At 37.4% G+C, this 127,306-nt stretch overlaps 3 protein-coding genes across 7 annotated transcripts; 2 read left to right on the top strand and 1 right to left on the bottom strand.

The window, feature by feature from the left end:
* The first annotated feature begins 40,188 nt into the window (after nt 1-40,188).
* Nucleotides 40,189-41,296, top strand: LOC132066551 (uncharacterized). The gene is made up of 2 exons (XM_059459847.1): nt 40,189-40,347; nt 40,480-41,296. The coding sequence occupies exons 1-2, from the start codon at nt 40,189-40,191 to the stop codon at nt 40,987-40,989; spliced, it is 669 nt and encodes a 222-aa protein (XP_059315830.1). The 3' UTR covers nt 40,990-41,296.
* A 12,401-nt stretch (nt 41,297-53,697) lies between these two features.
* LOC132066550 (uncharacterized) lies at nt 53,698-54,649 on the bottom strand. Its single transcript, XM_059459846.1, has 2 exons — nt 54,072-54,649; nt 53,698-53,977 (listed from the first exon to the last, which is right to left on the bottom strand). Exons 1-2 carry the CDS (start codon nt 54,647-54,649, stop codon nt 53,698-53,700), a joined length of 858 nt encoding a protein of 285 aa, XP_059315829.1.
* A 3,568-nt stretch (nt 54,650-58,217) lies between these two features.
* Nucleotides 58,218-119,332, top strand: LOC132068840 (THO complex subunit 2). Of its 5 annotated transcripts, XM_059462583.1 has the most exons (33): nt 58,220-58,536; nt 59,037-59,162; nt 59,931-59,972; nt 68,491-68,550; nt 68,644-68,706; nt 69,050-69,130; nt 74,667-74,738; nt 74,819-74,866; nt 74,996-75,064; nt 75,161-75,294; nt 76,325-76,400; nt 76,517-76,710; nt 78,595-78,675; nt 84,216-84,423; nt 84,588-84,830; nt 84,904-84,984; nt 85,065-85,184; nt 85,282-85,341; nt 97,104-97,231; nt 100,504-100,600; nt 100,697-100,825; nt 103,039-103,142; nt 103,500-103,680; nt 104,374-104,555; nt 104,728-105,334; nt 105,461-105,565; nt 106,091-106,246; nt 106,338-106,418; nt 106,968-107,211; nt 107,296-107,366; nt 110,821-111,978; nt 118,170-118,468; nt 118,986-119,332. In XM_059462583.1, the coding sequence occupies exons 1-33, from the start codon at nt 58,402-58,404 to the stop codon at nt 119,053-119,055; spliced, it is 5,505 nt and encodes a 1,834-aa protein (XP_059318566.1). In that variant the 5' UTR covers nt 58,220-58,401; the 3' UTR covers nt 119,056-119,332. The 5 variants fall into 5 exon arrangements, with proteins under 5 accessions (XP_059318569.1, XP_059318568.1, XP_059318567.1 ...); XM_059462586.1 differs by lacking the exon at nt 110,821-111,978 and having other exon boundaries at nt 58,218-58,536; XM_059462581.1 differs by having other exon boundaries at nt 106,968-107,366.
* The last annotated feature ends 7,974 nt before the right edge of the window (nt 119,333-127,306 follow it).

Below are 127,306 nucleotides of genomic sequence, written 5' to 3'. Positions count from 1 at the left end.
ACTGCCCCCCCGTATAGAATTTGTGGATGCCTTCCTCCGACATTACTTTTGCCCAAAGGTTCGCTGCCAGAGCCGATAAGTTCTCAATCTTAAGTAAGGAGGTACGAAAGGCCGGGTGTCTTCGTTTCAATTCTTTGGCTAGGTATGCTCCGGCCATGGTAGCGATATGGGTGACCGAGTGCACCGATTTGTGAGAGGCCTAGGGCCACATTTGATAGATAAGTGCTCGACTGCGTCCCTTCAGGACAATATGGATATTTCTTGCATTCAAGCCCATGCCCAGAATTTAGAGGAAAGTCAACAACAGCAAAGAAGTGAGCGTGAGCATGACAGAGGGTATAGCAAGAGGGCTAGATCTTCGGGTCCGACGAGTGAGTTTAGAGGAGGGCAAAGATAGTAGTTTTCTAGGCAGTCAGGCCATTCTATGACTAGTGCGCCTCCACGATTTACAGGCCGGAGATTTGATAGATCTACTTACTCCGGGCCGAGTTAGAGTTTCGGGGTTTTCGATTCTCAGTTCAGAGGCGATTCGGGTCGGAGCCCGCCCGTGCCACGATATTCCCAAAGGTCGAAAAAAGTTACGTTGGGGCCGATCGACTAGGTTCAAAGGTTTGCTATGCATGCGGTTGGCCGGAGCCATATCATCGTGATTGCCCCTCGATTGGTGGTAGGGTTAGTGGTCCGGCCTTCGGGATCGGGCGGTGTGTCTTCATCATCTATACGCCTGTGGGGCCGAGTTCACGACGCGGTCATCCATGGTGGTAATGGGAGAGCTCCGATTCACAGGGTCCTCGGACCGTATTTATACTTTGGCCGGATGGCAGGATTCGAGTCTTCCCCCGATGTCATCACGGGTATACGCATCGGTACTTTCTCACGATGTATACGCATCGATAGATCCCGGCTCCACACGGCGTCATATGTTACTCTATATCTGCGGTCGATTTTGGGGTCAAACCAAAGTCAATCAAACCTTTCGAGGTATCGACACCCGTTGGTGAACCGGTAATAGCTAGTCGAGTATATAGAAACTGTGTAGTTGTGATTTGTGACCATCGTACTATGGTTGATTTACATGAGTTAAAATTGATATGATCCTAGAGGGCATGATTGATGCTAATGGCTCGTTATGACAAGAGGATATTGGAGACACTCAGGACCCACGTAAGAGAGCAAATGATGTTTGAAGATAGCTTGGCATTGGAAGAAGTTGCAAAGTGGCTAGATGCGCAAAATGGCTAAAAGTGAAACTATGGGGCAAGATTGCAATTGAAGGTCATACTTGCAAGTTACGGGTTAGAATGGCAATTGGAGGTCATAATTGCAAGTTATGAGACTTTGGATGCAATTGAAGACCCATGTGGGTATTTTTGCAAAAGAGCCACTTTAGGGCCTTTTGATGTAATAGGCATTAGTATAAATAGTGGTTTTCATCCATTTGGAAGACTTAGCTTGCATAGTTTGTTTGGTTATTGTTCAAGTGTGATTTCCAAGTTGTGAATTGAATTGCTTATCCATTGAATTCATCTAGATTGCTGATTTGTGGACTAAAATTGAGTTTCCACTTTAAATTCAAATTACTTAAGTTATTTGGTTGAAATCCAATTAGGAGGGTTTAGGTTTCATATACCTAAGTTTGCCTATAGATTTCATTACCGATTGGGTCTAGTATAAATCCTTCTATCTTCTCATCCCCATTTTCCCATATTCCTTTTATTTCCTTTTGTTTTTTGTTTAATTCTTAGAGTTTCCCTAGGTCGTTTGCTATAAAAAATGGTGGACTTTGATGTAATCATGGGCATGGATTGGTTGGCTTCTTTCTATGCCAATGTTGATTGTAGAACGAAAATGGTTCGCTTCCAGTTTTCGGGAGAACCAGTTTTAGAATGGAAAGGAAATACAGCGTCCCCGAGAGGTAGGTTTATTTACTATCTCAAAGCGAGAAAAATGATTGCTAAAGGTTGTATTTACCATTTAGTTCGGGTTCAAGATATAGAAGCTGAATCGCCAACTCTTCAGTCTGTCCTCGTGGTGAATGAGTTTTCAGATGTATTCCCGGAAGAGCTTCCAGGCCTCCCTCCTGAACGGGAGATTGATTTTGCCATTGATGTGCTGCCGGATACAAAGCCCATATCTATTTCTCCTTATAGGATGGCTCCCGCGGAGTTAAAGGAATTGAAGGAGCAATTGAACGACTTGCTTGAGAAAGGTTTTATTAGGCCTAGTTCTTCCCCGTGGGGAGCACCCGGGTTGTTTGTGTGAAAGAAAAATGGCCCCTTGCGAATGTGCATTGACTATCGGCAACTGAAGAAGGGTCAACAATCAAGAATAAATATCCGCTTCCAAGGATTGATGATTTATTTGACCAATTACAAGGCGCCAAATGGTTTTCAAAGATAGATTTGAGATCCGGGTATCATCACGTGCGAGTTAGGGAGAAATATATTCCTAAGACAGCCTTCAGAACCAGATACGGCCATTTTGAGTTCCAGGTAATGTCTTTCGGACTAACTAATGCACCGACAGTATTTATGGATTTGATGAACAATGTGCTCAGGCCTTTCCTAGATTTGTTCGTGATCGTGTTCATTGACAATATCCGGGTATATTCTTTATTCATAGCAGAACATGCAGATCATCTGCGTACCGTCCTTAAGGTTCTCCAGACTCGAGAGTTATTTGCAAAATTTTCTAAGTGTGAATTTTGATTGAATTCGGTAACCTTTTTGGAGCATATTATTTCAGCCGATGGCATTCGGGTAGATACCCAAAAGATTGAGGCCGTGAAGACTTGGCCAAGGCCCACAACCCCTATGGAAGTTCGCAGTTTTCTGGGCTTAGCGGGTTATTACAGGAGATTTGTAGTAGGCTTTTCTTCTATTTCTGCACCACTCACGAAGCTGACCCAGAAATCAGCTAAGTTTCAATGGACATCTTTGTGAACGTAGTTTCCAAGAGCTAAAGGATTGATTAACTTCTGCCCCAGTGCTGACACTTCCAGAGGAATCGGAAGGTTATGTTATCTATTGTGATGCTTCAGGCGTTAGGTTAGGCTGTGTGTTAATGCAACATGGTAAGATGATTGCGTATGCTTCAAGACAATTGCGGAAACATGAGAAAAATTATCCGACCCATGATCTTGAATTGGCTGCAGTAATTCAGGTATTGAAGATGTGGAGACATTATTTGTATGGCGTCCATGTTGACATTTATACGAAGAATTGAATTTACGGCAACGCGATGGTTGGAGTTGTTAAAAGATTACGATGTTAACATCCTATATCATCCCGAGAAGGCGAACGTTGTGGCTGATGCTCTTAGTCGTAGATCCATGGGAAGTTTATGCGACGTTCAGCCAGAGAAAAGAGAGATAGCTCGTGACCTCCAGTAGTTAGCTAGCCTAGGAGTTCGAGTAGTAGACTCAGGCAGTGTGGGAGCTATCATTCAAAATTCAGTGGTCTCGTCGCTAGTAGTTGAAGTGAAAGAGCGTCAATACAAAGATCCCATGCTAGTTCATTACAGAAATACACTCCCTCAGAAGGAGAAGTCATCGTTTGAGATTTCGAGAGACGGAGTCCTCCGATGCCGAGGTAGGTTATGTGTTCCTGATGTTGCAGGATTACGCCACCAAATATTGAGAGAAGCCCATTGTTCCCGTTATTCCGTTCACCCCGGAGCAACGAAAATGTATCATGATCTTAAGTCTATATATTGGTAGAATGGAATGAAGAAGGACATAGCGGAATTCGTGGCCCAATGTCCTAATTGTCAGCAAGTGAAAATTGAGCATCAAAAGCCTGGTGGATTGTTGCAAGCTATAGAAATTCCAACTTGGAAATGGGAAGTAATTAACATGGACTTCATTACAGGCTTACCCCGTTCCCGACGTAAGTATGATTCTATATGGGTGATTGTAGATAGACTCACGAAGTCAGCTCATTTCTTACCGGTCAGAACTACATATGTAGCGTAAGATTATGCAAAGCTTTATGTTAAAGAGATAGTGCGACTTCACGGTGTTCCAGTATCTATTATCTCCGATAGAGGGACTCAATTTACAGCCAATTTCTGGAAAACTTTCCAAGAAGGTTTAGGGACTCAGGTGAGCCTTAGCACAGCGTTTCACCCGTAGACTGATGGACAAGCTGAACGCACCATTCAGACCCTTGAGGATGTGCTATGGGCATGTATATTGGATTTTGGAGGTAGTTGGGATGATTATTTATCGCTTATTGAGTTTGCTTACAACAACAATTATCATTCTAGCATCCAGATGGCCCCGTATGAGGCTTTATATGGGCGAAAGTGTAGATCTCCAATTGGGTGGTTCGAAGTAGGAAAGACCAAATTGATAGGGCCAGACTTGGTCCAGCAAGCTATAGAGAAAGTCAAGCTTATACAGAATCGATTATTAACAGCTCAAATCGTCAAAAATCGTATGCAGATAATCGTCGAAGGGACTTAGAGTTCCAAGTGAAAGATTGGGTATTCTTGAAGGTGTCGCCAATGAAGGGCGTTATGAGATTTGACAAAAAGGGCAAGCATAATCCCCGGTACATTGGACCTTATGAGATTGTATGCAAGGTAGGCCAAGTGGCTTACGAATTAGATCTACCTCCTGATTTGGATTCAGTTCACCCAGTTTTCCATGTATCGATGTTTCGTAAGTGTATTGGAGATCCTTCCTGTGAGTTGTACCGGTAGATAATGTCCAAGTCACTGAGCAATTATCCTACGAAGAAGTTCCCATTGCCATCTTAGATAGGCAAGTACGGAGACTCAGAACCAAAGATGTAGCTTCAGTTAACGTTTTATGGAGGAATAATAATAGAGAGGAAATGACTTGGGAAGCAGAAGAAGACATGAGGTTCAGGTACCCGCATTTGTTTCCACCTCCAGAGGAGACTCAGGCAGAGACGCCATTGTCCTCAGGTATGTAGTGTTTTCCTTGATGTTTTCCTGGTCGTGTGTGGCCATGGTTATTGATGTTGTTGTTATAGCCCTGTGAGGCAATGTATTTTAGGTTGCTGTTGCAGGATGGTTGAGCCATATTATAGGGGAAACTCTAGCGAAATTTTTATAGAATCCCCAAGAACCTAACATTCGAGGACGAATGTTCCTAAGGGGGGAAGAATGTTACACCTCGGAAATTTTGGATTTCTTGCTTTGTGAATAGGCTAACGTGAACTAAGGTGATTATGAAATCCTCACGAGATTAACGGAAGTATTAGATAGCTTAAAGTGCGCACCATAAGATTTCAAAGTTGTATGAATATGTGAAATTTAGTTGTTGAAAGAAGTGAAATGTAGGTCGTGTTCGGAAAGTTTTCGCTATAATTAAGCTAATATTTATTTGGCAATGTCTTGAGGGGCTGCTATAGGGCCTATTTTATGGTTAATGAAGTATTATGTAAGTGCCAAGAAGGTTCCACGGGGATTGGAAGTCAAACGAATCAACGAGAGAAAGTTTCGGATAACTGTGAGTTATACGACCACTTATACGGTCCGAATAACTTTATACGGTCCGTATAAGGGGGTCCGTATAAAATGATCTTTACAGAAAGGGAGGTTTCCATGGTGGTGTTATACGGTCCACTTATACGGACCGTATAAGTGGTCCGTATAAGTCCGTCGGGCAGCTTTTTAATTTTTTGTATAAATAGATGACCCTTGCTCTTTTATTTCATTTTCTCACATTTCCACAAGTCTTGAGAGCTCCAAACCCTTCTCCAAACATATTCCACTCCAACCTAAGAGAAAACAAAGATCAAGAGGCGAGAATCAAGGTACCCATGTGTTAGAAGTCTTGCTAGGGTTAGTAGGCAACAAGAAATTCTTGGGTATTGAAGCTAGGGTTTTCACATAAGTTGATAGCTGCTCCAAAGATCATTCCTATGAAATAAAAGGTTAGTTTTCATGCTTATTTCATGTTATCAAGTTTTCATGCTTATTTCATGTTATCATGAATGCTTGGGTGTTGAAAAACTTGGGTAGAAGAAGAAAGTAGAAAATGAGGACTAAATGTAACTTTTATGATGTTTTTGAGTAGTAAGCTAACTTGAGTCATGATTCTTAGTATCATATAGGTATAATCTTGTTATGGAAGGTAGTAATAGTGATGAGGAAGCATTGTATGAAAATGTGCTAAGAATGGGTGTGAAGTTGTTAGCATAAGTTGAGCATGAGAATGAATTTTGAAGGCTCAATGAAATGTGATTACTTGATTATGATATTGTGGGTGTTATTGTGGTTGTTGGGAGTTGTTTTGTAATATGGTGGAAGTTGACGAAATAGGGAAATGCTGCCCAATTTTCATTAGATCATGAATTATTCTAGTTTGAATTTTTAAGAGTATCATTAAGGCTTAACCATGGTATGAATCCTTCTAAATGTAGATTGTTCAAGCTTCGACGGTGAACGTTAAGTAGTTAAGAAGACAAAGAGGTATGTAAGGCTAACCCTTCTTCCGTTAAGGCATGATTCCTTTGCTATATACCCTCTCATGAGTTCCATAATGTCTTCCAAATGACTCTATCTCTAAGATTACCAAAGCTCGATACTTTCACGATACTATTACCTCCCTTATATAATAGTTGATCCTCTAAGGATAGATGTAATGAAAACGATGATGGTAATGATGCTGATAATACTTATGGACTTTTATGATAATGATGGTAATGATGCCGGGTTTGATACCTATCGCGCGCGCACCACAGCAGTTGGGTACGGATAACACTGAGCCTTGGTAGGGCCAGGTACGTATAACAATGAACCTTATTATGGTCGGGTATTTAGGACACCGAATCTCTATGATTGGGTACGATATTACTACAAGTATAAATGTATGAAATGGAAGATCCCCAATAGAAAAAGGGGTAAGTAAATACGATGAACAACGCTAGAGGTACAAGTGGCTTCATTATCTTATAACTTCTCTATCTCATGTCATTCATTATGCTTCTATATGATGTTGATTATGCTTTACATACTCAGTACATTATTTGTACTGATGTCCTTTTATTTGTGGACGCCGCGTCATGCTGCAGTGGATAGGAGATAGACTTGACCCATAGCTCGCTTGTTCGGAGACCTGCATGAGAGCTCCATTTGATTCTCGACTTTTTTTTTTTTTTTGGGTACTATTCTTTTGTATATATATGGGCATGGCGGGGTCCTGTCCTGTCTATATGATGTTACATACTCTTCTTAGAGGCTCGTAGACAGTTGTATATGGTTAGATGTCTTGTAGCCTTGCCGGCTCATATTTTGTTAGCCTCGTCGGCTTGTGTATATGGATATGGGCATAGTTGTTGATGATGATATGAATGTGTCGCTGCCCAATGAGATTAGTATTGTTGATGCATAGAAATCATGCGTAGGCCATGTGGCCCACCTAGATGTGAATGTGAATGTACGATAAGAGGTTCCCGGGTAGGTTAGCACCGGGTGCCCCTCATGGCCTTCCGGTTGGGTCGTGACATAACATTTCTTAAAAAGACTCATAAGGCTTGTAACATGGAGTTAAAACTCTTATAAACTATAGGCTTCATGAGTCATGTAGGAAATAATAAATACACGTCGTGCCATAACGGCGAGTCAAGGAATAGCCTTAGTACCTTGATTTAACCTTCGAATGACTACAATGAGTCAATCCCTCCGATAAACGTTTAACCTTTTTAAGACAGCTAATATCAACATAACCAATAGCCCAACAACATACTACAACTATACCAACGCTATCGTCAAGCAATCAAAGAGCGATGAGCTCCCGAAGCTATATACAATGGTTTACTCCACACCCGACCTCTTTTTAACAATAAACGATGCTCTATACGAGCTACCAACCCCCACCGATCTCCATACCATAAGAAAACAATCCATAACCTACTTATATACGATTAATATAACTTGAACTCACGGCTTCCGATCACCGTCCGGTGAGTTCTTAACAAATATATACCTTGGATGCTCGTATGAGCTCGTAGAAGGCGTAGATGACGAATCAAACTTGGGTTGCCTTCTTAAAGCTTTATTATCCAAACGAAATCTATATAGAAAGTTGCTACACTTCTAGACTTGCTAAACAAAGAAAGGGCAAAGGAATTTCTTCATTGTATCCTCTATATTTGTTTTCCGTGACATATACACACACACACACACACACACACACACACACATATATATATATTACTATTATATATAAGGGACTACAAAAGGGCTTTTGTAGTCCTCACAAAACTTTCCAAAAAATGTCAAACTTTTCAATTAATTCCTTCTAGGTCCTCATCTTATTTTTTTAAAGTCAAATTTATTTTTTATTCTTATGTTTTACTTTTTAAAAGCTATCAAACATTCTGCCTTATTTACCTATTTTCTATCCGGTATCCGGTACCCGCATTGGAGCTCACCTAATCCATATTCACGTCGCATAGGGCCCAATCGGGGGAAGCACTCCCTACCAAGGATTTTTTCATACTCAGGCTCAAACTCGAGACCCCTGATTAATGGAGGAACAGCCCCATCCGCTGCACTTTATTTTCCCTGTTGCTTTCTTCGATTGATCTTATCTATTAACATAAAAAATAGTCATTTCTTCGCTAGATATTCTTGCTTCTTATTGCTCTTTGTTTTCTTATTTTTCATTTGTTGCTTATTATATATTTTTCTTGTAAGCATTTTTTTTACTTTATATTTGTATTATGAAATTTGAGAATTTCTGAAAATTCTTTTACTCATATGTAGGCATTTCTTTTACTTTATATTTATACTTTAATGAGCTCATCATATGTACCAAGATCAGTACAAAAATGATTTTCAGATAGTTTTAAAAATTATTAAATGATGCCATATAATGTTGAAAATGAAGACAATATTATCAGTCAAGATTAGGCTATCTTTAAAATCGCTTGTTTGGTTAACTAAAATTAATCTTTTAAACACAAAATGAGTTTGAAGGAGGGCGGAATTAGAGTGTCTGCTACCGATTTGATCGGATTCGTTAGCACTTTAATTCAAATTCTGTATTTGTCTTAAAAGTTCATTAAATATGTATAAATTATTAATTAGAACTAAATAACTTAAAAAATTAGGATTCGAAACTCATATATTTCAAATTATGGCTCCGCATTTAATTTGAAGTAAATAATTTCATCAAAATGAAAGTTAAGATATTAAAGGAGTGAAATGAAAATTTTGCTTTTATATATTGAAAATATAGTTATTTGAAGTTTAATTATTACCAACATAAATTATATTTCTTTAATTAAAATATTATTTTTTATATACGAGTTGGGCCCGGGCTTAGCACGGACCTCGTGCGACTAGTGTATATATATATATATATATATTACAAAATATATCCAAAATAAATCCAAAATAAAAAATATGTTACAACCATGTGTTGGTTCCCTAAAAAACGTAGACTTGCTAAACAAAGAAAGGGAAAAGGAATTTCTTCATTGTATCCTCTATATTTGTTTTCCGTGATGAACATATATATATATATATATTCATATAAAGAGTACAAATTTTTGTACCATTAATTCTCAAAACAGTAAAAAGATAACCTTCTTCTCTTATGAGAAAATAATTTATATCTTTATAATAAAGAAAATACCATTCATAAACTTCCTCATATCATGTGTATAATTTAAAGCATATCCGGAAGTAGTACTATTAATAACTATATAAAATCATATTTATCAAACTTTTTACAAAAATGTTTCACTTAAAAGAAAATACCATATCAAAATATATCTAACGATATCAAGGTTGTCAAACTTACGGGGTCTTACAATAACACTGTCATAAACCATTTATATCTCATGAATAACCTTAATCCCTTCAAACTCATACGAATTTACTACGACGCATCCTAACGTCAAGGTATGAGGTGTTACAATATGATATGCCTTGATATGGTTCTTGCTCTCCAAGGGGAAATGTCGGATGTAAGAGAGAGGTATATGGACCTCGTGAGTCCCCCATAAGTCTTGACTAGACGGAATGACCGCCAGCATGTGTATATCGGGATGTGTTATTGGCCAGTGCATTTCTTTGCATTCATACATTTACCATGCCATATTTGGAACATGTATGCTTATCTATTGATGCATCTTGAAATATGATTTCCCCTTGTACATTTTTGAGATATAACTGCCTAGTCTTATAAGTGTTGTGTGTTTGATCTTTATATGCTTTATGTGTGCTTTATGTGTGTATCCTTCGTTGTCGGCTTATGATACCTACGGAATACTAGTGATTATACTCATACTACCCTTGCTTTTCCTTCATTAAAAGGAAGTTATATATCTTCATAGTAGTGCATGCTGTACGATTTAACACTTCCACAAAACTCCTAATTTTTCTCTTACATAATTATGTATAGTTCCAGCTTCCTGAACATTAGGAAAAATAAACTCCATCAAAGTACGACAAATTAAAATTGCAATTTAAAGAGTCCTATATTTAAGAAAATAATTTCCAAAAGTAAATCAAATATATTTTTAAGCTTATTCTATTTCAACTTGGGAAATTACCAACACTTAATATAACTCCATTCTTTTCCAATTTTTAATTAATGTTATATTTTAAAGTGAGAAAATATAGCAGCAATATTTTAAAGGGTGTATTATTATGAATTTGGCTCAAAATAAATCAATTTGTATTCATATAAGAGGAATATAGTTCCTCATCAACACTGGTTGATATAGTATTCTTCAATTGAAATATTTTTTGAGTCTAAATGTGGACAAGTGGCACAATTTTATCTATATATTTTTAAAATATCTAATTTATAACCTTTTTTTTTTTTAAATCAAATTAAAACTACGAATTTATATACAATTAAAAAGAATATTTTTTTTTTTTTAGCTTAAACGAGTTTCCACATTTTCGCATGAGACAGAGATAAAAAGGGACGTGGGACGTGCTCCTAATCTATTCCTTCATTTTCTCCACAATGTGTACAAGTTTTTCATCAGTTCCAAAATTGTCTTCCTAAAAATTCTTTTACCTTAATCCCAATAAATTAACCACCAAGTGATAGCGAGAGAGAAGCGGAGCAGGCAACAAACGGAGGCAAGTATTCTTCATAAGTACTGTTGATAGATAACATATGGAGGCAAGTATTCGTCATACATAATATAGGACTCTCCAGAGTTACAATAATTCTATCTTTTTAAGTGCAACAAGTTAGTTTTTTTTTTTTTTACAGTTTGTTCAAAATACAACTTTTATGGGTTATTTTCATAATTATTGCTAATGGGTTGACTGTTTGTGTTGTTTTTAAAGGAATTTTGAAGGTTCGGAGTTTATTTTTTGGGCAATTTAGCTTCTGGGTTTCTCCCTTTCTAGTTCAGCAACTTAGTTTTCTTTTTATACAGTTTTTGCATTATTCAATTTATAAGAGGTATTCTCTGTAATTTACCTTTTGATGTATCCCACATTTATGATAAAATTGAGATATTACTTCGTAGGATACCATATGCGGAAGTATCGAATTTACTCAATAATTTATGACATAGCATTTCGAAGAAGCACATTATTAGTCATATATTCAAATTTGTAATGTGAGTCATTGTTGAGTTGTTAGATGGCCATTGAAAGTTTTATGCCGGATAGCTCTTAAACACATAAACGAAGTGACATCTCAAACCAAGACTTTCTCATGTAATCAATTGCTACCCCATTAATAATATGACCTATATCACAAGGACAGCCTGCCAGTAACATGTCTCTGACTCAGTCATGTCAAATGCAAATGCATGCTAGGGGAAAGCACATAACAACACAGGCAACAAAGACATGTCAAACTCTCCATATCAAAATGCCTTGGGTGCTGGAAGAGTTGTGTTGCATAGCGATTGATCATAGCAGGTTAGTTACTCACGTCCAGGAGTTTGGTAGCAAAGACTTGCTAAACTACATTGCTCAATGGTACGTTTTGTTGGCCTAATATTAGTACTTTAAGCTGCTAAATAGGTTAAGACATGGTGAGATTTAATTGTCTTCTCACCTTTGGTCGATTGATGTGTGCAATAGTTTAATCAGTTAATATAAAGCCCTTTGGCATATCACTTCTCAAAAGGTTTTAGGAAAATAATGGTGAGAGTCGCTTATCTTAGACTTAATCTGTGCATATTATCACTTCTCTGTGACTATAAATGTTTAGCATTTTGGTACATAACTGATTATCCATTTATCTTTTGGGATCAATATGCTCAATTGTGCACAGTAAACAATGGATTCCCTTAATTGAAAAGATAGTAGCCAGAATTACATCTTGGACTGCAAAGAAGTTGTCTCATGCTGGAAGGGTCCAACTGGTACAATCAGTGTTGTTTGGAGTACAAGCTTATTGGGCTCAGTTGTTTGTTAGCCCATCCAAGGTGCTCAAGGCCATTGAAGCTTATTGTAGATCTTATGTATGGTCTGGTGCAAACACTGTTACTAAAAAAGCCTTGGTGGCATGGGACAGGGTATGCCTCCCTAAAACAGCAAGGGGATAAACTTGATCAATCTTTATCTATGGAATAAAGCAGCCTCTATTAAAACCTACTAGGACTTGGAAACAAACAAGACAAGTTGTGGATAATGTGGATACATGCCTATTACATCAAAGTTCAGAATTTTTACAATGCTCCAGCACCTAAACAATCTTAATGGATGGTGAGGAAACTATTGGAAATGAGAGGTACCTTGCAGCAGCTTCAGTTGAATCTTGTGTCTCCTTAAAGCTTCATCAGACAGATCTATTTGCAGTTACTAGGGGACAGACCAAGAATAGCATGGAAGTGTTTGGTTTTTCAAAATTCAGCCAGACCTAAAGCTCAGTTCACCCTATGGTTGCAGATACAGGATAGACTTCTCACTGCAGACAGGTTGTGTAAGTGGGGAATGGATGTCAACCAGATTTGTTCATTGTGTAATGGCCATCAAGAGTCCAGAGATCATTTGTTTATTCAATGTCCCTATTCTCTGCAAGTAGGGCATAAGCTCATAGCTTGGATGAAACAGACTCAGTTTGTAGTCTCAACGTGCCAACAATATGTGGAATGGGTTATCACTAAGTCTACAGGCAGAAGTCAAGAGCTCAGCTGTTCAAGTTGGCATATTCAGAAGTTGTGTATGCTTTATAGATTGAAAGGAATCAAAGGGTATTTGAATCAAGGAGAAAGGAGTGGCAGCAGATTGCTAGAAACATTGTGTATTTTTGTAATGTGAGAGCACTAGTGGGTATTAGAACTTATGTGGCTCAGCTCATGTTCTGAAAATTGTATCTAGTTTCCAGCTAGCTTTGTTAGTTTTGTAGTCTTTATTTACTTATAGAAAATAGCCAATTGTGATGATTGGGCTATAGTTTTGTAATGTTCACTTTGGTGATTAATACAATATGTTTAGTCACCAAAAAAAAAAAAAGAATAAATTTTTGTGATGTTACACAACATTATACTATTTTGTTTATTGCCATATCATAGTATCTTTTTACTGCTTATACTTATTGATTGAACTGTAACTGTCTTCTTTGGGCATTAATGTGCTAACTAATCTACTTGTTTATGGGCATTAATGTGCTAACTAATCTATTTGTATAAACACCATTTTTGCGTGTGGCACCATTGCAACCATACATGAATTCTTTGAACATAAAAACAGGGTTGAACAAAATGGTGTTGGGTGCTATTTACATTACAGTAAAAGCTTGACTAAAAAAAGCCCACCTCTTTAAGCTTTATTTAAAATTAAAAAAAATAAAAAAATAAAAAGGCTTGACAAGAAAAGTTTACATTTAAAAGTTAAGGATTAAGAAAAAAAATTCTTAATTGATTGAGCTAACAAGTAATTATCTGGAAACGTGCGCCAAAAGTAAAATATTGCTCCCTATATCCTAATTTATGTGACACTTTTCGTTTTTCGAGAGTCAATTTGACTAATCTTTAAAGCTAAATTCGATATAGATCAACTCAATATATTTAAATCAAAATTTTAGATATTCGAAAAGTATACAAAAGGTATCATATGTTGCAATTCTTCCCATATCAATATTGATGCAGGCTGTGCGTCCACCAAGCACAATATATGAGGGATTTGGTTGAGTACTAGTTCCCTTATGCAACACAGTAAGTACATAAGGCAAGATATTACCGTGGAAACCTCCTTGCTCAAGGGATTAAAAACCACACCTACCCCAGTAGGATTTCAACTCCACTACACCGAGCAACTTCAGGTTACAACTCTATTGTAAGCTAGGAACTAACTCCCATAATCCCTCAACCCTTACAATAATGCTTATGAAAACCTAGGAAATAACTCTCATAGTTCCTCAACCCTTGCTAAGCAACTCCACTTAGCTAACTCTAGCTAAGGACACTAATACACTTAGACTAATCCTAGCCTAATGTACAACTCAACAGCTTGAGGAAACACACTTTCAACAAGCACCCTTTGAGACTTTTGATCTACCTACAAACAACTTCCTTTAAAGAGAAGAGTAGGTTTACAATTTTAAGCACAAACAAACAAGGACTCACAGAAATATAAAGAACTTAGACTAAATCTTGTGTCTGGATCATGTTCTTTAACTTGTTGGTGACTTTGTTCTTGAGAGATCTTGAGAACTAATGTCGGCAGCTTTGCACGATTTAGATTAGGTTTTCAAGTCTACTCAATATGTTGCCATCATGTTGTATATATAGTGGAAGCATGTGGGATGAATAGAGACCACTCATATACTTTGACCTAAAGCATGGGCCAGCTCATAGCTGTACTTGTGTGCGGCAAGTAGCTCGGCTTTACAGCTGTCTCTACTGACGGTGCAAGGTCCACAGAGAACACATCACAGACCAGGTCTCTCATCAGTTCTCTATCAGTTTGACAATCATCAAAACAAAAGGCACTTGGACTTATCAATTTCCCCCTTTTGATGATGACAAACTTATAGACTATGTCCTCCCTGAGAATCAGCTTCCCACTTGTTCCCCCTGCGAAGCAGACCATCATTGTCAAGGCACCTGCAACATGTTAGCAACATACGCAACATATTCCTCTGCGGCACATTCCTCTGTAAACTGGAGATCCTTTCAATTTTCGTATAACATATCTTCCCTCTTATTCAGCAGCACTCAGCCCCCTTAATCACATGGCAATTTTAGTACAGCATATCTTCCCCCTTTTGGTATTATCAAAAAGAAGCCCAGGCGCATTATCCCAGTGCCAAAATGACAACACATTACGAGCAAGAGATAAAACAAGCAGAGGATTAGCTATTGCCTTTAATTAGAGAAAAAGTCAGAGCGAGCCATTATTAATAACAGCTTAAAGCAACATACATAGAAGTTTTCCAGATACAACATATGATAATTAAAACACTAAAGAGAGCTAGTGTCAATAAGGAAGATCAGAAAAGGAAACTTTAAAGCTATTGAGACAGCAGGAGAAGGATGTAAGCATGAAGATTTGAAGGTCATGGAATTATTAGGGCTAAGAGGCAGAGGCAAAGGCCTTGATAAGATTGTCCAAACATAAGTTGGCTGCTCGCTGATCGCTGACTAGCTGATATTTGATATCATCAATCTGCTGTTTCAACTGTTCATTTTTAGCCTTCAGCCTTGTGTTTGCAGCTTCTTGTTCAGCGCAGGGATCAGGTTCCTCAAGCAACTGAGTCTTCAAGAGAACATTTTCAGCTCGTACCCTAGCAATTTCAACAATTGTTTTTCTTGAGCATCAATTAGACTTAAAATAGTCAAAGTAGGTCCAACCCCACCCTTCTTGGGTATACACTCACAATCCTCCAATGTGATTATTATGACCATCTACTTCTGGGTTCCCTTTGTAGCCTTGCCGGCAGTCACTCTAAAGTGTTCAAAGATCTTTTAAGAAGAAACCATAAGGAAGACCATGTCTACCCTTGTTGGTATGTACGACCTTAATCATGTGCTAGATCGTTAGAGAGGGAAAGCTAACGGATTGATAATTTGCTAGAGCTTCAAAGAGATACAGGTCGGCAATGAAAGCTTTGCTTCTCCCCTTAGTTCTTGGCAGCAACACTTTGTTAACAAGCTCGAAAAGAAGCTGATATTCAGGCTTGAGTAGTTTTTTGAAGAGCCATTCTCCAGTGGTTGTTCCTTTGAGCTTAACAATCAAGTCCTTGAAACCTTGAGTGGCTTTTCCCTCCATAGACTTCATACCGTCGGTAGGTACATCGAGGATATTGCTCAACTTTGCTTTATCCAATTCAATCTCAGATCCATTGACATAAGATATTAAGGTGGTGTAGTCATCAGAATAGCAGAGATTCGCATAAAATTCCCTTACTTCTCTGATCCAATATTAAAAACGACAATAGAATTAAAATGCAAGAAAAGAAAAGGATAGATAATTTGACACAACTTAAGACCTAATTTAGCAACCAAAGTTATAGAAAACTAAGACCTCTAAATTAAGAACAAAAGAAACATCAAATTCTTAGGATGACCAAGAGGGATTTGGAATCCCTAATAACCAATCCTCTCAACAAGAATTCAATCAAAGGCTAAACAAGCTCTCACACTCAAAGTGTTTACAATCTCAAAATATCAATATTCAAAATAGTCTAAGTCTTCCATGAAGAAGAAGAGAACTATTTATACTATGCTAGAAATAAAAGAAAGCAAAATGATATAAACACCCTTAATGAGACAAGGGCCTTGTTTGGCTATTCTTCTTTCTTCAAAATCTTGAAATCTCCTTTGCAAGAATAGCCAACTCTTCATCTTTTAGCCATTGTGGTAACTTCCCATTTCCTCTTCTTCTCCCCAAGCAATCTTCATCAACAAATGGACTTGGGATCCAAGGTGCTCATCAAAAATATACTCAAGAGCCTCCCCCGCTTCATGAATAGGCTTTGCAAGTGTTGTAGTTCCCGGCTTGGCCCTTGTAAATGGCCTTGAGGCAAGTGGGCTTGCATCATTCTCCCCATCTTGAAGAGAATTTGTCCTCAAATTTGATGGCTCATCACTTTCCATTTCCATGGGAGATAGGTCACAAATGTTGAAGGTGTTGTGAACTTGATATTCCGGAGGGAGATCAATTTTGTAGGCATTATCATTAAGCCTCTCAAGGACTTCAAAAGGACCATCCCCACGCGGCATCAACCTTTGTCTTCCTCTTGTTTGGAAATCTTTCTTTTCGGAAGTGCACCCACACCCAATCTCCCGATTCAAGGACCACCCTTTTTCTCCCTTGGTTTGCCCTTTTCGCCACCTTTTGATTCTTCTTTTCAAGTTGGAGCCTTGCCTTTTCATGGATCTTCTTCATAGCTTCGGCTCTCTTGTTACCATCTAAACTCAATACCACATCTTGAGACAAAAGCGTTAGATCCCGGGGGGTTAGGGGGTTAAAACCATACAACACCTCAAAGGGTGACATACGCCAATAGTGCTATGAATAACTCTATTATATGCAAATTCTACTAAAGGCAATTGGTCTTCCCAAGAGGCTATCTTCCCTTTTACCATGGCCCGAAGCATAGAACCTAAAGTCCTATTAACAACTTTGGTTTGGCCATCGGTTTGTGGGTGGCAAGAGGTGGAAAACAACAACTTCGTTCCAAGCCTACCCCTCAATTCTTTCCAAAAGTGGCTAAGGAACTTGGGGTCCCTATCGCTCACAATTGTCTTGGGAATGCCATGCAATTTAACCACATTTTCAACAAACAAGGAAGCAATATGGGGAGCATCATCAACCTTATGGCAAGCAATGAAATGAGCCATTTTCGAAAAACGATCAACAACAACAAAAATGCTATCTTTCCCCCTTTTTGTCCTAGGCAATCCCATCAAAGTCCATGGAAATGTCAAACCAAGGTTATTGAGAGATGGGGAGGGGAGTGTACAAGCCATGGGGTTGAAGCCTAGATTTAGCTTTTCGGCATTCAAGGCATTGGCCACAAATTCGGCCACATCCCACCGCACGCGGGCCAATAGAATTGCTCCTCAAGAATCCCTATTGTCTTGTCAATCCCAAAGTGTCCCATCAATCCCCCATTGTGTGCCTCCCTCACAAATAACTCCCTCCAAGAGCTCATGGGTACACATAGTCGCTTGTTCTTGAACAAGAAACCATCAAACTTAGAATAGGGAGTAGAAGATCTATCCCTAGCCACCTTTCCTTTCCCATTCTTCGCATTCTAGAATGATTTGTGCAAAGACGGGGTCCTCGGGATACAATTTCTTCAAGCTCTCAAAACCCATCAATTTGGAAGACAAAGTATTGATCAAAACATGTTTCCTTAATAAGGCATCCGCCACTACGTTATCCTTTCCCTTTTTGTATTGGATTACATAAGGGAAGGATTCAAGGAATTCAACCCATTTGGCATGCCTTTTGTTCAACTTACCTTGGGCCTTAAGATGCTTTAAGGACTCATGGTCGGTTCGAATCACAAACTCTTTAGGCCACAAGTAGTGCTGCCAATTTCCTAAAGCACGAATTAAGGCATACAACTCAAGATCATAGGTAGTATAATTCAAAGTCGCTCCCTTGAGTTTTTCACTAAAATAGGATATGGGCTTTTGGTCTTGCATTAAAACGGCTCCAATACCCACTCTGTTTGCATCACATTCAATCTCAAATATTTTGTCAAAATCGGGTAATTGCAACAATAGTGCGGAGCTAAGCATTTGTTTTAAAGTTTCAAAGGCATTAGCTTGCTCCGTACCCCAAGAAAAAGGTTTGTCCTTTCGAATTACCTCGGTCAAAGGAGCGGCTATGGTACTAAATCCTTTAACAAAACGCCTATAGAAACTAGCCAAGCCATGAAAGCTTCGTACATCTCCAATGGATTTTGGAGTGGGCCAATTTCTTATGGCTTATATTTTGGATTCATCAATCTCAACCCCCCTTGAGCTCACAACAAATCCCAAGAAAACAACTTCATCCACACAAAAGGAACATTTATCAACATTGGCATAAAGTTGTTCTCGTCTAAACACTTCAAACACACATTTCAAATGAATAACATGCTCATCCATGGTTTTACTATACACCAAAATATCATCAAAGTAAACAACCACGAATTTGCCAATAAAAGGTTTCATCACATGATTCATCAAATGCATGAAAGTACTAGGAGCGTTAGTGAGGCCAAAAGGCATCACCAACCATTCATATAGACCAAACTTGGTCTTGAATGCGGTTTTCCACTCATCTCCGGGATTCATCCGTTTGATGATACCCGCTCCTAAGATCTATCTTAGAGAATATGCATGAACCATTCAACTCATCAAGCATGTCATCAAGACGAGGTATGGGATGGCGATACTTTACCGTTATCTTGTTGATGGCACGACAATCAACACACATGTGCCATGATCCATCTTTCTTTGGCACCAAGATCACGGGTACGGCACAAGGACTCATACTTTCTCGCACAACTCCCTTTTCAAGGAGCTCATCCACTTGCCTTTGAAGCTCCTTGTGTCATCCGGGTTGGCTCTATAAGCCGGTTTGTTTGGCACCGAGACCCCGGATAAAGTCAATTTGGTGTTCAATTCCCTCAAGGGGGCGGTAACCCTTTTGGGAGTTCCATCGGGGAACACATCATCAAATTCCCGCAAAGAGAAGAAATAGAACTAGGAAAAGAAGGGGTTAGTTCATTAGTGTGCAATGCATAGTCCCTATGCATGAGGAGAATCACCGGTTGACGCTCCCCCAATTCCTCCCTAATTTCTCCACAATTTGCCAAAAGAGACACCTTGGTTTTTCCCCTAAGCTCTCTTTTCTTTCCACTCACCTCTCGAGAACTACTCTCCTCTACTCCTCTTCCCCCACATTCTTCTTTTTTGCAATGCACTATGACCCTTCTCCTTCAACTCCCTCATTTTGTTATAGATTTCACCCACTTGGGAGGGGTTCATGGGATTCAAGACATGTTTGACACCATTGGGGGCAAAGGTGTATTGGTTAGTTCTCCCATTATGGTTGACGGACCTATCATATTGCCATGGTTGGCCAAGTAGAAGATGACACGCTTACATGGGAACAACATCACATAACACCTCATCGTGATACTTCCCAATCGTAAATTTGATGATAGCTTGCCGAGTCACCTTCAATTCATCGCATTCATTGAGCCATTGAAGCTTGTAAGGGTTTTCATGGCGGGTGGTGGGAAGTTTCAAGAAATCAACAAGGGTGGTACTAGCAACATTGGCACAACTCCCACTATCAATGATCATGATGCTAGTGTTTTGGTTAATGATGCACTTGGAATGGAAGAGATTTTCCCGTTGACTTGGGTCATCCATTGCTTTGCTTATCATGGTCCTTCGCACCACATAGAGAGGTACAATAGGCTCATCATCACCCTCAACACCATCCCCTTCACTATCATGTTGTTCATTCTCATTATCGCCCTCATCATCTCCTTCCTCACATTCTTCCTCATCCTCACTATAAGTGTCTCTCAAAATAAACGCTCTACGATTAGGGCATTCACTTGCTCTATGACCGAAGCCATGACATTTAAAGCATTGAATAGGAGTTTTCGTACCTCCTTCTTTTGGAGAAAACTTCGGAGGTTGTTTGTCAACTTTCTTCTCAACTTGAGTATTCTTCACAAAGGGTTTCTTGGCTTCTTGTATGGGACCCTTATTCTTTTTCCAATTGGAGAAGGAGGCTCCTCGTTCTTTGTTATTGTTCCATGAACTCACATAACCCCGTGACTTATTGATTTTGTCTTCCTTGAGACCCTCCTCTATTTCAATAGCCGCTTGAAGGGTTTCTTCAATGCTCCCATAGTTGTGGAGTCTCATTTGGGAGACAATATCACTATTTAACCTGGCTCGGAACCAATTCATAGCATTTAACTCATCCTCATCAAAGTCGATTCTCATCTTGACAATTTGGAACTCATCATAATATTCTTCCAGATTCTTTTTGTTTTTCCTTAAAGTATACACCTTCTTGAGTTGTTCTTGTTTGTAGCGTTCGGTGACATACTTACGCCGCATGGCGTCCTTCAATTCATCCCAAGTAGGTGTGGGAGGAAGCCCAATAATTCTTCTTGCCTTCACTTGAGTTTCCCACCATGGAGGCATACCTTCGACCGAGCAATGGCATAAGATGCCTTTTTCACCTCGGACATGTCATTCGTCAAGAAGATTCTATCACAATGCATCACCCAATCAAGAAATGCATCGGGGTCACTTCTTCCTTTGAAGATTGGGAGAGTAACCTTCATAGAATTGAGACTCGTGTCTCGCCCTCCTCCATAACCATGGTTTCCATTCAAATCTCCAACATCATCATAAACTCGATAGTCCCGACCTTGGTACCCTTCACGAGCTTGGTACTCTCTTTGCCTACCCATGTGAGGGTTAGGACCATGCCTTCCACCTCTTCCTCGATAACCTCCTTGTGCTTGCCCTCGTGGCCTCCACCCTTGGTCATCATAACGTTCGTGCTCAAGTATAGCTTCCTCTATCTCTTCCTCATTTGGATGTTGGATGTTTGGTCGGTCTTGGGGTGGCATTGGTGCATTTGGCTGTGGATCATTTAGGGGTGGGTCGTTTGGATGTGGGTCATTTGGAGTTTGATCTTGTGGAGGTAGGTTGTTCCGTTGGCCTATGGGAATGTTGTTTGGTAGGGTGAGAGTCGTGTTTTGAGGGGTGTTTTGGGGAGTGGGGTTATATAGATGATGGAAGGTTCCGGGTGACAATGTAAGTGAAGTGCTTCGAGTAGCTCCACTTCTGCCTCCTTAGTGTTGCACTCGGGGCGAATACGAGACCTCCCTACTACCTCCTTCAGTTGCTTCCACCCTACTTCCCAAGTTTTCCATCCGACCATCCATGCTTTCTATTTGACTACCCATACTCCCAACCTTATCGTTCAAGGCTTGCAAGGCTCTCATTACATCAACCAGTGTGAGTTCCTTGGTGGGAACTTGTGTTTCATCCTCCGTAGCCATAGTACCTATTAAAGACACTCAACAAAACGAGCAAACACGTTAGATTAGTAAAATCAACTCACAATCGCTCGAGTATGCGCACCTTTTAATTGCCTCACAAATTGCTTCCGCCAAAGATTGTGTGCTTGTTAATGTCGACTAGTCACAAAGGTTCAAATTCTACTCTTGGTCGGAATAGATTCTTGTTAGACTAAGAAAGCGGACGACTCAATTCAATCTAACGGACTTGAACCCAGAAATTAACAACGAAGCAAAAACGAAGAAAAGCACGAAAGAATTGGCACGAAAGAAATGCGAACACAAGATCTAGTAAACAAAAGTAGGAACAACTACTAAATGGCTATTAGTTGAGAGACACAAGAAAATGGAATGCAAAAATCGGGAAAATAAATAAAATTTCGGGCCCGGGTAGGTGATAACTTGAAAACGTGGTCTTGAAGTCCCAAATGATCCAAGGTATCAATTTGAAATAATGAAAATTTTAAAATTTCTATACTTTTTTTTTTTGTTCCCTACCAAAGAATTAGGGACACAAGACCATCAACTAAGGATCAAGAATTTTTTTGAGAAACGAAAGTGGGTTGAAATGAAATTTGGAATTGAAAAAGGTACCTTGAGTATACGGTTTGAGCTTGACAGAATACGGTCCGTATTGTGGTTTACGGTCCGTATTTCGCGTTCGTATTTAGTGATGCCCAAAACAGAATGCTCCTTGCCTTTTACGACCCACAAGATACGGGCCGTATTGTGATTTACGGTCCGTATTTAACAATGTCTTTTCTAGGCAGAATGCTCCAATCCTTGGTCCTTTTATACGATTGGGGAATACGGTCCGTATTGCGATTTACGGTCCGTATTGTGGTTTACGGTCCGTATTTTGGGTTTACGGTCCGTATTTAACGAGGATGCCAAATTCCAGTGAGCTACTATTTCAAGATCCAAGTTTACGACCACGGATTACGGTCCATAATGTGATTTACGGTCCGTAATTTGCAATGTTCCCAGCTTCAGCGATTTTCGTGTTGAACTCGAACTTCTCGAATTTTGGACTAAATTTCTTGGATCCGATGACGTTCCTGGGCCCACTCAACCTATTTTTTACCCTTTTGGGGCAGAAAAAAACCTTTCCCAATTTTTGACTTGAAAACTTTGGATTAAATGCCCTTTTGGAGAGTCTTCTTCCCTATGAAGATTTGAAGATCTTCAAGAATACCAACATCTTCAAATTTCCAACTACCTTCAAATCAACTTGTTTTTCCTTTAAATTTCAGATTTAGACTCCCCAAGACTTGTAGAACAAAGCCCAATAAGTTTCAAGTCCCAATTTCACCTAAATCAACAAGACCCACTTCAAGTTTTTCAAAAGCTTCAACTCAAAAATGGTGGATTCTTCAATATTGACCCGATTGACACGAAATTTGAAGATTTGAAACCCTAACGTACTAAGGAACAAGAATCTAATAACAAAACAAACAAACAAAAATTGGGGTTTTTTTCTAGATTTCGAATTATTATTTTTATAGTAACAAACCCAAGGCTAGATTTGATAGGACAAATCTAATCCAAGCTCTGATACCAACTGATACAATAATAAAAACGACAATAGAATTAAAATGCAAGAAAAGAAAAGGATAGATAATTTGACACAACTTAAGACCTAATTTAGCAACCAAAGTTATAGAAAACTAAGACCTCTAAATTAAGAACAAAAGAAACACCAAATTCTTAGGATGACCAAGAGGGATTTGGAATCCCTAATAACCAATCCTCTCAACAAGAATTCAATCAAAGGCTAAACAAGCTCTCACACTCAAAGTGTTTACAATCTCAAAATATCAATATTCAAAATAGTCTCGGTTTTCCATGAAGAAGAGAACTATTTATACTATGCTAGAAATAAAAGAAAGCAAAATGACATAAACACCCTTAATGAGACAAGGGCCTTGTTTGGCTATTCTTCTTTCTTCAAAATCTTGAAATCTCCTTTGCAAGAATAGCCAACTCTTCATCTTTTAGCCATTGTGGTAACTTCCCATTTCCTCTTCTTCTCCCCAAGCAATCTTCATCAACAAACGGACTTGGGATCCAAGGTGCTCATCAAAAGTATACTCAAGAGCCTCCCGCTTCATGAATAGGCTTTGCAAGTGTTGTAGTTCCCGGGCTTGGCTCCTTGTAAATGGCCTTGAGGCAAGTGGGCTTGCATCATTCTTTGCTAAACACTTTGGGTCCCGGAGCAACAAAAAGATGACTCCACTGTTGGAACTCGATGATCTCTACTAATTCATTCATTCCATTGCACTCAGTGATCTTTTCATCAAACACTCTCCCAAGTAGCACTTTTTGCTTCCTCGGATTCTCTTGCCTCTGCAGATCTAATTCTCTGAGCCTTCGTCTTTTTGCAGAGTAATCAACTAATCCTTTTGAATTGACTTTTCTTTTTCTAGAAGATGAGGATCTCCCCTTTTCTTTGGATTGTGCATCCTTCTCCCTTTCATCCTCCTCAACTGCCTTGATTTCCTTCTCCTCAGATGCTTTTTTTTTTTTTTATTTCATCTTTCCTTGGAATTTCTTTTCTCTTGAGTAGGATTTTTCTCTTTCTCTCTCTCGACTTCGAAAACCACGATATTCTCCGGTAGATCAATTTCCTCTTCAATGAGCCTTTTTCTCAGCAGCCTTGTTCTCTTTTTCCCTCCAGTCTTCTTTGACCTGACTTGTTCCTTTGATTTTGGAAGTTAGTGCAAAGGAACATATCCCTGCTGATGGAAATGAAATCTCTGAGGGAAGTCCTCGATGGAAAGGAACATATCTTTAATTTTTCCTCAGAGATTTCATTTCCATCAGCAGAGATATGTTCCTTTGCACTGACTTGATCCTCCGTGTCCTCAACCTTTTCTTCATTTTCTTCGAAGTCCTCGATGTATTGAAGAGCTCCTACGACAATCTCAGTCGGTTTGGAAAGAGAATTTTTAGAAGAGGATACAAATTTTTTTAGGAATCTGACGCTTGCGAGCCCTGGAGGAGTCCGAAATTTTGGGTTTCGATGGAGTGATAGAAGGATCTTGATTCGACGAAATAGGGATTTTTGGGGGAGAGGATTGAGGTTTTGGGTCTGATGGGATTGAGCTTTTAGAGGGTGAAAGAGCAATCTTTATTTCAGGCATGGTCAAAAATTCATTTTGAGACATGATTAAATCGAGAAAGAAGGAGGTGGAAGCCCAGAGTTCTTCACTAAGAGTTCTAAAGAAAGGATAGTCTGAGAGTGCAAGAGAGAAAGAGGAAAGGAGCCTTTTAGTTAAGGAAAGTCAGCGACGAACCAATTATGATTGGCTAGGAGAACTTTTCTTTGTCAACTGGGTTAGTTCAGATAGATGAGGCATTTTGGATCAACAGGGTTGATATAAGGAAAAAGTTTAATGACATGGCACCCTTTAGCAATTTAAAGATATATCAGTACTGAAGAACTACTAACCGGAGTCTAGGGAAACAGGTTCTTTGAAAAACGAGAATCAGGCATGAACTCTGAGACAAGCAAAGTCTTCAATACTTCAATCATCCTAATATTTCCCTGTGTGTTTACCTTTACTCTTGTCATTGCCAATCATGTAGAGGAACCTTTGGAGGGAGCAGAACAAGCTTCTCATATATGAGAGAGTGTAGAGCCAGTTTTGCCACAATCCAAAAGACACACTCTCATTTTGGTAGGTTTTGAGTGAGAACAAAAACTTAATTTATTTTTGTTCGGAGCATTCTAATATTTAAGACACACTGAGAGTATCCCTTTTGGCTGCCTGCTCTCACTCAAGCCTTTCGGCATAATTATTTTCCAGACTTAGGAACCCAAGCTAATTTGTGTCCCCTATCATGATAAAATGGATGAATCAGACCCCTCTTTGGGTAGCACCTTCTTCTTTATCCAGGGACCAGGTCCCTCCATTTTGAGTTTCCTTTTGATGGATTTCTTTCTTTTCTGAAGATACTGATGTCTAATTCTGAAGGCATCCTTGCGGCAATTTCTCCAAACATTGTGTGTATTCAAACGATTTCCACTCTTAACATCAATTTTTTTAACAGGGTTGTTAGGAGTTTTATCGTCCTGAACGTCAATTCTCTTCTTACCTTCACACTCAATCATGATTGTAGGAGCAGTCTCATTCATTGACCAGGACCAATTAAGAGATTTGTCCTGAGAAATACTAACCCCTTTTAGATCCTCCTATAGTTGTCTGTTCTTTTCTAGCTCAGAGGTGAGCTTCAGTTTGAATTTCTGAAGCTCATTTCCAATTCAACTTGAGCCTCACAAGCTTGTTCCTTTTATTTTAGAGTATTCATCCATTGCTTCTTTTGATTCTTTAACAGAGAGTTTTCTCTTGGTACTTCAGCAATTTGATTTTCAAGATTTGCAATGGATGCTCCCATATCATCTCTTTCAAGTTCCAACCCATTGATTTTCTCATACTGAGAACTCTTTTCTTTAGCAGCATTATGAAAAGCATCGATTAGAGCATTTTCCAAGGACATAAACTTTATTTGAGAGTAATTTTTTAAGTTATTTTGAACTTCAAAGAAGTTTACCTCAGCATCTTAATCTTCACTATCCGAGTCAGATCTGGCCATGAGTGCAGACATTAATTCATTTTTAGAAGCCTCATTGTCTTCTATCACGAACGCTTTGCTTTGGAGGTTCCCATCTTTAGATCTGCCGAAGATGTCCATCCAGGCACTCTGCTTGTGAGAAGGACAAGTTCTAATAACGTGGCCAGGTTTCCTACACTTGAAAGAGCAGCGTTGCTCTCTTGATTTTTCTGAGTTTTCTTTTCGAGACTGACTATTCCTTCGAGCTTTCGTTTTACATCTTTGATTTAAACAGTTCGGGTCAGACTTCTCCTCAGCAGTGATGAATTCTTCCATTTTAGCCTTCCACCAATCATAGTGTTCTACATTGAATCTTGGTGGTTTTAAGATACGCTCACCCTTCATTTGGTTTGACGAGCTAGCCATGAAGAGGATCCTTTCTAGGTGTTAACCTTTTAGAAAGAACCTGCTTTGATACCAATTGATGCAGGTTGTGCGTCCACCAAGCATAATATATGAGGGTCCTGGTTGAGTACCAGTTCCCTTATGCAACGCAGTAAGTACATAAGGCAAGATATTACCGTGGAAAAATCCTTGCTCAAAGGATTAAAAACCACCACCTACCCCAGTAGGATTTCAACTCCACTACACCGAGCAACTTCGGGTTACAACTCTATCGTAAGCTAGGAACTAACTCCCATAATCCCTTAACCCTTACAATAATGCTTATGTAACCTAGGAAATAACTCTCATAGTTCCTTAACCCTTGCAATACTCCGATTGTAAGCAACTCCACTTAGCTAACTCTAGCTAAGGACACTAATACACTTAGACTAATCCTAGCCTAATGTACAACTCAACAGCTTGAGGAAACACACTTTCAACAAGCACCCTTTGAGACTTTTGATCTACCTACAAACAACTTCCTTTAAAGAGAAGAGTAGGTTTACAATTTTAAGCACAAACAAACAAGGACTCACAGAAATATAAAGAACTTAGACTAAATCTTGTGTCTGGATCATGTTCTTTAACTTGTTGGTGACTTTGTTCTTGAGAGATCTTGAGAACTAATGTCGGCAGCTTTGCACGATTTAGATTAGGTTTTCAAGTCTACTCAATATGTTGCCATCATGTTGTATATATAGTGGAAGCATGTGGGATGAATAGAGACCACTCATATACTTTGACCTAAAGCATGGGCTACCATAGTCGATTTGTGTGCAACAAGTAGCTCGGCTTTTGCAACTGCCTCTACGATTGCAAAGGTCCACAGAGAATGATCACGTGACCGTGTCTCTCATCAATTTTCTATCAGTTTGACAATCACCAAAATAAAAGGTACTTGGACATATCAAATATGATTTAAAAAATACATTTTAAAATATTGGTCAAAGTTTACATAGTTTGAATGAAAAATACCACATAAATTGGTGCAGTGATCATATTTCTTAAAGCATTTGAAGAATGGAACACAATGAAAGAAATTATTCCAGTTTATCTTTTGAGTGAGGTTTACCTATGTGAGTTTGAGAGTTCTCTACTAGAGCTTTCTAATATTGGACAACCATCATATTGGCAGTATGGTGATCGATGGTTTATACTTCATTCTTATGTTGATTTGACTGGTTTGAAATAATTTCAGACAAATTGGATGACCTCAATCCTCAATACAAAACTTTAACATTTTGAACCTGCTTAGTGAGCAAAAATTATCATCTCAGTAGTTCAACAGCTCTTTGGAGTGGAGAGAAGACACCTTTAAATTTGATGTTTGCTTGAGAGATAGCTTTTCGTTTGATAGGACACAGAACAAATGTGCATGCTTACCACATGGAAAGATGTAGGTGCTTGAACAAGCTTCAGATTATCTTAGTCTAGCATTAGATGATGCTGGTAAGACGAGCCTTAAGAAGTTAAAAAATCCTGGTGTCATTAGTCAATCAATAGATTCAAGGCAAAATCTATTATGTTAATCAATTATAGAGAATCTAAGGGAAATATGGATTAAATTAAAACAGTTATTGGAATGTCATGTAACTTCATGTTACCCCTCTCTACTTGTATAACTTGTTGCTTATTCTTTGGGGTTTGTGAAGTAACTTCAGGGTTCGACATAACAAAAAGAACATGTTGATGCAAATGGCAGTCCTAGCATTCCATATTATGAATCTTGAGCTAATATTAATTTTTCCAAATGGACTTGACGTAACGACCATGGGCTTTTATTGAGATTGCTGGTGTTATTCACCACTTAGAGCTGATGATTTTGAAAGTATACTGGAAAACCATTTTAACAACACCTAGGCTCACTTCATTGTTGAGGTAATTGTTTCATTTATATTACATTGTTGATCTTTCTATACTTCCATTTTTGAGTTTCAAATAATTTGTCAAATCTGGATCCGATTTAACGTAGTTGGACTAAGAACATGTACTTGACACTATCCCTGGTTTGAGACAGTTATACTATGCATACAGGTTTTAGGTAGCGTCCAAAGATTGGCTATTTTCTAATTATTGATGCAGCTTTTACAAAGAAGGGTGAAGTACTATTTTAAGCAAGATCTAAGTTGATGAATCAGCAGTTTGAAGAAATGTAATAACTTCAAACCTCATAATGAGTTGCATCTACCACATTATTGCTATCAATGTGTGCGTTTAATATGTAACCCATGACAGCTTTTATGTCCAGATTGAAGTCTGTTAATTGAAATATCTTTACAGGAGAGAAGACATTTGCAATATTTATAGCTGCATTCGAAGTGCATATGCAATTCTAAAAAGTGTCTTAAGAAATCCAGATCATGTTTCTTCTTGAGATAATGCATATGATTATTCACACTGATTAAAAATTGACCTTGGGGCTAACTCAATCCAAAAAATTAGCTCATGCGAGGATTACTCAAGATCATATAAGGAGGCAAATAACCTATCCCTCAACCAATGTAGAACAGTTAACACCCTCCTCATATGCAATCCATGGTTGTTCATCAGAGTGTGAGAAACATCACATGGGGCTCAAAAGTCTATTGGTACGAAGATATAGCTAAAAATTTTGGCGCACAGCTTCATAATGCAGATGAGCAAATCCACTTCTTATGCCTTTTTATATTTATGACAAACACTAGCTAATTATCATTCTAGATTCATAAATTTCTGCGTCAAATAAATATTCGTTGATTAAAGAGTGAAAATCCTTTCGGTCCAGTTATGTAAAGGTATTTAAATACGCCGAAAAAATAAATGAAATTATGCGCTACTTTGGCTTTGCATCTAGAAGATGGAGGTATTATTTGCTTTAAGAAATCCCTTTGAAATCAAGGCAATAAACAATATCGCTTTCCAGAGGTTCATTCATCTTTAGAGTATGTCCACAATTATCGCCAGGTTTGTGCTGCATGCTCTTGAATATTGACCCTGGCGTATAAAAGATTGTATATTGTTTGAAGAAATGGTCAGTAATAAAGTAGTAGCAGCTCCATACCCTAGAAAATGTTAGTATGTAATAAGACTTATCCAATAAAATTTGTAATATGTCACACATGGTTCATATACATATGTTTCTATTATCTCTCTCTGCTCTTTTTTCTTTCAAATAATCCACGCATCACGGGTACCTATACTAGTTATTTATTAAATAGGACAGCATTCCAAAGCTTATCTGAATGAATTAGGATATGAATATTAAGTCCAATTAAAAAGCCATCTTGAAAAAGAATTTCATCTTGGACAATTATATCCACTTTTAACTTGCTTTATTAAACAAATATTTAAAGGTCCATCAACCTTTTGAGAATATTTGCGTCATTCAACATTTAGCGTAAAATTATTCACGTTTTTATATTTATATGAAAAAAATAATAAATTAGGTGTAAATAAATTTCAAAAAACTAGCGTTTTGAAGTTCGAGGAAGCTCTCACGTGTGTATTCGTGAATAGTAGCAATATTATCTGATTTTAATAATCTTCTTTCTTTTGTAGTTTCATTGAATATTTTGGGACTTTCTTTACTCTTTGGATGGTTCAACAACAATAGGTTATCTCACAGTAGTAGTTCGACCAAATAGGGGTCTTTTCTCTTCTTTCCGTTTGTTCATTTTTGGTTGAGGGTTCCAAAAAATAATACTTTGAAAATTCAATGTATGGGTACATTGATGCTTCATGTTCTATTGAGCACATCCTAATACACTTAGTAGTCATAAACAATGTTTTAAAAGGCGAGGGCGTAAGGCGGGGCGTTTTACGTCTGCCTCAGTGAGGCGTAAGCCCCGAGGCACGGGGCGTAAGCCCCATGGGGTTTTAATTTTTTAGTATTTTATAAAATGATATAATTATAATAAATACTTTTAAATAGGTGAAATAGCGTAAAAATTTGAAGAAAACTATAAATAAGTGATATATATATATATATATACTCCACCCTCACAAAAAAACTAATTAGAACAATCTATTATACGCTACTTACAAGTACAAGTGACTGCTCGTTACTTTTTTGAGATAGTAGAAGACAAGATAAATAATTGAAAAAGAATATATATTAGGCATTCTAGCAATAAAAAAAGGTCTTGACCCTTAAATTTAATGCTTCAGTTCCTTTTTAAAACATTTGAGTAATTACATGTTGACTTTTGAGAATTTGGGCATTATATTAAGGACTTATTTAACAAATTTCGTTTTAGTTTGAAGAAGTTTTCTGGGCTTACGCCCCAACACGCCCCAACAAAAAAAACTCGCCCCAAACGCCCGGGCGTACGCCCCGAATTGCTGGGCGTACACCTTTGGGGACTTTCGCCCCGACCCATCGCCCCAGGGCATTTTTGGTACGCCCCGCCCCGGGGCTAGCCCCAAAAACGCCTTTTAAAACACTGGTCATAAATAAATTGATATTGTCTAATCCTATTTGGGGAGTCAAACAACTCTTTTTTTACTATGATTTTCTCCAACTCTTTTCATATATTGTGAATTATTAATTATGCAAACTTATCGTACTTTTTATGTAATTTTCAAATATGTAATTTTATTATAAAATATTAGAAAAATCTATGTTTGAAGTTGAGTCAAAGAAAAAGTTGTTTGACTCCCCAAATAAGTCAACCCTCATATAAATTGAAATGGAGGGAGTATAATTGTCACACCCCGACTTTGTGTGTGTGTGTGTGTGTGTGTGTGTGTGTGTGTGTGTGTGTGTGTGTGTGTGTGTGTGTGTGTGTGTGTGTGTGTGTGTGTGTGTGTGTGTGTGTGTGTGTGTGTGTGTGTGTGTGCTTTCTTTCTTTACTATATATATATATATATATATATATATATATATATATATATATATATATATATATATATATATATATATATATAAGAGGCACCCGACCCCATCTTTGGAGCCGAGCGAACCCGCTAACTCTTATTACACATATGAACTTATGAACTAGTAAGTAATGAACACATAGAAATTTTTTTCTTCCATAAGTAAAATCTGACATCGCATAAGACTCGTGACACGAAACATAATAGCATATCGGCCATTGCAGCCGTTTACACATGACAACCTTATACCCACGACTCTGTCTGCAAAGTCTCTAACTCTGAACAAGTCATCATGGCACATATACTCTGACTCGGCAGCACTCCTGGACAAGTGGAGCCTACCAACTCCGCTGGACATCTTCTATGCTAACTTCAGCTCTGTTCGAGTGTGTGTGTGTGTGCGATGAAACGCGCCCCGAAGAAGAGGCGGTACGAGCAATGTCGAGTATGTAAGACATGAATAGTAACGACATGGTAAGGGCCGTAGAACATATCATGTAAAAAGAGTGTTCTGTACATATGAGACATATCATGGAAAAACTGTAACCTGTGCATGAGTAATAACTGTATGGAAACATAGACCGTATCATAGGATAAAAGAGTAACCTGTACATATAAGTGCCCTTGGGCAGATGCTGTGCTTTCTTAGCTTTCCTTATTCATATATATACATATATACATAAAAAATAGAATATATTATATTGCCGAGGCGTCGGCAGCCGATCCATTTAACCATAATATGCACATCCCGCGTCCGGCATCCCGCGTCCGGACGATATCATGTGCCATACTCCAACCGATCGGTGGATATGCGTATATAACGCTACTCGCCCTTATCTCCATCTTCCCCGTAAATATATATCGGCGTCTATAGCGCCCCCCCCGGCTCTTTCATCATATATATATTCATATCACATACATATATCGTCTATACGCTCCGATTCTTTTTGTCACATGCACATACTTATATCATATATATATTTACCGTCTATAGCGCGCTCGATTCTCGCTATCATATACATATACTTATATCATGTGTATTTATCGTCTATATAGCGCTCGATTCGGTTATCATATACATATACGTATGTCGGGTGCACGCATCAATCTAGAGTCTTAAGGCATAATTCCATGTATTTAGGGTCCTTAGAATGGTCATTACCTACAATAGAATTGGGATATCCAGAAATAGTTTAACGATCTTCATATTTTCATTTTCATAGCAAAGTATATCGCCTACATATCTAACGTAGGCGCTTTTCTCGTCTTCGCTTCCTAGTTATCGCTATAAGATCCCATTCATCATGGATACACTTGCACTAGGATGATACGTACTTATCGTTTGACAACGGGACAAGGGTCGAGGATTTCCTTAGGATTCTACGCCAAAACAAGTCAAACGAGGTGATAGGGACATTCGAGAACAAAATGGGCCCACCTCGGGCCGAGTGAGATAGCGTACATAATTTACATATGTTACGTGTCATGGCGTTATTTATAATGGTTTAAGATAATCGGGTCCTCTTATGCAAGTTCTAGGGGTTTAGGAAGCTTTTCCAACATTTCACACCATTTCTAGTTCAATTCTACTGAATGAATAGTAACTAATTTCAGTCTCGGATTTCTAGGAAAGGAATTGTCCCCGAGGCCCGTGTTCAAGCCTACTACGTCTAAGACATGCCAAAGAAGGAAAGTGAAGTCTTACATACCTCTTTCCGCTCCTTTTGCTATTCCAAATTCACGTCGCAATCCCGTCAAAATCTGCAAATTGGTCATATTTACCAAACCTTAGTTAGGGGCATTTATGAGTTGATTCTTTAAAATAGCACTTTGTCTGCCGGAATTTCGGCAGCATTTCCCCTGTAAATACACCGTCCCGAGAACATGGCTCGGCCCAATTCAACAACAACAACCCGAGAATGGAACTCGGCCACAATATCAACAACAAGACCATAATACTCATAATAATCCAAAGTTACCCGAATCCTCCATCTTCAACAAGAGACATTCATAACACATTTTCTACCTTCAAGTTCATAAACTATGTCAACCATCTCACATGTTAGTAACATCATTTCCATAAATTCAAGAAAACATATTGAAATCCCATTAAGCTCCAAATCGACCACAACTACAACTTCAACTTGGATCATCACCCTTCATTTTACGTCATAAAATCCATAACGACGAAACCAAAATACTAGATAACGTCAATTCATTCCTTACATACCAAACAAACCCTACACGGCCCAACATTAGCATGCAACATTCCATAAGTTTCCTTCATTCTCTACACATTACAATAACACATAAACATGTGGAATACACTTAATTTCTTATTCTAACACAACACACTCCACACGGCTATACATATGTACACACACGGCCATACTCCAATTTCCATATCTTTGTGAACTTCATTCATTCCTACACTTCACAACATGCATAATCACCTATAAAACATGTAAAGAAGGATAGAACCTTACCTTTTTCTTACAACTCCTCTTCTCGGCTAGAAGTAGTTATAGCATCAACGGAGGATTTTCTTGTTCCAACAACTAGCTTATGTGAATAAGGACCTTTCACTTAGTAGGAAAACATGGAAAGAAAAATTTTCCATGATCAAAGTTGAGGGGTGGGTTCGGCCAGCCCTATGGCCGGCTCCCTTTCTCTCTTCTTTCTCCATGTTTCTTGAATTCTCTTGACCTTATAAAATAATGACTAAGTCCCATGTCTTCATCACTTATGTATATATATATATATATCTATAGGCACATGACTTGTCATGTGCCCTCCTTGGACGTTTTTCTCCCTCTTTTTTCTTTCTCCAATTTTCTTCAAATTTCTAGAAATCTCCAAGTCATGAAAGATGAATTCTTAGGCTTGCATGGTCATCTTTGTCCATATATATTTTATATATATAACTATTAAAATGTGCACATGACCATGCACATGCTTCATGTCTTTTTCTTCTTTTCTCTTCTTTTTTTTTCTTTTAATCAAAAGATGACTTATATTATAAGCCTTGGTCCATTCATATAATCACATGGCCATAAATAATGGGACCCACATACATATACACACTCCACAAATATATAGTATACACTTGTGCTTCATTTCATGAAAATTATTTCCCAACTTTTAGCTCCAATTTTTCTTCAACAAGTCATGCATAAAAGTTTCCAATTCCAAGTTTGCCCTTAAATTTCCATAACAATAATATTTATAAGCGACTCGCGGATTCAACAAAACCGGAAACTAACCTTGTCCTTAACGTTCCGCCATTAACTCGGACTATCCAAACGGGCAAAAATGCGAGGTGTAACAATAATTTTTCTTTTTCCAGTAATAGACCAAGTATAATCATTAGGTAAGCATATATGTTTTCTATTTATTAAATTAAAAAAGAATACATAAAGTTGATTGTTGGATCTGGTTGTTGATTCAATCTCAAGATTTTTTAAGTTATGTGATTAAACAAAAATAATCTTTCAAGATTTTATAATGAATCCTTTTTTTAGTACTATGAAAATTATCTTCTGATTACTATGAAAATACCAAATATAACAATACCAAATAAATAAATAAAACCGAGCAATGAGAATTTTTAATGAAACAAAGTAGTTTACCTTTTCTTATTCATGCGCCTAAAGTATAGAAGTTAAGAATGATGAAGTTTAGTTCCTCAAGAGCTACTCCAGTATAGTATTAAACAGACACGAACTCGAAATTATGACTGACCGAGAAGAGGAAAAAGGCCCACGATGCAATTTTATATAAATCAAAATCTGAAATAATTTCTAATTGAATTGAAACTCTATAAGGAGTTAGATACTTAAAAATTCATACCCTTACAAATTTGACATAATGCTGTAAAAGAGTTCCTGTATTACCGGGAAGATTAACTAATCTGAGTTATCAAAAGTTCTTCGAAATAAGAATTTGAGTTGACTTCAAAATATGTAGTAGTAAAAAACTAATGAAATCCAGCAGTTCAACTAATAGCTAAAAGGACTACAAGATGTGAATATACCAAGAATACGATTCTAAATTGGACTTGAATACTATAATTTGATTTGGATTATACAAACAACTAATGAAATATTTTTACGTTTTTGTACATTAGTGTTATAGAGATGTCTAATTAATAAAGGGTATAAAACTCGATCAACATTTAGGGGATATTTTCGTCGTTCAACATTTAGCGTAAATTATTCGTGCTTTTATAATATACTACTAGTCTCTATGTTCGTGCTTTGCACAAATATATCTTGTGTCAAATACTATGAAATTCGCACTTAAAATAATAAACTTATAGCTTATATATATTCTAAAAATAATTATCAAGTACTCCAATTTTATCCAATATGAAATAATTTTATTACAAAATGATAATTTTGAAGGGCACAAAAATTAATATTGTTGAATCAACACTTCACACGTTTTTTACCTGTGCGATGCCTTTAAACGTCAAACGTTAAAGGGTCAAAATACCACAAACATATTGAAAATGGTTTACAATTTGTCATCCTTCGACTTATTGGACCCCTATGGCCCTTAAGTAAATTTTCAGGTTAAAAATGCCCTACTTAGCGGATATGATTATTAATCACAATCCACATAAAAGACATTTATTCATGTTATATTAAAAGCAAGAAGACCCTTAGTGATCTTTTTTTTTTTTACCCTTTATAGATAGAGTTTACACTGGACAAAATAGTTATTATTTGATTATCATAATTCTAATACTACGGCAAAGCCAATATGACGATTTTATAATACATCTCTATGAAGAGATATATTAATTTTTAAAGGGTACAAAAGTCGTTCAATATTAAAAGAATTTTTTGTCAATCAACATTTATATTCATGCTTTTAAAATTACATATATATATATATATATATATATATATATATATATAGATAGGTAGATATAAATATAGATTAACTTTTTTATTGACACAAGCCATCTGATTGCACAAAATTTTAATAGCAGAACAAAGCATTGTAAAAAATTGGTAATGTCCTAAAATTAAATTATCTGTAATTAATTAATTAAAGTCATTTGAAATGAAGAAGTATAATGATAAATATAGATTAACTTTTTCATTGACTCAAGCCATCTGATTGCACAAAATTTTAATAGCAGAACAAGGCATTGTAAAAAACTGGTAATGTCCTAAAATCAAATTATCTGTAATTAATTAATTAAAGTCATTTGAAATGAAGAAGTATAATGATAAGAATAAAAATAATTGAATTTGAATTGATAGTTATACATTACTGCCTCATAAATAATTTTGCAAACTCCTACGAATTGTGCTTAAAAGAAGTTGAGTCCACAACCAAAGGGATAGAGAAGGATTAGAGAGAAATAGAGAAGGGAAAAGGAGGAATGATGGATGGGTGAAAGTAGAAGTCTGATGGGTGAAGGGAGGCGATGGATAAAGAAATATCAATGATGAGAGGGTAAAAGAAGTGAGACCCACACGCTGTAAAATAGTCATTTTTGGGCAAAATTTGTCATGTGCACTTAATGCCCGCCCAACCGGCCCGACAAAATCAGCTAATTCTAAAAGGGCAATTCGCAAGAATGCCCCTTATTTGGGGTGGTCTTTATCTATGAATTTTTTTGACGAATTGCCCTTTTAAAACCCTTTCTTTTTTTTGCTTTTTTTTTTCTTTCCTCCTCCTGTTTTGTGTCTGTCTTATCTATTCTAAAATTTAGGTACGAATTTGGATCTTTTGCTCGTTTCAATATTTGTTTTTATGTTAAATTGTTGTTTGTTGAATTGATATCTTTGTCTTCGTCGTTTTTTATATTTAATTGATCCTTTTTTATTTAAAATTATAGTGTTTTGTTAAAGTGTACGTATGATTTTTTGAACTTTAGTTTCGTTCCCCATGTTATATTTTGGTTTTTTGAATGTCGTATTATGAATGTCGTAATATGTTTTAGTTGATTTTGATATGCGTTTTGGTTTTCTCTTTGTTGAATCTTTGAAGTTTTGCCTGTGAACAGCTATTTTATGTTGTTGCTGTTGTTTTTGTTTAATAATCTGGTTTTTGTGAAGAAAGTGTTTGTGCGAGGCGGCATATGCCTGTTCCAGCAGAATTTTTATTTTTTGAAATTGAATTTATCCCTATTCCTGCATAATTTCGTGATTTAAGTTAGTTTGTATGTGTTTTGATTTTTTGGTTTTTTTTTTTTGTTAATAATGTTGGTTTTTATGAAAGTTTATATGTTTTCCTGATTATAGGAAAAAATTTTTGGCATTTTTTGAAGTTTGATGGTAATATTTTGTATGAATGAAGTTATTTTGTATGTTTTTTGGTTTTCAATGTGTTGAATATGTTTATTTTTACTTTGAACATTAGTTTAAGATTTTTGGTGTTGTCTTTTGTTTAGTAACTTTGTGTTTTCATGAAGATTGTGTTTGTACGAGGCAACATATGCGGGTCCGTTCTTGGTTCTTGGTTTTTGAAACTAAAGTTATGCTTTTTAGGCATAAAGTTATGCATTTCGGCATAACTTCATGAATTAAGTTAATTTATGTGTGTCTTGGTTTTTTGGTGTTGTCTTGTTAATAATTTTGGTTTTTATGCAATCTTATGTGTTTTTGGTGTTGTTTTGTTAATAATGTTGGCTTTTTATGCAATCTTATGTGTTTTGGTTCTTTCTTCTATTATGCAGGTATTTGTGTACCAGTCTAGGGGCTGATTTTGTATTATGGTATATGTTAATTATTTTCATTCTCATTTTTGGTTTATTCTTATGTAAATTCTTGGTTTTACGTTGACATTAATTTTTTTTTATAGGAGGAACATCCCTTGGTTAAGTTTGAACACTTTGGGTTGAAGGAGGTGGCATGTGGAGTGGTGATTTTCATTTTCGGAGTTTGATTTTGTCCTTTTTGAGTGTCTCTCAATTGGACTTGTTGAAAAAGGGTGTGTTTGGACAGTTTATGGATTTGGTTGATGTCCACGAGTGATAGTATTTTCCATTGCTTGATCTTATCGCAACTTTCATCTAGTAATGATAGTGCGTTAAAGTTTAAGATATTTGATCGCGTGTGTGTATTTGATTCTGAGTCTTTCCGTCTTATTATTGGTTTGGATTCTTGTGTTGGCGATTTTAGTGTTGTGTCTAGCGACCAAATAGATTGTTGAGACTTTATTTTCCAAATCGGGATAGAATAAGGTTGTGTGATCTCGAGAGTTTCTTACGGATCAAGTCAAGTAATCGTCTTGGTGGTTTTTGGGAAAGATCTAGTGATCTGTTAGACTTGTTTGAGGTCTATATAATGGAGAGGGTTTTGTTGGGTCGTAATGAGAAATGTGTTGTTAAAGGTCATCTAATGAAGATAATTGATGATGACAATCTTCGAGTGTCTTATCCTTGGGGTTCTCTTAGTTTTAATTGGTTGGTACGGTCGATTCGTGGTTGTGTGAAGACTTTCAAGAGCATGCCATCTACACGTTATATGATTAGTGGTTTCCTTACGCTTTAAATGTGTGGTTGTTGGAGGTTTTCCTATCTTTCGAGGGTTTTCAAGTTTTCATGGTCTGAAGTCTCCTCGTATGTTGTCTTGGGGTCCTTCAAAGCAAGTTGATTATAAAGTTATTACTGATAATTTCTTCCATGCTGAAAAAGTATGTGTTTCCTTTTTGTTGATGCTTCTTTTTCTTGGTTCTTTTTCCCTCTTGTTATTTTTTGTGTTTTTGTCTAATTGATGTGTTTATATTGTGTTATAGAGATTCAAGAAATTTATTGTCCATGCTGTTGTTGTTGGTACGGAACAAGAGATGCTGGATTATCCAGTTGCACTTAAATTTCCTGATGATTCAGGCCCTTGTTCTTCCCGTGCGGTTTTGCCATCTCAAGTTACTTCTCAGATAGTTGATGTAAGTTGTACTTTGCCTTTTGTGTTTTTGGTTGTTTAACTGAATTACGAGTTAGAGGCCTTGTGGTAGAGTATTTTAGTAGGAGACATTTTTGTAGTCTTTTGTTTTGGTTATGGAAATGAAAGTTTATGCCTTGAGGCATACTTTTTGGTTTTGCAAACGTAGAATCTGCCCCTTCCTGCATACATTTCTCCTTTCATATTTCGATTCTGCCCTACCGCATACTGTTCTCATTTTGAGACTTATTTTAGTAGGTAACACATTTTGCAGTCTTCTCTGTTTTGGTTTTGGAAATGAAAGTTTATGCCCCTTGAGGCATATTTTTTGGTTTTGCAAACTTAAAATCTGCCCCTTCCGGCATACATTTCTCCTTTCATATTTGAATTCTGCCCCTACCGGCAAACTGTTTTCATTTTCAGACTTCAATTCTGCCGGTTCAACATTAATACTTGTTCAACATTAATTTAATGGCATCAAAAGTAATGTGTTGTTTTATTGATCAATTTCTACGGGGTGTTTTGTCTAGTGTGAAGAAGCCCCGGGGGGTGAGTGTAAGGCTTGCCTTGGCGAATCCCACATCGGTTAGACTTGATGATGAACGATCTACAATTGTCAATCAAGTAAAGGTATGGCTTTTTATTTTTTTATTTTTGAGTTTGTTAATATGATATGTATACTTTGCATGTTGCATTCGTTGTTTTTGTTTATTCTCATTTTCTTTTCTTCTTTGTTTAAATTTTTTTTTCGTTGTTTTGTAGTCTTTGGATAGCCGTTTCGAAGAATTGGATAAAAAATTTGTTGGTGCGATTAATGCTGTGGATAGCTTAGTTCGTGTACATGATGAAACAAAGTCATGTGTAGCAGCTTCTGAAAGTGCTAAAAGAACTTGTTTAGAAAGTAGACTTGACAGTTTGGAAAGTAAATTTGATTATGTGATGCATTGTGTTGAAAGTTTAGTTCGACTGCATAGCGAAAACAAATCTTGTAAAGCTTGTGCATCTGGTAAAAGACAACCTGATTTGGGTTATTCAGTGAATGATGAGGTGAAGTTAGATGCACATCTTGGAAAAGATTTGCAGGAATGTATGGAGAATATGCTTTGTAAAGCAAGGTCTACAAAAAATGAGACCTCTCCCATGCTCGATATGCTCTGTGATGCTGCTGTTTCTTCATCAAGTCAACTGTCTGATAAAACTCAAACTCTTTCTCAGTTTGAAAAGGAATTTGTGAAAGAAAATGAAGACCGCGCAAAAAAAAGAAGCACTTAAAGAAGTTGCTGCAATTAATGATGCTTTTCAATGCGGAGATTATGTGTTTTCTTCTAATGAAGCATCACAAAATGTAAATGAAGTAGCAGCTGCTGTTAAGATAGTAGAAAACGTCCGAGATGCGAAGATGGAAACAAAGAAGATGATGGTTATCCTAATTGGTATTTGCTTACACCGAGCAGTACTCCAGTTGAGAAACGGTTGAGTTCTGCTGTTGAAGATATATACTGTACTGCAGAAGAGTTAGGAAAGTGAATTGATTTTTTTGTTGTTATTTACGGCAAGTGTTATGTTATTATGTTTCCCCCTTTTTCGAATGATGTATATGTAAATTGGTCTTTCATTTCGTACATATAATGAAGTTTCACTTTTTCAAAGCTTTGTCTCTATTGTAGTCTGCCTTAACCGGCATACTTTTGCCATTTTTGTGAACGGATGTTACTTACCTTTCCGCATACTTCTAAGATGGAAGTAACTGTTTTTCCTAAAAATAAAAAAGATAATTAAAAAGTGACTCTTGTTCCAAAACATCTCGAATAAGTGCGACAGTTACTTCCAATTAATGTATTAATTGTTTTGTTTTTAAAAAAAAATAAAAATGGAAAGAAAAACTGAAAAATTCTTTGTATTTTTGTCAATAGTTGCGACAGTTACTCCAATTTAAATTTGAGTAACTGTTTTTGGTTTAAAAAAAAAAAAAAAAAAACTGCAAAACTTGTTGTATCCTCATCCAATTGAAATCCAAAGAGCTTAATATGCAAAAGTCAAGCCAAATAAGCTTGCCGCCTCCGGCATAAGTTTGCCCGTTGGGAACAGAAGTTCTGCCCCTTCCGGCATACTTCTAAATTCGTAGTAACAGTTTTTTTTCGTTAGAAATAAAAAAGATAATGAAAAAGTGACTCTTATTCCCAATATCTCTAATAGGTATTGCTACATTTACTTCCAATTGAAAATGTATTAATTCTTTTTTTTTTTTGAAAAACTCTTTGTATTTTTGTCAATAATTGCAACAGTTACTTCAATTCAAATTTCACTAACTGTTTTGGTTTTTTTTTTTAGAAAAAACTGCAAAACTCCCTGTATCCTCATTCAATTGAAATCCAATCGTTTCAACAGTTATTCCAATTTAAAATCGACTAATTTGAACTTCTATATAAAGCCACACAGTTATGCCCACAACGACAAACTTTTATTCTTAGCACACTTACATTATGCCTCTTTCGGCATAAGTTTTGTCACGTGGTTAGCACGTGTGCAGTTTTAAAAAAATTTTTTGTTCAATATATATTTGCCCGCTCTTCTTGTAATTTACTTTTTATTTTCATTTGTTCATTTTAAAGCTGAAGAAGGCAGTTGCTTTGTCACGGTTCCTATATCATCTTTATCAGTTTTTTCATTGATTTCTCTTAGTGGGGTTTCAATTTCATCTGTAAGTTATTAGTTACTATTTTATTACTTGTTGATAAGTTATTTCCTTCAATTGTTTGTGTCTGTATTTTATTTGAATAGGGTTTTCTGTTTTTTTTTTTTTTTTTCTTTTTCTTCTTTTACGTTTTTCGTAATGCATTGTGTTAATGTATTTTTGTTGGTAATGTTTTTTATGTGTTTTTTTTTTCCTTTTTTTTTCCTGATTGAATTTTATGTTTTGTTCATGTCAGTGTGCTAAATCATGAGACGTCAATTTGGACAAGTTGCTGACTATTATATTCCTCCAGAAGAGTGGACAGACACACGCATCAGTCTTTGTATGGTGAGGGGATGAAAAGTTTGTTAAATTTGTTGAGAAATTTCTTACAAAAGAACAATTGGTAATTTTGAAGAATCGTCCTTTTGGGAAATTTATGGAATTGCATAATATAAAAATGTCGGGTATCTTGGTAAACTTTATGTTGTTGTCGGAAGTTCACATTCGAAACCAATGAAATGCATTTTAATATACAAGATAAACTTGTGACATTTACGGACCAATCATTTAAGAGAGTCAATGGGTTATCAATTACTGAACCTCCTAGATCTTTCTATGCTAAATATAACAAAACCAATGGCAGTCGTCTTTTGAGAAGATATTTTGGTGTTGAAGATGGTAAAAGGAATTTGGAAATGAGGGATTTGAAGAATGTGATGAGTGCTGAAAATGTAGATTTTGAAGATGACCTTGATGCGGTGATGCTAGCAGAGGTATACATTCTTGGTCGTGTCTTATTGGGCGGTAGGATTGATAAGAAGGTATTGTGGCAGCATATTGTATACATAGAGGACAGTGAATTGTTTGAGCGAGTTTAATTGGGGGTCTTTGTGTTTCTTTGAACTCTGAGGTGTTTCAAATCAATATATAAGCAAGGGATAAACGGACATACCATTGATTATGGTGTTGTTGGTTTTGTTTATGGCTTTATCGTTTGGGTTTGGTCTAGGTTCAATGACTATCGCGACAATATGTTGAAATTGTTGGCGATTGTCGTGAACCTCTGATGTTGTCGTATGTCAGTAATAAATCTCCACATTTCAATGATGTCAAGAAATTGCTTGTATCCGAAGAGTACACGAGAAAGGTAATGGTGTTTATTGCCCTTTACTTTTCGTGTCAACTTTTAATGTGGTTTTCTTTTTCTGTTTTGATGTAATTATTATTTATTGTTGTATGGATTTTATTTCAATAGCGAGGTAAAGGGGTGGTTGATGAATCTCCGGACAATTCAAGTGGTGATGGAAGTGAATCTGAAGATGCCAATATTGCTGGCAAATCCACCGAAAGCTCTTCTCTAGAGCGTCGCATTGAGGTATTTCTCATCGTTCTGTCTGTTTTTCCTCTAAAAGTTTTGTTCTTTTTTTTTTCTTTGAGTTTAACACTTTGTTATATTTGTTTTTTTTTCACAGTTCCTGAAAAATGTTTGTGATGTTAAATTGGATAGGATTTTGAATAATCAACAGCAGGAGAAGGTCGGATGGATCGGTGATTTCGCTTTCGCAAAAAGCGAGGATTAAATTTTGAATCCCAAACTTCTCCGATGCTTGAAAATGTTCGTCGACATGTTGATTCTCCTTGTCATGTTGAAAAGGGTAGACGCAACAGTACAAGATCTATTCGTAAAAGTGTTGTTGCTAAAAGGAAAACTAAACAAGCCAGGTCTCGTAAAAATGTTGAGCAATCTTCCGTTGGCCAACGAAGAAGATCGGTGCAGTCTCATGTTGGTGAAGATATTGCTGATATTGAACAGGCATTTTGGGATGCTGAAACTGCCACCGGAGACGAGGGGGGCAACTCGTTTGGTGTTGATTTGTCTAATGTTGAGGCTGAAAGTAATCAAGAAATTCAGATGGAAGATGTGCAAGCCGTTTCTAGTGAAAGAACCTTTGATGAGACAGAGTTGGGAGGTAAAATCCGATTTTACAAGAGAAGAAAATTACACAAGACATTACAAGATGTGGATGCTTCTCCTAATCCATGGCTTCCGGATGGTCCTCAATCTACAAATGTGGCAGCTGATAGGGACAATGCATTTGAACATGTTTTTGGAGAAGGCCAAGCAAATGTGACACGTCCTATGGAGACAGATGTTGAACAAGTTCAATCTCTAAATGCAACTGAAAATGTTGAGGCTGAATTGCCTTCGGTAATTTTACATTTATACTTTGTTGTTTTCTAAACCTAAGTTGCCTGGCACACTTTTCTGGTAGTTAACACTTTGTGTGCTCTTTTTTATTTTGCTTATGCAAATGATAGTTTTGCCCCTCCTGGCATAATCCCCCTTTATTGCAAACTCATGTTCTGCCTACTCCGGCATACTACCTTTTTTGCAAAGTTATATTTCTGCCTACACCGGCATAATTTTACTTTTTGAAACTTAGCTCTTGCCCCTTCCGGCATACTTTCACATTTTATTGCAAACTCATGTTCTGCCTCCTCCGGCATACTCATCTCTTTTAGAAAGTTATTTTCTGCCCACTCCGGCATACCTTTACTTTTTGAAACTTAAATCTTGCCCCTTCCGGCATACTTTTCCCTTTTTCAAGCATAAGGTTTGCCCCTTCCGGCATATTTTTCAAAACTTGTTGATAAATTTTCCTTTTTGTGAACCTAACTTTTGCTTGTTTTGACATAATTTTCAATCTTTTACCACTTGCGTAAATTTGTTAATTTTTTATTTTAATATTTTTGCTTCGATGATGGATGTTGTGTTTCTTAATTTGTTACTTTATGTAGGTTGTTGTGGAGGAACAATTGGGCAGTGAACAGTTTCGTGACACCAATCGCGAAGAATCCAACGTATCTCCACCCAAAGGACATACGCCTGAAAATCTTGAGCAAACTCAAGATGACCCTGCGGTGATTTCTGATCATCTCGAACGAGATTTATCTCCTGCCAGAGATGATAGGACAGAAGAGGATGATACGTTGGTGTCGCCTCATCATGATGAATCCATTGTATCTCAAGCTGAAGGAAATGCAACTGAAAACGTTGAGGCTGAATTGCCTTCGGTAAATTTACATTTATACTTTGTTGTTTTCTAAACCTAAGTTGCCTGGCACACTTTTCTTGTAGTTGACACTTTGTGTGCTCTTTTTTTGTTTTGCTTATGCAAATGATAGTTTTGCCCCTCCTGGCATAATCCCCCATTTTATTGCAAACTCATGTATTCTGCTCTCGCATACTACCTTTTTTTTTCGCAAAGTTATATTTTTGCCTACACCCGGTATACTTTTACTTTTTGCGACTTAGCTCTTGCCCTTCCGGCATACTTTCACATTTTATTTTGCAAACTCATGTTTTCCCTCTCTCCGGCATACTCATCTCTTTTGGAAAGTTATTTTACGCCCACTCCGGCATACTTTTACTTTTTGAAACTTAAATCTTGCCCTTCCGGCATACTTTTCCTTTTTCAAGCATAAGGTTTGCCCTTCCGCATATTTTTCAAAACTTGTTGATAAATCTTCCTTTTTGTGAACCTAACTTCTGCCTTTTTTTGACATAATTTTCAATCTTTTACCACTTGCAGAATTTGTTAATTTTTTATTTTAATATTTTTGCTTCGATGATTGATGTTGTGTTTCTTAATTTGTTACTTTATGTAGGTTGTTGTGGAGGAACAATTGGGCGGTGAACAGTTTCGTGATGCCAATCTCGAAGAATCCAACGTATCTCCACCCAAAGGACATACGCCTGAAAATCTTGAGCAAACTCAAGATGACGCTGCGGTGGTTTCTGATCATCTCGAACGAGATTTATCTCCTGCCAGAGATGATAGGACAGAAGAGGGTGATACGTTGGTGTCGCCTCACCATGATGAATCCATTGTATCTCAAGCTGAAGGAAATGCAACTGAAAACGTTGAGGCTGAATTGCCTTTTACATTTAAGTTGTTTTCTAAACCTAAGTTGCATTTTCTTGTAGTTGACACTTTGTGTGCTTTACATTTTTGTTTTGCTTTGTTGATAGTTTTCTAAACCCCCCCTTTTATTGCAAACTTATGTTGCCTAGCACACTATATTTCTTGTACTTTTACTTTTTGCGACTTAGTTGACACTTTGTGTTTATTTTGCAAACTCTTTTTGTTTTGCTTTTTGCAAATTTTAGTTTTGCCCCTCCCGGCATACTTTTACTTTTTGAAACTTAAATCTTGCCCCTTCCGGCATATTTTTCCCTTTTTCAAGCATAAGGTTTGCCCCTTCCGGCATATTTTTCAAAATATGTTGATAAATTTTCCTTTTTGTGAACCTAACTTCTGCCTGTTTTGACATAATTTTTGTTATAGCCCGTATTTCGTGCGCTCGGACATTTCGAAGAAGTCGTGGAATGTGGAAGGTAAGATCGTTTTTCAAAACTATTTTAATGCGCAAGTGGGTTATTAATATTATTTAGGAATATTGTTGATATTAATTTTGAGGGCGAAAAAGGAAAATTCGTAGTTCATGGAAATGTTTAAAAAGGCTAGGGGTAAAATGGTCATTTCATTTTCAAGAAAGTTCCAAAAAGGGGCCATATTTTTGCGAAATGAGTCATCTTTTATTTTTTCAAGAAAAAGAAAGAAAAATAGAAAAGAAAAGTGGAGGAGTGGGCATGTGCCCCTCACATGCTCATTCACATATATATATATATGTGTGTGTTCATTTTTAATTTGATAAGAGTGGAGAGAAAGAAAACTTAAAGAAAGAGAGAAAAAAAAAGCATTCGGCCATTTTGGCCAAAATTTGGAGAAATTGTCCAAGAAAAATTTATTTCTTCTAGCAACTAAAAGGAAGGACCTCTGAACATAGGGGTTGTTGGAGTAAGAAAAGTATTGGTTTGCAAGTTAGAAATTCTTTTCAAGGAAAAGTTTTTTTTATATGTTATGAATGTTTGTGCATTTGTTATATAAAAACATTTTTATGGAGGTTGTTCCTTGATTTAGTGTGTTCCGGTATTTGATTATACTTTTTTGTATAGAAAGGATTTTAGTGTATGTAGTTGTTTTGTTGTTGTAATATAAAGAAACGGATAAAGAGTTCTTGAAAATTTTGATGTTGTTGTGAATGTGTGTGTGTGCGGCATTGTGTGAGGAAATATTGAATGAATAAGTTTTACTTAGTCTTATGTCGTTATTGTTGTATCTTTATTCGGATGTAAATGCATGAAAATGTGTAAAGTGATTATGGTTGAAATAGATGCTTTGGTAAGTTAGTGTAACCTGATGTAATTTGACTTCTAGTTTTGTTATGATCATGTAACGTTAAAAGGTCTTGTCGAAGTTAATGCATACGAATGATTATGAAATACATTTGTTGTTGAAGTTGAAGGTTTCGGATAAAGTAGTTTGTTTCTTGAATTGTTGAAAAATTGAGTTGATTGAATTGGTTATCTTGTTGCTAGAGGAATCTTGTTGGTATTGTTGTAATTTGGCTTGAATTCCGGATTGTTGTTTTAAAAAATTGGAGATAGACTCTCGGGGACGGATATTTATAGGGGAGATGTCACGAAAGTTGTATTTGAAAGGCTAAGACAAGTAAATTAATGAATCTAATGATTGTGTCAATCGTCTTGAATGTAGACTAGTTTGGACGGATAAATGAGCTAGTAAGGAGCGATGCTGTTAAGGCTCGTCCCTTTTCCTTCTATGGCATGAATCATACGTTGCGATTTTATAAATGCTTAACGTCTTATTTTCAAAAGTTAGAAGTTATGAAAGCATGATTTTCCTTCCTGATTGTTTTCCAAAATATCCATTTTTCTCCAAAATCCAAGTTTTACGATTGTTGAAAGTTTTTATGACCAAAACAACGACATGATTTTATGATGACAAGGATGATTAATATGAGAAAATGACTAGGACGAATATGTCAAGGATATTGAATACGACGATATGTAAATGTTAAGCTATTTTTGGATAATGACTATTTTAAAGGTTTCAAAGTATATGAAATGATATGTCATGACCATGTTATCCTTGATTGATAGTCTCGCCTTATAATTGTTCCTTGGTGGATGTGCGATTGAGCCATAATGTGATTGAGGTTACCGACCTTACGTCACTCCGATGATTATAGCTTTTTCTTGGGCTCTCATCATACTTTACATTTACATATGTATTTTAATAACACCGTGCCTACATTGTTGATGGAAAGGTGGGCGGATGTAACTCTCGGGATTATGCATTTTTGAGGATAAATTTTCGATATGTGTCCTTTGAAGATATTGTAAATGTCGCTGAATTACATATGGTCGGGAGAGTATGTTTATTCAAACCCATCCTCTTCTTTGATCTTGACCTTTTTAAAGTTATCTTGCATAACTCTATCATGGTGACAAACGGAGATACGATATCAGTGCTTTATGTTCTATATGATTTCGTGATATTACTCACCTTACATATGGTATTTTTCGTTTGACGTTTCTTGCGGACGGCGTTTCAAGCCGCGACCCAAAAGCAAAGGGTATAGATGTTCCGATAAAGTTGGCAAGCTCCAATATTATTGCATTAGATGGATGCTTATGATGTCTTGTTCGATTAGAACTTTATCGAGACGTAATGTCTTCGTGTGCTTTGGGTCATTGTTGTTTTATGTTTCAAAAAAAAAAAAAAATCGAAAGTGTTTTCTATTACTTACGTATTTTTTTGATATGTAACTTGGGTTCGCTTTGCCCATTCCATTACATTTTCAAAAGCAAAGTTGTTGTGTTTTTTTTGTTACTTTATGAAAAAATTTATCAATCACGAAAATCAACTTCCACCAAAAACTTTCGAAACCTTGAAAATCTCGGGTAAGTCCCCCTTTAAAGTTAATCGCTATTGTTCCTCATATTGTGTGCTTTCTTGCATTTTTCTTCCTTATTTTTGGGTTTATGTTTTCGATTTTCCTTTTTTGTAAATATTTTTAAGTACAATCTTTATTTTTTCCCTGACCCCGGAAAGAAAAGCATAATCCCACTTTTATTGCTTTTTATTAAATGATCAAACTCACGGAAGGACGAAAGTATGTGCCCATTCCATTACATCAAGATTGCGGAACTTTTGGAAAAAAATTTATCAATCCTCGAAATTTCCACCAGTTATTAACTTTCACTTTTGTAAGTTTTTATTTTTGTGCTTTCTTGCATTTTTCTTCCTTATTTTGGGTTTATGTTTTTTTTTCTTTTTCGAAATGTTTTAAGTACAATCTACTTTTTTTTGCCCTCTTGTACTTTTTTGAAACTTATAAACTTTTTTGGCAAAGTTATATTTCCTTTCACTTTGCCCCTTTGGCATACTTTCACATTTTATTGCAAACTCATGTATTCTGCCTCCTCCGCATACTCATCTCTTTTGGAAAGTTATTTTTAACTGCCCACTTTTTACTTTTTGAAACTTAAATCTTGCCCCTTCCAGCATACTTTTCCCTTTTTCAAGCATAAGGTTTGCCCCTTCTGGCATATTGTTCAAAACTTGTTCATAAATTTCCCTTTCTATAAACCAAACTTCTGCCTGTATTTTTGTAATTTTTGTTCCCTTTTCTTTAATCAGGGCGAAGACGAGGTAATGTATCCTGCAAAGTTGAACCAACTCAGTGAAGTTTATCAGTTGGGTGATTTTAAGCCAAAATATAGGATGTTTTTTTTTTAAAGTTGTACCATGATGTCTATGCGCTTAATGATGAGGTTCGTGATTGTCTTTTACTTTTTCTTTTCTTATTTTTCTATTAGTTATTGCTTCTTGCTTCTTCTTTTTTTTTTTTTATCGCTGAATCGCTATTTTTTTTTCCTTAACACAGCATATTGATGTGATGCTATATTATTTGAGGAAGAAAATGATGTATCATCCTCCAGCTGCCAATGCTGTTAAGTACACAACCGTAGATATGATGTTTGATCAGCTTGTGCAATTTGACATCAATAGATACTACGAAGACCCGGTTAATTACCACTGGTTTGGTGGCGGCAGTGATGATGCATTTTTGCTTAGTAATATTGTGTATGGGAGAAGAGAAAAATGTGGTATATCATGGGAGAATGTCGACAGGGTATTAATTCCTATTCGCCCAGGATATGAGGATCCTAAAGCAATTTCTCACTATGTACTTGTTGTTTTCATCATTGATGAGCGTAAATTGGTAGTTTATAACTCACTCAATCATAATGATGATCATTTGGTTCGCATTGTCGAGGCCTCTTTGTGGTATGATCCCTAAGTTGTTGATGATCAATGATTTTCAATTATTCAGGCCATCATACAATAACTTTAGTAATCTGACATATACCGGGCTGCCTGTCCAAAGCAAGGATCGTACGTTTCATTCTTATATTTTTTAGCTTTTTCCGTTGTTTTTTGTTGATTTTTATTTTTTTTTATTGTTTTTGCTTTTACGTTCTAAAACATCTCTCTTTTATGACTTTCAGAGATTATAATTGTGGTCGTTTTTTGATCAAGTTTCTTGATATCTTTGATTAGTGGTCAAAATCCTGCTGATTGGGATGGTTCTGGTTTGATGAACTACATGAAAGAGTGGTCAATCAATTTGGTTTGTCATGGGAAAGATAAGCTGAAAAAGGGTTATGACACGCCACCAGATACAGCTGGAAGTGATTATCATGAGCATAACGATATGGAGTGTGAGTATGAGATGAAAAAGAGAGCAAGATCTGTGAAGAAAGCAAAAAAATAGTTTGTTTTAGTTGAGCAAGATCTGTGAAGAAAGGAAAAAAATAGTTTGTTTTAGTTATTTTTGCACTATGTAATTTTTTTTTTCGTGCGCCCTTGTGTTTTTTGTAAATGTTATAAGATTGTATAGTTTGTTTGTGTTATAAATTTCAACTTTAAGCCCCTTTGTAATTTGATGGTGTTCATTTTTAATCTCAACTTCTCTCGTTCATAAAAATTTGTTATTTTGTTGAAAATCCAAGTTATGCCCTTTCCATCACAACTTCATGGTTGTTATGTAATAGAAGTTTGCCGGGGCCGGCATAGTTTCTCATTATGTGAATAGAAGTTCTACCCATTCCGGCAGAATTTAAGTTCAGAAAACTTATCACAACCAGCAACAAAGACAAACCCTTTGAAGTTATTGACCAGCCAAAATGCATTTATTGGGGATTATTTGTGACGGAAAGCTATTATTTTGTTGAAAACCAAATTTATGGTGGTTATGTAATAGGAGTTTGCCGGGGTCGGCATAGTTTGTCATTTTATGAACAGAAGTTCCACCCTTTCCGGCAGAAATTAAGTTCAGATAACTTGCCACAACCAAAGAACAAAGACAAAACCTTTTAACTTTTTTGACCAGTCAGAACGCATTTTATTGGGATTAGTTGAGACGCCATAATTGTTGTTTTAGTATGAATGAATTTTTATTTTTAGTCTATGTTTTTTTTTTTTTTTCTCTCTAATATTTGTATGAATGAAATTTTGCTATGAATGAATGAAATATTTTACTTAGTGTTAATGAAATATTTTACTTAGTGTTAATTGTATTGTGCTGAATGTTTTATCCAATTTTCCAGCATTTTAAAATATTTTATAAACAACAAAGCACATAAGTATGCCCCTAACGGCATACTTATTTATTTTGTAAGCGGAAGACACCGCCGGTTCCGCATAAATGTAAAACATGAAAACAACAGAGAGAAACAATATTGTTATGTCCCAAGGCATACATCTATTAAACTTACCAGGATGTAGTCTTTGAGATACCAATTTTGTTTTCCCGGCAAAAACTGTTATACCTGCCACAGGAGGCATAAATTATAAAACTGGATAATTAAAGTTGATGATTTTTTTTTCTTTTTCCTCAATGTTTTATGGTAGAGAATTGTAGATTTCATGTAGGGACATTTATCTCTTGCTATTATATAGTTTTTATTATCAGCAACAAGAAGATAACAACTTAGTAAAAGAAAATAATAAAAGAAAGAATGGACAGAAGAATAAATGTGTGATAAGATGCTTGAAGTCTCAGTCTTAGTAATACCAAAGTTTTGCCATTTCTTTCAGGCAGAGTGTGCATTATGCGTCAAGAATCATAAGATAAATTCATATAAACCATGTATAAGAGTGTGATGTTAGGATGACAATTTCCTCTTCCCGTATCTTCTTGAATATGGATTGAGAGTTGGACTATGGTTACGGAGTTGCCCTAGTGTGTCCAAAGAACTTGCATCTACCACATCTATGTGTACTTTGTCGATTCTCTTCTTGGGCGATATCTTTTTGTTTGTTTTCTTCCGGTCTTATTTTAACATCAGGCGGCGTTATTTTAATATCCATAATGTTTTGTGGAATAATCCATGAGTCTTGATTTCCAACTGATAGTATTTCACCTTTGTATGTCTCTTGGCGTGCTTGTTTCTTGAACCAGTCCACACAGTATGTAGATTTTGGCAAACTTCTTTTGTCTATAATCGCCATGGCATGTGTGCACGGTAACTCGTCGGTTTGGAACTCCAAGCACTCACAAGTCATATTCTTCGGTCTACATTGTATTGATATCCTTCATCTTTCACAACAAATTTGACGGGAGTTATGTTTTCTACCTGTGGAAATTGACAATATAAATGAGTGATATTTTTGTGGCAATTTTCGATTATGTGAGAGTTATGCCCTTTCCGGCATACTTCCTGTAATGTGAAAATAAGAGTCTGCCCCTTCCGGCAGAACTAAGTATAAAATAGGGTCATAGTTGTTCCTTTGTCCAAAGATAACTTTTGTGTTTGGTTAAATTTAAACTATACATTGCTCATAAAACTAAGATTGAAGTGTGTGTTGGTAAAATCTACTTACTTTCATTGTGAGCATAAAAACAGTGTCATAGTTATGCCCTTACCGGCATAATTCCATGCTAGTTAAAATAAGAGTTTGCCCCTTCCGGCAGAACGAAGTATAAAAATAGGGTCATAGTTCTTCCTTTATCCAGCATAACTTTTGTGTTTGGTTAAAATTAAACTATGCATTGCTCACCAAACTAATATTGAAGTGTGTGTTGGTAAAATGTACTTACTTTCATTGTGAAGCCTCTACTTATCTTTTCAAGCAGAATCTTTTCAGCCCAACATGTCAGGTCATGGGACGGTCCTGTTGCATCCAATTTTCTTCGGTAAAACCAATTTTGCAGCTTGTTTTGGATGTAATCAATACATGCCATTATTGGCAACTCCCTTGCTTTCCTCAATACATAATTCATTGTCTCGACATTGTTTGTTGTGAGCATGTTGTAACGCCTGTTGGTGTGGAATGAACGTGCCCATCTTTCCGGTGGTTCTTCTTCTATGTATTCTGCAGCTTTTGGGTCGATTTGTTGTATCGTGACATATAGGTACGAAACTCTGCTTGTTTGTAGGTAGTTGCTGCATTGTAGAACAGTGATAGGATCGCTTCGGATGGGAAATATTTCTGCAAGTTCTTCTCCATGTGGTAGATGCATATTCCATGCTGGGTATCTGGATACAGTTCTTTGATTGCAGTTGCAATTGATGCGTGGCGATCGGAAAGAATTGATAGGTCTTTGCGCGTGCCAAACACCTTTTTCACGTGTCTGAAGAACCACCTGTAGGATTCATTATTCTCAGAGTCCGCAATACCAAATGCGAGAGGAAATATGTTGTTGTTTCCATCCTTTGCTATCGCTATCATGAGCACACCGCGGTATTTTGATTTCAAGAAGGTTGCATCCACCATCATTACTTGGTCCGCAATGTTTCCAACCCTCAATTGATGCTCCATAAGCGAAAAAAGCATACTTAAACTTATTGTCAGCGGTCCATTTGATGTTAGCAACTGTTCCAGGATTTCTTAATTTCATCATGTGAAGATATTGCGGTAGAAGTGTGTAGTTATTTTTTGGGCTTCCTCTTATGACATTATAAGCGTGTTGGAGGGAACGCCATGCTTTGTGGTAACCAATGTGCAAGCCATATCTGCTTCTCATTTCTTCAATGACAAATTTGGGTGTTATCTCTTGTAGTGTATGGCGTACTAGGTCTGTAATGTATTCCGCTATGACTTTTGAAGTTGCATTCCTCATGTCAGAGGTGATGAAATTTATTGAACAACTATGTCTCTTTTCAAAGTTAACTACTTTGAAAAGTTCTGATCCTCTGAACCTTGAACTGTGGAAACGCCAAATGCAGGTTGGGTCAACACATCTGATGTAATACCGTTGCGTGCATGACTTTTCTACCTTGTACTGTTGATGACGAGTAATTGCAATGTTATTCATGCACTTTTTCACGGTATCTTTGTCTTTGAATAAAATGCCAACTTCTATTTGATCAATCGATGCACTAGGTGTCAAAATTTGTGTATCATTTTGTATCCTCTTCCTCTTTAGTGTCTTTCTTTTGTTGCATGGCTGTGTTTGTGTCTCTTAAACTTTCATGCTCGGAGTAAGTGATACAACATTCATTGAAGTTGGATGCTGAGAAAGGTCATTGTTTACAACTTGCTCAATGTTTGGCGGTTGCCATTGTAGTCGCTCGGTGTCGGTTAGGAGTTACTATCTCGCTCTGCTCATGTGGAATTCCAAGGTTATGTCCAATGGGGTTGTGTTGTTCGTCATCCTATCCAACTTCAGACATGTCTTCTTCATAAGCAATGCAGAGTTGTCTGTCAATTTCCTCTATGGTTTGCCCTTCTTTTATTAGGATAGAGTCATTATGATGTTCTTGTAATGGGTTGTTCTGCGCATCAGTTGAATTGAACTCTAATATGAAACAGGAATTTCTGAAGTTGTCATTGTTGTTGAGCAGGTACAAGCAAGTGTGAAGATCAATGTCGTTTGTTACACGCATCCCTTTGGATATTTTCTCACTGGTGTCAAACCATATGTTGGCCTCTTTTTGCTGAGTATCTTGTGTATGCCCCGCAAATATCTGTTGAGTGAATTGTTGAAAATTTACACCATCGTTGACAAGTATTAGCTTGGTTTCATGATTAACATAATTGTAGGCGGTGTCCCATTTGCCGTTGAAGGCTATGTAGATGCATCTTGGTGTCATTTTTTGTTAAACTTCCTGCATAAAGAGAGATTCACTTGAGAAAAAACCAAAATGAAATGTATTTAAGTTGTTATTTTTGAAAATTTAAGTTCTGCCCTTCCCAAAGACTTTGTATGTAAAGTCATGAAGTATGCCTAAACGGCATACTCTACCATTTTGTAAACAAAGTTACCGCCCTACCAAAGATTCTTCAAAAACGGAGTAATCGTTTCGCAATGCTTATTCCAATGAAATTGCAACAGCTATTTTCATGAAATGAAAAACCTCCTCTGTCTTTATCCAATTTAAATCAAATCCATGCAACAGTTATTCCAATTTAAAATGGACTAATTTATACTTCTATATAAACCAACACAACTTTTGGAAGAAGGAAAAAAAAAACACTTTACTTCTGAAAACCAGATATAATCACATACAAAATGAACCAAAATCAACATATTGTACATGTTAATGGTGGCCACGGCAAGCACATGAACATGCCCATCTTCATAACCAAATCCATCCTAATATTGCAAATTTGCAAATTACTCAAGAAATTGCTGATATCAAAAGAGACATAGATTTTCTGAGGGCTCTTTACGGTGCTCTAAGTAGAGAAAATGATGATCTACGAAGAGAATTACGATTTGTAAGGCGAGAGGTTATTCCGACAAATTGGTCAAATTGACGATGGGGCAATTTGGAATGGGTACACATGAAATTAGAACTGATGATGGTAGTTTGGTACTTATGAAGTTAGGACTTTATGTTTTGTGGATATATATATATATATTTAAATGTATGTTAATGAAGTCTAAGTTTCTTTAGGTTTGTAGAACTTTACTTTAATGGCTTCTAAACAGAAGTATTGCCTTCTCCAGCATACTTGTTCAGAAGTTTGTTCAGAACTGTGCCTATAACGGCATACTCTATTACTTTGTAAATTGTACTTTTGCCTCCTTCGGCATAAGTACTTTTTGTTTTGCTTATCATAATGCAGTAACTGTTTTTGGTTAAAAAATAAATAAAAAAAATGAAAAGCTCCTCTACCTTCATCCAATTTAAATCAAATGCCTGCAACAGTTATTCCAATTAGAGGATTGACGCAACTGGAATAATTTATACTTCTATATAAACCAGAACTTTTGCCTTCTCCGACATACTTGTTATGAAATTTTTGTTCGTAACTTTGCCGATAACGGATACTATACTCTTTTGTAAATTGAACTTTTGCCTCCTCCGGCATAAGCACTTTTTATTTTGCTGATGATAATGCAGTAATTTTTTTTGGTTAAAAAAATAAAAAAAATGAAAAACCTCCTTTGTCTTCATCCAATTTAAATCAAATCCCTGCAACAGTTATTCCAATTAGAGGATTGATGTAACTGGACTATTTTATACTTCTATATAAAACAGAACTTTTGGCTTCTCCGGCATACTTGTTATGAAGTTTTGTTCACAACTTTGCCGGAACGCATATTATACTCTTTTGTAAATTGAACTTTTGCCTCTCCTCCGATAAACACTTTTTGTTTTGTTGCAATAGTTAAAAAAAAATAAAATGAAAACCTCCTCTACCTTCATCTTTAAATCAAATGCCCGCAATAGTTATTCCAATTAGAGGATTGACTTCATATAAACGTTTTGCAATATTGTTAAAATCATAACTCTTTTGTAAATTGAACTTTTGCCTTCTCCGGCATAAGTACTTCTTGTTTTGCTTATCATAATGCAGTAATTGTTTTTCGTTAAAAAAAAAAAATGAAAAACCTCCTCTATCTTCAACAGTTATTCCAATTTAAAATGGACTGATTTATACTTCTATATAAACCAAAAGTTTTGCCCTCTAATGGCATACTTGTTATGAAGTTTGTTCAAAATTTTTTCCGATAACGGCATACTCTACTCTTTTGTAAATTGAACTTTTGCCTCCTCCGGCATAAGTACTTTTTGTCTCCTCCGGCATAAGTACTTTTTGTATTGGTTATGATAATGGACTTTGCCTCTAACGGCAAAATGTACTCCTAAATAAATTGAACTTTTGCCTCATTCGACATACTTGTTCTAAATTTGTACACAAAATTTGCCTTAATTCAAGTTTAAATCGATAAGCATTGCCTGATTTAAATTGAATTTACTATAATTACAATTTCAAGTAAATAAGCATTGTATACTAATTTAAGTAAGGTATAAAGTAATTAAAATCAGAACAAAGCAATAAATCCAATCAATTCTATTTTGCTGATTAATTTTATCATGCGCAATGTTCAATCGAGAGTGTCGTATGTCATTTGTTTCTTAATAATCAGGTCGTAGAAGATGATTTTTTTTCAAATATTAACAATCTAAACTCAATAAAATCATTAAATTGAGTTGAATTAAGATTTGTACCTTTTACTGATGTTGTAGCAGCAAAATCAATTGAGAAATCTGGCTTGAAACAACGATTTGAATAATGTGAAAAATTGGGAACGAAGTTTGGGTTAACGATATGAAAGAAGGGAAGGATTTGAATAAGGGTAGATTTGAATAACGATATTTTTTTTATATGTAATGGTTAGGGGTAGTAATGTCTTTTTACTATGTTGCTTTTGCTCGGAAGGGCAATAATTAAAGACCACCATTTTGAGGGGCAAAATCTAAAGACCAGCGTGAGTTTATACCCAGAATTTTGAGATATTTTCGGTATTTTTTTTAAGAGAAAGGATAAAAACTTAAAGACCAGCAACTTGACCGGCAAAAATTAAAGACCACCCAAAAGAACAATCCGCGCAAAAAAAATGATTATAAAAAGGAGAAAGAAAGTAAAGAAGGATCGGAAATTTCTGGCACAGCAAAAGGCTTTGGTTTTCCTTGAAGCTCAGACAGAAGCACCTGAAACCCTAGAAAACTCTTATCTGTACGCACTCGCCAATGGAAGCCCCCCCAATTTAGGGGTTTCGTATATCTCTACAGTTGTTAACAAGAAAGAAAGTGGCAAAACCCTAGGGCAAAAATGTCTCTTTCACCTTTGGAGTATTTGTACCTTACAGAGGAGTCCATCAAAGAGTTGAAAAATGGAAACACTAGCTTCAAATTCTCTCAACCTGTTCCCACTCTTCGCTTTCTCTATGAGCTCTGCTGGGTTATGGTATTCGTTCTTTCTTTCTTTCTTTTATTTATCTTTCCTTTTACCTCATTATTTCTAAGTAAAATTCATTCATTTTGTTCAAATTTTTAACAACTCTGATTATCAGATAATTGACTTGTTGAATTAATAGTTGGTTATTTGCGAAAAGGTGATTTTTCACAAGTTTGATTATTTATAAAATCCATTAGTAACTGATTAAATTTGTTGAAATACTCGGTTAGTTGCTAAAAAGGTGATTTTCCTGACAAGTTTGATTATCCGTTTGGAAAATCAATTAATAGCTAATTGATAAAAAATTGATCCTTTGGGTGAGATTAGTTGGTTATTTCCTACAAAGCAGTATTTTCTGTTTGTAAATTTATTGAATTTAAAACAACATACTGATTAGACACGTAAAAGAATTCAAACGAAACAGGCCCTGAAAGGATATTTTTGTTAACATTGATGTACATTGGTTTGTTGCTTTGAGGTCTGTGAATTGATCGTTTTGGGTATTTTAGGTTCGGGGCGAATTGCCGTTTCAGAAATGTAAAGTGGCATTAGAGTCTGTGGAGTTTGTGGATTATGCTTCCCAGGAGGAGCTAGGGTCGAGTTTGGCTGATATTGTTACCCAATTGGCTCAGGATGTGAGTTTTCTCTTCTTATTGTCAACTATTAATTCTGAAATTATTGTCCATATTCCTTTACTTTTTGACTCTTAATATGCGAAAATAGACATAAATAATGGGACACAAGGGTTATCTTTATACACCACATATTCATTTACTGCTTTAGACACAAATCAAACACCGCTTGATTTTGGCTTATAAACCTCCAACCTGAAACTTCAAATTTCTTTGTTCCAGTTTTATGATTCTTTTTCTTATCATTAGCGTAGTTTGATGAATTGATGAGTATATCCAGTCGAATATCGGCTTGTAAAAACTCAATTTGGAAGGCCGAAGGGATCTCCGCGGTTGAGTTTTTTCTTGACTATATGTTGCTAGCACTAGCATTAGTGGCGCTAGGCACAGGTGGTAAAATAGGAGTGGATTCTCAGGTTTTCCGCGGTCATTATCAGGACTTGTGTGTGAGTTACAAGAAAATGCAGATGAGATGTAATTGTAATTATTATTGTAATTGTAATGGTCAAATAGCTAGATCAAGCTCTCTAGGGACATATAGTTTATATAATTTTTTGGTTTCACATATTAAATTAGAGAAAATATTAATCGATTTTTTTTTTTTTTTTTTTAATGGCAGAGCTTGATTCAGTTCATAGTTTATAGCAAATATTAGCAAGATAGTTAGCTCTTGTCCTCGTCAATGCACTTAATAATTTATGCAATGAAATCGTGAAAATTCTTTTAGGACACCTATCATACTGATACATTGGAAATATTTTTGCTTTGCAGATGTCGTTGCCGGGAGAAAATCGTCAACGTGTTAACAAGCTGGTTAGCCTGATCTCCTTTGTTCTTTTACGTGCCTTGTATCTCTGTATTTTTGACAGTCTGGCATTCAAGGCTCTTTTTTCAAACTTTTTTTATTTTACTTGGCGAAAAAATCTCCAAGCTATTAAAATTGGTAAAGTCTTAGGATGGAGAAATAAAGAGATCAATTTTTGTTGGTTCCTTGCTATGGGACCCATTCTTCAATTCTATAGAAGTTGAGATTTACACTTCTTGGCTTGGGAGAAGCATGGTGCTAGATAGGATTTGGATCTTAATGGTGGATGTGATAACATCTTCTATGTTTCAAAGATGTTGCTACGTTTAGTTAGTGCTTGGTTAATGACTCGGTTAACATCTATTATTTCAGAGGCCATGAATCAAATTTTAGCTACTTTACATAGGACATAATCTCTGTCCTTGAAACTTCAACTTTGTTTGTGTGTATAGCTCATTTTGTTGAGGGACTTTGACAAATTTTCTTTCTGATTTAATATGAAAAACCATATTTCTATGGAACATGATCATTTACCTGGATAGTGAATGTTAGAAAGTAGTTGGGTCCATGTAGGATGTCACTTAACTCTGATCTGTCCTTGTTGTGCTCTCTGGCGTCTAGTGTGCATTATGAGAACCCTCCCATTGAGGTCGGTGCCTTGACATCATAGAGGAAGTAGGAACTAAATGATGATTGACATCGTATAGGAACTCCAATGATTTTGCTTAGATTGCTCAAATTCACTTCCGTCAAATTATGCTGTATACCCTTGATGTAGCTTTCCGTTGTGCCCTCAAAGTTCAAGTTTAGTTTGCTGCCAAAATTGGGCAATATCAGTGAATCAACTTGTCTTAACTTTCCATCTTTGTTAACTTCAGTGAGGTTCATTTCTAAATCCTTTTTGTTGCTCGTTTCATCATCAAGGGTGGTGATGAGTGCGAGGTTGAGGAAACATGACTCCATGGAAGAATAACTAAGTGCATGTTTGTAGCAATTTGGTAGCTAGGAACTCATATATCTCGTTGTGTGTTTTGGGGGGGGGGGGGGGGGGGCAACATTTAGTAGCTAGCACAAGCTTTCAAGTGCAAGATTGGGCCACTTCCAAACCGCTGGGAGCATCAAATAAGGATAATGCAATTTGGAATGTAGTAAATAGAATGTTGGGGAAAGGTAGCAGGGTGGGGTGAGAGGTACTTGATAAAAAGGGGAAATGAAGTCTCAATCAAGAGCACATTGTCAATCATTCCAACTAATTATATGTCGCTTATGCAAAAACCTATTTAATGTGATATGCAGGAGAGACTTCTAGGGACTTATCGATGGGAAACAAATGATGGAATAAAAATGGTTCAGTTAGTTAAGTGAGATGTGGTTAATTTCCCTAGAACATTTGGACGGTTTTAGTGAGATGTGAGTGTATTCAATAAAGCACTATTAGGAATATGGCTATAGAGGTTAGGCACTGGGGAACATGCTTAGTGGAGGCTTGTAATTGCTGAAAATCACGAAACCTTAGATTGGGGTGGAGAACTAGGAATTCACATTACTGTTAGGTTGCACAATTTGGAGAAGTAATTAAAGAATAGAAGAATTCAGTGGGAACATCACATATACATAGAAGAGCAAAGTCGGGTTTGGGAGCATCACATATATGTAGAATTGGAGCAGAGTTGGGTTTTGGAAGTGCATGGATGACACACTTAGGGTTGTTGTCCTCAAAGTTCATAGATTTTCAGCCGGAGGGATGACAATTCAATAATAGATGCATGGGACAGAAGATGGGGGGTTTCTTGAATTTGAAATTTAGAAGAAATCCGCAGGCTTGGGAGCTAGTAGGATTCAACATGTTGATTGAATTACTGATAAAATAACTTGACTTGCGTCGAGCAAAAGATATGTAGAGACGGCGAGGCCACAACCATAATAGCATTAATTATTTGGTAAAAAGGGAGTCTACTTTCCTACATCTGTTTGTTTGGTTATTGAAAGTGCCTCAGAAGGCGAACTTTTTCGCATGGTTAGCAGGAATAAGAGTGATCTTAACAACAAAGAACCCGTGGAAGGTAAAAATCGCTTGATTCTTGAATTTGAAATTTAGAAGAAATCCGCAGGCTTGGGAGCTAGTAGGATTCAACATGTTGATTGAATTACTGATAAAATAACTTGACTTATGCTGAGCAGTATACTTAGAGATGGCGAGGCCACAACCATAATAGCATTAATTATTTGGTAAAAAGGAGTCTACTTTCCTACATCTGTTTGTTTGGTTATTGAAAGTGCCTCAGAAGGCGAACTTTTTCGCATGGTTAGCAGGAATAAGAGTGATCTTAACAACAAAGAACCCGTGGAAGGTAAAAATCGCTTATGTTGGTTAGTTGGTGCTTAATGCGTAGATGATCGGGAGAAATGGCCAAAAGTTGTAATGCCCAAGTTATTATCCCATTTGGTGGATACTGTTGAACTAATTTGGTATGCAGTGGACAATGTTGGGTACAGTGGAAGACTTGCTACAGGGTTGGACCTTTTGAAGGAGAAGAAGAAGACACTGGGCCTGAGATGTAACCCTCGTTAACTCTCATGTGAGTATTTGAAAGGAAAATTTGAGAGATTTTGAATAGGCGGAGAGTATTTTTTTTACATAAAAAGAAGCTGTTTTGACACATGAAAACCTGAGAAAGAGAAGGTTTATCTTAGTTTCAAATTGTTGCTTATGTGGGGAAGCAGCCGAGACAGTAGGACATCTGTTTTTACATTGCAGAAATACTGGTCAGCTATGGAAGATTTTTATCAATCTCAGAGGCATATCTTGTACAATGCCTAGCAAGATTGTTAACTCTTTCTAGCTGGGAGGTGGCTGGGACTGGGGCAAGGAATAGAAGCTATTGGAGGATTATTCCAACTTGCATATGGTGGACAATCTAGAAAGAAAGGAACTCTAGATGTTTTGAGGATAGAAGTAGCACTCTACAGAAGATCAAGCAAGATTGTATGTTGCTATTTTGTTTTTGGTGTACAAAGAATCCCTCTGTAGATGCAGTTCAATCCTGGAAGTTCTTGACTCATGTTAGGAATTTACTTTCTTATCTTCTTAGCTTTCTTTTTTCTTTTGTAAAGGGGTTTTCAGTACTACCTAATTACTGGTCTATAGTACAAAGTTGTTACCTTTTAAAAAAAAGAATAGCCTCATGTTTTGGTAATTGTTTGGTGCACTTATGAGGTCCCTGTTTGGCAAAGGTGATTTTTTTTTTTTTTGGGGTAGAGAAGTCATTTACATGTTATTATATTGTTGACATATGGGATTTTGTTAACATTACCATTCTAAAAAAAAAAAAAACATATAGGATTTTGTTCCATATCAATGAAAATGATCAAAATGGTCCTTAAATGTGTAGGGGTTGGACTATTTTGGTCCTTGATGTATATCACTTAAACGAAGGTCCTTAATATATGTAAAACATGGACACTTTTGAACATAAATCCTAAAACTAACGACTGAGGTTAAACATCTTGTTAAATTGATGAATTGCCAAAAGTGTGGTTGTTCAGATAGTATCCCTGTAGAGGTTTGGAAGTGTGTTGGAGATAGCGGTGTAGAACGACTCACCAAGCTAGCTATTCAATGCTATACTAAGAGGTGGTAGGATGCTCAATGAGTGGAGGAAGAATACCCCGATTCTGATTGATAGGAACAAAGGAGATATTCAAAATTGTGCAAATTATCGTGGCATTAAACTCATGAGTCGTACGATGGAACTCTAGGAAAGAGTGATACGTTGTAGACAGAACACGACAACACTAAAAGAGAATCAGTTTGGATTTATGCTTGATAGATCCACAATATAGGCTGTATTCTTGCTAAGAAGATTGATGGAAAGCTATCGCGAAAGGAAGAACAACCTACACATAGTGTTTATTGACCTAGAGAAAGCATATGATAGAGTACCATGAAAGTTTATTTGGTGGGTGATGGAGAAGAAATGGATTCATATTAATTAAATGGGATAATTTCAGAGACCTCTTGGCTTCGTAACACTGAGTTCCCTTGTGGTTTACAATATTTTACTTACATCTTTTATTTAATCTTTTTTTTTTTGTAACAATCTGTTTGAACTTTTTATTATTACGTTAAAAAATGATGGTTAGACTAATTTGCCCCTCCAGAACAACCCAGAAACATTGTTCTTCACCCCTCAAGAACCTTCACAGGTTGACTCATTTTTCACCACCCTTCTATTCCCAAGTAGGATTCGAAGTAGGATTCGAACCTACGACCAATCGGTTAAGCTTAACTTTACTTTCGATGGAGAAAGACAAGAATTTGTAAAAGCAGGCTTATTGTCGCATATCTGTACTCATTAGTAGGAAAAAAACCCTTCACTTCAACACAATCAATTTGGTGCCATTCACGCTTCTTCTATTTTTTTGAAGAGTTAGCACTACCCTACTTCAATCCCGTATCTCACCTTCTTTTCCAATGTTGACGTTGTCATTTGGTCACTAACAGTCTAATTAGTCATAGTTTCCTTCTTCTGGGGGAGGGGTTGGGTTGCCTTCCCTTCATTCAATGCTTGACAACTTTCTTCCTGTGGTGTGACTCGTCTATCTTTGACACTCATCAGTAAGCTAAAAGATGCGCAAGGTGGAGGACAATGACCTAGATTAGGAACATATATACTCTAACACTAGAGATAGTCCCGCTTTAAAAGTTCAATATATTAAACTTTATCTTCAACACCGCATTGTCTTTATACCTTTTATTTAGTTCAAGAATGGGTGTCAGGTTCAGGTCGTAGTTCAGGTGGTGCGGGTATCTTATATGTGTAAGGTAGTGCAAGTGGGAAGGGTAAAATGATTGTCTTCGAGCGTGGTAGAAGATGGGTCTGACGGATAAGGTTTTAGGTGAAGGCCGAATGTTTCTCCGTTGGTCTCGAAAGGCAAATTGGTCCGAACATAACTTTTATATTAATAATAATAAATATTTAAAAGAATTGTTACAAAGAATCCAGTATAAGAGAGGCAAGCATAATATTGTAAACCACAACTAAGTTAGTGTTATGAAGCAAAGCCAGGAGGGAGGTCTCTAAAATTATCCCTTAGATATATAAATGCAATAAAGGACATGTATGAAAGAGCCACAACTAGTGTAAAACAATAATAGGTGATATATAGGGGTTTCCTAAGATAATGGGTTTTCACTGGGGATCAGTATTAAGCCCCTACTTGTTTACCCTAGTTATGGATAAGCTATCCGACAAAATATAAGATGAGGTCCCATGGTGTATGCTATTTGCCGATTATATTGTGTTAATTGACGAAACTACTGAGGGTGTCAACCAAAAAGCTTGAATTATGGAGAAACACCTTGGAGAGTAAGAGTTCAGGATAAGTAGAAGTAAGACTGAATACATGCATTGCAAGTTTAGTCCGCATGGGAAGATAGTAGTGGAGGTGAGATTAGATGTGATTGCAGCGTCAAAATGCAAACAATTTAGATATCTAGGCTCGTTGTTTCAAGAGAATGAAATAATAGATGGAGATGTTAGTCATATGATTAAATCTGGACGATAGAAATGGAGAAGTGCTACCGGGGTGTTAAGTGAAAGAAGAATGCCTACCAAAGTGGAAGGTAAGTACTATATAACAACTATAAAATCGACAATGTTGTATAGTAATGTTGGGCGGCTAAAGTCCCAACATATTCACAAGATGAGTGTTGCAGTCATACGGATACTAAGATGGATGTGCAGTGATATAAGACTAGATAAGATTAAAAATGACCACTTCTGCCAAAAAGTGCAAGTAGCACATTGAGGATAAAATGCGAGAAGGTCGCTTGAGATGGTTTGGACATGTCATACATCAACTTACAGATGCATCGTCCGTGGGTGTGTACACTAAGTGAAGGTGTTAAAAAGGGGATTGCGTAGACGTAAAATCACATGGAAGGAACTTGCCCCGAAAGACCTAGAAATCCTTGGTATCAATGTAGGCTTAGCTAAAGCTATGGTATGGAATAAAAGATCCATATAGGTGATAATATACAAATGCAACTTTTGTGTAACAGGGGTATTGTGAATTAAGATAGGATAAGATAATGCATTGTGGACAGGATGCAACTTTTGTCGAACGGGGGAATTGTGGTAATTAAGATAGGATAAGATAATGCATTGTGGACAGGTTGAGAATAGGTTAAACTTGTTAGAGAATTTCTATTATTATTTATTTAATTCATATATAATTCATATATAATTCATATATATATTTATTTTATGTTATTAGTATGATGTTGATATGTAACGAACTTAAATGAATACGTGGAGATTCATATAGTTGACCCCAACTTGTTTATGACTGAGGTGAACTTGCAATAGTTGTTGTTATCCCTACCTCATTTCGCCATGGGCTTGCGGTACCAATGCGGCTTCCCACCCGCAACTGCTTGCAACAGGGATATGTTAAGTTTATGAGAGAAGTGAGGATTTTTACTAGAGAAAAAAGTAATTACTAGCTATGGAATTTTACTTCTACCTAGGATTGTCAAAGACGCACTTAAAGCGTGCTTAAGCCCTGAAACGAGGCTCAATGCATGTTTGAGCGCTTCACCTCGCTTAACGTGCGCTTCAGTGTCGTCATCAAGGCTCCAAGGCAAAATTTTCCTTGATATTTCACTTTATCGTAAGAAAAAATCAATCTCTTTGTCCATATATTTGTTATTCATGCTTATAATAATTAGTCTTGGAGTAATTATTATAATAAAATTAGTCTTGGACTTAAGTTACCAGTTTCAAAAAAAAAATAAAAAATGATTAGTCTTGGACTAACATAGCTATTTGTATTTTTTCTGCATTTGCGCCTTTTCTCATTAAAGCCCACGCTTTATTTTGCGCTTTGCGCTTAAAGCCCCAACAGACCTTAGAGCTTTTCGCTTTTGATAACACTGCTTCTACCATTGATAAAAAAATTTACTGGAAAAAAAGTTCTAGCATGGTAATATATTATTGGTTATTTGGGCTTTGGACATTGGAGATCCATTAGCATAACTCAAAATTTCCTCGAAACTTGGAAGAAACCAACTTGACCTCAACAGTCATCAACCTCCCGGAAGTTAGACTGAGGACTTCTATAGAGATGGTAAACTAGTCCTTGAAGAAAACATTTCGTTTTCTGGTTCACTACTTTTTAAATCTAGTCATTATCAACTCACTTTTTGTTTTTTTGACAATGGTAACGTTAAAATCAACTCACTTTTTTTTCTTCGTTTTTATCTTTTTTGAGAAACTTTTCTCCAAGAAATAACAGAAAGAAAACCTTTTGCTTCAAGAATTTAGTTTGTAAAAAACAGGAGGAAAATTCAATTTTTCTTCTGCTATTTCCTTTTAGTGTTACGGAAAAATGGAATCATGCGCAAAATCCATTACGTCTGCTATTGCATATCCTCTCTTTTTTTTTTTTTTTTTTTTTTTTTCACTTTCCTTGTTTTTGTGCTAGAAATACTTTTTGGTTCCTCAGTTTCACTTTCCCCGTCGCAAGCACCTGTATGAGCGAGCAAGACATTGGCTACAAGGATAACCACCAAAACTTTTTGTTAGTTAAATTAAACAGTATGTTTGATCTATGCCGTTAGTTTTAGGGTTTAGGATTAAAAGCAACCCCTTCTTAACCCCTTCTTGTATACATTAAGGACTATTCTGTTGAGATATGGACATCAAGAACCAAAATAGTCCAACTAGAGTAGGGACCATTTTGATCATTTTCTCAAAGTTGATTACTTTAAAGCATTCATGAGATAGTCCTTGTCAAAAAAAAAAAAAAAAAAAAAGCATTCGTGAGATAGTAAATTGCCTTACTCCCCAAAATGCTCCCAGGCACATTCCTCAAGATTTTTCTCTCTCCTACTTCCTAGGATTGTAGGACACCTTTTTCCGGTGGCTTTTCAACCGGAATCACTCTTCTTCTTCTCAACCCAAATTACAACCCTCTCTTTCTTTCACCCCTTCCCTTTCTTTCTTTTCTTTTCTCATGGAGGAAAATAGGATTTACTATCATGCAGGTTTTAAATCCTCGACATTTGGTTTGAATGGACTGAGCGTAGCAGACATCAGATGCGTGATCGTATTAGTCCACCCATTGGTCGCGAATTTCAGAGATGAAGCTTACTGTTTTCAACTATTAGCCTTGCGTTGATGACGAGGAAAAAAAAAAAAAGAGAGGAGATCTGATTTAAGCTTGTTTTGACTTTAATCACTCCCTCTAACAATTAATTACCACAAATACCTGGATAAAACCTTTAGTCATCAATTTCTGCTTCATATCTTTGCTCTTAACATTAAAACTCATTGTTACCTTTCTTAAAATAAATAGATACATTGATTTAAAATCTACTTATCAAGGCGTAGTAGTAGTTGCTATTGCGGTATATTTCTTTTTGTTTTCCTTCTTCTCTGCAGATCTTAATTCAGAGTAGAAAGGCATCTTGAAGTATCATGTATTTTGTCTTTACATACTTTTGGTTTGTCTTCTTTATAGGCAAAATGGCTTGTGGAATCTGCTTTGGTTCCTTTGAGATTTTTTCAGGAGCGATGTGAGGTACCTTCTGCACTTAATAATTTCCACCATTTTTCTCTTGCTAAATACTAGCTAGAAAAATGAAAGCTTATAAATGCTTTTTCATGTGAAAAGGAAGAGTTTTTGTGGGAATCTGAGATGATCAAGATAAAGGCTGCAGATTTGAAGTCGAAAGAGGTATAGTGTGCTTTATTTTTCCAAAGAAAGGAAAGAGGTGCATTCTGCTTATAATATATTTTAGGGCTATTGTTCTTGCTCTGGGTCATCCCTTCCGGCTAGTTTGCAATACATCTTGTACTGTGTGCTTGTCAGTTGGTGATTATTTTTATGGTTGAGTTGCATAAAAATCTCAGAGGGTTGGCAAAATTTCCCTGGCTAATATGAGAATGTGCTAATGAACCATCTGCCCTTTTATTCTTTGCCTTTGTTGGTTTCCTCAGTAGACACCAACGTATTGATTGCAAATTGTGGATGACGATACTTTCCTTTAAATGTGATGTCTTTTTGTAATGGATTTCAGGTTAGGGTAAACACTCGTCTTCTTTATCAGCAAACGAAGTTTAACCTTCTTCGGGAAGAGAGTGAAGGTTACGCGAAGCTGGTAACTGTTTGCTCTCCCTCCTCCTCCTCCTCTCTCTCTCTCTCTCTCTCTCTCGTCTCTGTCCATCTCCTCTGTTTGCTAGTCACCGCTCCGGATGCTCTTTCTCTCTTTCCTTTGGGTGATTTTATTGCAATCAAATCTCAGTTTGCATATAGAGGAGGCAATAAGAAAAAATGGAGCTACCAATTTCAAAAAAAGAAAAGAAAAAATGGAGCTAAGCTTCTCACTTTGAGCTGGTTATAGTAGTTTCAAAGGAAGATAAGCAAGAGCTAGTTTATTTCTGAGCATGGATAAATGGCCATTCCAGGCTGCCGAATGCTTAAAATGAAGGTCTCCGGTGGACCATCTCTTAGGAGATGTTGATTGAATTGTCTTTTACGTCCATGTGCAGTTTTGGGTTTTTTACTACTAAAAAATGTTGTAATGAACTTGTTTTTTGACTTATTATTTTGAATATTGTTGGTGTGTTTGCCATATTTGTTTGTTGAATTACCGAAGAACGACCAATTGTCCAGGTTAGTATTTCCCTAAAAGTTACATAGTTGAGGAGGTTGTTCCTTTTCGGGGGCTGGGGTGAGGGTGTGTGTGGGTGGAAGGAACTATCAGTTGTGGATTTATGTTTATGTATTCTACTATTTTAGATAAAATTCTTAGGGGTCATTTGGTTGCTGGTTAGAGTTATGCGAGTATTAGTAATGCATGGATAGTTATGCAGGGTTTAGTTATTCATGTATTAGGTATTCCATCTTCTATCCTGCATGAATAATATATAGATTCCCTTATAACTTATACATGTATTAGTTTTACAGGATTGTAAGCTGTTATCCAAACACCGTGTGTGCTGAATTTATAGTTTTATACATAGCAACTAAAAATGCTACCAAATATGATATTAGTTGTGCTAGTTTTTTAATACATGAATTATTCACTTCCTAACCAGCAAGGCAGCAACCAAATGACCCCTTAGGACTATACCTATTACCTTCACAAAGTATATTAACAGTTGCACTCTATAATGGTTCTTCCCATGCACGACCTAATTTTTTCATACATTCTTCACTGTCAGGCCACTATTTTTTTTTTAATCATAACTCTAATGCAATATTCATCTTCTCGTCAATTTACAATTGAGACGATGAGAAGTTCCTTTTCTTTCCCGAAAATTTCCTTTATGTTGGAATTGAAGATTGAGATGTAGAACTAGTAGGAACTCCAGTTTTGTCACCAAGTAGATCTTCAAAGACTATCAAGTCTCAAGTGTGTCCATATTTATGTTAGTAGACCCAAACGGAGCACCAGGATGGGGAGTCATACAACTCGGACTCCAACCATGAATTCCAGTTGCATTAAACCCCAAAATGTGTTGTACAAAGATCTAGATGAGGTCGAAGTGAAGTCTTCCATGTCTTTGCTTTTGGATGAGCCTATATCCATATTTAAGAGATCATACTTTCAACATGCATTTCAAACCAATATTGTTTACAATAAAAAGAGGAAATATTTACTAGATAATGAACTAACCTTTATGTACCCATCCCACTCACTATTAGACATTATAATGATATTGGTTGCTCGATCATAAATATTGCGAGTTTTTTTAGTTATTGGCTCGCAAGCTTGATATTTTCTTTTAGATAATCTTAATTGTTCGTCATTTACATTTGCGTAATTATAAAGCCATGAGAATTCTTCGGAGCAACTTAGGAATCTGCCTTCAAACTATACCAAGTCTCCCGTTAAACAATATTTCTTGAATGCAGGTTTCTATATGCTATATCCATATTTCTCCAAGTCACTCTTGAATTTTCATTAAATTGTTCCATTGCGTTAAATAATGATTATAGCATATAGACTAACACAAACCAAAGTAAAACAACAACATACCCAGTGTAATCCCACAAAGTGGGGTCTGGTAGGGTAGAGTGTACGCAGACCTTACCCCTACCATGGAGGTAGAGAGGCTGATTCCGAAAGACCCTACCAAGAAAAGCAAACCACATCAGTTCGGAAAAAGAAATAACAGCAATAACGAAGCCATGGAAAATACTAAATAAAGCATGACAGATCAGTCAGGAAAAAGAAAAATAGCGTAACTAACACAAAATCATATGCCAATCGAAATACCTGACACAATAGACGATAACATGAATCAAGGACAAGAAACTACAAGAGTTATACGAAGCGTGACACGCACGACTACTTACTGGCCTTCAACCCTGATCCGTGTCCTCCATAACCTCCTATCTAAGGTCATGTCCTTGTTAGCTGAAACTGCGCCATGTCTTGTCTAATCACCTCTCCCCAATTCTTCTTCGGCCTACCTTTACCCCTCCAGATCCATAGCCAACCTCTCACACCTCCGCACTGGGGCAGCTGCACATGCCCGAACCATCTCAGCCTCGCTTCCCTCATCTTGTCCTCCATCGAGGCCACCCTCACCTTGTCCCGAATATCTTCGTTCTAATCCTATCTCTCCTCGTGTGCCCACACATCCACCGTAACATCTTCATTTCCGCCACCTTTTTCTTCTGAATGTGGGAGTTCTTTACCGACCAACACTCCGCCCCATACAACATAGTTGGTCTAACCACCACTCCGTAGAATTTGCCTTTGGCACCTTCTTATCACACAGGACTCCGGATGCAAGCCTCCATTTCAACCACCCTGCATCAATCCGATGTGTGACATCTTCATCAATCTCCCAATTTCCTTGGATAGTAGACCCAAGATACTTGAAATTTCCTCTCTTTTGAATGATTGGGGTATCAAGTCTCATGTCCATGCCATTCTCATGCGCTACTCCACTCAATCTGCACTCCCAAGTATTCTGTCATGGTCCTTCTCAACCAAAACCCTTTAGATTCCAGGGTCTGTCTCCAAACCTCCAACTTAGCGTTAACTCCGAGTCTTATCAATCAAAACTATGTCATCTGCAAATAGCATACACGAAGGCACCTCACATTGAATTTGCCGCGTCAAAACATCCATCGCCAGGGCAAATAAAAACGGGCTAAGGGCTGACCCGTGGTGCAACCCTATCACAATTGGGAACTGCTGGTCTTGGCTCCATCATACATGTCCTTAATCGCCCTAGTGTACGCCATAGGTACACCACTAGCCTCCGAAAGTAAAAAGAACATGGATGATCAAGGATATTTAAAGCTAAAAAAAGAGCCTTCTACTTAGAATAAACAATCTATAGAAGCAGAAGCAAATTTACTAGTAGGCTGTAACCTTTTTTCAATTCTTTCCTAGACTAACAAGTACCAAGAGAGGAGAAAAGCTACAGCCTAAAGTTTGCAACTATTGTGCTTTTACTACATAAAATACTCTCTTAAAGTCATGTGGAGACATTGATTTGTAAATGGTTTACGAGTGCATATGAGGGGATAACTTGAACAACAAAAGAAAAAGCAATACAGAGACATGGTTCCAAGGCCAGCATGCATCTATTTTGCAGTTGAGAAAGCTAACATGGATACATATTGAAATAAAATAGTCGCATTCACTACAAAATTTCGTTTAGGCAGAGTAACAAAGATGAATTGAAAGAACTCAGGAGCTAATACTTCTACTGCCCTGTTGAACGAGAATGCTCGCCCAGCTATTACAACAACTGAATGATCATACACATGGGATACCTATATCTCTAGCATTTGAAATAACGTTCATCAAAGATAGCCTAATAGGCATATATGATTTTTTGTAGAAGAGGAAGTTCAGTTAGTGGACTTTTTAGGATTACTGTAAGTATTTCTCTTTCAGTAAAATGTAAATTTTTGGAGGTGGCCAGCATACCCTTAATGCTGAGGAATACAAAATTACCAGTTTCAAAAAAAATAGGCATATATGATTTTTTTTTTTCTCTTTTCTAGTATAGTTTCTTTTCTCCTATTTAGTGTAGATTTATCCAGTTTATTGCAGAAACAGTCATGTTTGCCGGTGCAAAATTGATCATGAAATGGGTAAGATATATAGGTTTCAAACAAATCTTGAAGGCTTCATAGCTGAAGGTCAATCTCTTGGAGTTTAGCTCATAGACAAGACCTATAGTACATGGATATTTCATTTACCTTGATCTATCGTATCTGTGTCAAACAGGTGAAACGTGAGCGTACACACTTTGTGCGGTTTATTTGAATCACACCACGTATAAGAAAAGCATAGGTCATGTCTACTTTTAACCAGCTTATGCAATCATTGAGAGTGAGAAAATATTCAGCTGAAGTCCATCCTGGAAAACTTGTTGGCAATGTGATCCTCCATCTACTTCTTTTTCTCTTTCTTTATCTCAACTAGCTTATACAACCATCAGGATTCTTTTTAATCTCAGTTAATAAAAAGAAGTTGTCAAATTGTTTACTCTTCTTTCATAAGAGAAGGTTACTAATAGAGTTATGTCATACCTTAATGCATCAGCAACACAAAACTCATGCGCGAAATAATACAGACAATGCACATAATGGCAAGAAAAAGTGAACAAAACGTTCAGTCTTTTCCAAAATAAGTAGTCATCACAAACTGGATTTATTCTTACCAATTCAATGGTGCGATGTGTAGTTTCCTATCACTCAAAAGTAGGAGGGTGTAACAATCATCTGCAAGTATTACCTTAGCTGCAGCTAAAGGAAACAGTCCTATTTCACAAGTTCAATACAAAGAGAATGCTAAATATTGAAGCCAAGCAGTTCCATTCCAAATTACCTAGACGTCTAACCAATTTGAAATATCCATATTCAAAGTGTTAGTGTGACCACCTAAGTCAACACGACGTATTTATGAAAGTTCTTTTGCACTTTAGTGAATCAATCGAGATTTGTGCAACAAAATTTCATGAGTTCTTGATAACCAAGCAGTAAGACCAAATGTTGTGAATTTGACAAATTAATAGGCAAAATACTTATAAAAAGTTCTGAAATCCTACCAGTTCAAGAGGAAAGAATTTGTGTAGTCGATTGATAGTTGGAGAAAGAGACATTAAGTTTTTTGCTGAAGAGAAAAAAAAGACGAAACGTGAACTTTTCGGGAAATAAAAGTAGCGTTTTTAATTGAGTCTGATTGGTGATTCATTCAGACCTATTAAGAGATTTTAAAATGCAAAAATAAAATAAAAAATGCACTTAATGGGCTGTGATCTGAACCATTCAGATGCAGACCCCCATTAAGTGCTAACAAATGACGCGTAAGTGTGGGAGGCGACGGGAGGACTTTCACTTGTCCACTGAAAACTGGTTGCCCTTAAACACTGAGGGTTACAGATGCAGGGGAGTTTCTGGTGAAAACTTTCATCCTTTCCCCTGAAGGTGATCAAATTATTAAACACTCTAGTCAACGGATTAAAGTCGGGGAAGATAGACCAAACCCACACTTCTCATTCCAAGAAAAAGGATTATCCCCATTCCTTTCTTGCTTCGTACAGAGCAAAGTTCTCTGTGCGTTTGTTCTCTAATAAGGCAATTTTAAGTAGTTCTTGCTCGCTTTTGGCAATGTTGTCCTCCTGTCCTTCACTTTGACTCTTCATTAACGGTAATTGTAGGTCACTCTCCTTTGTCAAAATCCAGAGAATTCTACGCAAAATGCTTCAGCTGCTACAGTTGGCATAATCAAGGTTTAACTTAAACTCAGCGCTCTGGTAGTTGAAATCTCATTTTTAATTTTCTGTATTTCTAAATTTTGGACTATATGCAGTCGTTGATTGGGCACTTTGATCTGGATCCTAACCGAGTCTTTGATATTGTACGTTCTTTATCCATAGTGATATCATACATATCCACTCCTTTTTATGCATTTTTTTTTTTTAAAATTTTATTCCTTTTTATACTTTTGAAAGTTCAGTATTCAGTTCTTTTGCCTGTGATTTTACAGGTTTTGGAGTGTTTTGAATGTCAGCTTGGTAATAGTATATTTTTGGACTTGATTCCCATATTTCCCAAGGTATAATTGTGGTTGTCTTGTTGTCTTCTTGTAATGTGGAGCTTTTCCCAGTCTTGAAAATGCATTTCTTTTCGATTTTCTCTCTATTATTTGCAGTCCCATGCCTCCCAGATTTTGGGGTTTAAGTTCCAATACTACCAAAGGCTGGAAGTAAATGATCCTGTTCCAAGTGAACTTTACCAGCTGACAGCCCTGCTGGTGAAAAGAGACTTCATTGATGTTGACAGCATGTGAGTACATCTGTATACTTGGGTACCTCACCCCACATTTTCCTCCTCCCCCTTACAATTTCTTTTAAGTATTTTGAGTGCCAAAAAAGATCAAGGTCTGAGCATTAGGCTTGATCAAGGTCTGAATAGCTGTTGTGCATGAAAGAGTGCACGAACATCCATCTTTCTTGCTAGCAAGTATTATGTCTTTCTTCGTGCTCCGGTGCTCTCTCGTGAACCAAATTGGGGGTTGGTATGTTGGAGATGTCTTCGTTTATCTTGCTCTTGCTGAAATGGGTGTTGTTATTTTTTAACGGTTTCACTAACCATTGATGGTAATTAAATCTGTATTTTATCAGAAACCTTCTTTATGTATTAAAAGAATTTGGGTATTTTATCAAAGAAACAAGTAAGAATTTGACTTATTGATTTTGGTTATTATCTCAAGCATATTGACATTAGTAAAATCATAGGATAAAGATGCCTTCTGATGCTGGTGACCAATGTGAATTATGATGGTGGAACAGAATAGGTAATCAAAGGAACTGTTATTCATTGGACCAAATAAAAGTATATTAAGGAGTTTACAAGCATCTCGTGTGGGTTTTTCGGGGCTTCTTTTGGCTACAACATACCCTTGTATAAGGGTAACATGAATGTTTTCATCTAAAAGATCGTTTAATAATATTAAAAAAGGATTTTACCCTGAGATTAGTTACGAAGGTTGGTGTCCAAGGGCACTAGGTAGGTAACAAGAAAACTGACTTGTGAGCTTGATAAAATGAATGCAGGGAAAAGGTTTGCAACTTATGTGTCTTCTCTTTTTGGGAAATCAGTAGTAGATCTTTGCATCCTCTTGTTATTAAATATAAGAAGTTTCTTATTCTAAGCAAAAACATGTACTGATAAATTTGAGTTGCCAAAAGCCCAAAAATTTGAGTTGCCAAGAGCCCAAACCATAATTGGGCTTTCTAGTTGCCTCTTGGTAGGAAACCTGGACTATTGGATTTAATTCAACTTATTTCTACTGATGACCTGGTTTTTGTTTCAGTTATGCACATTTACTTCCCAAGGAGGAGGATGCTTTTGACCATTACAATGCATTTTCAGCTAAGAGGCTTGATGAGGTTCCAAATTTTTTCTAGTGTGGATACCTTCTGTTCAATGCCGGTATTTTAGCTTGAAGTTCTGCGTGTTTGCTTGGTTAGGAAGTTATTTTAGCTTTCCTCTTGGGTTCATGTAGGCTAACAAAATAGGTAAAATAAATCTTGCTGCTACTGGGAAAGATCTCATGGATGAAGAAAAGCAAGGAGATGTGACAGTGGATCTGTATGCTGCACTGGATATGGAAACAGAGGCAGTTGCTGAGCGTTCCGCGGAGCTAGAAAATAGTCAACCCCTGGGCATGCTTATGGGATTTCTTGAAGTGGATGACTGGTAAGTTTGATTTCGAAGTTCCATGATTATCAGCTAACCTTTGCATTTGCTGGTGTGCATGTTTTGGCCATCTGTTTACCTTTACTTTGCTCTGGCTGATTTTATGTACATATTTGTTTGGTGATGTCTCGAGCCTTCTTTAAAAGAACTCGAGAAGGCTCCTTTCGTTATTCATTTAATTCCTGGAGCAGTGTAGATAGGATGGTGCGTTTCACTTGTCTTGTGACAGTTTATGGACGTGTGCTTGTTTACATGTGTACATGCTTGGTGTTTCATTGGTAGACTTCAGAGATATCTTTTCTTTCTATCACTTGCCCTTTTTTTTTTTTTGAATTAAATTTAGTAATCACAAATGTCTGTATATCTTGAACATCAAGAATGATGATGTGCTGCATTTTCATTAGTGAATTTGTTTTATGTTAACTAGAATGACTAATCAACTAATGATGACCAACTTCATCTTACTATAAGAACTTGTTGAATGTGTAGTTTTACTGTCTAGTCGGAGAGTGCTGCTTTAAGAACCGATGACTATGCTAAATAAGTTTTATTGGCTTCTTACCCCATTCTTTGTAGGTACTGTACATTATTTCAGCTTTTTACTCTATCTCAGTTCTAATTTTAGTGGATTATTTGCAGTGTGGTCTAGCTAGAAGCCTACAACTCTTAAGAGTTTTAATAAAACTTGTGAGGCTGAAATCAGTGGTTTCGTAATTTATCTTTGTATAATTTTAAAGTATTTTTACTCTTGTGATTTGCTTCATAATCTCACTTTTTTTCCCTTTCATAAGTAAGGGTTATAGGGATGGCAATGGGGCGGGGCGGGTTTAGTCAAACCCGCAAAATTTTCAACCCACTCCGCATAGCATTTTTTCCTATCCTCAACCCGCCCCGCCCCACCCCACTTAAGTTTTCTTTTTCCACTTTATTATTTACATATACATTTAGAAGTTTTATTAATTACCACTTTTATATTTGGAATAATTTAACAGTAGATTAAAAACTATTGTAGCAGGTAGCAACATTTTCGGAGATACGTTATAATTAGGGTGTGAAAATAGGGGATTCTATGTTTTGATATTGTATTTTTGTAAATATATGTGTAGTTGACTTTCTTAAACAAATTGTTACCATCTTATAGCTTTACTACTAATCATTTTCTTCATCTCTGGCACAAATCATCCCCATATTTAATTGAGAGATAGTGACAATCACAATTTTAAACTGTAAAATCTTCTAAACCCTATTAAAAAATAAAGGTCCGTATATGTGTATTAATGTAGAAATAAAGATGATAATTTTAACTCCATTGATTCAAAACAATACACAGACAAACTGTTTATGGTATAAATATGTAACTGGACAACTGAAATATAAAAGTACATAGCAAACAAGTAGGAATAGTAGCAATTGCTGTAGAGTGCAGAAGGGAGGAGACCCGCACCCACATAATTTTAATAAACTAAGACTTTGACCCGCACTGCACCTGCTTAGAGACTGCCCCGCCCCGCCCGCATAGCCTTAAACCCGCACCTCCCCATTGCCATCCCTAAAGGGTTATGCAGATTTAGTATACATCCTTTCGAGTATTCGCTGTCGGAAGAAGTCATTTTAGAGTAGCGTTATATACTTTGATTTTCGTCAGTGTTGCTTTCTTTCTCTTTGCTGTTTCCCTAGATATCCCCCCCCCCCCCCCCCCCCCCCCCCCCCCTTTTTTTTTTTTTATTGTTCAGCAGGTTAAATATTTGTGTCATCCTATGTAGGTAAAATCATTTGAGTTCCATGTTTGTGGACTCCTTTTGTGGTATTTTGATCTTTCGCTTTTCTGTCTTCTATTTATAATTTAGACATCTGGATACATTTACAAACATTTACAACTGCCAGGTATCATGCTCATGTGTTGTTTGACCGTCTCTCACATCTTAATCCAGCAGAGCATGTAAAAATATGTGATGGATTATTCAAGTAAGTCAAAATCTCTCATAATAATTTAGCTGTTGTAATTGCATGAGCAAAGGTGGACGCATGCGTAATATGATATGTGTAGTTTATCATCCTCTTTGTTAGGAGTGTAGTAAATTATATTGTGTATCAATTATGATCAGTTAGATTTAACTAAATATGATTCTTTCCTATAATTATGTAACATATGATTTTCTTTCCCTTGTTGGACTTTGTTGCAATAATTAATCCTCCCAAAAAATGTCAATTATGGGATCATGAGATTTTGTTTCTTCTTCAATGGTGTATGCAAAAAAGAGATTGATGTTGCAATATTGGGTAGTATTCAAACTCCATTATTTAAAACCAATAGCTTGAGGGAATACTCTATGTTGAGCTTTCTCCTCGTTAACTTCTTTTACGTGGTATGAGAGCCCTTTTGTTAAAATTCTTGCTGCACAATCACTAGCAACGTCAAGGAGGAAGAAAGATCGTCATGCTCATTTTTCATTGACCGAAGTTGCTGGTCGAGTCACCTTTAGTTTCTGGAGTTGTACGAAAACACCACTACCCAAGGCTTGCAACCTTCTTCTAAATAAAACCCAGCTAGACCCACGGGAGAAAGACGTGCATGCGTCGGCAGAATCTCTGTCGCTTGTGGCGTGTCAGTCCACATGTGGGGCTCGTGAGAAATCCCTTCGACATGCTCCAGCGAGATTCTTCTACCTCTACTTGTGATGTTCATCTCTTTCGTCCCGACAAGACTCCCATACATTTTCCATTGTATTTTGGCCACCAGTCTCTAGTTTGAGAGGGTCAGTCTATTTCTTAGCAAGATTTTCAGTTTTCTCGCTTTATTTTCGGCAACCTATTTGAGAAAGTTACAAAACCTCGAATATTTATCATGGAGGCCTTCAGCAATATATCATCACTTTGTCTCCCTTGTTTTTGTGTTGTATTTGATGAAGTAGTTACATATTCCTCCTCCCTTGGATTTTTTCTTATTTTTTTTCTCTTTTTCCATGTATTCATTGTCATGCAAAATTTGTTAGAGAAGTGCGAGAATAGGATATTATTTAAAGATCTTATATTTTATAAGTTGAGATTACATGAATAATTTACGTCCATCAAAGTTTTGGCTAGATTCTGGACTTTGGTACTCCAAATTAAAGACATGGCGGGTGGGTTGGAATTCCTTGGTGAGTTATGAGAGGTTGAATAAAGCTTTAGGTCCTTCGTATTCCAAATACAAGCAATAAGAATGTGGTAGGGGCTTGAGACTTGGAGGACATTGTTTTTTTGGGGGGGGGGGGTAACTCTTAGCTAATCGTAGTAGCTCGGGCCAGCAGTCAATTGCCATTGCTGTTTCAATTCTGTCTATGAACACTGGGGAAAATTTAGGGGATTGAAGGAAGGGGAAGATATCCTTGAACCTTTAGTGACCATTGAAGGGGAAAGAGAGTTGTCTGAATGGGCAGGGGAAAAATTCCTTGATTTGGCAAGTTCTTGGGAGTTTCATGAGAGGGGAAAGATGATATAATTATTGAACTCTTGTTAGACATTGGACAAGAGGCTGACAAAATTGACGGGGAAGGTAGTGGTGTTATGTTAGGGGGGTGAGGGAGAACGAATGAGTCACAAAAAGGGAGCGAAGTATTGTGGTGTATAATAGGAGAAACAAGGGGAGTGGGGAAGTAGGGAGGGGGGCCGAGTGGAGGAAGGATTATAAGGATAGATATGTGTTTTTCCCAAAGAAAAGGGCCATGATCAAGGTAGGACTTAGGGAGGGGCGGATATTGTTAGGAGAGCAAAATGGAGGGGATGATAGGTGGCATTGTTGGAATTTTAGGGTGGTGGGGGAGTGGGAATAAGGTGAAATATGAGTCTATTCCGACGGGGAACGCGGGGGGTGGGTGGGTGGGGGGATTCTATTATTGGATGAGAGAAAAATTGGAGTTGCGGAGGTTATGAGAGGTGAGTTTCGTTTAGCAGTGAGATTATGTAATTGTGGGGACGGGGTGGAGTGGTGGTTTTGAGGGAGTGTACGATCTTTCGAAGGGAAGGCTCTACGGTAGGTTTCTAGGAAGAGATGACTTCTTTTATGGAGGGAATGGGATATTCCATGGGTATTAGATTTTAACACTACGATTAGAGTAAATGGAGGTTGCAGGGTGATCTCGAGGGCATGAAGGAATTCTCGAGTTTATTGATAACCTGCTATTTTGGACCTGCCATTAACAGGTGCCAGATACATGTGGTCTAGATCGGAATTTCTTCTATTAGATTAAGAAATGATAGATTTGGTGTCCACTGCTTTATGATGACCCGAATCCATATTTTTTCTATTAAAAATAGAAGAATTGGTGTGAGTCGATTCTACATTGAAGAAAGAATCGAATATTCGTTGATCAAATCATTCTCTCCATAGTCTGATAGATCTTTAAGGAAGAATGTAATGCAGGTCCTTCTTTCGAGATTGATATCAAATCAACCACTATTATGCTAGATGCAGGGAGAGGATGCTGTGTGAGAGCCCCAGTTAAAATTTGAAAATATGCACGGAGGGCGACAAATTTTGAGGATAGTGGTAGGGTGGTGGACTAGTTAGGGGAATCCGTCTTTCCGACTTGGAAAGAAGATGAAGATGTTTAAGAGGGATATTAGGGTGCGGGATAGAGAGTTTTCCAGGAGGATTGAGGTGAAAGATATAAAAACTCATTCACAAGGTCGCAGAGTTAGAGAGGGTGTTTTTTTTTGTTGGGGGGGGGGGGAGTTGATGGAGGGGGAGAGTAGAGAAAGGAGGAGTTGAATAGAGAGCTAGCTTCTATGCCGCTAATCTCAAGAGATTAATTGGAGGCAAAAGTCGAGGGCTTTATGGTTGGAGGAGGGTGACTAAAATATAAAACTTTTCCATAGGGTTACGATGGCTAATATAAGGAGAACCTTCATAAAGTCGGTAGAGGTGAATGGGATGATGCACGAGAGGGAGGAGGTAAGAGTTGTTCTTGTGGGTTTCATTAGTAGTTGTTTAGTGAAGAGGCAAATTTGAGGCTTATGTTGGGGGAAGTGTTGTCAAAGGCGCGCTTAAGCCCTGAAGCGAGGCTCAAAACATGTTGAGTGCTTCGCCTCGCTTTATGTGCGCTTCAGTGTCATCTAGCTTCTATGCCGCTAATCTCAAGAGATTAATTGGAGGCAAAAGTCAAGGGCTTTATGGTTGGAGGAGGGTGACTAAAATATAAAACTTTTCCATAGGGTTACGATGGCTAATATAAGGAGAACCTTCATAAAGTCGGTAGAGGTGAATGGGATGATGCACGAGAGGAGGAGGTAAGAGTTGTTCTTGTGGGTTTCATTAGTAGTTGTTTAGTGAAGAGGCAAATTTGAGGCTTATGTTGGGGGAAGTGTTGTCAAAGGCGCGCTTAAGCCCTGAAGCGAGGCTCAAAACATGTTGAGTGCTTCGCCTCGCTTTATGTGCGCTTCAGTGTCATCATCAAGGCTCTAAGACATACTTTTCCTGGCCAATGAGCCTCTATTGAAGAGATGACACTAGATAATTAATATTTCACTTTATCGTAATGTTTTTACAATGTTTTTGTCCATATATTTGTTATTCATGCTTATTATTATTAGTCTTGGACTAAACATGTATATATTTGTCTTTACCCAAAAAACATGTATATATTTGTATTTTTGCACCATTGCGCCTTTTCCCGTTAAAGCCCATTTTTTATTTGCGCTTAAATCTCATCCATCTAATTCATTTCCCTCCAAAGTCCAAACCCCATCTTCTGCATAATTCCAAGCAAGAATTCCAATTCAGATGATTATATGTCTTCTCAATATCCAATTTGCACATGATGCCTGGTGTTTTATCTTTCATTCTGGAGTCTATACACTCATTGTCAATGAGAACAACATCAATGATTTGTCTTCCTCTCAAGAATGCCACCTGTTGTGTATCCACTAGTTTATGCATCACTTTCTTCAGTCTCCGTGAGGATCCTGGATATCGATTATATATACTCCCTATTAAACTGATAGGTCTGAGATCTCTCAATTCTTTAGTTCCACTCTTTTTAGGAATAAGAGCTATATAAGTTGCATTGAAGCTCTTCTAAAAAAACTTCATGAGAGTGAAAGTTCTTCATAGTTGCCATAATATCATCCTTTAGAATCTCCCAACACTTGACTAAAACACCCATATGGGCCTGGTGCTTTATCCACTGCACATGCCTTGAGACCATTCAAAAACTGTTTCTCCTCAAAAGGTTTTTGCAACTCCTGCTGATCCCTCTATACTGATTGTAGGACATTTCTTCATATTGTAATAAGGTCTCCAATTCTCAGATTCAGGGTACAACTTCTGATAAAAAAAGAAGAAGTAATCTCTCTTTTGATGTCCTCTGACTATGGAGATTTTGGATAGATGTGAATGCTCTGTGGAAGGGGTGATTGCTGAGAATTACAGGGTGTTGGAAGTGGATGGAAGATTAAAAGTTTCTAACTTTTCTAGGTGTGGGTTATGGAGTAATACTGTAAAGAGGTGGAAAGAGTTTGATTGAAACACCTTATCCAAGGTGTGTGATGGGAGGAAGGTGAGTTTTTGGGAACGAAGGTGAGTTTTTGGGAACAACACATTGAGAATCACTTGTCCGAACATGTATAGATTTCAAACCAGAAAAAGAAGTAAGTCCAACGGTTATGGAGTCTACAAGGGGCAGAAGTTCAGTGGGCCTTTCGGTTTAAGAGGAACATGTAAGAGTGGGAGTTTGAAGATCGTTAGCTTCAAACCTTGCTCGAATTGCTTCACAATCAAAAAGTTTCACAAGATATTTCTTTCCGTTATGTCTTGTTATGAGAAGCTCCTTATGAGGGAGGAGCCAGCCTTTCCACATAATTTAGTATGGATTCTTTGGGTAACTAGAAAGGTGTGGGTTTTCACTTGGCTAGCTGCTAAAGCGATGATTTTGACGGCAGATAATTTGTGGAAGAGGAAGGAGAAAGGTGTGATTTTTCACTTGGCTAGCTACTAGAGGAGTGTTTTTGATGGCGGAGAATTTGAGGAAGAGGAAGATTACTTGTGTTGTTATTTCATGTGTAATGAATCAGGAGAAGATGTGAAACCACCCCCTTTTACATTGTCGATTAGCGTCTTATTTGTGATGGAAACTTCTGAGATGGTTTGGACTTGAGTGGGCGATGCCGAACACTGTGAAGGAAACATAGTTCAGTTGGGCTTTTGGAAGGAGGAAGAGAAGATGCAGGGCAATATTGCTCCTCTAGCACTTATGTGGACCATATAGAGAGAGTAACCACCTCTTTTCTCTTTTTTTTTTTTTAAAAATAATTTTGGTGCAACTGCGAGGTTCCCATTTGTAAGGATGATTGAGTGTCATTTGTAGAAAATCATGTCTTTTTTAAAGGGTTTTCTATCTTTTGGTCTATTTCATGTATACGGGCATGTTTTGCTATCTCTTTTAATGTAATTTCTTACTTTATCAAAAAATAATTGTTTCTTTACTCATCTGGCTGGCTGATACTTTCATTTTCATTCATGTGATCAGGCTCATTGAAAGATCAATATCTGAACCGAATGACCTTGTTTGCAAGATGCAACTTTTGGGTTCACTTCCTGGAGTTGTCACTGACTACTCGATGGAAGTGGCAAACTCATCAAGCAGTAGATCTTATATCAGTCTTCGAAAAGAGCTTTTTGAGATGCTCTCTTCTGTGGGACCTCATCTTTATCGAGATACGTTGTTGCTACAGAAGGTTTGGTGTCCCCGATTTTGTGATATTATGACTTCTTGTTTATGTTATTGCTCCTTTTTTTTATTTTTTATTTGTTGACTTAAATTTTGCGTATTTACCCGGACGCTAATGTAAGCATTTGAAACATTTCCCTAAGATTGGCATTTCTGATTCTGGATAATCAGGTATGCAGAGTTTTGAGAGGTTACTACATTTGTGCACATGAGCTTGTCACTAGTGGTGAGGCAGGCTTTATCTCCCAAACTGTTACCATTGGTGATCGAACTCCTCGTATGCACCTGAAGGATGCTAGGTCACGAATTGAAGAAGCATTAGGAGGATGCCTGCTTCCTTCCTTACAGTTGATACCAGCAAATCCTGCAGTTGGACTAGAGATCTGGGAACTAATGAATCTCCTTCCATATGAGGTTGGTTTAAGGTTTTAACCTTCATGTTACATCCTTTGCTGCTATTTGGTCTGATCAAAAGCTACTTGCTCAGGTGCGTTATCGTTTGTATGGTGAATGGGAGAAAGATGATGAGCAATTTCCAATGCTTTTGGCTGCAAGGCAAACAGCAAAGGTGTTAATCTGCTGTCTAGAAATAGTGCATTTTATTTTCGTTGTCATGTCTCTGTTAATTGCAATATTACTTTGTGACAGTTGGACACTAGGAGGATCCTGAAGCGCCTTGCAAAAGAAAATCTAAAGCAGCTTGGTCGGATGGTTGCCAAACTTGCTCATGCCAATCCAATGACAGTATTGCGAACAATTGTTCACCAGGTATCATTTAATTGGTGCCTATCAGCCTATGTTTTTCAAGTCCTGCAAGATTTAAGGTTGTGACTTGTAGGATGTAACATGCAATTCATCTGTGCAGATTGAGGCTTACAGGGATATGATTACACCTGTTGTAGACGCTTTTAAATATCTGACTCAGGTCTAGTCATTGTTTCTTCTCCCATTTCTGCTACTACTTTTCTTTATGAAGCTCTCTCTCATGCGGTTGGTCATTACACGTCTTCTGTCTGTTAAAAAATCTTAAAAGAGTGTTATGTTAAGCAGTATGGTAATTGAGTTGGGTGTTGTCAGCATTTCTGTAATTCTTGATAATCTTACATATGTTTTAATCTAAATTCCTAAGTTTGAAGAGGACTACTGGTATTGACTATGATCTTGTAACTGATGCATATCTGGTGGCCTTTGTTGGTTGCATGAAGGCCCCGAACTTCAAAATATAATTAACACCGATGCATTCTTGTATCCCCTCGGGGACAACCTCTCTGTCTCCTCGAGGTAGGGGTAAGGTCTGTGTACACTCTACCCTCCCCAGAGGCCCATACCCCACTTGTGGGAATACACTGTTTTTTTTTTTTTTTTTTTTTAATCTGGTAATGTTGTATTCCTCAGCATTAAGGATATGCTGGCAACCTTAAAAAAAACAGATAAGAAAAAGGGATAGATACTACTTACAGAGAGCCTAACAAATCTACAAGCTCTGATTCCTCTATTTCTTTCTCTTTACACCAAAAATAAAAAGATACAATACAGTTCCATTTAACTATGTGAACGGAATTGGACCTATCTTCAAAGCTTCTACTATTCCTCTCTCTCCACACAGTCCACCAGCTACAGTGTGGGATAATTCTCCACCATTTCTTCTGGCTCTTGCTTCCTCCTCTTCTAATCCAGCAACTCAGTAGATCTGCAGTGTGCTCAGGCATGGTCCATATTGTGTTTGTGAGGGTAAAAAATAAAGCCCATAACTGTGCAGTGAATTTACAATGCAGAAAGAGATGTCTGTTGGTCTCATCTGTTTCCCCACATAGTGGACATCTGGAGACAATAATCTGCCCCTTTCTCTTCAAAACTTCCTGAGTCAAACAAGCCCTTCTAACTACCAGCCAAGTAAAGCATTTCACTTCAGTTGGTGCTATATTTTTCCAGACATTTTTCCACAAAATTTGCTGGTTTCTGTTCTGTTGTGCATTGCCAATTTCATAGACCGTTTTAACTGAAAATTGCCCATCCTTGTTATGTTTCCATCTTATAGAGTCTGAATCTGATGTAGTGCCACTGAAGCCCTCCAATTCATGTAGCAAATTTGCCACCCTGTCCACTTCCCACTCATTCAAAAATCTCCTAAATGATAAAGCCCACCCTTGAGTAGTCCAACACTCGTTGACAGTTGCCTCAGGATTGTTGCATATGATGAATAAATCAGGGAAATCGTCCTTCAAAGGGGTCTGATTTTTCCCAGCATCTCCCCAGAACTTTGTTTTACTACCATCTCTCACTTTTATAGTCATGTTCCCTGCTAGCTTAGGCAAAGATCTCTGATTGTTCTCCAGACCCCAACTCCTTAGGGGTCGTTTGGTGCATGGTATAAGCTGGGATATCCCAGCACTAATTTTTTGTACCATGTTTGGTAGAAGGTATAAATTTATCCTGGGATAAATTTATACCTTGTACCAAACAAAGTATAAAATGCATCCCATGGTATAAGCTGGGATATACCTTCTTATACCACTTATCCTGGGACTATTTTATACCATCTCCTAGATGGTATAAAATAGTCCCAAGATATGGGATAAATTAGTCCCGGGATAATTTTGGCCATGCACCAAACGACCACTTAGGGTGTAGAGCTGACATTACTACACGAAGGGCTATATTCACCATATTTGCATCTGAGACATCCTTCCATAAAGCTTGACCTTCTTCATCATATCACCATAACCATTTCATTAAGAGGCTATTGTTTTGTCTCCTAAGGTTTCTGATGCTCATCCCCATCTCCCCCCCCCCCCAAAAAAAAAAAACCCCCAAATGTCTACTGTTCAGTATTTTATCCCATTCCACCAGATTGTATTCCTTATTCTCTTTGCATCCATGCCAAAGAAAGTCCCTTCTCAATTTATCCAACTTCTTCAGAATCTTAGAAGGTAGAGGGAACAAAGACATAACATAGGTAGGTAAAGAATCTAGAACTGAGTTTATGAGAGTAAGTCTTCCTCCAAGAGATAAGTATTGAGTCTTCCACCTTGTCAATCTCTTTTCAGCCTTCTCTACAATGCCATCCCATATCATACCTGGGCGATATTCCAGAGATGGTTGGAAATGAAAGGAGGGGAAACTCGTATCTCGTGTCGGTTCCTTTATGGCAAGACCTGGTAATATCGAAATGAAGAAGGAAAGAAGAGATAGAGGGGGTGTGAAAAATTATGGGAGAAAAATATTATTGAATTGTGTATGTACATTATTACACTGAGCCCTATTTATAGATACTACAATACTATCCTTATCCAAGTAGGATTATATAAACAATTCCTATTCCTATTTTAACACTCCCCCCTCAAGCTGGTGCATACAAGTCGAATGTACCGACCTTGTTACAGATGTAACTAATGCGAGGACCAGTGAGGGACTTGGTGAAGATATCTGCAAGCTGATCACTCGACTTCACAAATTTTGTAACAATACTTCCCGATAGTATCTTTTCTCTTACAAAGTGACGGTCAATCTCAATGTGCTTAGTTATCTCATGAAATGCCGGATGCGATATGGAGGGCTCTTTTTTATCCTTGTTGTTTAATCCCCTTATGGTCGTGTGACTGCATATGTATCGTAGCATTTTTGCCGTTAGTTTCTGTTAGAGACTAATGTAAATTATTTTGATGAAGAAAGATAAATCTGTCATAGTAGTGTGTTTCTTGATTTTATGCACTTGGGACATCTTTATCTCAAAAATACCTTTTTTTTGATAAGTAAATTATATTCATTTGAGCTCCAAGAAAGTGGTAAGATGTAGCAAAATATCGTCACTTCAAAAAATAAAAATTCAGTTTCAAAAGAGGTAGTACAATATCGGTGGAAAACTACTTTTAACACTTAAAGGAGTCGATGAAGGCCATGATAGAATTAATAATATTTACATCATTCATTTTTCCCCAGGCCCAGATCCCGAGGTAAGCCCCAAAAACTCTACCCCAACTCTCTCTCTCTTCTAAACCTCCCTCCGATCATCTCTTTCACTGCTCCGATATGAACCTGTACCTTTTCCAACCTACATGCACCTTTTTCCGACATTCTCTCTCCTCAGATATGAACCAGATTTTATATCCTAGCATCCAGAACCTTCTCCAAATCTCTCTCTTCTTTTCATTCCGATCCAGTAACTTTTCCGGCCACCCAGAACTCTTTCCTATCTTCTCTCCCTCTCTATAAGCTTTTCCGACCTCACTCCCCACACCTGCGAGTTCTGGTACCCACAATTCTATCCATTTCATTATCTCTCCCAGCTACTACACTGTGATAGCTCTCTTCCTCTTTTCCTTTTAATCCTTCTATTCTCTGCTTGGTTGAGTTTGAGTTTGTCTGACATGGGAGAAAACAGAATATATTTCAACGCGGGGTTCAAGTCTTTTGACATTACTAGATGGTCAGTTGGCAGAGACACCTGGTTCGAATGGGTTGAAAGAAGCCGTAATATGATGAGAAGATCCACCATAAGTAGGTTGACTATGAAGTGGATCTGTAACATCCTCAAGGAAGCCTCCAAGGATGGGAAGAATTCAATTAGGAGGTGGAAAACTAAGGAAAAACTAACAGAACTTTTCTGTACTAGAAAATACAATGATCATGGCAGATATATGAGTATTCTCTCACTTCATGGAATGGAAAGATCTGTTATTATAATCCCTGAGCTGGACTTAAATGCAGGGTGGAGTGAGATAGCATTTAAGATAGAAAGGTTCATTAAATGCTCCAAACAAGTGATGATTGAAGAGCCTCCTAGAGCATTTAAGGAGGACTATCCTTTCGTCAAAGCAGTCCGAGAAAGTAAATGGCAATCCAATACCCTTCGAGAATCAACAGTCACATCGAACAGAGGAGATATTCGAATCACAGAGCCGCAGGGAGTAAAGGATAACGGCCTGTTCAAAAGGTGTATTGTTGGAGCTGTTGGAGAAGAGGAGACAGAGACTCCCACTCTGTCAGACATCAGGAAGTGGTCCTCTATCACATGGAAGGCAGTGATTGGGATCAATATCTACGAGATGGCCGGGAATATGTTCTTGTTCGAGTTCCCAAACAGAAACATGGCGGAACAGATCATTCAGAAGGAGTGGCGATGGAAAAAGTCCAAGTTTCATCTTCAATGGTGGAACCCCTTTGTTGGATGTGCAGCATCATCGCAAAACACAACCACCACTTGGATTCGAGCATTGGGTATCCCTCTTCAACTTTGGTCACAGAAAATTTTCATTGAAATTGGGAATCTTTGTGGTGGATGGGTCTCCACTGAGGAAGAAACAGAGCTGAAAAACCATCTAAAGTGGGCAAGAATTCAAATTTCCGGTGACGGTCGGAAATGCCCCAATGAGGTGACAATAGAAAGAGAAGGGATCAAGTTCTACATTCCTATTTGGGCTGAAAAGAAGGTTCGTTTTGAACCAGTGGCGCCGGCGATGGTGAACTTGATAGAAGAAACTGCTGGATTTGGGGATTCTTCAGACCTTAGGGTAAAAGCTTTACATGTTGAAGAAAAAGGATAGGGGAGCAAGCTTTTATCAGAGGAAGTACTGAAAGAGCATGTGGGGTGCTCAGAAACAGCTGTTCAAAATTTTAATTGGGATTTAAAGGCACGTGCAAAGGAGATGGAGGCCATAAAGGGTTTATTTCGACTATTGGGCCAGGACAATAGGCCCAAAGTGAGTAAAAAATGGTCTGGAAAAGATAGAGCAGCCCAAGTCATTTTTAATGACTTAACTGCTACACGTATGGAAGGTTTTTTTGATCCTTTGGCAGTAGAACCACAAAACCTCAATATTCAAGCGGTCTTTCCAGTGACGATGACAGAGGCGAGGGACTTGACACATGCAGGATTCAATAATTATGGGGAACGAGTATCAGCCGCAGAAGGCATGCAAAATAACATGTCTACATCTTTGACTGGAGTGAATTCTGCAGAAGGGGCACAAAATCCTGAGGAGCAGCACATCAGGGTGATTGATCAAGATGTAGTAGGAACTGAAGAATGGGTGGTGGAAGATGCAGAACCAATCCAAGATGATCAGAGTTTAATTCTTCAAAAAGAGAAGGCTACATCAACATGGATGCGACAAAACATGACTAAAATGGGAAAATTTTTTGGGGCCGACTTCCAGGGGCATGAGGAGGAAGCACGGGAACTATTGATGCAAATAGATAGCTGCAGACAAGCAAGGCTCATGGAGACAGAGGCATCTATCAAGAGGCCTAGATTCAAAGGGATACAAGAATTAAAGGGGCTCATCTCTTTTGACGTTAATTTCAAAAGTGATGGGAAAAGATGGAAACTTTTTACTATGAATCTCAAATTGGTATCATCGAATGTAAGGGGATTAAACAACAGGGATAAAAGAAGAATTGTGCAGAGTCTTTTGTATAATTGGAATGCTGATATCATATGTCTTCAGGAGTCTAAACTGGAGGGGGATGTAAAAGAGATTGTCAAAGAATTATGGGGAGGGAGATGGGTGAAATTTGCATGTTTACAAGCCAGTGGCACTAGAGGGGGAATTTTGATGTTGTGGGATAGTAGAGCTTGGAGAGGGGATATTCTAGAAATTGGATCATATACTCTAACCTGCAAGTTTGTGGCACTTCTTCAAGATTTTGAGTGCCACATAACTGGAGTATACGCTCCAAATTGCAGATTTGAGAGGGAGCATGTGTGGGAGGAAGTAGAAGCTGTTAGGGGTATGTTTGAGGGTCCATGGGCTGTCTGTGGTGACTTTAATGTCACAAGATTTCCATCGGAGAAGAGGAATTGCAGAAGAAGAACCCCTGCAATGGAGTAATTTTCAGATTTTATAGAAGACATGGAACTTTTGGATCTTCAACTAGAAAGAGGATGTTTTACTTGGCTAAAGGGAGATAATAGTAGAATTGCTTCTAGAATTGACAGGATTCTAGTCTCTCAAGAGTGGGATGACAGGTTCAGGAATATCAAGCAGTCTGTATTGCAGAGACTGGAGTCTGATCATTTCCCTATATCACTTCAATGTGGAATCTGGGAACATAACAAGTCATATTTTAAATTTGAAAATTGGTGGCTGAATACAGAAGGATTTGTGGAAAGAATCAGACATTGGTGGAATTCTTTTATTTTCACAGGCAAACCCTATTATATTTTAGCTTGCAAAGTTAAAGCATTAAAAGTCAAGCTAAAAGAATGGAGTAAAACTTGTCAAGCAAATCTGGGAATGCAAAAGGCTCAACTTTTGAGTCAATTGGCTACCTTTGATGCAATACAAGAGAATAGAATATTATCAGAAGAGGAATCAGTTTTGAAAGCTTCTATTTTGATGGAATATGATGAACACATTAAAAATGAGGAAATCTCATGGAGACAACGATCTAGGGCTTTATGGTTCAAAGAGGGGGACAAAAATACCAGTTTCTTCCACGAAGTGGCCAATGCACACAAGAGAAGTAACAATATTGACCAGCTTGTGATCCAAGATGAAGTTGTGGAAGATCCAGTAAGAATCAAGGGGGAAATTGTTGATTTCTACCGGAAACTGTACTCTGAAACTTATGAATGGAGGCCATCATTGACTTTGAACAATTGTCCTGTCATCACTGAAGAGGAAAATGCTGTTTTACAAGGTGAATTTAGTGAACAAGAGGTGTTGTCATGTCTAAAGATGTGTGCCATGGACAAAGCCCCTGGCCCAGATGGCTTCACAATGGGCTTTCTCATCAAATGTTGGGATGTTTTGAAGCATGATATCATGGAAACTTTCAAAAACTTTCACACTCATGGAGTTTTTGAGAAAAGCTATAATGCAACCTATATAAGCTTGATCCCAAAAAAGAAGCTGAGGAGTTGAGACACTTCAGACCCATTAGCCTTATAGGCAGTGTCTACAAGTTTATCTCAAAGGTGTTAACAGAGAGGCTGAAAAGAGTAATAAGCAAGCTGGTGGATGTCCAACAGATGGCTTTTGTTAAAGAGAGACAAATAATGGATGCTATTTTAATTGCTAATGAAGCTGTGGATTCCAGAATCAAACAAGGAAAGCCAGGAATTCTTTACAAATTAGACATTGAAAAAGCATATGATCATGTCAATTGGGGTTTTCTATTGAAGATTCTGTCATGTATGGGCTTTGGAGAAAAATGGATAAAATGGATAAGATTTTGCATCTCAACTGTCAAGTTTTCCATCCTAATCAATGGCTCAACTGAAGGTTTTTTCTCATCTCAAAGAGGATTGAGGCACGGTGACCCTTTGTCTCCTTTCCTGTTCATTCTAGTCATGGAGGGCCTGAACAATATGATTAAGGTGGCAAGAAACAATGAATGGATCAGAGGTTTTGAGGTGGCCACAAATTCAAATTCAATTGCCAACATGGAAGTCACACATCTCCAATATGCAGATGATACCTTAATTTTGTGTGATGCTGGTGAAGATCATCTGAAGATATTGAGATTAATCCTGGTGCTATTTGAAGGAGTTTCTGGCTTACACATTAATTGGAGAAAGAGTCACATGTATCCAATCAATGTAGTGTCTAATATGGAGGAGTTGACTGGGATTTTAGGTGGGGAAGTTGGATCATTGCCGACCACTTATTTGGGAATGCCTTTAGGTGCTAAATCAAAATCTATGAGTATTTGGAATTCTGTGATTGAAAAGTGTGAAAAGAAGTTGACTAGATGGAAATCACAATATATTTCTCTGGGAGGCAGAGTCACTCTCATCAACTCCGTGTTGGATGCACTGCCAACTTACATGATGTCCTTATTTCCCATTCCAGTGGAGATCATCCAAAGGCTTGACAAGATTAGGAGGGATTTTCTGTGGCAAGGTAATCAAGACAAAAAGGTATTCCATCTAGTCAAATGGTGTGATGTTATGTTGGGGAAGAAACAAAGTGGATTAGGCATCAGGAATCTCAAATTGCAGAGTAAAGCTCTTAAACTAAAGTGGTTGTGGAGGTATGCTCAAGATAATCAATCTTACTGGGGAAGCATCATCAAGATAAAGTATGGTGAAGAAAGCAAATGGATGACCAAAGAGGTGAACACTCCTTATGGAGTTAGTTTGTGGAGATCCATAAGAGTATTATGGCCTTTCCTGAGGAATCATGCAACAGTACAGGTAAACAATGGAGATAAAACATCATTTTGGGAGGATAAATGGTTGGGCAATAGAAGTTTAAAGGACCTCTTTCCTGACATTTATGGGCTAGTACATCAACAAAAAACTGTAGCTGAAACATGGACTCCTCAAGGATGGAACACTCAGTTTAGGAGGAATTTTAATGACTGGGAAATTGATTCACTGGCTGAATTCTTTAGAAAGCTGGAAGAATTCAAAGGCATTCATGATGGAGTAGATAAACTATGGTGGAAAGAAGACAGTAAAGGCATATTTAAAGTGAACTCAGCATACAAATTTTTGAACCAAGGTAATCAACAGGTGCAACAGTGGCCTTGGAAGCATATATGGAAAGTGAAAATACCATACAAAGTAGCTTGTTTCACTTGGTCGTTGGCAAGGGAAGCTGTTTTGACCCAAGAAAACCTTAAAAAGAGGAAGTTCTCTCTTTGTTCCAGATGCTATCTATGTGGAGAAGAGGCTGAAACAGTCAGCCATCTGTTTTACAATGCAAGATAACAGATCAGCTTTGGAGGATTTTTGTAAACCTTAGGGGCTTGGCTTGGGTAATGCCTAACAAGATTACTCAAGTCTATACCTGGGAGGAAGCAGGATTAGGAGCTGCAGACAGAGATAGATGGAGGGTTGTTCCAGCCTGTAGATGGTGGACAATTTGGAAAGAGAGGAATTCAAGGTGTTTTGAGGACATCAGTAATGAAGCACAAAAGATCAAACTGAACTGCATTAGACTTTTTTGTTTTTGGTGTAAGCAGATATATCCAGAAGATACTGAGTCCATTGTAGATATTCTAGGATCTTGTTAGAATGTTGGATCAGTTGTTTTCTTTTGCCTGATGTAAATATGGTTTTCAGCACAACCAATGTGCTGGTTTACTCTATACATACAACTGTTACCTTCTCAAAAAAAAAAAAAAAAAAAAGGGAGTCGATGAAGGCCATGATAGAATTAATAATATTTACATCATTCATTTTTACACCAAGAGCCCAAAAAATAGAGACATCTAAATTTCCCACTATGAACAGATCCATGATTTCCTTCAAAACGTGTGTGAATTTGTTCCATCAAGAGGTTCCGTAAATTGCATGCGGAGATTGGTCCAAAAGCATTTCAAAGACTTTTTTAGTCTCTGACTTAGTCAGCTTTCGTACCTACCTCGCTCTCCATTTGGCAGAGACAACTGCATATCAGAAAGGTTCAAAAACAAGTTTTAGATCTGCTATCTGAACTGAGGTGTAAAAACATTGCTATGCTCCCATCATGTATTTTAGAAATAACATCAATTACACGAGCTAAAGTCCCTTCTTTGTAAATAGTTTGGATTGAGACATGCCTCATAACCTGCTGACTTCTCCAAATTATTTTCCAAGGCCATTGCTGATGATTGAATTAATACAAGGAAGTCAAAAACTAGAAAGAGATAAGAAGATAGAGATAGAGATAGAATAAGAAAGAAATGATATATTCTATTAGAAGAAGCAGTTCAACCCAAGTACTATATACTTGAACCTACTAATTAGCAATTCGAGGAATGGAGGAAGTAGAGAAATTGAGCTCATACATGAATACTTACTATAAGAACCCTAGAGAGATTTAATTGAAGAGGATAAGGATGTTCCCGCAAAGGGATGCCCTCTCAAAATAATTCTTCAACGATTCAGGGAGAAAAACTAATAAGCTAAAGCCTTAAGGAGTTTATTTATATTAAGGATTACAATCCGTGTAGGTAAATACCCAAAATATCTTCGTAAGCAAAGACTTGCATTAATAAACTAGTTGGGCCAACTCCCTATTGGGAGCCCCACTTTTACCCTTTGTGCTTCTTTATTCTCTTAAGCCTTGTCCCTCCTCCTCTTAAACCTATAATTTAGCATGTTATGGACTTTGAAGTCTTCTTTCCATTCTCTTCTAAAACACCCCAAGCTCTGGATGGTTGGATGAAGGCTTCAAATCCCATGATAGGTTTCTTGGGTTCTATCAACTGCAACTCCTTGTGCTTGCGTGGGTGAGGATATTGTAGCTTGAGACTGGAGACCTGCCAGTTTGCTTACTCTTTATACAGAAGTGTCAGGTTTTACAGTTGGTTCTTCACTTCTTTGAATTGCTTTATGAGATTTTTATTTGTCCATTCCGGTGTTAATGTATCACCATTTAGCCATTTCATCCCTCCTTACCTAATATAGCACAATTTATGTACAATCAGATTTTAGTTTGGATGGTGAAAATCATATTAGGATAGAAGGCTAGGTGGCTTATCCTTTCACCTTAGGAGTTGCAGTTTTGCTCATTTGTTTATTGCCATTTGATTTTACATTTGACTTGTCGCTTATATTTATTGGGCCGTGTACTTTGTTTATCTTATTTATCTATAGTAGTTAATGCTCCTTTCTTCCCGGACTGTTCTTCCATGACTTTCTCGCTTTTGGTTTATTCCTTGTTTTCATATTGTTTTCGGTATGCTTGGCCCTATCTGACCTTTTGTCTTGTTTTCCTTGTTTTCCTCTCTTTTTCTCTCTTGAGCCGAGGGTCTTTCGGAAACAGCCGCCCCACCTTTCAAGGTGGGGGTTAGGTCTACGTACACTTTACCCTCCCCAGACCCCACATGGTGGGATTATACTGGGCTTGTTGTTTTTGTATGGTGAAAATCATATTAGAAATGTACCCATTGTTGAACAAGCTTGATGAAGTTAGTTTGAATTTTGAATATGATATTTATGAGATATTTTGTAACTCGAGTCAATTCGCTTGCGCCATTGTTGAACAAACTTGACAGAGTTAGTTTGAACTGAAAACCGCAAAAGAAGTTTGTCACTGTAGCTTGCGACGTGTTATGCACTTTTATAGAAGGTAGATACATTTTTATACACTTCTGTACAAGGTAAATACATTGCTTATATAGGTGTATAAATACTGTATAATAATGTATAAGGGTGTATCAACACTGTTGCAAAAAATAGCCAACACTGTCGCAAAAAATATTGGCTATGTGAGTGTTAACTAGAAAATGTTTCCACGTGGATGCAAAGTGTTGCGTGGGCTGTATATTTTTGAAATTTAACTTGCTTTTTTAATATTTCCGAAGAACTGGATTATACTCCCAACCTCCTAGTCTTGGAAATTCCTTATAATCCTTGAACCCTTACATTTTAGTTCTTGTATTTGCTATTGCTGCCTCCCGGTTAATTGCATTGCAATGTTACATAAATGTGGAAGTGTATCTTCTGATGGGGTTTCAGCTAGCCAACCTTTCAAGCCAACTGTTTTGTGCAGAAGTTACAAAATTTGTACACCATTCACCATGCATCCTATATATTGCCTTGAGCATTTTGCTGAGAAACTTCATGCCAATGTTTTCCACTCCTATTATGGCTTGTAATTAAATTGCTCTGTATTCTTTTTGTACTATTATGCTTGTCCATGAAAGAGATACATAGTTTTTCAGATTGCTTTTTAAGTTTATTTTATTTAAGATTGGATATTTTTCTGATTTATTTGTACTTGATCTGATTGATTTTATTTTTGTAAGCAGCTTGAGTATGATATCTTGGAGTATGTAGTTATTGAACGGTTGGCACAAAGTGGGAGAGAGAAGCTGAAAGATGACGGCCTTAATTTGTCTGATTGGCTTCAGTCTTTGGCATCATTTTGGGGTCACCTGTATGTGTAGTTTCTTCTTGCTAGTTAGAATCATCTCCCTTGTTTGAACATATTCTGTTGCATATGATGTTACTGTTTACTGTTGTACTTAAGGAACAATGAGTATGTGACTTGGGATTTTAAACAACTGCTTAACCTTGAGTCGTTTATGTAGTTGTGGTATTGCAAAAAATATACATATATAATGTATTAGATATTTTTGTATTTAGACCTTTTTGTAGATTAGAATTATGTCATTCTTGCTTTTGAAGATGGTTGAGGAGAAATATCTTTGCTATTGACCAATGCTAGGCAAGCCTAGTTCTGATATTTTAAGTACAGATGTGCCATTTACTGTAATCCTTTTGCACATTCTGGTTTTACAGAAAATATAGTTCTTCCTGGGGCACTGTGCCCAGCTTCTGGGTCATGGATTAACTTCTGAAAAAGCTGGGGGAGAGGAGCTGGGATTGCTTTTCTTGCAGATCCTTATTTGTGGCTTAGTTGATTAGTTTGCCACCTCAGCCTGACCTTCAGAAAATAAGAATATAAAAAAGGAGACATGGTACAGACTGTGATATTTTTTTTTGATGACATGGGAACCCGCAGCACCCTTTTTTTGAATAGCTCGAAACCACACAGAGAGGTAACCCGCACTAGGCAACCCGCGAGCCGCTCGACTCAAAAGGCAAATCCCCCGGGTGTAGGGGGTTTCAACCCGAGACCTCCATTATGAAAGCCCCCCTCGCTTCAACCAATCGAGCCGCCACTTGCGGCACAGACCGTGATATTTGTGTAACATTCTTCCCATTTCGCAACCACTTCTTTTGAGAAGATTTGAATAGCATCGCCTGTTCAGTCGAAGATACTACCTTCTCCTGAGGTTTGCGGCTATCTACAAAGAGATGTCCGAAACCTTTAAGTGGATATATATGTCAAATACTAACGATTAGCTAATGGAAATGTTTGAACAAAAAAGTATTCTCCCCTGTTAGATGGGTATTGCGTAGTTTTCCTGCTTTTGTAGTGTGTTGTTTTGAAATTACAATGTCTTTTAGTGGGGTATTCCAGACTAAGGTTGGTAGTGCAGAAAAATCATGTGGTAGATCTGAGAATTGGCCTGTTGGAGGCGTAGGAGCTAGAGTTGGATCCTGTTGATTGAAATAGTAATCATGTTGATGGTCGTCATTCTCTGGAGTGCTAATTTGATGATCTTAGATTTGTTGATCTATGATGAATCGTTAGATACAAAATCTTCTGCTATGTTGCTTGGATCCTTCAAAATCTTTGCCGCTTCCATGTTAATCAAATTTGGGTGTGGGTGTGGGATCCCACCGGTTTTGGGCAACCTAACTTTATTGCTTCGACTACACCTATGGCCAAGAAGTATAGGTTGATTGTGTATTTTGTTTGAATTTTTGTTTATGTCATATATATAGTCACATAGAATACTGGAATAATTTGCTATTATATAAGTTATAAATAAAATATCAATTGTACACAAATATGAGATTGGGCCTTCTCAAAGATTTGATGGAATGGCTCACCCATCCAAGAGCACTTATGTCATAGGGGAACTCATGACCGGAAACAATCCTTGTGGTTTGTTTCGATATCCGGTAGGAATAATTTAAAAAAAAGGTCCAGGTTGGTTGGTGAGCCTAGTGATAGGAGACTATCTAGCTTGTTTCGTCTAGTTATTAAAGACTGTTATCTCTACCACAAATACGTTGTGCTTTCTAGTTAGTAACAAGGCTCAAGAAGCAGAAGTAGATAACGATCGATTCAAAACAAATTTCTAATAGAAAAATAATTGCTTTTCGCTGCTCAGGCTGAATATATATATATATATATATATATATATATATATATATATATATATATATATATATTATTGCTATTTATAAATACTATATTCATAGCTATTTATATTTACGCAATAGACATTTTCCATTTAACTTAATTAACAATAATGGATTTAAATCATCTTGTTAATCGAAAAAAAGTTACTTTTCAACAATCTTAAATAACTAGTTGTCATGTATATTATTGTTACATATGTATTAGCCATATCCTAGCACCCCTATCCATATTCAAGTCCATACCACCAAATCCCAAAATTCATGTGATGACGAAGTCAACCTCTAGATTCACACCCGTATCGGGTATCCGTACCCGTATTTGAGCAACATAGATCTTTTCTAACCATTGAACCCTTTAGGAGGGTGTTGCATATAAAAATTCTAATTACAAAATTCCGAAGAAATAAGTGTACTGCCAATGCTAAATTGCTTTTAGTTTACCCTGTGTGCGCACCCGAAGGGTAGCGGCTGCGGGTTCCCTTGTCATAAATTAAAAAAAAGAATTGCTTGTAGTTAGTGACGGCGGAAGAGCCACGCAGAAGGTGGAAAATTGGCTATAATATGGATATAATTATTGATGCATTATGAACTGTTGCTCCTAAATAAAATGAGACCGGTTTACTATTATGGAAGATCTTCATTAGCCTTAGAGGCATTGTTTGGACAATGCCAAAGAAGATTATTGAAGTCTTGTTTAGCTGGGAAGAAGCAGGAGCAGGATTGATATACAGAGATAGATGGAGGATTGTCCCAGCTTGTATTTGGTGGACAATCTGGAAAGATCGGAATTCCAGATGTTTTGATGATAGTAGCAATTCATTTCAGAAGATCAAGTTGGATTGCATTAGACTCTTTTGCTTTTGGTCCAATCAGAGATATATAGGAGATATTGCTTCAATGATAGACACCCTTGTTTTTTGTTAGGTTTCTGAAGCGGTTTTTTTCTTTCACTTGTAAATATGGTTTCAGCTCAGCCTCAGGTGCTGTTTATATAAATATATACAATATGTTACCTTCTCAAAAAAAAAAAAAAAAAAAAAAAAAAAAAGTGATTCTGTGTCTTTTGTGACAGAGCAGTTGGATTCTTGCTACATCTAAGAAAGTACATAATCAGCATTCTGTTAGGTCTCACCCTTGAGAATGCTGATTATCTACTTTCTTATATGCCAGGGGGTGCTCCTTTTTTAGAATCGATCTAGCTCAACCTAGCTTGTGCGTCAAGTTGAGTTAGATTCTTTGTTTACATGTCGATGCTTGGCAGTTGAAATGAAGTTATACCATGTTTGCAAATGTTAGACATTTTTCTGTGCGTAGCTCTTGTTTATTATGACCATCTAATACAAGAGGGAATGATCTCAACCTAATACCATGTTACATTCTTGCATAGCTTGAGTGTTAGTCATTATCTATAATCATTGGTAAATCTTCCAGGTGCAAAAAATACCCGTCAATGGAATTGAGGGGCCTTTTTCAGTATCTTGTTAATCAGTTGAAGAAAGGAAATGGTATTGAGCTTGTTTTCATGCAGGTACAGATTTTATTTTATTATTTTCATTTGTGACATGTGAATTGGTTCTTTCGGATGAAAACTCACCTCTTCTGGAGTTCTGTTGATAATCTGCAGGAGCTCATTCAGCAAATGGCTAATGTACACTATACAGAGAATATGACAGAGGAACAATTGGATGCCATGGCTGGAAGTGACACTCTACGCTACCAGGCCACCTCATTTGGCATAACGCGGAACAATAAGGTGCGTTAGAAAGTGTCATTTTAGTTGCAGAGAAGTTTTCAGAAATTTGTTTTTTGGAAGTGTTTACTTGAATCTGCAATGGCGCTGGAGCATGACAGTTTTCAAATAAATGTCTTACAATATGAATTGGTTTGGAAAGGTGTTCATTTCCATATTGATTTTCGCTTTTGCATATGCAAGTACCAGTAGCTTTGAAACCTTTCTGTGTTGGAGTAAACGTTTGATAATCTTATTGATTTTGATCATTCATTGTGCAGTTTAAATATTTTGAAACGTGAGTGCTCCATCTTCTGATTTGTTTCTCTCCCTTCCTTCGTGATGGAGGACTAGAAGGGAGAAATGGGAGAAGATAGGGAGGTATTGGAGAATGCAAGAGAAGAGAGATTAACAAAAAGAGAGAGAAAGAGGAATAGCAGAAGAAAGGGAAGGAAGAGAGAGAGAGAGGGTATAAATATTAAATTAATTCATATCATTCAGCAGAATGAGGGGTGCTAATAGCAAATTAATTCATATTATTTAAGTCTGTTCCAAACATAATACAGTAGCGTCCTTTTTATGGAGGGCGAACTTCTTTACAATTGGAACTCCTAGATCAAACAAACAATGCGTAACTAGAATGTACATACTGCCTCAAACTAGTCAAAAACTTTAACTAACTAATCAATTTGTATATCGACTAAAGGATATGCTAGATAAAATTTATATCTAACACTCTCTTTCATGCTTTGTGTGACACACTTCTCCTTTTTAAGTCTGTCCAGAAAAGAATGATATCCTTCTCTATTTGAAAATTATTTAAAATTAGCATCCCGATTTTGCCCTTAAGGGTTGTTTGGTACGAACAAGCTATAATGGGATTATGATATCGGGATTATAATACCGTGATTAAATAATGACGTCATTACTTAATAGATATATTTTTATTGGTAGATGCTTGGTTGATTGGACTAAAAATGGGATATACGGGGTGTACAAGAAAACATGTGGCTGGTTTGGCCCTAGATAAATTAGGATAAAACTTTTATTTTCAATTTTAACCTCAACTTTTAAAGGACTTCGGTGAAGAATTTTTGAGAAGGGCATCATTGTCGTTTGGTGTTTTATCTCGAGATTAGTAGTCCCGAGATTATTATAACATGTCGTGTATGGTATAAAATAATACCACAATTATGGAAAAAATAATCTTGGGTTTGCTAATCCTGGATTAAAAACTCAACCATACGCGGGATAAAAATACCCTTATTTTATCTCGTGGTTGTTAAACCTTATTCCACAAACCAAACATCCCCTACATGACTTGTTTGAACCCACTTAGATAAAGACTCATTTTTTCACTAATGGAGAAAAAATGAAAAGACATGTGAAACTCTTACCACCACTCATTTAGTTGTTGGTAGTAAGGGCAATGTTGGTACTTCACATATATTTATCTTTATCTTAAAAAATCTTCTTTTGTTTCTTTAGTCAAACACATTCACGTAAAGTGGGACGGGAGTATAAGATAAGTTTTATTTATTTGTTATTAATAGATAAACATAAATAATCCATTTTCAAAAAAAAGATAAACATAAATAATGTACCAATCAAAAGAAAAAGATAAATATAAATAATATATTTACATCAATTTGTGGTTTTTCCCCAATTCAAACATTTACCCAAGAATAGCTACAATATATCATTAAAAAGCCTTGGGTACATACATATCTATCAAACTGAACTTCGTGAAGTAATTTGGCAATTAACAAAAAAGAAGGAAAAAATCTTAGTTTTGCTTGAGGTGTCTTTCTGACGTTGTATTTTCTTTATTTTTTTCTCGAGGAAGTGCAGTTTTACAAAATCTTTAACATAAAGTTTTGCAATTCATTTGTGATTCCTCTTACACCTGGAAGTGCGCCAGCTGTAGATCTCTAACCTGGCCTTTAGCATCCTAATTTGTCTTTGAGTGTCCTAAAATGTGGCTCTTCTTATATCTTCCTATTGTAATCTATGTTGCACAGATTCTTCAAAATGTTGATGGGTGCGTGTCTGATACTCCAAAAGTAGTGCATTTTTGGAGAATCCGACACGGGTGCGGCAATATTTGGAGAGTTCGAGCAACATAGATCCTAATCACTTTTGGTCTGGGTGACTACACAGCTTGTGTTGGCATCTTATATTTATAATACTGCTTTACCATTCTCAAAAAAAAAAAAAAAATGTGGCTCTTCTTGCAGGCATTGATTAAATCGACTAACAGGCTGAGAGATGCTTTGCTCCCAAAAGATGAACCAAAGTTGGCAATTCCACTTTTGCTACTCATTGCTCAACATCGTTCTGTGTAAGCATATACCTTTACTGAATGTGTCCTAGGAAAATGCCCCAACCAAAAGACGAAGCATGTATTTATGAAGAGTATAAATATTTTCCTGTGAATCAAGTCCAACTTCTTTCCCTGACTCCTAGAGGAAAGATGCTGAATATTCTACACATCGGGAAGGATGGTGTTGCTGCCTTCACTTCAAGGGAGTTGATGCAGTTTTTTTTTGGATTCATCCAATTTGATTTCGATTTTCTATTGATCGAGATCCAATCAAGAGCCTGGAGCTACTTCTTGCAATTGAATACAGATTCCTTTATTACTTGTTTCAACAACTGCATTAATTGATTCTTTTAATCTTTGCATTTTGCTTTGCAGGGTAGTTATAAATGCGGAAGTTCCATATATTAAAATGGTCAGTGAACAGTTTGATAGGTGTCATGGAGCCCTTCTTCAGTATGTGGAATTTTTGTCCAGTGCGGTGACTCCAACGGCTGCCTATGCTGTTCTTATTCCGACTCTGGATGAACTTGTACATGTGTATCATCTTGATCCTGAGGTTGTCCCATTTTCTATAGGTGTTTTCCGACTTTTCTTGTGTTTCATGTGATTCTTCTTTCAATAAATTTGTTGAAGTCTGGGTTCCATGTGACTGGAGACATTTAGATTTAAGAGGGCATTTCAAATTTATAAATGTAAAGGACATAATTGTCATTTGAAAAGCCAAAATAAGAGCCCCCCACCCCACCCGCACAACCAACTTTGGTTCTCTCTTAGGGGCAACACATGATATGTTGGTTAAGCGCATTATGAGTTCGCTCTGCAGCGGAATGCCGGGTATTTAAGTAGAGAAGGGTATAGGGGTGAGCCCATTATCCACTGAGTTTCGAACTGTGCGCTAGCTAGCTCTCGGGGATTTCTTGGTTATAGAAAGAACCCAAAATAAGATTTGAAATGAGTTGTTATTGAGTTTTTATTCAAATCCAGAACTCTTTCGATGTATATCCGAACAGGTGCAAAGAGGCTGGCGACCTCCATTGCCCTTTCAAGAGGCGCCTGCCGAAGTGGCAGAGTCTACATTGTAATTTGTGGCAGTGAGGAACCTTCAAAAAATTCATAGCAGCAAAGCTTCCCATCCAAATTGTCTCCTTTTATGTTTTCTCTAGGGCTTCTCTGTTCTAGCTTTTTCACTGCATTGTAAGTAATATGCTTCAGTATTTCCTAAAACACATGCTATGTTTTACCTCCTCAGGTAGCATTTTTGATTTATCGGCCTGTTATGAGGCTCTTCAGGTGTCAGAGAAATTCAGATGTCTTTTGGCCTTCAGATAGTGATGAAGCAGTGAGCGCAGCCAACGCTGAAAAGGAGTCTGAAAGCTCAGACTCATCTGCTTACTTACTCCTTGATCTTGGTTCTTCTCGGAAACCTATCTCGTAATACTTTCTGACCCTCAAGCTCTAGTAGTTAGAGAATGTTATTATTTAAATATGTCACATGTAGTGTTTGTTGCATAGAATCTTCTTTTCCTGCTTCTACAGTTAATTTCAGTATTATTTTCTTCTGTTTGGCTGCTTACTCTAATTCAGCCTTTTATCTTTATTGTAGATGGACAGATCTTCTTGATACCATCAGAACAATGTTGCCTTCAAAAGCCTGGAATAGCTTGTCCGCAGACTTGTATGCCACCTTTTGGGGTCTCACACTATATGATCTTCATGTTCCTAGATCCCGTTACGAGTCTGAAATTGCGAAGCAGCATGCTGCTCTTAAAGCTCTGGAAGAACTTTCTGATAATTCAAGTTCTGCAATCACAAAAAGGAAAAAAGATAAAGAAAGAATTCAAGAGTCTCTAGATCGGTTGACTATGGAGCTTCAGAGACATGAAGAGCATGTTACGTCTGTTCGTAGACGCCTGACTCGTGAAAAGGATACATGGCTGAGTTCCTGTCCTGATACTTTAAAGATCAACATGGAATTCCTTCAGCGGTGTATATTTCCACGCTGTACATTCAGTATGCCAGACGCTGTGTATTGCGCCGTGTTTGTTAATACTCTTCATTCCCTTGGAACGCCCTTCTTTAACACTGTGAACCACATAGACGTTTTGATATGTAAGACGTTACAACCCATGATCTGTTGTTGCACTGAGTATGAAGTAGGTCGACTAGGAAGATTTTTATACGAGACATTGAAGACTGCTTATTATTGGAAGGTACTCTTCAGTACTTCTCTTATACAAGATACCTTCAATGGATTGAAGTAGTGGTTTCACTGGTAGTTCTAATAACGCCCAGATATACTAGCTACCGTTTTAAACTTTTTAAATTTTAAATTGAAGGGTGATGAATCAATTTATGAACGCGAGTGTGGAAACATGCCTGGATTTGCCGTCTATTACAGATATCCAAACAGCCAGCGTGTTACATATGGCCAATTTATTAAGGTTAGTCGGTGACATTCATAAACATACAGTGGGAAAGCATGAGTGCAGTACGAATTTGTGGGGTATAAACCGAGCTCAGTTGCTTACTTGGCCTTATTGTGATAATTTGGAGAATCACTTCACTTGCAAAGATTTTCTCCTCAGGAGTATTTCTCAGCAGCAGAAAATGAGGGGTTCACAAACAGTATGGATTATCATCCTAGTTTACACGTAAATTTGTGATTGAATTTACCTCACAACACTTATTTTCTTCAAAAAAAAAAAAAAAATTATTCAAGGTGTCCTGTATTTCATGATCTGGTCCTCCTTTTCTCTCTTTCCTCTACTTCTCTTTCCCTTCATAATTTTCTTGGTTGCTTTGTTTTATATATTAGATTTTCTTTGTGACTTCCACCTTTCCTCCTATTGTGTGATACAAAAAAGTTATGATGCTTGATTTCTTTAACCCCATCTGTCATTCTTGTTTCCTTAGTGTTAAACACGCTTTGCTTACCTTATTACTTAATGCTTGCAATTCTACTTAAGGTACACTGGAAGTGGAGTCAAAGAATCACGAGGTTGCTCATACAGTGTCTGGAATCAACTGAGTACATGGAAATCAGAAATGCTCTTATTTTATTGACAAAGATCTCCAGTGTCTTTCCAGTTACTCGGAAGAGTGGAATAAACCTTGAGAAGAGGGTATACTTGATTGTAAATACAGGATTGTATCTTCAGAAAAAAAAATCTCAGGCTCATAGTTTTTTGCTTTTATTCTTTGGTCTTATTCTAGGTTGCCAAAATTAAATCTGATGAAAGAGAGGATCTCAAAGTATTGGCTACAGGGGTTGCTGCAGCTTTGGCATCCAGAAAGGTAAATCTAGGAATGAAACTTGATCGTAGTTTTTAAGTGATTCTGGAGCGGTGATTGCCTGACTACAACAGTCAAAAACCATATGATATGGTTTATTAAGAGTTCCTATAAACTTGAGTTTTTTTGGCTCTTCTGTTTCACCTGATGTTGTGGTTATTTATTTATTCTTTCTTTCTTATCGTTTTTCCTTTTTCTTGTGGAGGGTAGGATGGCATTGGCTGGTGAAAGCCTGAGCTGAAATATTACTTATTTCGTCCCAATTTGTCGCAAAAGCTTAGCACTATTTATATTTAGATACCGTCCACTTTACGTTCCTATGCTGCTTTTAGTGACATGCTATTGTTAGGACTTGATGTAACTTCATGGGATATGGGTATGTCTGGCAGTCTTCTTTTCTTTCTTAAACCCTGTGTTCAGTGAAACATCACCAAAAAAATTGGGGCAATGAGATTATTCCTGTTTGACGTTTAATTTACCTTGTATTTATAGATGTCGATCAGGGGCTTAATTGATTGATATTTGCAATTTGTTTGCCTTCTTTTTCCTCAGCCATCATGGGTGACAGATGAAGAGTTTGGAATGGGTTACTTAGAACTAAAACTTGCAGCAGTACCTGCTTCTAAGTCTTCGACTGTTAATTCAGTGGCAATACCAAATGGGAGTGGCCCTAGTGTTCCTCAAGCTGAGCCTTCTGTTGGGAGAACTGTGGCGGCTGGAAGAGTAGCTGATGGCAAGTTGGATAGGCCAGAGAGTTCTATGCCAAAACCTGATTTAGGTCAGGTAAAACAGAAAGGTAGTCAATCAACTAATGGACTGGATGGGCAATCTATGCCATCTGCTGCCCTGCAGTCTGATACTCCAATTCAAAAACATATAGATGAATCTACTTGTAGACCATTGGAAGAGAATACCCTAAAAGCTGCTTCCAAGATATCTGGCGAGCAGGAGGTATTTTCCCTACTGTAATTACCTCTTATACAATCTCATACATGTTAATTTAGGAAACATCACATCTTTTGTGGATGTCTGGTGGCACTGCTATTTGAATATAAGTGTGATTGTGTCAAATTGTGTTTTCATCGTCGTACTTGATACTTGAAAGAGCCTACAGTAGTTTATGTCTGAATATAGTTGTATTATACTTCACTTTTTATTATGTCATAGGATCTTAAATACCTCACATAGCCACCTCTGTTGATTAGCTACAGACTAGGATATTGAGACTATCTTTGGGTCTGAGACCGAAAGCATTATAAACCTTTTCCTAGCTTAGCTAGTAACATAAGCTTTGTTCCTTTATGAAAGTCCTTTCTTGAAAGGCTTGCATGCTGATGGAGCATCTATGTTTCTTTCGTGTTGGATGTGTTCTTTCACTTCTTCACTAATCCTGCATCTCTGTCTTAGCTCGACAGTTATTCATACACACATTTTCTGTTTGTAGCTGAACTAAATTCTTAATGTGCTGTTTTTGCATAACTACTTAATAGTTTGTTGCCTTGTAGTTGACCTTCTTTCCTTTTACTAATTTTTATCCCAAAACTTGTCTTTTTGCACCCAAAGATGTGGCCTACTGTTCAATCAAGTGGGCTGAGAACCATAAGGTCTCAGGTTCACATCCCAGCAGAGACAAAAAACACTAGGTGATTTCTTCCCATGTGTCCTAGCCTTGGTGGATAGAGTTACCTGGTACCTATTGCTTGCAGGTATCCCATGGAATTAGTAGATTGCGCGCTCCATGGTTATCATTAAAAACTTGACTTGGAAGGCTATATCATGAAACAAAATTTGGTGACTCCTCAACAAAATAACAACATACCCGATATAATCCCACAAGTGGGGTCTGGGGAGGGTAAGATGTACGCAGACCATACCTCTACCTTTATGGGATAGAGAGGCTGTTTCCGATAGACCCTCGGCTCAAAAGAAATGTAATCGATGCAGAAACGTAGGTTGGTGACTCTAACTCCATAGTATAATATCACGCTCCCAATTTTCGGGCTTACCTGACTTGCACCGGACACACTACTCGCACCGAGCTAAACAACCTTGTTTACTGTTTTGACACTCACATCCATGACAAGCAATAAAAGACGAGAATAAAAAAAGAATGATCATAGTCCGGAACTTTTAACCCAGTTATGCTAAAGAATAAACTAAGGCGCCTCCACTGGATCTGTCGTGGGCTCACCAAATTATATTGGATGGAGGGGGTGCCTAGCTTGTAATGCCGTCACCCGAAGCACTTTTATCTTTAGGAAGGAAAGAGAAAACACGAGAGACGTGAGTATGGTTATGTACTCAGTAGGTGTCGTCAACCTCTCGTCAAAAGGTGGGACGAGATTTATAATAACATTCATAACTATAGCACAATATACAAACCATAGTTTAAAGCAAGTCTTGAGTAAGCAAAATATACAAACCATAGTTTTTTGATGAAAACATACAAACCATAGTTTTTGGATGAAAACATACAAACCATAGTTTAAAATAATTCTTGAGTAAAGTACAAGCCCGAAAGCAAAATATAACCTTTTTAATGAAAACACACATTCAAAGGACATATATAATTCCCATTGTTCCTTGTTAGTATTCATACCCTCCAGGCTCCCAAATACCCTAGTATTTTCCACCTCTAGCATGAGATGACTCTGCCCAATTCCAGGCTCTCGACTAATCACATTAAATCTCAGCCTTGTATCCCGTTTTTAGAGTTTGTACTACGCAAAGCATCCCACCAGCACTCACAAGAGTAAAGTATCAAATATGCGTCCATGATATAACATGATAATATCATCTCATTAAACATTAAGGATGGTGAAAGTACAATTAGTAAATGGCACTCATGGCCTTACATACAATAGTCAAGCTACACACGCCATACCCGGCTAGTCACACATTCATAGTGTATTATAAAAGCAAATTTATGTTTATATTCGAGCTATCTACCACATATGACAATGCATTAATACCTGCACGTTGAATTTATGACGTTTAGTGTATTAGATAGCTTATCACGTTTCAAATCTCTTTATGAAAGCATATATATCATACATTTTGGAAAATAAGCCGTTAAAAAGGTTAGCCTCAGCTTACCTTTGCCTTAACATACGTTTTAGGAGTCGCTCAATGCTCCAATATGAGCTACCACATACAATCTACATGAATCATAGTTGAATTCGATCAATTCTTTTCCACACAAACATAAGCCCAACTAGGGTTCACATATTAGCTACAAGCCATCCAAATACCATCCCTTCATTTAACCCCATGATCCATGTCCTTGAACCCATTACGTGGTATATGTCAATTTATTGGAGTTATTAGAGTCATTACCTACTCATTATTTAACCCCAAGTTTACTATTCATCATATTCCATGTCAAGGACACCCACTTCTAGAGTTATCTCAATTTCATGTATAAATGATAAATCCTTACCATGAATACTAATGTGCTTATTATACACAATAAATAAGATTTTAGTAGTGGAATTACCTTTGCGAGCCAAACCCTAGAAATCTCAGCGTTGAGGTGTTGAGATTTCAATAAATCTAACAATTTCAATGGGATTTGATGTTAGGGCTAGCCTTTAATCCATAAAATCTTTCCAAAAATCATAAAAGCCTCTCCTTGATGATGTATTGAATGCATTGACCGAGGCCCTCTTTAGTGCTCCAAAACCTTCTTCCAAAATTCAATCCATTTTCTCCTTCCCTGCTGCCAGGTATTTTATAGGCTGAGGATCACCGTGTGCCTTGAATTGTGCCTGGACTTCCCTTCCTTGTGGCGCGAGACCATCATAACGCTGGGTGGTCAGCCCAGGAATCTCTCTTGTGATGCGCTTGCGGCATGAGCCCTGATGTTAGTGCCACGAGCATGTGATGAGCTTGCTTTGGGGGCTAACTTTACTGCCGCCGTCAGACACTCTCCCTCATTATCCCACACATTAGGCATGCGACACGAGGCCATGGCACGACCTTGGACTTGATTCCATCCTTCCATTTTGATACTTTCAGCCACTTAACAATTCAATACAGTTCCAACTTGCACCAGCGTATGTTGCCATGTCCCAATGGCCCACCCACCACATGTGGTGGACATAACTCGGGGTTATTTTAATCACGTAATTAAGGTCATAATTAACCTAAGCAATGTCAACATGGCTTTACATATAAGTTTTTTTTCAATATCATGTCAAAGTTTTTTCCTACTTGATATTTTATCTTCTCAAGGTTAGGACATCAGCTCTACTGAATATTGTTAGTGTGTCATATGGATGAAGTAACCTCTTTGCTTTCCTTTTTGATGAATCTTGTGCATAAGGATGGATTCTTCATTGTTCAATTGAGCAGTCCTCTTTTGTCAACTTGTCTGAACTTAATAAATATACACCCTTTTCTCTAGGGAAGAGCTACAGGCAAGCGAGCTACTCCTGCTGGATCTCTCTCAAAGCAACAAAAGCATGACGCTGCAAGTGATGACAAGTCTGGGAAAGCTGTTGGAAGAGCATCTGGAGCTGCTTCTGTTGATGTTGGTTATCCTTCGGAGAGCAGAGCAAGTGGGAATGTCAATGCTTCTGCTGTAGTTTCAGGGAATGGTAGCATGTTTTCTACTGTACCTAAAGGTGCAGCTTCATCAACGAGATCGTTAGAGCTTTCAAGTGAATCTAAAGCTGAACTTTCGGCTACTAAATCTGCTGATCTGCGGGTTTCCGCTGGAAAAGATGATGTCAATGAAAGTTCTGATGTGCAGAAGGAGTCCACATCGCGTCTGGTCCATTCGCCTCGGCAGGATGCTTCTAGAGCTAACGAAAAAGTACAGAAGAGATCTATCCCCGCAGAAGAGCTTGATAGACTCAATAAACGCCGGAAAGGTGAAATTGACAGTAGAGATAATGATTGTGGTGATGCTCGTTCATCTGAGAGAGAGCGGTTAATAGATGCACGAGCTACAGATAAACTTCATCCAACAGATTATGATAAACATGGATCTGATGATCATATGAACCGGGCCTCGGAAAAGCCTCTTGATAGATCAAAAGATAAGGGTGGTGAAAGACATGAGAGAGACCACAGAGAACGAGCGGACCGTCCTGACAGGTCTCGTGGGGATGAGGCATTTGAAAAATCAAGAGATAGGTCAACAGAGCGGCATGGAAGGGAACGCTCAATTGAAAGGGTACAGGAGAGAGTTGCTGATAGGAACTTTGATAGGTTAAGTAAGGATGAAAGAATCAAAGATGATAGGAGCAAGCTGCGACATAGTGAAGCGTCTGTAGAGAAATCTCATACAGATGATCGGGTTTTCAATCAAAATTTGCCTCCACCTCCACCACTGCCTCCTCACATGGTTCCACAATCCATTAATGCAGGCAGGAGAGATGACGATTCTGATAGACGTTTTGGTACTGCCAGGCATAGCCAAAGACTTTCTCCACGACACGATGAGAGAGAGAGACGACGATCAGAAGAGAATAATGCATTATTGCAGGATGATTTGAAGCGAAGGAGGGAAGAAGATTTTCGAGATAGAAAGCGGGAAGAGAGAGAACTCCCAATGAAGGTAAGCTTGATTTACATTTCATGCATAATTGTTCAAAGATACAGCAGACAGTTTAATTTTTGATGTTACTGGTTTTTATTACCTTCTTAATTGCAGAAACCAGATTTAGTTGCTAGTATGGTATGCTTACAATTAGTATTGAGGAGCTTTGGACTGGTCACTTGAACTGAATATATACTATTACGAAAGTTTTGAATTCCATAATCCTTGATAATAGGTATACCTGTGCGTTTTTTATCTGTAAAAAAATTAGACATTCTTCTGACTCATTGCATGCTATTTTTTAGACATTCTTCTGACTCATTGCATGCTATTCTGAATTCTGACGTTCTTCTAAATTTGGCAAATTCCATTTGGAAGTTATTGCTATTTGCTCATACTTTTTACTCTTTCATCTTAATTCAAAGTTTCGTTTTGGCTATCTGTCTATAGATCTAAAATTTATGTTTCTAAGCAAGTATCGAAATGGAAGCGAAGCCCCGTGAAAGGAAAACATGCTTCATTTTCAGGCTATTTCTGCCATTATAGGGGCCGTTTATTTTTTTCATCCAGCCCTTATCTATTTGACCTCTGTTCTTAAATTGAAGAAGCTTTCTATTTCCAAGAGCCCAAACCTTTCCAGTCTAAAATTCTTCATTTTCATATTTTGTTTGACTCAGTTACCGACAACTACGCTTCCGTCCCAAACAAGTTGGGGTGGGCTATATGGAATACTCACTGTCCATGTTCCCCCTTTAAATTGATCTCAAACCAACATTGTACAAAATAAAAGTAAAAATCTCACTAGAAGTTTTATAAATTTCTTACTTGCATAAGAATCTTTATAGGGTTAGAAGACTCCTAAAAAGTATAGGACCTAAAGTAAACTCATCAAAATATATTTCCAACTATTGTTTTGTTTTACACGTGCTTCAGATTTTTTCTTCTCTAGGGTAATTGTAGAAATAGAATTTTTCTTTTGTTGTAATTGATGATCTTCCCTTAATTAGTTAGACTTTTCACTTATTTACCTGTTCTTGTTGGATTTAAAGACATACTCAAATACAAAAAGTCATTTCTTCTCAAATTCTACACAATCACATATGGGGTAGAGTTAGAAGGATTAAAGGTTATCCCAAGTGAGAATCTTACAACTGAACATAAGCTCTTTGTAATGGATCTAAAGATTAAAAGGAGGAAAAAGAGGGCTTTATATGACCAACCTAGGATTAAATAGGGAAGCTTGACTAATGATAAAATTCAGGAGCTGGGGGAGAAGTTGTTGGCTATGGGGGCTTGGGGATCAATGGTGATGCAGATAGTATGTGGACTAGGACAGCTAATTTATTAGGGAAGCAACTAGAGAGGTGTTAGGGGTCTCGAAGAGTAACTATGGTGGACATAGAGGGACTAGTGGTGGAATGGAGAGGTCCAATGGAAAGTGGAAGCCAAGAAGGTTGCTTATACGAAGTTAGTGGAGAGCAAAACCGAGGAGGACAAGGAGAGGTACAAGACTGTGAAGAAGGAAGTGAGGGTGGCTGTTACGATGGCTAAAACGACAACATTTGAATGCTTGTATGAAGAATTACAGGACAAACATGGTAAGAAGTTGTCAAGGCGAGAGAGAAGAGGGCACGCGGCTTGGACCAAGTGAGGTGCATTAAAGATGAGGATGGGGAAGTTCTGGTGGAAAAGACACATTAGACGAAGAAGGCAGACATACTTTCATAAACTCTTAAATGTCGAAAGGGAAAGAAATATTGTGTTGGGCGATTTTGAGCACTTCGAGAGCCGTCGACATTTTGGGTATTGCAGGCGTATAAAATTTGAGGAGGTTACAAGGGCAGTTCGTATGATGAAATGGGGGTGCGATCAAACCAGACGAGATTTCTATGAAATTTTGGAAGAGTGCAGGCCAAGTAGGTATGGAGTTGCTAACGAGGTTGTTTAATGTCATTTTTAGGACGACTAAGATGCTTGAAGAATGGAGGTGGATAGCAATGATCCTGTTGTACTAGAACAAGGGTGATTCAAACATTTCAACAACTATCGGGTTATTAAACTACTAAGTCACACTATGAAAGTTTGGAGAGGGAAGTCACACTATGAAAGTTTGGAGAGGGTGGTAGAGACGAGGATGAGGAGGGATGTGTCTATTCCCGAGAATCAATTCGGATTAATGTCCTCTGCCATGAAAGCCATTCATCTCTTAAGGAGGTTGTTGGAGTAGTATAGGGTTAGGAAAAGAGACTTGCATTTGGTGTTCATTGACTTAAAAAATGCATACGACAAAGTGTCGAGGGAGGTTTCATGGAGATGCTTGGAGTCTAGAGGTGTACTTGTGGCTTTATAGCGATTAAGCACATGTACGATAGAGTCAAGACCCGAGTGAAAACAGGGGAAGGAGACTCGAAACACTTCGCAGGCGAGATAAGGTTGCACCACAGAGCAGCCCTTAGCCCGTTTCTATTTTCCTTGGTGATGGATGAATGGACATAGTCAAAGGGAAGTCTGTGCATGTTATCCGTAAATGACATAGTATTGATTGACGAGACATGCGACGGAGTTGGCGATAGATAAGAGGTTTGGAAACCGACCTTAAAGAGTAAAAGTTTTAGGTTAAGCTGGACTAAACCGGAGTACATGTAGTGCAAGTTTAGTGATGCGTCATATGAGGCGGATGTAGAAGTGAGGATTGATACACGTTATTCCCAAGAGAGGTAGCTTCAAGTACCTTGGACAATAATCCAATGAAATGGGGAGATCGATGATGATGTCACACATCGTATTGGAGCAGGGGATGAAACAAAGGCTCGCATCTGGTAACCTGTATGATAAGAAGGTGCTACCAATACTTAAAGGTAAATTCTATAGAGTGTTTCTTAGGCCAATTATGTTGTATTGGGCAGAGTGTTGGTCAGTCAACAACTCACACATTCAGAAGATGAGAGTAGTGGGAATGAGGATGCGGAGATGGATGTGTGGACACAGTAGGACACATTAGGTTAGGAATGAAGATATTGTGAACAAGGTGGGAGTCGCCTCCATGGTGGACTAGATACGGGAAGCGTGATTGAGATGGTTCAGGCATGTGAAGAGGGGGAGCACAGATGCCCTAATGAAGAGGTCTGAGAGGTTAGTACTGATGGGTCTGAGGAGAGGTAGAGGCAGACCAAGGAAGAATTAAGGAGAGGTGATTAGACAGGACATGACACATCTCTAGCTCACCGAGGACATGATTCTAGATAGTTGAGCATGGATGTCGAGGATTAGGGTCGAACGTTAATAGGTAGACGAGTGTTTTCTCTCTGTTCTCTGGAAGAGCTTGGCTATGGTTTAGAGCTATTTATCTGCGCCCTCTTCCGCTTATCAGTCTTACTTCTACTGTGCTATAATTATCGTACTCCTCAATTTTATTACTGGTGTTGTTCCTTTTGCTTTGGTCATCTTTACTATTTTGCTGTTAATACTTCTCTTTTTAGTATTTTCATCGTAGCTTTTTACTGTTGTATTTTTTAAAATGCTTTTCTTGAGCTAAGAGTTATCCGAAACATCTCTAACTCACCCGAGGTAGGGGTAAGGTTTGCGTATTAACCCCCCCCCCCCCCCCTCCCTTTTCTTCTCCCACCCAAAACCCCACTTAGGGGATCACACTGGCTATCTTTTTTCTTGTTGTAACTTTAAATATCAACTATTAGGTCTACTCCATATAGTTCAAGCCTCCAACGATGCAAAAAAGTTTTGACACAACCCATAGCTAAAGTAAAAAGAGTAAACGCAAAGCTTGACAAATCTCAGGTCTACTCCTTAAATAGGCTTGAATTTGGGAACAACTTGGTAAATATCTTCTCTCTAGCATGCATGTCCTTCTCCAGGGCAAGAGTCAAACTCCTCTTCAAAGTACAAGTGTTCTATTTATACCTTAAGATTTGCCCTAAAAGTGGTATTCAGAAGACCAATTCTCATTTAGGCCCTTGGCTACAACCCAAAAAGTTGAGCATTTATCCATAATTCAAGCTTTTAGTTGACACCTTCGCTGGTTTCGTGATTAGCATCGTCGGCATCTAGCATACATCAGAGGACCTCTACCTCTTGTATTGTGTATTAGCTTATCCATAATTTACATAAACAAGGCTCACAGTCAATTCCTCCTTTACCTCTACCGATCTAATTCGACTATAGCAAAGTGTTTATGTAGTGTATAACAACAACATACAAGTTGGGTCTGGGGAGGATAGGATGTATGCACACCTTACCCCTGCCTTTGCGGGTAGAAAAGTTTTCAATAGACCCTCGGCAAAAAAAAAAAAAAAAAAAAAGAAGAAGAAATCGGCGCAGAGTTGTATGAAAATAAGATGACAAAATAACAAGATACAAAGCACATGAAGCAACTGATAGTAATAAACGTTGAATCAAAGAAGCTACCGATAACTAAATTGTACCAATAAGAAGCAGCAGAAAGGAGGCTAGCCACTAGCCTCACCCACCAGCAGTGCGACAACACTCGGCCTACCTCTACATCTTCTAACTCCTGTAATAGGGAACCTCTCACACCTCCTAATTGGCGCATCCACGCACCTCTTCATATGTCCGAACCATGTCAGCCTCGCTTTCCTCATCTCGGAGATAGACACACATCCTCATCTCGACCACTCTCTCCCAAACTTCTATCGTACGGCTAAGTAGTTTGATATCCTCATACTCATCTTGACCCTTCTCTCCCAAACTTTCATGGTACGACTTAGTAGTTTGACATCCCTATAGTTGTTGCAATTCTGAATATCACCCTTGTTCTTGTACAATAGATCCATTATACTCCACCTCCATTTTGCTGACATAGTGTAAAGATGTATGTAGATTCCAATTATTGTTCCTGTGGTTTGAGTTGAACAGTTGGTCAATTTTTTACTTTAGTTGCCAATGTAACTAACATTTTTCTTTAGGTATTTTTATTTCTAATGTGATAATATGTCTTAGACATTCATATTTTGACCTTAGCAATAGGCAAATAGGTTCATTAAAGTATGAGAGAGTAGTTTCCCCTGTTTTGGTTATACTTTTGCCCCCTGAGGTCTGAGTAACATCCAACTAGGCTCCAGCGACCCTAATCAAGAGGAAGAAGCACCACAATTCACTCCTATAAAGTTTGTACTAAGAGGCAAACCAAGGAGATTCATTTATTCCTTAAGAAGGTGGAGGGACTTCCAACTGGTTTTTTGGGAGGCTTCCCAAAGAGCATAATGTGCTCAAGCTGATGATTAAAAGTGAAGACCTGGAGGGTTTGGCCAAGGTTGAACATTGACTAAGACCCGAGTGGACTAAAGTTAGAAGTTACAAGATCGCTTACTTATTGGCCCATGACCGTGCAATGGTTGTTTGGCCATAGATCCATTTTAAACTTCTTTCAGTGATTTGGACTTGGTCTTGATATATTTTTGGGTTGAACCTAATGGGCTTGCCCCAATATTTAGTACTAGCGTAAACAGTTTTAGGTTATGAGTGTCACTCACATTTTGGAAGAGATTCAACATGTGAGGACTAAGTTTGCCTTTTCTTTGCTAGTCTAAATTTTATGCATCAATAGCTTCCATAGCTTTTAGTCAAATGACTATCCATTTTACATGTTGAAAACATTCACCGGTATCTCTTTCAACACTTAAAGAGTTCTTGACTCTTTACACTTACGTATACACTGAACAACCTTTATTAAGATGTAGCAGCTTGGATATTCTTTCCTTACGCCTTTTACATCCTCTTTCTGATTGAGGTGATAAAGATGGTAGAAACTCGTATTTCTTAGTTACTTTTCTGTGTTGGATTAACAATATTACTCAAATCTTTTCTGATACTATTCCTTGCTTAATATAACTCTGTCTTCATATTGGCCAGTTGCATGTGCGTATGGATATGTTATATATGATTTCTTGGATCTTTTTCATCTATTTTTTATTTTTGCTAGTACTTGCATTTTAGATTTTTTTTTTCTTTTTGTGTAATATTTGCCGACGAGCTTAAATGGAGCGACATTGTCGGTGAATATTCATATAGCCGACCCAACTTGCTTAGGATTGAGGCATAGTAGTTGTTTAATTATGTTTTGCAGTTTACCGTCTTGCTTGAGGGTCGGGATTCTTTCTAGTAAAACCTTGATTTTGGATCTCTTGCGTTCTTTTGCATGTTAGTGTTACTTACATTTCAGTTGTGTATTATAGGTAGAGGAGAGGGAAAGAGATAGGGAGAAAGCAAGCATCATAAAAGAGGATGTGGATCCAAATGCCTCAAAGAGGCGCAAACTTAAGAGAGAGCATATGGCTTCAGAACCTGGAGAGTTTTCACCCTCTGCTCATCCTCCCGCCCTTTCTATTAATATGTCGCAGCCCTCTGATGGAAGAGATAGGGGAGAGCGAAAGGGTGTTATGGTTCAGCAGCGTCCAGGTTACTTGGACGAGCCAGGTCTTAGGATTCATGGAAAAGAAAGTGCCAGCAAAGCACCCCGTCGTGATGCGGACTCGTATCCTTATTGATACATGTGTATACAATATCCTTTTGACCATCTGCTGCATAAACCATCAACTGCTTTTGCATTCTCTGAATGGAAGATTTATTTTTCTTTTATCAGCATGCCTCGTCATCTAAAGTACCAGGTCTGGCTTGAATTTTGCAATGCTACCAATCTATACGACTTTTTTGGTGGTTGTCATTGGATAGGCATGGTTTTTCTGTCGTTGATTCATGCAAATCCTCTGCTATTGCATACTGAACTATTGTAATTAGATTTGAAAAACTACTCCATATTAGATGAGTTTGTTCAAAGTCAATTTGGTTTTAATGTTCAAAAACATTTATGATGCTAGAAATTTATGTGTTACATAAGTAGAACAATGATGTGGCATAAATGATCTTTTTAGAACTGCATAAACTTATCGGGTTGAATTTTAACTTTTGAGAACTCAACTTGAGCACTATTGGTCGAGTGTCATGGCTTCCCATTGAAGCCTAATATTTGATTCCTTAACCATGCACCGCAGTATGTATGACAGAGAGTGGGATGACGACAAGAGGCAAAGAGCTGAGCCCAAAAGGCGGCATCGGAAGTAAGTGCTAACCATGGGAAATTTCACTTTGCATAGCTAAACAAACGAAGTTTCGGGCTGTTGCTGTCGAAGGAAAATTCAGCAGGGTTTTTGGCTTGTGTTATATGTTCCCGGATCAATTTTGTTTGTCAATTTTTTATTAGGCCCTTGATGGGGTTTGAATTACAGGAGACTTTATGCAGGTTGGTAAGAAGGATTGTGTTTCTTTGTGCAAAATACGTGGAAACTGTAAATTGTCATTTCTACGTGGAATATATGCATACTGTTTACAATTTTTGTTAGGTCCAGCGACAGGTCAGAAAGGAAATATTAGGTGGGATGGCCTTTTTTTTTTTTTTTTTTTTTCTTTGGACAGCTTATGAATATTTAGCTACTTGTTTGAATAGAATACGAAAAGCATAGCCACTCTTTTGACACAGGAAATATTTGGACAAAAATACCCCTAACTGAAATATGGAAGAAATCAAGGTGCGGCCATTGGAATTTAAATTTTCAGCTCGAACTTCATAAATTGTTCCTGTAGTTTGAAATATGCATGAAGTTAATTTGAAATCTGAGAACAAATGATGTATTAGTTCTAAATCCCAGGAACTTATCGGGCGTTTGAAGTTGAAACCAAGGAGATTATTTTCTTCGTCGGTCATGTTTCTTTGTTTCTATCTTCACATCCTTGTGAGCTTTTTCCGTGTTGGTGGGGCATCTGCTGACACTTCCGCTGGTGAAACTTAGTTTTTAAAATGCTATTGCTAATCTTCTTTTGATATACATAGCCCTAATTCTAGCGATCATGGGACAAATACGATCCTGCCTGCCATTATTTGGTTGTCCGGTTTTAGATCTCATTTGTTTTCATTAAGATTCAGATTTTTAAATATGAATGAACATCATTGAAATTATTATTTGATAAAAAAAAAAAAATGAACTAATGAACTATTTATGTTTGCTAGTGACGGTGGACATGCTCTGTAGTGGTGGTAGTAGTGATAGTTGTGATGGTGGAGGTGGTTAGTGGTGGTGGGGTAAGGGGTGGAGAGGTGGTGGTGTTTGGAGGGTGTGTGGGTGTCGACGATAGTGATGGTTGTTGATATTATTATAACTAGTTTCTTTGCACGTGTAGTTCCATCTAATTTTTATAGAATACAACAAGAGTTTACGCAGATCTTACCTCTATTTTGGGAAGTAGAGAGGTTATTTACGATAGACACTCGCTCAAGAAAAGCAATACAAAGCAGTTAGTAAAGGAAATAATGAAAAATTAAGAAGCCATATCAAAATACTATATAAAGCATGATAAACAGTCTGCAAAGGAACAATAACTACAATAAAATAATATGCTAAGTAATGAACAAGAGACAATAGATAGTAAAATATATCAACGGATAAAGAACCACAAGAGAAATATGACGACTATATATCAACGGATAAAGAACCACAAGAGAAATAGATAGTAAAATATATCAACGGATAAAGAACCACAAGAGAAATACGACGACTATATAACAACGGATAAAGAACCACAAGAGAAATACGACGACTACTGGTAAGGAAGGATTAGCAAGAAAACGCTCTACTACCTGCTAACTTTTTACCCTAATTCTACCTGCTAATTTTCATAGAACATATATACTAAAAGTATTTAACGAATATATACATCCTCATAAAAATATTTGATTTAGTTATAAAAGAATCTATACACACACATACACACACACACAGAGAGACACACAGTGTTATAAATGCATTATATTGTGGATGTCCATTTATAAACTCCTACAGTTTCCTGGATAAGATTGCAATCAAGCAGCTTGCAAGTAGCTCATGTGGGTAGCTTGCAAGCAGCTTCTTGAAAAGCCTTATAGCAATTTTGTCGGGCTTGCATCAAGCAGGCAGCTTGCGAGCACCTTAAGCAGGTAGCTTGCAAGTAGCTCAAGCAGACAACTTCTAAAAAGCCTTGCAGCAGCTTTCTGAAACGCCTCGCAGTAGCTTCTTTTCTTTTAGAAATAAGAAGTCAATTTAGTTCAGTTATACATCAATTTAAAGAGCAATAAAAATCTCTCTCCGGCCCACTACTTCTTTGGCTATATCTCTTGTTGTCTTGTACTTTTATTATTATTTCATAACACGTTATCAAAGACGAGACTTTACTATCATGAGAAAATATGTTTAAAAAGATCTAAGATAAAGAACAACTCGGCAAAATAGATCTTGGTGATAATTATTTTCTCACGGCAGTTGGTTAAATTCCAATTCATCTCAGAATTCTACCAACAGTGAAATGCTTTCACTATTCATAAGATAAGTATAATAATCCCTCTATTTATAAGATTGTGTGATCACACCGACCCCTTCCAAAAAATGCTCTAAAAAACCCTATCTTTTTCCATGCAAAAACCCTAAAACCTAGCTCGTCGCCGCCTACTAAATGGCCATCGTAGCCGCTGGTCAGCCACCTCTGTTGGCTGGCCAGACCTCTACTACATCTCTGTCAACTAATGACACCAACCGCAATGAAACGACGGCTCCCAAACTTGATTTCAGAATTGTTTTTCAACCAACCAACCCTAACCCCATGCAAAAACACTTCGTCAACTATTCCATTAAAGCAGATTACTTATCGTAATGGCGTTCTTGTTCTACGTTGGACACAGAAAGTGGTCGATCAGATTGAGTCTTTGGAGGACCTAAAATATGTAGTTGTTGGCAAATTCTCCTATGGATGGCCACAGTTGGAGGAACTCAGGTCAATTATCCCAGATCAATGTGGGATGACAGGAAGGTGCCAAATAGGTTTATTTCGTGATAGGCATGTACTTATTAGACGGTCTACAATGGAGGATTTCGTTAACTTATGTTCAAAAGGTTTGTATTACTTGCAATCAAGGAATGGATATTCATATCAAATGAGGCCTTTGATATACGACTAAGTTTAAAGTGGATGAAGAAACATATAAGGTCATCTCGTGGATATCTTTTGCCTACCTTTTTTGTGAAAGAATCCTTGTTTTCTCTTGCTTCTGCTGTTGGGATTCCTTTACAAGTTGATCTTGCTAATCAATCGCACAAGATCAAGTTTTGCTAGGGTTAAAGTGTTAATGGATTTACTATCAGATCTTCCAAATCATGTTGACATGGAGATAGAGGATGAGGACACAAAGGAGGTGAGAATTGAAAAAGTGAAGATTCAATATGACTATTTGCTTAAGTATTGCAGAGATTGTAAGTTACAAGGTCATAATGAAAGTGAATGCTGGAAGCTTCATCCTGAACTAGCAGTATTTGAGGAGGAAGAAGTGAAAGAACCAGCTGATCCAAAGAAAGAAAGAAAAGGAAGTTAAGGTGCGGGAGGATGTGCAGAGTCCTCATACTCAGAAAAGACAGTTTAAGCATAATAGGAGGAGGTATAATGCAAGGTTGTTATCAAGTGGAAGGGTTCTTGGTAATCCAGGAAATTGGAATGCGAAAGGACAATGGAGTTTTTAATGGTCCTAAGCAGGATATTGCTGATTCAAATATGGGAAATTTAAACACAAAGGAGAATAAGGATACAATGGTGACAGTTCAAAACAAGTTTGATGTATTACAAGATCCCAGTTTGACAAATGATAGTGTAGAGAACAATGGAGATATCAAAGTGTAGATAATGGTATCACCAATAATAAAGCTGATGTTCATAAGGTGCAGGATTTGTCTAATTCTTATTTGTAGAGTGGTCATGAAGATGCTGTTAAGAAAGATGATGGGATTAACTGTCACGACCCAAACCGATAAGTCATAACGAGTGCCCGAGCTCTACCCGTCAGACACTCCTATACATGCGTCTAGATCTCATAAGGTGGAAAGGGTGGCCCATATATGACTCATAGTTGTATTATACTGACTTCTGTGTGAAAAGCATAATGAATCATGCATAGAAGACATATATATACTGAAAGCAATAGTGCAAGCTGACCAGGCCGTCGTAGATACTGTATAACAAAAACAGAAGTCACCGAGGCTATATAACATCCCGACTACATACGACTGTCTACAGACCTCTATAAGAGTACAAAGCTATAGAAAGGACGGGACAGGGCCCCGTCATACCCATATATAGACATCAAAAATAGCATACCAAAATGGACAGCAGCTCCGAACCAAGAGGAGCGCACCAACTACCGCTGGATAGAGATCCTATCGAGCCGGACCGTGGGTCGTCTTACCTCGAACCTCGCGGGCACGAGCGGCCCCCAAGCACAGGGGAGTCGCACAAATAATGTACCGAGTATGTAAGGCAAGAAAGTAATGTAAAAATGACAGTAAGAATGACATAACGTAACGAACCAACCTGAGCATCTGAATGTATCTGTATAACACTATATAACTGAGAGTGCCTCTAAGGGCGTATCATGTGAATGCATCTTTGAAAATGATAGACATATATGAATTATCGTACCCGGCCTTATAATATAGGCTCGGTATTATCCGTACCCAACTGCAGTGGTGTGCACAATAGGTGCCGTACCCGACCGACTATAGCGCAGCTCGATGTGGTAAAATAAGTGTATACATATATATACAATGCGTGAATGACTCATAGGAATAACTCTTGGGTCTTTTGGAGTGACGTAGGATCGGTGACCTCCGAAAATCATTATGGAGCTAGCATCGTCAACATGTCTTACCTTTACTGAAACAATGATTACAAATTCAACTTAAGAATCATGGAAGTAAAGCAATAACATCATCAGGAATCCAAAGAAACATAAGCTTTCTAGCATTCTAAGAATGGGATCATTATGGATAACGTTCATTCGTTCGTTTCGTTCTTTTCATAAAATTCATGCCAAGGAGAAAGAAAGGATAGCCTTAACATACCTTTGTTTCTTATCAATGACTCTATATATATATATACTGCCCGGAGTACTTCAACCTACATCAAGACACTAAATAGTTAATGTCATGGAAGAACTTCAAAACACATTTCTAAGCTAGTAGCTCTCTTACAAAAAATTGGGCAGTATTTCCCCTACATTTCCTTACTTCCCAAATCCAAAACAGCACCAAATAACAATATTACCAATATCAACAACCAATCCCATCTATTCAGCCCCTCAACAACGTAAGAACAATTCCAACTCAAACAATAGTACAACGAGCAACAAGCTCGGTTTATGATTAAGAAAACTATAATTTTAAACCACTTTCCTTCCAGAACTTGATAACAAGATTAACCACAATGTATTTAATCATTCTTAATGATTTTCAGCCATAAGACAATATTAAGACGACCTCATAACAACCCAAAAAATTATAGCAACTCAAAATCGATTTTCAGGTCATTTCTTCATCAATTCTTATTTCCACAACCTAGTTAAGACTCCAATAAGCTTAACCACAAGATACTTGAGTCAATCCTTACATGAACCATCCATATGATGACATTATTCTACTCCAAGCAGTTCGTAACACCACAACAATCTCCACCCAATTTCCAGCCTCTACTTCACCACACAAACTAACTAGAACTTAGATAAACTTAACTACATAAAGAAGAGAGGACTTTCTTACCTAAATCAGATTTTCAAGGGACAAAACAAGGGCATCAACTTGTCTTGGAGAAGAATCAGCCTCCTTTGCTTGGGTTCTTCAAGGTTAGAACTAATCCTCCGATCTTAATTTTAGAAAGAAGAGGGTTTTTTTGAGAATTTCCTTAGATTTTGGCTGAACAGTTTGTAGAGAGAGCATATGGGTTTCTTTTGGTGTCTTAGAATCTGGAAAATAATGAAGGAAAAAGATGTAATAAACCCCTTTAAAGGGGTCCCCTTTGGCCGACCCCTTGACCCCTTTTTGGGTGGAGTAAACTTAGCCTTTCATTTTAGCTAGTAGGTGACACACCTACTTGTCACCTACTTGCTTATTAATAGGCGTCACTTGCTGGTCTGCTCAATTTAACACGTGCTCATTCTTACTTCATAGTTAAGATACGTATCAAGTAGCTCAAGCAAGTAGGGTGGGAAGTAAGTAGGTGAAATGCACGTCGGTAAGCAAGTTAAATTCATTTTTATTTGTCCAAATCTCATGTCTCACGTTTGAGTGCATTCGTCAACCTCAACTTAGTCGTGTATATATTGAATGAAAATACGAGATGTAACAATAGGCATGTCTAATATCGTATAACCTCGAAAATAATCATGAGGTCCAAGACTAGGACAACTAACATACGACGAATCTTAACGTACAAAATTACGAGGTGTAACATTAACAATAAAAAAGCTGATTCTATTCAGGTGCAGGAGTTGCAGAATTCTGCTTTGCAGATTGAGAAAGATGATGGGATGTGCAACAGCTATGGAAAAATTGAAGATACTCAAATGCAAGTGTTGCAAAAATTTGATTTGAAGAAGGTTCAAGATCAAGCTGACAAGAATGAGCAGGAATTGAAGTTGAATGTAGTAGATGATGTAGCAGTTGTTACAGCCTCAGTTCAAGATCATGTCGTGGTTGAGGAGGAATTGAAGGTACAAAACCAGAAGTTCCATCAGACATGGTGGATATTCAATCAGAACCAAACCTGGTTGTTGAAGACAACATGGATAATATGAAGTCTGAGACTAAAGTGCAATTGGTGGAAGTGGTTTCTCATTTGGAAGGTATCAAAAATGAGGATAGCGTTCTAGGTTCAGAAGGTCATCATGTGAATAGAGATGGAATTCATCAGGAGAGTGGGAAGGATGATCTAGATGTTGAACTTGATGGTTCAAAGCAAGATAAATGTCTGCAGATTATTGTATCTTATCCTCCTTTCAGAGATGCAACTTATCAGGAAGGGAGCTTGGCTTTGGCTGTTATTTAGGAAATTAAGGAAGTTCAACCTCTGAATATGGGTAAGAACTTGTCACCTAACAAAGCTTTGCATGCAATAGTGTAGATCTTTTTGTGAAGATGGGACAGAAAACAAGATTCAGGGTAATATCATCAAAGAAGATGCTGATGGTGCTCATATAGATATGGTGTTACAAAGGGCCAGCAAAGAAGCAGGAATTTCTCCTAAATCACAAGCTAAAGGGGCTAAAAAAGGAAAGAAGCCAGGTGTTGTAGAAATTCAACAACCAGTGAGGATTTTGCCAAAGAGGGTTTCTACCAAGAAATCTTTTAAATGATAATTAAAACTCTTTTTTGGAACATCAGATTAGTAAATACTCAACAAGCTTTTCATAGAGTTCAAATGCTGCATAGACATCATAAGTTCTTTTTGATTGCTCTATTGGAACCTTTTCAACATCATAGATAGATTTAGAAGTATAGAAGGAAACTCGGCATGCCTTATGCCAATTTCAATTGTAGTGGTAAAATCTAATTTTTTGTTGCGGACAAAGTGGATGTAGAAGTGGTGCTTGATACTGAACAATCTATCACTGTTAAATTGATCTTTCAAGAACTGAATAAGACAATGGTGGTGTCAATGATTTATACAAAATGTGATGAAGGGAAAAGATTACAGCTGTGGGATGACAAGTATAGTTTGGCTAGTAATATGTCACTTCCTTGGTTGGTTGGGGGAGATTTCAATGTTATTTTGAATGAGGAAGAAAAAATAGGTGGATTGCCAATTTTCCCTTAAGAATATGACGGATTTGCTTTTTGCATGAATTCCTGTGAACTGAATTGTCACGACCCAACCCCGTAGGCCGTGACTAGTGCCCGAGCTGGACACTCGTATACGTACCTGTTAGACATAGTCAAACCGAAGCTAAACACAATATGGAAGCTTGTGGAAACAAAACGTTATCTCTGAACGTCACATATATATACCAAGGTAACCTGTCTCCTGAGGAGTCACAACCAATCAAAAGATAACATAATACACGAGCCGACAAGGCTGCCATAACGTATGGGAAAGTCCCAAATATATATACGCAAGCCGACAAGGCTGCCACTACATACAACATCCCAAAATATATATACGCAAGCCGACAAGGCTGCCACTACGTACAACATGCCAAAATATATATACGCAAGCCGACAAGGCTGCCACTACGTACGAGAACGTCCCAAAATAAGTCATATAGACACAACTGAACAACATCTATATACAACCCACACATATGTCCACAGACCTCTAAGAGTATCGATAATGAAATATGACGACGGGACAGGCCCAAATTAGTACTTCGGATAAACATGTACATATACATCAAAGATCCGTACCAAAGTCTAGGCTCCCAATGGAGCACTCCAACGGCCTGAGTAGAAGTCCTAAGCTTGAGGATCACCAA

The sequence above is a fragment of the Lycium ferocissimum genome, chromosome 8 (genome assembly GCF_029784015.1).
Source record: "Lycium ferocissimum isolate CSIRO_LF1 chromosome 8, AGI_CSIRO_Lferr_CH_V1, whole genome shotgun sequence".
Lineage (NCBI taxonomy): Eukaryota > Viridiplantae > Streptophyta > Magnoliopsida > Solanales > Solanaceae > Lycium > Lycium ferocissimum.
This window is presented reverse-complemented; position numbering and strand designations above follow the sequence as displayed.

Coding starts and splice junctions, on each gene's coding strand:
- LOC132066551 (XM_059459847.1), top strand. CDS start 40,189: ATGGCATCAAAAGTAATGTGTTGTTTTATTGATCAATTTCTACGGGGT. Junction 40,348..40,479: donor CAATTGTCAATCAAGTAAAG/GTATGGCTTTTT, acceptor GTTGTTTTGTAG/TCTTTGGATAGCCGTTTCGA.
- LOC132066550 (XM_059459846.1), bottom strand. CDS start 54,649: ATGAATAACATTGCAATTACTCGTCATCAACAGTACAAGGTAGAAAAG. Junction 53,978..54,071: donor CTTGAAATCAAAATACCGCG/GTGTGCTCATGA, acceptor TGAATCCTACAG/GTGGTTCTTCAGACACGTGA.
- LOC132068840 (XM_059462581.1), top strand. CDS start 58,402: ATGTCTCTTTCACCTTTGGAGTATTTGTACCTTACAGAGGAGTCCATC. Junction 84,831..84,903: donor TGAATCTCCTTCCATATGAG/GTTGGTTTAAGG, acceptor CTACTTGCTCAG/GTGCGTTATCGTTTGTATGG. Junction 106,247..106,337: donor GAATAAACCTTGAGAAGAGG/GTATACTTGATT, acceptor GTCTTATTCTAG/GTTGCCAAAATTAAATCTGA.